We start from the raw sequence: 118,247 nt of genomic DNA on the forward strand, positions 1-118,247 counted from the left end.
AGATAAGCACAGAGGTTCTGCTGAGCTTAGGGAGAAATGCAGGGAGGGAAGGAGAAGTTCTCCAGTGAAAGCTGCCTTCAGCCTTTCTGGACCAGCAAAGGGGCAGCAGATATCTTGAAGGAGAGGAGCAGCACCATCCCCCATGCCAGGAGCTTGCAGGAGCATCAGCCCTTGCGCTAGGCAGGCGGCACCGGCCTGGGGAATGCAAGAGGCCAGGGACGCTGTGAAAGCACTGTGAACACGCATGTGGCATCAGCGCCTGCAAACACACACAGCTGCCCAGCAGCACGTAACTGTGTGCATCCTGCCTCCTGCTACCACCCTGAGATGTGGCTGACGTACAGTTTCCACAAAGCGGCCACTTACTCACCCTGGCTTCCCACTCTACTCACTGCTTATTCACAGCAGAAGCCAATTCCAGTGTATAAATCAAGGCTTTTCTCCTCCTCTTAGAAATTCCCAAATTGTAAAATCCAGAGACAAAAGCATTTGGAGAGGCAGTTGTGGGAGAAAGGTTGCTAAAAATAGGCTTTTTCTCATTTCTTTTTGGTGCAATTTCCTGACTGCATTATTGAAACAGCAATGACAGAATGGGTGAGATTTAGCAATAACACAGAAAGGAGCAGGTAAGTTCAAAAGAGCCAGCTGCACCATGATGTGGAAGAAAGGAAAAAGGGCTGGAGGCAGGGGGAATTCATGAATTAGCTGATAAATAAACAGACAGCCTTTGTCCACCCCCACATCTAGGTGTGAGCCTTGTTTCCCCAAGATTCCTCTCACACATGAGGGATGCCAAAAGGAAAAAAAAACTAATTGCAGCAATTACATGATCAGGTCATTTTCACTTCCTAAACTGGGAGACAGAAATTCCCCTGGGTCATATGACCTGTTTTGAAACTCTACCAGGAAGATCAGCAACAGCAGTGAGCAAGTGCAGGGCGTTCTCCATCTGTACAAAAGCCTCTCTTGCATGAGCCAGAGATCAGAGCAGTGTGGGGATGTGCGTGTGTGCACAGATGTAGCAAGGTGCTGTGCAAATATTCTCTTATTCAGGTTTGCAAAATTCTCTGATTCTGTGCTATCTGGCAGATCTTTACTTTTTTACTTTTTTTCTTTTTTTGATTCGCCTCCACTGCTCCACTTCAAGTATGTCTCCAGAGCAGAACTTCTGAAAGGGCATTTCCTGCAGCACATCTCCCTGAAAACAGGTCTCCCCTCTTCTGAAGAACAGCCAGCCATCAGCTGCCATGGTGGGGATAGCAGTAATGAGGACATGGATTGAACCAGTGGTTGCTGGCTCCCAGGTGGCCAGTGCCTTCTACGACACAGGGCTGCTACTGGTGGTGAAGAACTACTACAACCAGACCAACTCAACCTCTCCCTCTCACTCACTACAAGATGCTCAGCAGAAGGCTGTCTCTAATTTCTATATCATCTACAACCTAGTCCTGGGCCTGAGCCCGCTGGTGTCAGCCTACGGCTTGTCTAAGCTGGGGGACAAGGTGCATCGGAAGATTCCCATCTGCTTCCCTCTTTTTGGCTACTTGGGCTCCAAATCTCTCCTGCTCCTCCTGATCCTGCTGGACTGGCCAATCGAGGTGATGTACGGGGCTGCTGCTTTCAATGGGCTGACAGGCGGTTTCACCACGCTCTGGGCAGCTGTCATGGCTCTGGGATCCTTGGGCTCCTCTGAGAGCAGGAGGTCTCTGCGGCTTATCATTATTGAGCTGGTGTACGGCCTAGCTGGCTTCCTGGGAAGCATGGCATCGGGGTACCTCTTCATTGGCTTCAGTGATCGCTATCGAGAGGGCACTGTGCTGGTAGGCTGCAGCATTGCTTGCTATGCTTTCTGTCTCCTTTACAGCATTTTTGTTCTGAAAGTCCCCAAGCCAGCAGCTCCCTGCTCAGCCAAAGCCGAGAGCGCAGGGGACAGTGGCAGCCAGCTACCAGCGAGCACAGGAGCCTCAGGGAATTTCCACTCTTCTGAGAGCGGCAACCTCGCTCCAGTAGCACCCTCAAAACTTATCATTGTCATGCTCTTTGTTGGGGCGATTCTGTATGACCTTGCAGTGGTTGGTGCAATGAACGTGCTCCCACTCTTCTTGCTCAGGGAGCCTTTAAGCTGGAATCCCGTGGAGATTGGCCACGGCAATGCTGCTGGGTATGTGATCTTCGTCACCAGCTTCCTGGGGGTATTTGTGTTCTCCAAGTATTTAAGAGATACTACAATGATCATGATTGGAATGGTATCCTTCAGCGCTGGCATCCTCATCATGGCCTTTGTGCGGTGGACCTTCTTGTTCTACATCGGTGAGATGAATTGCTGTGTGTGGGAGTGAGTGTAGTCTGAGAAAGGGGCTAGGATGTTTCTGTACTAAGAGAAGGGTCTTTGCTCTGTTTTACTGGGAAATCCAGGGCAGGAAGCTCAGTAGAGAGTCACAAGAATAGTTCACAAGAGCGTTTCGTTGTCATAGTAAATGAGATGAGTTCAAATACTGAGGTCAAAACACTGTTCAGCATGATAAGCAGCTTTCTCTGGTTTCCCTCCTCTTTTCTCTTCCTCATAGTCATCTACTTTACCTAGCAGCAGGACCATCCCCTCTTTCAGCAGCTCACAGAATAACCAGATTGTCATTCCCATGCCCCGTAGCCCTCCACTCACTTACGATGTAGGCAGCTACTTTGAGCTACCAAAATCTATAGGACTTCGGAGGCAAGGGTTTCATCATTCCCCTTCCCAATGTTTGGCTTCAGATTGCTACACTCGGCGCCCCAAAATATCCGAAAGAGGCATCCACTTTTGTTAATGCTTAGTTTCAAGGCTAGATAACTTGTAATTTGTTACTTGGTCATAATCCAAACCTGAGCAGGGAAACAGTGCTTACAATGTGTGGGAGTAGGAATTCTTGTTGGCTATTACTACTAGTCAGACAACACTGCTGCATTAATACAAGGCATGTGCTTGTTGTGAGGAAAGGCTTAAGGCTACAATAGCAAAAAGTTGGCAAAGATTTCCTATTAAGTGAACATCTTAACACATGATTTGTTTTTGTTGCTGTAAGACATTTATGGCTGATGGGGAATTTAATAGTGGAACACTGGATCTGTTTCAGCAACTAAAACATTATCACAGTGTAATGTACAAATCCTACACTACATATAAATGACTGAGGGACAGGTAACAACAGATGGGCCAGACATCCCATGAAAAGGAAAAGGCAACTTTATTATTGGGAGGTAGCCTCCACAGGAACACAGAAAACAAAAAACAAGAACAACATCCTTTGTGGCAGTGAAATGGATGATTCATATTTGACAAACAGAAAGAGTATGTCACATGGCTTCCAGGTCCTGTTTCTGAAAGTGAGGAAAAGATGAAAGAGAAATGACCTGAAGAGATTTTCCTGTGTGTCCCTAGAGGGAATGAGAAATTGAAAATCAAACTAAGTTATTTTTAAAGGCAAAGATAGTAGGATATCACATTTGGTGTACTAAAAGCAGATAAAAAGAGAGTGTATTTTTTAAGAGATTTTGTTTATCCACTTGGCAACCAGGCTGGGGAAAAAAGACAAAACAAAAATAATATAATACAAATGTATGTTTAAAATTAAGCCCATCATCAACACATGCTGCCACACCATTCACAAGATGCTTGTTCCTTGCATTGTAGAAGCACCTCAGCACACTAGACATGGACTGAGTCTTTGCTGAGATCATTTCTGCTGACAGGAAGCCAGCTACTGTTCCCTAAAAATTTCCACACTAGAGAGAGCCTAAAATACTTTAGCCCAAGCCAGAAGCACCATGTTACTAAACCAATATAATGTCATACTGTCCTGCAGCACAGGATGCTCTCTCTGCTTGTGAGATATGAATCATCCACCTCACCTGTCACAGAGGACAGTGCTATATTCCAGCTCTGTTGGGATTTCAGGACAGGCAGAGACCAAGAAACTCTAGGTCTAGGGAAAGTACTCTGCCGGTCGGAGAGATAGCTCATGTAGCCACCATTTCTGGTACGAAGCAAGGACTTACACTCCTATTACAGGTTTGTACTGCTTTGTGGTACTCCAGGGACAAGAAAAGGCAAAGCAAAGGCTCTGTCCAAGCCTCAGGCATGTAGTCTTCAAAAGCGATATTTGTATTATGAGACAGGAAGCAGGTACTGATGATAACTAAATATTTATTGCATTACAGCACGGGTAGTGATGCTCTTTGCCCTCATCCCCTTACCAACCATCAGGTCCATGTTATCCAAGCATGTTGAAGGATCATCTTATGGTGAGTTATATTATCAGTCAAACACCCCCAAGCCCCTCCATTCAGCCTAGAATACAAAGGCAAAAATAAGTTATTGCTACCAACTGCATATTACATGATAAAAACAGAGCAGTTGGTACCACAGAAGGGAAGGGAGGAGCAGAAAAACTTGCTGAACGGGATTGTCACGTAGAAACTTCTCCTCCCTAGTTATTTCATCATACACCCACAAAATTTTCAGCACATGCTTTAAGAGATTACCATTAGTGTGCAGCTCAAAGGCAGGGAAAAAATACCAGAGCTCAAAAGCACAGTGCTCCAGGGAAAATCAAGAGAAGGAAGAAGTTGGAATGAAGCAGCACAACAATCACACCATTTACGTTTGCCTTCTTTTACTTCCAGCTTTTAGAATGATGAATTTCCTTCATCTTTTTTTAGTTACACTTTCTATCTCTCCCAAATGATGTCATATTTGGATATCTTACAAGCTCAGTCAAACAGATGTAGAAATCAACCTGCGGTGCTACTGTACAACATCCAATTTCCTTATCCGTATATTGATGGATAATACAAAAATAGTCATGTAGAAGCTGTGCTCTGTCACCAGTTCATTCCTATTGTTTGTGCTCCTTAAAGTTGTCTGTAACAAACCCACCTAGTTGCCACAAATAATGCAACTTGTACACCAGATTAATCAGCACGCTGTTTGGATCATATGTCAGCCTCTCTTGTCTTTAACCTTCAGCATGAGCTACCCAGGCGGCACTTGGCTACGCTGACAGATGAGTTCACAAGCAGGACAACGCAGTGGAGCAGCCACTGCCTGGGGGTAGCTGTGTCCTTAGGCTGCGGCAGCTGGCACTACGCAGGTGGAGAAGGCAGTGAGGGCGACAGGTTCATTTCATAGCCCCGAACCAGCCCCCAGTTTGCACACGCCCGGGGGCTGCATTGCTTCCCCTGCCCCCACTTACCATCGCAGAAGCAGAACCCCAAGCTTAAGCAAGAAAGATTATTCCCAAGCTGTTTCAGTTATAATTCAACTTCTCCCTTCCCTCCTCCCTAAATATACAAACTACACTCAATGCCCACAGTGGACATGAGCTATCCTCAAGACAGCACTGCCACTGACACCACCAATGCTCCAGAAATCAGGTAGTATTACCATTTTAATCCAGCGGATCAGCCTTCTGGCTTACGACAGAAGCAGACCCTGACTAAAATCTCCCTTATCTTAAAGATGCTAGCCCAGGTCCTTTCTACATCCTATGGAAATGAGCACTTTTATTTCCCAATCTATTGCTGCTTTCTCAAGCAGCTACCTCAACATCTGGAATAGCTCAGATTAGCAACTGTTTAAGTAGCCAATTTTCTAGATAGTTCTTTTGTCCTATGCCTTAAAGGATAAAACAAGGCATTTAATTCTGGTCCAGAACAACAGCAGGTACAAGATCATACTATCTGGCATTTGTTAAGCAATGACCACATCAGTCTTCCATGCAATGGTGATCTGTGTGGAGTCTGCAAAGACATACCACAGCAATTTTTTCTCCCCAGGGATAACCTATTTTCTTGTTTTACAGGTAAGGTGTTTGTTCTGCTGCAGTTGTCCTTAGTCATCACGGGAGTAGTGACATCTGCCATCTACAACAAGATCTATCAAGGCACAATGGACTGGTACAGCGGGTTCTGTTTCATTCTGTCTTTCCTATTTGGCTGCCTAAGTCTCCTCCCTGTAAGGTAAGGAATGGAAAGGGTCTTGTTAAAAAGCACATTAATTTTTCTTTATTATTCCTGATTCTAGGTCTAAAATGTACAATGAAGACTGGAAAAAGAAAAATATTTTTGTTTAACAACAAAAATTCTGCAGAACTAGATCCACAAATATCAAGAAGGTTCAAAGAATGAAACTTGCAAGTGGTTTAACCAATGTTTTAAATCTTCTTTTTGTTTAATGTAACATGAATCGCTGTAGGAGGAACATTTAGCTGTGCTTAAGAACTAATAATCCCAAGGGACAAAGCCTTCATGCAAAAGCAGTGCTTGATATTACTGAAACAGTAGTAAGTAGAGAGGGGGAATAAAGCTTTATAAAGTAAAACTTTTTTTTAAAATCCATTACAGGTTATTTATCAGTGTGATAGAAAAGAGTAATTTCAGTTTCCCTCCAGTGTTTCTTTCAAAGAGAAACCATTGCCACACAGTTGTGGAAACGGTTACTCTTCTGATGCCCAACTGAATTGCTCAGCTGAACAGCTAAAGAATGACTGAGATCTATATTTTCAAGAGCAAGTTCTAAGCACAAAATCAGCTTAGTTTAATTTCAGGAGAGAAAGCTGAAAGAGCATCTCCAGGACATGTCAATCTACTCTCCTAGAATGTTTATGAGGGATCTCCCTCCATCTCTCCCATGTCACTGTCCCCTCACCAAGTCCCTCCAGCTCATTGCACTCCTTGAAAGGGCAATATTGTCCCAGTGTGAAGTTGAAGCGGACTACGATAATATATTTGATCCATGCAACAACAATATCCATATTCAGATATAGGGCAGATGCTGGATAGACTACCATCTGACCTGAACCAAAACTCTTGCAAAGTTTTGTTGTTGCTTAAAAAAAAAGTAATAATAGCAGAAAGTCTGAGGTCACCATGTATCCTCCATCAGCTTCAGTACTATCACTGAGATATGAAGAGTGGAAAAAAAATTAAGGAAAGCTCCTACACTATCAGCTGTCTGTCTAGTCCAGACCACTAGATCCTTTCTGGACTTTTCAGCATATACCCAGTGTCAGCAGGAGTGCAAGTGCAGGAGAAGGCTACTTCATTCTCCATCTTTCCCAAGGCTCTGCTTTCCTCCTCATATGTTCCTGATGCAAGAGTAATCCGTTTCATGTGCACAAATCTGCAGTTTAACAGAGAGTCACTGCTAGATACTCAATTGCTTTTAATGTGGTCTACAAGTAGAAGTTGAGCATTGTTACAAGCACAAACACAGGTACCAGGACTTCAAATCTGGAAGATGATAAATGGTGTCCATTTCATTGCTTGCAAATACAGCAACTTATAGAGAAGCTGGAAGGTTCTCCTAAGGAAGCCCATAAGCGCTCAGCCAGCTTCAGACACCTCAGCAAAGTTTAAACAAAGCCAAAGACTTAATGAGGAAAGAGGAAACTCTAGTTTTGGGAAGTAGCTTGCTAGCTTTTCTCTTGTAATGTGTATCTTTATTGTTCTTTACAGCATTGTGGCCTTCAAACAACGTTCAACCACTGGTTCCCTTCAAATTCTGACAGCCTGACAGAATTGCAGCTGCTAAAACATCTTTTCAATTCTCTGAGCTGCCCAAGGGGAAGGTTTGCTAACCATTCAGTCCCTACAGATTTGAAAGTGAAAAACATCTATGTTCCTATTTCATAGCACTGCACAACCTCTTAGCCACTAAACTCAGCCAGGACAGAGAAGTTTGCCTTGTTACTTACTCTGTGAGATGATGTACTGCAGAGACATGCTGGCTATTGCACACCAGCCGTCTTCAGAGCATTTTGGTTTCACTCTAGGCTGCTTAGCAGTATTGACTTAATAGTGCAGACAGACAAGAAGAGCATAAAAACAAAAAAGAAGGTTTTAGCCATGCTGTTCAATTTGGAAGAGGGAAGATGAGCATCAGGCTTAGTTTTCCATTAGTTCTCTTCTTGTCTGTTCAGTTAGAAATCTCGAGGCAGCCCTGTGACTTTGGCTTACGAAGTAGGGGTCCACAAGTAGCATGCTGCATGTGTGTGGGGGTCTGCAGGACTCCCTTACTCTAATGAGTGTTAGAGACAAGTAGAGAGAGTTGTCAGCCCATCTAATTGATGTTGCAAGGAAGAGCTCTAAAATATAGTTATATCATTAAAAAAAAAAACCCACTATTTTGTAATCTCTGCAATAAAACACTACTGAACAGATGTTTGTCCCTGATTTCTGGGAGATTGTAAAATGCTTTAACAGAGCTTACAGCAGGACACCTATGATTTAAGAGCTGACATTGACATTTCAACTCATACCACCAGGACCTACTACACTTGTAACAAGTTAAGAATTGGTAAGCGAAGCACACCAGTACAGTTTTTATGGAGGCATAAGGACCCTGATGTCAGGTAGTAGTCATCTTGCTAGATCAACCCCCTTTAGAAAGGAATGCTATGCAATATAGCAACTGGCATGAGACATTATCAGCTAAATGGTTCAAAAGCTAAACAAGGTTCATAAGACTAGCATGCCCTAGAGAGATCAGGGTCTAGACTATGTCTCTGCTTACACACTGATTGAATTAACAAGGATTAAGTTGTTTCCAACCCCCAAGCTGTGTAAAAGTAAGCTAAAAACTCTACAGTAGCTGCATTAACCAGGAAGCAACCCAGGAAGTCTCAGTCTGAGCCAAGGATCTGGCAGGCAGAAATTGATTCCTCACTATGCAACTCCCCTGCTCAGAGGGGGTTACTGCCATGCCCATTGCCCCCTACAAGTCCTATTGCACTCTCTCCTCACCTCCAGGCTCCACTTTCACAAATTATTCTACAGCAGTGGACAGCTGAGACGTAGTTGAATCAGCAGGGCAATAGGCTTTCAAGGGAAGCATATTTGCAGTAAGATCACGAGCTGCCCAGCAAAGCTACTGCACACATCATAACTTCAGTCGTGAAGACTGCAAGAAAAGAAACATTTATTCTAGGTAAAGAAGTCATCTTTTAATACATTTATTGGTCCATTCCATTAAATTAATTGAGGTAAAGAAATGGTGCATTTTTTTAAAAAATGTACACACTAACAGAGCATTACAAACAATTTTACCTCAAAGTGTTTTTCTCCATCAATACTAGTTCCATAGTAAACAATGCACAAAGTATATTTATACAGAGATATATGAAAGGGAATAGAAGCATGCCAGCACCAGAAATCAAGACAACATTTCATAACCTGCTAGTCTGAACAAGAGCATAGTTGGTAGATTTGGTTGAGTACATGAAATAAAAGCCTCATTCCCATTTTTACATCATTTACTTGCTAATTCACACAAAGACAAGTCTTTTCACAGCTTTCATTTTGTTTTTTAATGGTATGAGTATGCGAAGTAAACATGTTCCAGCGAGCAGGTTTTACACAGGTCAAAAGTAGCACACAGTTTGCACAACGAGCAAGCAATGTTTCAGTCTTCAGTACTGATGTCTTGAACATAACGAGCACTAACTCGGTCAAAGCAAGCCTGCCTTCATGCACAAGGCATAGCTCTACAAACCTTAAGAAGGGGCAGATGGATGCAGGTACAGAGGAAGGAAAAGAACGAAGGTGGCGCTGCGCTATTTTCAAATGCTAAAGAACAAAACCCTGGTTGTTCACTGCTGTAAGAAAAATATCTGTCCCTTTGAGTGGTGGGAAAGTGGCACTGGCTCCAATCCTGCACTCAGATCTGAAGGTGTGGATATGTATACCAGTGGCAGAGTTAACAAAATGGTTCATCTTTAAAGTGTAGAGTACCAAGGCCTTCCAAGTAGGCTTGGACAGCTCCTACCTTTTAGAGTTTTGGCAAGTCATTTACATAAGGGTAAGTAACATTCGGACAAGTAACATGCTTTAGTCAAGCAAGCTTAAAACTAGTCCAGTTCATTACAGAGACTTATACGCATCAGATACACTGGCAGTACTCCACAGTGCCAAGTGTAGAATTAAATACATCTGTATGATTCCTTAAAATTGGCTAAATAGCACCCCAAAAAAGTTTAAAATGCAACCTTCACATTCCCCAAAGGCAAAGAGTTTATTCCTGCAGTCCCCAGTTTTACTGTCAAAAGTATTTCGCAAGTACTAGCAAGTCTCCCACCTTAAAAAGAAACCTCAATTCCCCTACTGATTGGTTATTGTAGTAAAAGGTTATACACCAAGGGAAAGACTGTTCTACCTTTAGGATTTAAGGAGGCTAAACATCTAATGAGCTAATTTAGTTCATTTCTACCTACCGCATTTTGCGCATTTTGAGTGGTCATAAGCACCAGTATCTTAGATTTTAAAAGCCTGACACATTAATCATGCACAATTTCTTGAGAGGAATGAATAAGTTTCAACAAAAGCATGGGTCTTATCAAAACATGAACAGTCCCTGTGGGGCTGGGATATCTTTGTATGTTGATATCTGCAGGACTGACACCTGAGGCAATACACCATGAACAGGCTGGGCAGAGCCACTCCTCCAAGGTGCTCTCACAGTAGTTCTGCAGCCCCTTCACTGCCAGTTACACTTTGCTTTTGTTCCTCTCTACCACTTGTTCCACCGCTCTATCCCTAGCAGAAGCATCATTATGACAAAAAAAAAGTCAAAACAGACTGCACTGAAGAATCTGTAGTTTATTTTTTGATGCAACTCATGCTTGAAGAATTAATGCCCTTAAAGGCTATACCTAACACCATTTTATTTTTCAATAGATACCTGAAAAATCCATAATGATGTTTTAGTGTCTAAGTTTATTGCAACAGTCAGAACCTGATGATGATATGTATGAACAACACAGTTCATACCTGAGCATGAAAACAGGATCTCAGTGCTTGCTTTATTGTGCTGGTGCCACTTGAGGAAGAAACAAACAATCCTAGAAACAGCATGCAAGTAACCAGGACAGCAGTGAGTTATGCGTTCTCTGAGACAAAAGTTGTTCTGGCTCTGGATTAAAAAGAAGACTGGGTTAATTTAAGTGTTTAAGGACCCACATCTTACATAGGCTTGTAGGAAGGGCGCAACTACTTTTGATGACATTTTACTGCATGCAGAGAGGGTGACCCTAAGTGACAGAACACTCAAGTTACTCAAGATGAAGCTCCTGCACTACTCGCGTCTCTGCTTTCCTTTCACAAAATCTTTTGCTTTTCACCATTAACATTTGGGCTCTTCAAATATAGAGACACAAAAGGTCTACAAGATCAACATTGCAGAGCTGCACTAACAGCTCAGTCAGATCTCAACCTCCCAATAACAGCAGTTAGTTAAGTGTACTCTTTACATCTTAACGGAATTTCTTGCCTGTTTGTAGCTTGCCCACTCTGCCCTGCTGCATCACATCTCAAAGTCAGGATTCTCCCCACACCTCACAGCCTCTCCCACAGTAACCCTGTGGTTTACAACAAGAGCTCTTTTTTAATAAGGAGACTCCTTAGTAGCCCATAGGGGCCAAGAGACCCACTACTACACACTCTTCTACACAATTCTTGCAGAGGACTCTTCTTTTTAATGTTAAGTTTTACTTTCCACGTAGAAGTTTGAGAGGTTTTGTTTTTTTTCAGTCATCCAAGAAATCTTGTTGCAGGCCACAGCCTGAGCTAAACGTTCCAGCCTTTCCTCCGGATTAACTCGGTAGGTGCCACAGAGCCACATAATGCAGCAGGGAAACAAAGTCTGCCTGCCTCTCAACAGCTTTGCCAGAAAGGGATTTATCTGAGATGAAAACACAACTTGGTCAAGTAGTAGTTTAAGAGTCAGACTGCAGAATCAGGAGCCTCAGATTAAAGAAAATCTAAATAGAAGCTCCAGCAGAAATAGTTGCTTGTTGATTTAAACTTAACTTGGGACTCCCCACTGTCCATTATGCTCCTCGCATACAGCTGCACTGTCCAGTACTAGCTTGCCCAGAACCTCAACCCATTTCAGTTTTGACTCAAAACTGCAGGGAATAGGACACAAATCTTATAAGGCATCAGAAAGTCTACTCACCTGTTTTTAAACAAAAACAAAAACAACAACAAAAAAACTTTTCTGCTCATCTTGCACTGCTTTTTGATAGGGTAGAGGGAATAATGTCTAAATATCAGTTCAAATTAAGTTTCACTTGACTTGCAGTGATGCAGAGTCAACTGGGAAACTCCATTTCACAGAAAGAAACCAGGTCACAGAAGCTTGCTAAGGAAAAAAATCTGATGTTTTCCCAGTTTGTGGGAAAGAAGGAAGGCAGGACTAGCCTTTTGTTTACAGTATCTTATGAGTGCTGGAACTGAGAACATGGCTTGTCTACTGACTGAAACCCTGAAGGTGGTCAGATTGTTAATAATATGCATTTACAAGAACTTAATTTACAAGGGAAAAAGGATGGAGAAAAATATTGGATTACTGCTTCAAGAAACCTTTTAAACACTCCCTTTGAAAAGCAAGAGTGGTTGGTTGTTCTACACCTAACAGCAACCTAAAGCAGAATTCCTTGTTACACCAAGTAAATGTATGAGAAACTGGCAGCTTAAATCACAAAATGTAATTTCTGTTTAGTACCCCAAAGCTGTCAAAGGAAGTCATGTCAAATACGAAAACCTCTTAAAATGCCTTAAACTTGACTTCTCCCACCCAGGGAGCACCACCACATTAGCCTGACAGCCACCACATTGCAATGATAACTCATCTTGACAGTTGCTATAAAGCCTCCAAGCTGAGCAGGGGAGCTTCAGGCACATTTAGTGTTTAAGGACACAATCCAAACCAAAGTGATATTTGATACATCATCACAGGATAACACAAGAGTTGTATATTTCCAATAACTGCACTCAGGTTCTTTGCAAGAGATCAAGTAATCGCTCAGAAGTTTAGCACTAAGCATTCAAAGCTATTTATTCCTCCAAATCCTGATGTTACTTTGACATGAGCCCCAAACCTCCTCACTTCTTATAGATAAAGAGTTAATCCAGAATTATCTGCATGCTGTTAATTCAAAAGGATCTCAGATTCACCATGGCAGCATTACATTCTCTAGAAGGTACCTAAGGCCACTAACAACATGGAGGCAGCTACTTGAGGTTGGACCATAAGGGAAAGGGAAAGGAGGGACTTGAATAAGCAGTTACATTTAAGGCCAACAAAAACTTAACAGGAGAATAGATCTGTACCAAAAGAAGTCTCAAAAGACTTGCCATGTGGCTCAGAGACAGCTATGAACACTGCATGTACCTTATAGGGGTAATACCTTATTTTTTCCCTATCAAACCTCACTGACACATTTAAGGCAGGTTTCACACTCATGATGATGCTTGCTGTAAGCAAGCACTTGACACTTTTTGGCTTTTGGCTGCTGCAAAAGAATAGAGAGAGAAAGCAAAATTCCATCTTTACTACAGCAGGCACCTTCAGCAACCAAGCCCAAAGGGGCTCTAGTTCAGAAGAAACAAAATATTCCTAATCCATGTTTAAATCTACTGTGTAACTTCCAGAGCTAGCTTTAGTAAAGAATACAATAAAGACTCATACTTGCTTCCATCATTCCCAGAAGCTTTGAGAGGCTGCTGTTTAACTCACTCCCACACCCAGGCCTATTTTGATCCCCAAGTCAGTCACAAGTACACTTCAGCCTACTGACATTACTTCATAATCACCACGGTAAACAAAGATATTCAGTATGAACCAATAGCATGCCACACTCACAAAAAAACCCACAGTTCATGCTTGCATCACAGGCTTTCTGCAAACGGTGTCAGTATGTTCTATCTAGAACCAGCCCAACCTCCACACAGAAAAGTCCAAAAAATCATTTTATCTAGAAGGACCATACAAGTGGTAGCAAAACAGAAAACATTCTTTTCCAGCCTTTCCCTCTCCTTCCAAAACATAGATAAGGAGTGGTTAGGAAGTACTGTATCATGGGAGTAATTATCTTTTTTTAGATCAAACAAAACAGAATGGTACTAAAGATGTCATTTGGCACCTTGCAGTAGAGTTTATTTTCATCTTTTTAGTGTTCCACTCATCAGTTCCTTCCAGACTAAAGAGGTAAGTTTTATTGAGATCCCTGTGCACTTTCACTATGAGCTCAGGATCACTCCATAGGATGGAGAAGGAACCACTCAAGGTAACTCAAAAAGATGAAACATATCCCAGTTTAAACACAGACAATGAGGAAGAAATTCAAATAGTTTTCAGAAGGTCTGTTCCAGCCTAAACACAGCTGGCACTTCGGTTAACTTGACAAAAGAGTCCTTCATATGGTTCCAGTATGTCTAGTGGTACTGAGCACAGAGGTGCTAGACTGTCCATGAAGGTACTTCTTATTTGGTCTCTGGCTTGTCTTGCAATAGTGGTATAATCGACTCCCACGCTGTAAGGCACTGAAGAAAAGAAATAAAGATTAAAGAAATTGATTGTATACAGCTTCCTGTAATTTTTGACCTGTCCAGATCCAAAGAATGCAAGTTCAGGAAGACTAGCAGGGTCTTTTATAGACTATTGCAGGAAGGAAAAAATAAGAGCTCAAACAGCAAGGAAGTGTTAGGAAAAACAGTTTTAATCTCCTTACCTCCCCCCCCCCCAAAAAAATTAAAGCCCTCCAAGTCATCAGCTAGCTCAAGTCATCAAAAAATCTTTCATAATAACCAGGATTTCCAAGTATCAGCTAGGTTCCACTGAAGTTATAAAGAAAACAGCTATCAGCTAGGCAGACAGACTAGTTTTGATAGCAGTTCACATTTTTGTGGCATGTCTGTGGGAGATGGCTGTTTTAGTTGGTAGTTTATAACAGCAAGTATTATAAACTACCTCCACCAAACTTATTTGAAAAAAAATCTAAGGACTAAAGGTAAGTACTTCAGAGATACACGATATCCCAGTAGACTTCAGAGACTTGACTCCACTGCATTTGATTAACTTGCAATAGTAAAATAAATGTGGAGTCTGGCTTGCGGGCTATTAGAAGGTTTCTCCAGGGTTTGGACTTGTTTCCCCAGACATGCATACTTATCTGATCTATGGCCCTTGCTTTATGTCATTACTCTCCTGACGGTCCACAACTCAAAACGGACAAAGTAGACCATCAAATGTGTTTTAATAAACACTGGGAATAGGCAAACTCATCTCCAGCTCTTACAGTCACAAGTTACTATTGCCAAGCATCTTTTTCCTAATCTTTTATTAATTGTACTGAAGGTGAACAGAGTACTTCTAGTTGTGTATCCTGAAGTGATTAGGTGCTTTCCTACTAAAAATATTCCTTGCTGCGGAAATGAGCAAAACTAAGATGTACAGATGCAACACTCAGATGCAGGGACACTGCTGGACATTCAGTTAGCCTTTAATCCCTTAAACAGCAGCCTCAGAAAAGGGAAGAAATTAGGGTGAAGGAAGTTCTGTGTGACTGGCTATGAATTAGAGACAAGATATGCACTAGAAAGGGCAAAGGAAGTGAATCCTAACATTATATAGAGACATAACCCAGCACAGGAGGTTGTTTATAAAGTAAATCTGAAAAAAATGCAATAGGCAAGAAAATCAAATATGTTACCATACATAAGCCTAGTAGAGTATGTACTAACCAGGGCACTGGGTAACATTTTCTCCTAATATCAAGGAAAATTAGATGAACAGCATATACATTTGAACTCCAAGGGCCTTTTGCTTTAAAAATGATCACCTGATGTTGAATCTCAGGTACACGTACTCCAAATAAAGCATAAAAATCAGGTACAGGTACTTGACTAGGAATTTCCAGAACTAACATACAAGCATTTCTTGAAAGCAGGCAGAAGTGCAGGAATTGTCATCCTGGGCAGAGTCTAAAACACCCAACTGAAGTGACAGAACTATGTTCAAGGAGATGGAGATTAAACTTGTTTATTCATACCAAGCACAGTCTATACATGGACCCAAGGATGTATATTAACCCATGTAGTTTGATTCTTAAGAACCACAATCAAGACATTTACTAGTTTTAGTATCACTAGCATACACAATTTTTGTTTTTCATCACAGAAACAGCACCACTAACTTTAGGAGACAAATTACTGCTGCTGATGCAAAAGTCAGCGGTTCAATCCAAGAGAGACAAGCATCCAGTACTAAGTGCTGTTACAGGGTTACCCTGCAAGAGATTGCTATTCTCATACAGATCACTTGAGCATGACCAGCAGCTCAACAGGTTACAATAGTGCTGTGGAAGCCTCTTTTTGTCAGCAGCTTTAAGAACTAATTCAGGCATCCAAGATTCTTTTCTCCTAGACAGATGAACACTTCCTGAAGAATCATCGCTACCTCAGAGGAAATCAAACTACCCTTATTCCTGCCAATGCTATTGCAGTGCCACATACCTTCTCATAGTACTGGATGTTTTTATCTGCCATCCCCATGAGTAGCTGCCTAAAGTCTTGTCGCTTGTTGTTTTGCCATCTCTCCATATCTGCTTTCAGGTCTGCATTGAAACACTCTACTCTGTCTTGACATTTCTCAACGTCTGTGGGTACCTGAAGCAAAAGAAATTAAGATTTAAACAGTTGCTGAGAGTGCTAGATTCCTGAATTAGTTCAAATCTCACTGAACAAGGCTACAGATAAAAGGGTGACAGTCCAGTGGTTACCCCAAATAAACTCAGTTATGGCTGCAGGGAGAAAAGCCCCAACAAGGCGAAGACAAGATTGCTTAACATGTTCTATGCTGTTTGAGGTGGCAGGCAGTTGTGTTAATCCATCTCCATGCCAGAAACTGAGATAGACTGAGAAAGAACTTGCTGGAGGCACATGAAGAGGAAAGCCATTCCACTTAAGTGCTGGGTGCCTAGACTTAGTTTCTGATTCTCAAACTAAGCAGTTTGATTGCAGCTATAGAGCAAGCTTTCTCTCCCCCTTCTCATTTACACTTGAACTAGATATTTCCTCATTTTCATAGTGCAACTCACACAAGAAACATTTAGGTTTGCCCAATGAGTTGGCCAACAAAAGCTGAAGTGCTGTATCTTGACTGTAGTAGATAAAGAGGACAGAGCATTTCACAACACCATTGCTAAAGTAGCACAAATCTTAACCAAACAGAGTGAGAAATAGCTTCGTGCAAGCTAAGCCAAATGTGGGAAAGCCAAAAACAAATGAATGCAATGGACAATGTGGCATTTGTTTTGTTCCACAGCCATCACCAGAGATCAACTACTCTTTACCTGCAGGTCCCAGAATGGAATATGACAAGGATCCTCTACAGGGCTTCCAACATAGAGAAGTTAAGAACCAATTTTAGATAGGGAAGCTTCTATGTGGAAGAAGTCTTGAGAATTTACCTGCATGCTTTTGCTACAAAATAGCAGAGATGAAACCCTTTGCAAGAGGAACTGTATCCACTATTTCTGTGGATAGGGATTTCTATTCCCTCTTCCTGGGCACTGGCATCCCTTTTAATGAGGACATTGTAGATCGCATTTTAGCTGCTAGGACCACGCCTCACAGGCCACAGCACCCCAAAAATGGGCAGAAAAGAAAAAGTGCAGCAGTTCCTCATGCACAAAACTTGCTTTGCTGCAAGCAGTGATCAGCATTGGCTGCAGAATAAAGTTTCTTCTAAGCTTCTAGCTTCCTACCCCAGTTTTAACTTATAGGCTGCCTAAAAAAATGCAAGCACAAAGCAATTATGATCACAAAGGAAAGACAACTGGAGCCATTTCACCATGGATTAACTAATGGGCCACTGGGCTCAACACTACACACATAGTCAACCACAAGTAATGGGAGAAAGCCTGAAAGATAGCCTATTACAAGGCTACATAGAGATTTAAATGGATAGGGATAGTAGTCATGAGGTCAAGATAAAAGCAAGCAAGGCCAAAGATATTGGTATTCTTTGCTTATTTTGCTTATCAGCAGCTACAGAATCGGTTTACAAGTGTTTCAAGATGAGAAAACCACGCACTCTTCCTTTTCCCCTTCACCTTTCTGCTACCCAGACCCCCACAAACATTAGTTCTTAGTAAAAGCAGCTGCTTTGTATTACAGAGCTCAAGACCTGATGGTTTTGCTGTTTATTTCTCCTCTCCGCAACAGCAATGCAAGTACTTCATGATTCAGCCCAAGACAGGGGCTAAAGGAGAGAGCTTTCTCCTCTCCCTAGTAGGGCCAGCTTTGACACATCAGTAAAGAGAAACACAATCAAGAGACCTAAGCTTCCATAAGTGATGAACAAGGCTGTAAGGGATTTCTTTAAGTTCAGGGGCTTATCTCCAGAGCTAAGCAGGAAGTAGGATGCCCTGATGAAGTCAGTAACTGCTCCTGGCATGCACATCTACGAAGGCCAGCCTCTTGTTCTTATTAAGCAGTCTGCTGGTTAGTTTACTGGACTAGCAAATGTCTGTTGTATTAGGCCTCTCTAAGACTTGAATGCTTTAGATGCCAAAAAAATGCTGAAAGAATTGCCATTCACAAAAATTTCAGGCTGACTGTGGTGTCTTAGAAGAAAAAAAAAAAGAGAGAGAGAGAGAGAAAAAAAAAAAAAAGACTTCTATCCTGTGTGCAGACACTCAGGACTGCCTCCTTACTAACGTATTCTCTCCTGCTTCCATAATAGTAAGAACAGGAAAGCTAGGCCTGCCAAACCCCACTGAAATAATTTGTAGTAACTAAAGGCAATGACTAGTGGCAATAGAATGATAAAGCTTTAAAATCCTACTGTGTGCAGAATTTTTGCTTAATATTCCTAGCTAATTTTGCTTGAGACACACTGTTTTAACTTGATCTTCATATTAAAAAAACGGATTATGCTAACCTGGAAAACTCCTTATAGCATTCTCTAGGTTTCAGATCACTTATTGAAGCTTTATAGATGCACTAACACTGTGCTTGCAGAGAATTTTCTCTATGCAGTTCCTGTAAAGGAAAGGACTTCACTCAGCTTTAAGTGTTCTCTTCAGCTTCCAAGTCCTATGATTTTAACTGAGTGCCACCGAGGTAGCGCCAAACATCAGTAAGCAGAATGAGTGTATTAGTTGCTACTATTTAATGTCAGTTTTCCAGCCTTAATTAGCAATGTCATGGGAGTTTCAAACAGAATAACTCTCCTTCCCATTCTCTATGCATTGCCCCTTGAAGCTGGAAGGGGAAAGATATCTCCTTTCAGATGATTGTACTGCATGGTCAGTTCAGAGAGGAAGCATGCCAAAATATGCAGACTAAGCCCATGACCTCAGAAGAGGAAATCTCTGAGCTCTAGCATCAGTGTGACAAGTGGACTTCCTCTTTGGAAGCTTGATTTGCCAAAAGCCTAAGAGGATAATAAGAACATTGGCAGAAGCTTGTAGTCTTTCCTCACATAATGGATACTTTCAGGAGACGCGCTTTTTCTTTGAGGGGTAGGAGGAGCGAAGAAGATAAAATACATAAGAGATTTTTCTCAGGTAACAATATAGGAAGTCAGGAATTTGCTACTACATTGCAGCTTGGCAAGATACACGATTCTGGAAGAAATATGTCAGCTCTGGTTATTCTCCAGGATGTAAACTAGGGCTGATCACTGAAGTACTCCAGAGACTAACAAGAGTCAGCAAGGAAGGGCCAATATTTTGGCTCTGATAAAGCTGTTCAAAACACAAGCAGCTCCTCCCTCAAATTCATGAGCTTTGAGTATTCCTTTCTTCACATGAGTAGATTTGCACTACAGGCAGTTTGTGGAGTCAATAGTTTCACACTTCTTCCACTGCCTCTAAGCACTATACTTCTGGCTACATAATCCAGACTGCTATAGCTCAAGACATGAAGTTTGCTTGTAAGCTTTGGATGACAAGAACTACCAAGCCAGCTGCTGGAAGGCTTAGAAGATGCTCCTTTCAAGGCAAGCATACCTTGTGTCATTTGTAAGTACTCTGCTGTCTTAATAGGAAAGATTAGGCTATCAGAGAAAGACTCAGGAAGTCTGGGAACAAAACCGTATATGATTTCACAATTCAATTAAGTTAGTTTCTAAGCACTCACCAGCTTCCTCCTCCTTCTGCCATGATCTGCAACCACAAGGTTTTACAAGAATCTGTTCTTGTTCACAGCCAGTTCTCCTGCAGGTTAGGCTGAGAGCGTTGTTCAAGTACAGAGCTATAGGGACAACCCAGTCCTCACCGAATGCATCATGAATGTTCTAATTAAGGAATGGCAGCAACAAATTCCAGCAAAATCTCTGCAGGCTTCATGAAAGCAGCCTCTGCAGGTACACTGGTCCTATTCATAAGAGTAAATACTTTTCCTTCCAGAACAGCAGCATCCCAAAATGGAAGTCACAACTCAGTAGCAGAACCAACATTTTAACTTAATCAGCAGCTTTTAAGTATTTGACATCTACCGTAAGGTTCAAACACCAAATCTGGACATAAGTGGAATCAACTTTGATGCTTTTATCTGCATCTGCCACTTTTACCAGTGGATAGTATTTAATATTAGGCCAGCAGAAAAGCACTGAGAAAAAGGAGACTGGACTTTGGGGGAAAGTAGCTACAACTCCTCCAGATGGCTGCTCTCAGTGGCTTGAATAACTCCAAAACCCAAGTAATGATAACTGGCTCGACCTCCAAGACATTCTAGAAGGGCACATCACTATTTCAGTAGCAAACATTGTCAATGTAAACTGAGAAGAGATGTACATGCAGGCAAGACTTAAAGAATAAAATTGTATATTCAGGAGTTTGGCCACATCATCATATGATACATAGCTGCATGCCTAAATGTATTTCCTTTCACGTAATTCCTGTGAAGACCAGTATTTTGAGCGTCTAAGTGTGCACCACTTCTAGAATTCAGCATAGTCAAGCACAGACAACATTACTTAACAGCATGAACATGTCAGCTCTTTCAAATTCCCTCTACAGCCTCATTACCAAGTAAAAAATGGTCCTGAAGCGCAAAGAAACCAGCATTTACTAGGTAATTTATATCTGTACATGACACTTCCCAGGTCTTTGGAAACATACATGGTTACAAGCCTGCTTTCTCTTAACATGGCCAGCTTCTACTTCTAGTTCTGTACTGTCATATTACTTTTCCCACAGAACATCACACTGCAATAAATTAGGTCATTAAAGGGCAATATCATCCTGCTAAGAAGAAATAAAATCTGCACTTCACTATGCTAGTTAGACTACTGCAAAAACAGCTCCAGCATGTGTCAGAAATGAGCAAGAAGCACTTCACCACTGCACTTGCTAAAAAAACAGTATCGCTGCAGAGTCTGCACCCTTTCTTTTAAACTAGTAAAAAAAGTCACAGGAGAACCTATACCATGCTTTCAAAGGAAACCTCAGTATTCTGAGTAGTATTTGGTGGCAGACATTTGCATTAGCCCAGTAAGACTTCTGAATTTATACTCTGCTGAGTTTTAAGGTGATCAAGTAAATTTGAGAACTACCTGATGGCACTTGATCAAGTTTGCAAATACATTCAAATTATGTGTACAATGAGTCCCAGAATGCCCTCCAGTGGAAGAGATTAGTGAGAAGAGATAGGCCCTCATTTAGTGATTAAAAAAAAAAAAAACCTTAAGAATGGCCTAATGTGTGTGGGAGGGGTGTTTGTTTGTTTGTTTTTAATGTAATTCCCTCCAAATCAGCTAAGTATACTCAGAGGAACACAAATGCAATTCACTGCATTAGTGCCAGCAGGTCAGAGCTAACAGTGAGAACTCACTGACTGCAAAACGTGTTGGTAGCTACAGCTCTGGCAGATGATCAGCTATTATAGATAAGGTTAATCCACTCAAGATGGAATGGATCTGAAAACTGGGAACTAGTAATGCATGAACACAGGAAATTGTGGGGGGGGGTTTTCCCCCAACTTGTAAGTGCTACAAGAAGATATTTACTTTACAAAAAAGGTATATCAAGTTGCCAAAAGAAATGCTTATGATACTCGAGAGTCAAGTATTCCAAGAAGTTTTTAAGATAGTTATGTAAGTGTTGTGCTTTACACAACATTCCCAGTAAAATGTTAGATGCAAAGCCTTCTAGCAGACGAGAGATTAGCACACTTCAGCAGTTCTGCTTCCTCAAGATCTTGGTAACATCAAATGCCTAAAGAGCTTCACATGGCTTGCTGGATACACTAGATTCAGTTCCATCCCTCCTACAGGCAAATTAGAGTATCTGCTCACATAAAACTACACTGAGGAAGTAAGAGGATATAGCACACCAGCTAATATTGGGGCAGACAAAAAACAGTGCCACCCATCTTAATAACACTATTTGTAGAATCTGTGACAAACAAGCACAAGACTGGGAAATACCAGTTAGCCTTTCTGTGGTCCTCCACAGCTTCTGAATTAAAGACATAATGCAAATCTTCCAGTAAGAGATCATACAAAGTAGTCCTGATACTGGACTCAGTATTGTCCCTCAGTTATTAACTGAAAGAGGAAAGGGAGCCAAAAAACCCAAGCAGAGAGAGGGACAGAACAAAACCTATTCTCATCACTGGCCAAAGTCATATTTAAGATACAGCTGTCAGGCTTCATGCACAGGCAGGCAGGAGCACAAGTACACTGGTTTACAGCTTTGCTTCTGCATGAAGCCTGACCAAAATCTGTTACCCAGTGACAGCTGCTGTATCTGTTCAGCATCACATGAGAAGATCGCCTAGCAGAAGGGTAAATTATGTGTCCTACAATATAGTTCAGCAGCGCCAGGGCTGAGGAACTTAATTCAGCCAGCTGACATATGGCTAAATTGTCAGGGAGTGTTATACCACTGTTACAGTCCATGCCACTAAACACTCTCCCAAATGAATTCTGGGTTTTGTTCAGATGTTACACAGGATAGGAATCATTCCCTACTACTGTCTGGATGCAGCCACCCTACTCTGAATGGTTAGAGATCAATTAGCAAGGATGTAGCTATACAGGCAATATATGTTCACATCTAGGTCTTCCTTTGACACTAGTGTGCCACCAACAAACTCTTGTTCTGACAGAAATCACTTATACTGCAAAAAGGAAATCAGACCTAGACAAAGCAAGCTTTCTTCACTTTCTCAGAAAGCAGCTGAAGTGCAGGGTGCTTTCGTAGAGTAGTTTTAAGTGCTAACCTTTGGACGTTCTTCTTTTTTCAAAGCTACTGCTTCCAGTTTTGCTTCATACTCCGCTTGAACTTGGTCTCTCTTCTTCAACACATTCTAAGTGCAAGAGAAAAGACAGCTGTGAGATGGATCCTCTCGTTCTTTCCCTCCCCACTCTACAGAAAACTGCAAAGAGATACAGCTTAAGTGCTAATTCAATCACAAGTCTGCCTCTGAGTGTTTTGTCCTTTCTTACAGGATTTATGAAATAGCTTTTAAAAATAAAGAGCACTAATGCTGGAAGCCTTCTCCTGCAGTTGGAGGATCGGGGGTGGGGGGGGTGGAAAACAACCTTCAGACAAGCTGGAGGAATGAAAGGCACAAGCTCTCACATAACCATCAACATAAACCTGGTTAAGTCAATTCATCAGTTGACCTATTACTAGCATGAAGAGGATAAACAAAAGCATAAAATCTGTCAAGGATTAGTCCAGAGCTTTTGATATCCTCAAGCAGCAGACAGATAATAGCAGAGGCTGACTCAGAAAAAGACACCACAGAAGGTAGTAACATCATCCTTTTCATTTACAAAGTCCTTTACAATGAGCAGTTACATTCCCATGTTGAAACAAAGATCAGCATGGTTTTTAGACCAGTTTGGGGGGTTTGGAGTGGGTAGGGGGGGAAAAAAAAGAAAGAAAAGAAAAAACACACCACAGACATGGAGGCTTATGAAAGGCATACTTCACGTGAAAATATTGTGTTGAGTGAGTTTCATGTAGTAAACATTTTACTGACAGATGCTTCTCAGAATAGACAATAAAAGATGCTATCTTTATCCTGTACTGCATCCACAGGCCATATTTTTCTTATAGTTTAGAAATGGCTAACAGAAATTAAGCCTTTTTAAGAATACACTAGTATGGAACAAGCAGTTCTGTGTCTGCAAAAAGTGAATATTAGTCCCATACTGAGTGACTTGTTTCTTCAGTCTTCACAAAGGAAATAACCAGTAATGTCTTCTAACTCTGCTGATGAAAGTTTTTATAAAAGTGCTTAGAGGGAAATTAGGCCAAAATTCACTGCTGAGGCAGCTGTAAATTAGACCTCCTCTTGCAGCCAAATTGACCAGTTCATGCTTCAAGGGTTATTGTTCCTTTCTGTACCCCAGAAGTAATTACCTCACTAGGACAAGAGGAGGTAACTAGTCATTTTAACAGTTTCGGACAAGACTAATAAAAGAGGACTAGTCATGTGGACTGCTGCCTAGAGAAATATCCATTTGAAAGATTAATTAACCAGATCTCAGAGGTCTAGAAGGCAGTCCAGCCAAGATTTGTTTCTTAATTAGTGAATATTAATGTCTGTACACTTTTAATCATCTTTGTCCCTTTTCTCCCTCTTAAGCCAACGGAAGATCACTGCTGCAGTTCAAAAAAAAAAAAAAAAAAAAAGTCATTCCACCAGAATGAAGACTACTGCTACTAGATTAGTGGTAAGAGATATTGCATTCAATATTCTTACAAAATTCAGTCCTTGATAAACAAGAACAGCAACCCCCCAAAAAGTTGAAACAGTTTATGTAAGAAAATCAATTTATTATTTATATAAGAAAATAAATCTTCAGTAGTTTAAGCCTCTTTTTTGTCTCCAAAGGGATGTAAGCAAGCAAGATATTAGCCATGCTTGCTTGAAAAACACAATATTCTCATTGGTTTCAGAACCTAAGCAACTAGGCGGAACAGCCCTTATGTGTTTGAGGTTACCAATATAACAAAAGCATGAGTGATATAACAGGTATTTCTACTTGGTACTGCTTCTTGAACTCAAGTCAACTGAAATTTCTTCTCAGAAAAGCAACTGCCTCCAGCAATTGCATTCAGTCTTCATGACCATAGTCAGTACAGTAAGCTAGATCTGTACCCAGATTAGCCAATGATTAACAGGTATCAGTAGACTAAATTCAAAGGGCAGGTGTCCTATTTCTCCCCGAGCACTATGGACCATTAACTATATGCTTCTGAACAGAGGTTTAGATATCTATTAACCACTGACTTGTAAGTGGTGAAAAAGATACTGCTTTTCCTTTTGTCTCATATAAAAGGAAGATTAATGCTTCAGGAGCTTTTCAGAAAAGCTCTGTACTACTAAGTGCTCCCAGACTTACCACAACCCATGCAACACTTCTGCTAGTTAAGGTCTTATTTTATAGAGCAGTAAAGTTTAAAAAAAAGTTGCAGAAGGAAGTTTTAGCTTCCTTTCACATACCACACTTCAGTTAGCTGGGAACAGAACTAAACCACTAGTCCCAGTGGAGAAAGCAAGATGGGCCTTGCTTCTATGAGACAGGTCCTTCACTATTTTGTATTGAGTTGAGACATTTCACCTTGGCCTATGTCTTTGAAAGAGCCTCGGGAGCTAGCCATGAGCCTCCTTTCTCAAGGTGCAATGCTGTGCTGTTCACACTGTACATAGCTTCCTACTATGGCCAGACCACATGAACGAATCCTTATTTACAGCACTCTTTCTTTAAAGAGACAGTTAACTATTCAAGTTACGGTTGCTTTAAAAATGCATTAGGAGCAATGCTCAAGCACACATTTGAAGATTGCATGATTTGATAGGCCTTGCTGGTAGTGTCAAGTGTAGAGAGTTCACACAACATTTTAATATCAGCACAAAATTATTTAGAGCAGAGTTTATAATGTGTCTTCCAGTAGAACACTGATGTACCACAAAAATGCTGTACTGCACATTTGCTGATTAGCACCTCCTCTGCACTAGGATTTCACATGTGGTCTGGATATCCCACACATGGCCTCTGTTTTAAAACATGCCTCTCCCACCCACAACCAGTATGCATTTTAACTCAAGCCCACAGTGCTAGCCTCTTCCAACTTCTGCAGAGCTTTCAAACAAATACACTTGTCAGAGCCAAGAGACAGGGATTCCCTGGAATGACCTAGTATCTATCTCAATCAGAATTATGGGGCTTTTCCTCCCTGCATGCTGGCCCCACCAGGTAGAACAGTGCTCTTCAGCACACTAAAGGGAACATCAGTCACTAAAACAGTGAAAATTATCTTGCACTTCTTGCTCCGAGGGGCATTCATCTAGCTAGTTACTCTACAAATCAAGCTTCCCTACCTACAGGTGGGGTTCAGCTTGCAATAGAAAGAGCTATAAAGGCTGCATTGACCTCCAAGTACCAAAGGTTTACTTTCCATCAAGCGTCCTGTGGAAAAAAATCTTCGTTCTGAAGGATCAAAACATTCTTTAATTTCACAAGCAGGCCTCACAGCAACTGATAATCAGGACTGCACTGCTAGTGAAGAGGACAGCTCTTTCAGTAGAGAGTCTCTTGTACTTGAAGAGTGGCCTCATTTTCAGTTACTTACTGAGTTTTATGGAGCCTGGGAAGATAATGTAGTACCTGCATACTGCAGAAGTGATAACAAATTGACATCCTTCAGCCTAGAGAAATTGAGTTCAGTATGACCTGACAGATTTCAGCTCTGGCACTTGGAAGGGATGGAAAAGGGGGACAGTCTGTCTTGGCTAGCAACAGTTCTTATTCTCATTTCTCAGACAGAGTAAAGCTCATGAGACACCCAAGCCTTACTTGTTACTAACTGCTATTTTGCAGGTGTGATAGATCCAACCAGTTCCACAGCATCAACACAACTGATTAACTCGTAGCCAGTTACCAAGGAATACAGAGGAGGGGGGTAAGTTCTTTAGGCCGCATGAAAGCCAATTCAATAACCTAGAAATTAAGTGAGAAAGCAAGAGTTTCTTGGGCAAAAGAGGTACTTTAGTTAAAGAACATTTAGCATAGGAAGAACAACTCTGAAGACCTGCAGCAGAGAGACAAAAGACTATCTATAAACTTGGAGACTGCATTTAGTGTCTTTGTTATCATCTGACACTGTCTCACTTGAAGAAAAAGCTTTTCCCCCCTCTACATCTGTGGAAAAGCATCTCCCACTACTCAGTCTGCCACTTTAGTTGCCATCTTCACTAGGCTGTGACATAGGTAGCATCAAAAAACATATGTTCTGGGGTAAAAGCTTTAACCACTACCCTCATGCTCTGCTTATTTGTAACACACACACACACACACCTTTTTCCTACAGAATGAGGATAAGTCTGAACACCTTGGGACAAGGCTTCTATCCACAGCTCAGAGCGTGCTAGCAATGCTTAAGTGTTAGCAGTCTTGTAATGGAAATGCATTTGGTTTATGCTGGGGTCAAATGCCATGACTATGAAATGAAGGATTAGTGTCAAGCCTTGTGCAAGAATACTTTGCTTCTCCCAGGGAAGAGAGAAGTCATACAACTAACCACACGAAGTTGGGAAGAGAAACCTGCAAATGTTTCAGTTCTTAGTTTGAGAAGTGTAAAAGGACTAAGATTAAGAACATGGAAAAAGTCTACTTTATTCAGACTTCAGGTTCACAAAAAGCTGTTAAATACCTCTAAATGAGTCAAACCGTGACCTTGTAATGGTTCTTCCAAGAGGAAATTCCTCAGGAGGAATTTGCTAGTGCTCTATGTAGGGACTGTACCTACATGCTGTATCATGGATGTGCTGCGAAAAGCTGTTACATCCAGAACTAGAGTTCTTTGTTCCAGCTTTCAATGCTGTTAACTCAGTTATTCTCTTCCTGCTGCAATGAGATTTGCTACCAATGCTCCTTAATTTCATGAGACTAAAAACTGTAATAAAAGCTATTTTAATATTTTTCCATAAACAATAAGATATCATGTTCTTAAACAGATTAATAGTCACAGAGCAACGTCTCTAAAAATTTACTTGGTATGCAGAGCATGTTAATAACTCAGCATTACACACATCCTGCTGTGGGGGGAGGAGGGGGAACAGTATTTGTCATTTGGACACACGGTTCCAAAAGGAACTATCCAACACTGCTGCATACAAACGACAGCTTACACAGCTGCTAGTGCTGTTTTTTTGCAGGGCCAGGTCATGACCCAATACTCAAGATCTGAGATACACCTGATTTTCTAACAATTCAAAGAGTGCTAGGTAGCCATATGATATCGTCTATAGAATACCACCTGCCACTCCATTAAAGGAGTGACTCACCAATATTTCATATGCACACTAGCTTTACTGACCTTAGCTTGCCTAATCAGCAAGCAGATAGATACTACTACCCAGGTAGTACTCCACTAATAAATACACAGTTTTGACTTGACTATGAAAATGATCCTACTTTAATGTAAAGTATTATTTATTTCCTTCTTCTCCTACCAACAAGCCTTCTCACAACTAGGAAAAAATGAATTGACTGACATATCACCCCATGCAAACACAAGGGCACTTTCTTCTGCCTCAGGGCTCCCTTTACCTTCATTGATTCTGAGTACAATATATACTCCCTAAGCACAGGCAGGAAGTCTTCTGACATGTCTTCGCTGAGTTCTTCAAGAGCTGTGCAGCAGTTCCCAATGCAGGCAGACACCCCTTCCAGTGGCTCCGCCAGTTCAACCTCCAGCCCACCCCAGGTTGAATAAACAGGTCCATATTCTCGTAGTTCCACCAAGTATTCTGCAAAAGCCAAAGGAAAAAAGTAGATTAATAAAGAAAGAGCATGGTACCGAGTTCTGCAAACACTTACAGAGAGCAGGAACCTACTATCAAGCCTGGCAAACATTAACTCTGCTAGGGGTCAAGTCTTGTATTGCATTAGCATCTTAACAGTCAGAGCTCCACAGCTGCATAGGTGACTGGTCCAAGCTACCTCCTGCTTCACTGACTGCTCCTACAAGCCTCCAGTACAGAGACACTTGCAACTGTGCAGGAGACAAAGTCATCTTTTAAACATATGCAAAAGTTGGTTTTGCCAAGACAAGTCCATGAAGATTATCCTCCCATTCTTGTAATTCTATCTGGACTCTTCAAGCTGGAATCTAGACTGTTTTCCAAAAATGACACTTTCCAGAAATGACACTTGCAGTAAGAAAGCAAGTCTGTATAATGACAAAGCTATTTTTGAAGAAATTTAGAGAGTTGAGCCAAGATAAGACATTTTGTGAGCCTCTGGACCTGTTTTAAAACTGCAAGAGCCATAGATTTTACCGTCAGTGTATGTGGCTGGTTACAGGCCAAATTCATGGATGCAAGTTGTCTCAGCTGTGTCATCAACCAGAATAAGATGCAGAGCACTCAGTGTGAAGTATTACGACAGAATACCATATGTCCTTACCCAACTGCTCCTTGATAATCCGCTGTGCTATTCTGTCAATGGTACCAAGCTTTAGAGAGAACGTGTCTAGATACTCTCCAATAGCTGCAAACTCCAGCGGCCGACTTCTTAGTTTGTAGCCTCCTGTGACATATTTGACAGACTCCCCCATCTTTGACAGCAATGCCATTCCTTGCTTTTTGTAAGCATTAAGATCCTGGCAAGGTACCAAAAAAAAAAAAATTAGAAATATTCTACTTGCATATTGGAAGATTAACAAGTGAAGAACACTCTCCAGTCAAGACCAAATGTTGTAAAGACAAAAGATTGTATCTTACATTTAGTCTTGGACTCATGCTCACTTTGTACAAGTTGCACAGCTAAGCACTGTTTCAAGACTAGCTCTAGACAGAGATATTCTATCCAAGAGAATAGCATGAAAGATATTATAAGTGAGCACTAAGCAGCCTCTCTTGGTGCATGGCCAAAATTTCTCTTGTTCCTGTGCTGTCACCAGAGATATAGTGATATTAGCGCAGGTTTGTTTCCATGAAGTCTGTTCACGCCATTCATTCACACTATGCTAGAGATGGCATACAAGTCATAGTCCACAATATCAGCAGCACACAAATTCATACGACTTTGATAGCTTAGTACAGAGCTACTCACTGCACTTAGGCACGTCTAGACGCTCAGCAACCTACTCACCTCAGCTGTGTGGCCAGATAGTAGGTGGGGAAAGACAGCATACAGAAAAAGCACATTACAGGGAGACTAGCACAGCTACTCTGCAAGGCAGACTGTAGCTCAGGCTGGTCTGATGTAGCCTGCAGACTAAGCTTAAGTTTTCTTGCTAAGGCTTTACGTGTTTGCACAGACAGACAAACTCCATGAAAGAGTGTGTTTTTTTGTTGTTGTTTGTTGTTTGTTTGCTTTTAATAAAACCATACAGCCTTTAGAGGATTTCATTTTGACAGCACATCAGAAAACAAGGGTTTTAGTTAGCTAAAAAGCCATCCATTTTGCATTTTACTCCTTCCAGCAGAGGTCACTATTCAACACCTCAAAGCAGGCTCAAGAGTTAATGAGTAGGTTTTTCTATTCAGCAGGAAGATTTTCAAACTGAATAGACACGTAGAGATCAAGAACTGATGCATGGTATTATAGACAGACTTAAAACTTTCAGTGTTTTTTAAAAAAAATTACAACTTCCATCTTCAAAACGTATAGTATACTATTCTTTCCAAGCACTTATGCAAAACAAAGGTAAGTCTGATTAAGAGAAGCAGACAACTTAGCAGCTATTATCATTCTGAAAGATGCTTTTTCTTAAACACAGTGGTTTCTTCATGTTTAGAACAGATGGAAGACGAGCCATCTGTGAGCAGGCATCATATAAAGACCCTTTAGCTCAGCCACTCTTCAAGTGTTCTGGTGTCTTACTGGTCCACATGGGGTACTCAAAGAAACTTTGGTTTCCCTATTCAGCCAGGAGAGGGTCTCATGATTTCCCACAGTAAGTCATTCTGAAATCCTAGTACAACAGAGTAGTATCTCATTGCTGCAGTAAAGCATGTCCAAGCACTAGAGACAGCCAGCAGAACATACCTGCTTTTCTCTGACCACCAGTCCCCACCCAGCCTCTCATTAGAAACTCTGTATACTCAAGGCAAAATCCACCCAGAGCTAAGGATGAAGCCTTTATCACTCATTTGGGGGGGCAGAGGGAGGAGGAAGAGGGGGAAGGGGAGGAAACAAGTAAGAAGCTAAGAAAGTTGCATCACACTTTGACTGATAAAAAGCAGAACGATGCTTTCTGTGCTGAACTATCCAGGGCGCTAATTAACTTCTGCATTTTGGGCTTGCTTCAGCAGCTAAGTTCACCATTGGTGGGGCGGATTGGAGATTGAGTCTCACCCTATCAGCAAGAGTAGGGCACTAGTCTGAAGTCAGCTCAAAGTAAGTGTTACATTTGAGTGAGCTAATGTAATGTGACATTGGAGAGAAGTGCTTTTACAGCTCTCCTCATTTATCAGGTCAAACGCAATCCTGACTGCAGGTCCTCCTGGTGTTATTTAAAATGCGATTTGAATGATGGTCAAGGAAAGTTACATAGTTCATGGATACTTTATGCAATAGATGAGCATGAGGTTGGCCAAGAACAAATGAGAACAAAGTCTTCACCCTTAGTTTTGCACAAAAGAGACACCTCCCCCCCTCCTCACCTCCCTTTCATTCTCCCCTAAAAGAGGTTTTTTGTTTTGTTTTGTTTTTTATTTTTAATACAGTCTGTGATTTGCTACATTCTCAGCCTCTCTTGCACCAGAGGAACATGTTCCAGAGACAGGGATTCAAAATAAGCAGGTCTGGGGAACTGAACTCATGAATCTGCAGACCAACCCTCTAATGGATGGGAACCCATATGGTTATGTCACACATGGACAACATGCAGGGTCCCCCAACACCTTTTTGCCATATTAGGGGGAAGTTCTGACCAGCACATGCAGTTTTATTAATGCTGTTTTAACTTCATTTCAAGTAAGATTGCAAGAGGGCTTGTTTTACTGCAGTCCCTGTCAGTGACTGGGTTTGGAAGTTCCTGGCTTACCTTGGCTGTGAGAAACACATTGAAGTGCTCATTAAAAGAAAGCACTGGATGATCAGTGATTCTTTTCAGGAATTTGTCTAGTGCTTTCCTCCTTGTCTCCACAAATTCTTCAGAAAAGCGATCAACAACACCCTTCACCACAAACTTCTCAGGAAGAGGCTGTGAGAAAAGAGGCAAAAATGTACAAGATTCAGTAGAGCAGACAATTGCTACTGCTACTTGGAAACATACTAGGGAATCAAGCTCCCATATTGATGGTAACTGCGCTGCTATGTTTGCTAACAGGTATTATCCATCACAAAGAGGAGGCAAGCCCTGTTCCAAATTACTCTTTAATAAGTCTAGGCTAATCCTAGCCATTTCACTGACTGGCTTCAGCTGAGAACCACAGAAGTGAAACCAGCCATTACTTACACTAAGCATTACCAGTGTAACTGCTTCCTGTGTCCAAGCTGCAGCTCAGAAGACATCTTTAGCAGAGCTACCCACTGTTCACTATGGTAATGCACATACATCTTTAGCTGACATTCAAGCAAAGTTGCTCTATCCAGGGAAATCTGGAAAACCTAATGACTTTACTCATTTCTCTCAGCTCTACCAGTAGATCTGGCTTTGTTCTCTCTGGACAGCATGCACATTAAAACTATTATCAGTTTTAAAATTATGCTTTATTCTTGTTGCCTTACTATCCTAAGAATAAGCAGATTATCTGTCTGGGCAAGTTATGACAGCTATCTTTACTTAATTCAGGAGTCAAGGATCTCCTTCAAGACGTTTGTCAACTGAAATCAGTAACAAAGATCATTCAAAGGAAAGTTATGTACACATGAGCTTTCCCAGAAGACAACCGAGCTAATGTGAGATGTTCATGAAGACAGCATCTCCAAAACAATAAAAAAGCCAGCATAACTTAACTTCAACAAAGCTTGACATTCAGATCTGTTGTTCCAGTTAAATCAGTATAAGTCACATCCTAATTAGACTTCTTTAGAAGAAGAATACTTAGTGTAGTAGACTTCAGGGAGCAACAACCTTGTTTTCCAGTGCTTTATAAGCTTTAACTGGAACTCTAGAAACCTCAGCACCATATGCAAGAGAAAAAGGACAAGCTGGGAGATTGATTTAAAAGAATCCCTTTCAGCCAAACACAACCCAGCTGGAACTGCTTGGTGTGCCAGTTTGGCATCAATCACTGGAGTCTGGGCATTTTTCAGACCTACAAAAGGGTATACCTTTATTACAGAGGCTTCTGATATTTAACACTGTTTAAGCTGACTGCATTCAGACAGGCTTCTCTTGCAAAAAGAGTGGTCTTTTACAAAAATTAACAGTGCTCCTGGCATATAAGTACTTCAAACTGTTTCAAAGCATTACAAAACAGTCCTGCCAACATCACCATTAGCCTTTGGCAAAACCCAGCAAATCAGAAACAAGAGTGCATGAAAGCCTCCTAAAAGACTTCTCCTGCCACATAGGCAGGAGGCTTTTGTTGTTTTAGATACTGTAAATAATCCAGCTTGCTCTTCTTACGTGCTTCTTATTCTCATCTTAAATACCAATGTCTATACTTCAACATGCATCTTCTGTAAAGACAGTGGAGAAGAGTTACTAATTTGCCCTCTAAAAGCTTAGAATGAGGCCTTTTATGTTAAATGGGCTCCGAAATACAGGTTTATAAAGCAAGGTTCACTTGCTTCACCACAGAGATAACTAACAAGCAGAGAGGAAGGTGTAGGTACATGCTACATATAATAACTAAGTTCTACTTTCACCACAGTCCAACTTATTTCAGCAAATCTGTAGGCTGCAGGACTACCTGCAAGTCACAGTAGCTGCACACAACAGCTGTGTTTTGGTCGTCTTTTAGAATCAGATAAGAGGAAAAAGATGTATGAGGCAAGAAACCAAAGCAAGTGCTTTTAACAAGTAGGAACTATAACCCTTTACTTCAAGAGGCCTTTGTGATCTATCCCAAGCAATCAATATATACAGCTATCAACTGATAACCCACTTTTACTGCGTGCTACTGCTCTACCTTATGGTCTTCCAGCTTAACAGGCTACTTTTCCCTGCTGTGATATGGGAACGGTAGTGTTCACTGCAGTCAGAAATGTTTTTAGTTATCTAAGCATCACCATCCAAAAGACAAGATCCTTGGCCAAGCTAGGGTTATCTTAGTCTAGACGACAGATCTACCGCTGACCAATTTATACTGTTGCTTGAAAGAACAGATTAAGAGAAGTCTCAGATAGTTAAAAATTCAGTAACCAAAGAGATTAAGAGGAACCCACGTTCAGCTTAGCTTGGACAGCTGTCTCAGTTGAGGCTATCACAGCTCTCTATACTGAAAAGAGCTTCTTTACAGGAAGATTTCAGGCAGTCACTGTACCAAGACAAAGAAAACAATCCCCCTTTAGGCATTTTCTTTGACAGAAGGCCACTAGGCATTACAGTATCTGCAATTACATATACAGGTACTCTTACGCAGGCTCAAAACATCCTTCCAGAATACTCTGAAGTCACACTGCATCTGAAATTGCCATTATCCTCTGTTCCTCACCTACTTTTCAGTAACAAATACATAAAGCATTCAGCAGTCTCCATTGCTATAATGCTGTACGGAGGAGATTAATAGGCAATTCAGTAACTGCTGTGACACAGTATTTGTGCCCAGACGGACTGAGAACTACAGCTCTTTGTACATTTCAGCTGCACTTTCGGGGTTCAGTGTGACACTATGCTTCTAGATTTCCTAGAAGACAGGCACTTGAGACTGCCTTGTTCTGCAGCAGGTTCCTGGTCCACTAAGAGAGTCACTTGCACCAAACTTGCAGTTCAGTGTGCAGGGCCTTCCAGGTCATCACGAAGTAGTTCAACTCCCTGGCTGTGAATCACCATCCACTACTAGACTATTAGTTGACTGCCATGCAGCCTTCAGGCAGGAGTGGCCATCTGCTGAAATCTGTAGATTAGCTGGAACTACCCAAGTTACTGAGAAAACAGGGAGGGACAGAAGGAGGAAGAACGCAGGCTGACAAGGTTTATACAGCTACGCTGCATCCCAAGAAACAGATGAATCATTAAGAACAGCAGGAGGCTCTGCAGCATTACAACCATTAAATCATGAAGTCCATGCAAGAGTCTCTACAGTACACCAGATAACAGGTGATGAACACTTGGGAACTGCTTGGCAAGCTCCCACGACACCAGATCACAGGCAGCTTTCCTTTTGTCTGACTTTTAGAAGAAGCTAACAGATGAACCTCATGTCTCTACATTAATCCAGCAAGTTCACCCTTTCTCCTCTCTTCTCCCCACCTCCCATTAAACAGTTTTGTTGCCAAGCAGTAAAGTCACATGATTTTGTGAAGTATTTCTTATGTTTGAGAGACTGAGCCACTTAGAGAACCCACTTAGATGCAAGTTCCAGAGAAGCTAAGGACTTAAGTGTGTCTCTACCCTAGAACAATCTGAAGGAATACTTCTCACATGGCCTAGCCCTTGCTGAGGGAGGGAGGGAGGGAGGAAGAAAGACCTTCCCCTCCCCCATCCCAGACAGACAAGTTAAGGTATCGTAGCAATGTTGCTCGATTTCCCTGCAACTCACCTCCTTTGGGCCTTTTTGAATCTCCTTATTCAGAAAAGCTAAATGGCAATTCTCACAGGTTTCCTACCCTTCACATCTACAGAATGAAAAATAAACTACTGAAGATCAGTATCAATCTCTTCATATCACATAAGGTCGTCAGGCTGTGGCAGAGTATTCTATCTACTCTTATTAGTTAAACCTCTGCCTACTGAAAACATGTGCAATAGCTGCCAAGCCAGAGACTGTAACTTTTGTAACAATCTGTGCTCTTAACTGTTAACACAAATGGTTTTAAATCAACTAGCTTAAGACCAACTCAAAAGGCAACTTTGAATACTGATTGAGACTAAGACTTGCAATACCTGTGTAGCTTTTCATAAGCCTCATAGTCAGAAATCTAAACACAAGAATTGGGCAAATAGGTCAAGCACGTTCTATTTGTGCTACGACAAATGTAATTACTTGCAGCATTTTCATATGAGAGGTTGCCCAGGCTCACCTCTCAGATGTGCCACCCAAGAAAAGTCTAAACTTCAAAAATCAGTCAAGAACAGGCAGCTCTTCCCACTCTGCCAGCACTAAATGGAATGCTGTATTTAAAAATAAAGAGCCATATCACCAAAATAGCACCCTTTGAAGACAGATACACAATTGTCCTTAACAGCAGATCCTTGCTTACTACCTACGGGAATGAGATGTGTTGGCTGAGACTCCTCCAACTTGTTCCTCAGCCAGTCAAAGTCTTGGTACCGCCGGCGGACAGAATATTCTGGCAAATCAAATTCTGCTCGTGTGGTCTGGAAAACAAGAACAGAATATATTTAGGGTCCCCTAAGAGCAACAATACACCAAAACTTTTCTTTTCAAAGTTTAGCGCTGAATGAAGCACAGCCATCATCAGCAATGTTGAGGCCAGACAACCTTGCACTGGGACTCCATCCTCATATTGAAGTTCACAGCCAGCACTGGAGACAAATCCTTTAGCCTTTCAAGCAACTGGAAAGCCAGCAGTAAGAAAAATGACTGCTTAGAGCTGATGTGTTCTTAAAGTTCAAGGGTACTTCATCACATGTTCTGCTCAAATAAACTTCCCAAGAGAGGACAAAGTAGCACATACCATGTTAAACTCTTTACAGTTACACTGTTGAGGGGAAGAAGCTGTATGAAATCTTCATTCCAAGTATGAGCTTATTTTAGCAATCAAGAATTAAAAGCAGAGATTTTTCATGACTTGTTTATTCACGGGGCAGATTAACTGTGGGGGAAGAATGTTTCACCACTGTCCTGTATTCCAAAAACCACAGGTTTATTACACTTTTACAAGGCCAAAAGATTAGGACCTAGCAATGGCTTACATTTGCCAAAGGACTATGTTTACTGATTTCTGAGAGTAAGAAACCAGTCAGTTTACATTAAGTTTGTGTACTGGTATCTGAAAATTGGCATACATTAAGTTAAACCTTGAAGGAAGTTTTCATTCTTTAGGGCCAGGAGCCAAAGTTGTCATTACAAGTTTAAGATAGAAGACAGACATGCAGAGAAACTGTTGGGAAGCGTCTGATCAAGTCCTTGAACAATTTGCAGCTTTGAAAGCTAACTTCATAGGACTGCTTACACAGTATGTACTGCAACTGGCTAAAAGCGCTAATGAAGCACCAACCAGGGGATTCTGTTAAAGCCTCAGACACTGTGATACCCCTAATCAGAATGTAGACTTCCCTCATAACTATGCCTCACTGAGAGGAAAAGCTCAGGGAGAAGCTTAGAGTACTGCACTTAGTTACCTGCAGCATCACCAAGACCATTTTGCAATGAAAATGATGCTGCCATGCCAGAAGACTAGATGTTTACAGCTAAAGTATTGCACTCTTGGGAATGCATCAGCTCTCCTAGCACTGGACTGCCATCAAACCCAGAACTAGGCTTCTTTGTTACTCTCAGCATCTACTCTCCCTGCTAAATTCCAGAAGAGGCTTTCTATTTACTTTCAGACTGATTGCAACTGCCCCACACAGCACTATTTGAAGAGGGACAAGCAAAAGCCTTAAAATGCTTCCTACCTGTTCAGTTATTATCTGGATGGCTCCAACTCTTCAGTTACTCCATGTTACTCTCACCCATCCCCAGTGGGGATCTGTGCATGCCCTATGCCAGCAGTCTCCTTTTAGAGGGAAACCAGCAGCCTTAATATGCTATCTACAGAACAGTACCTCTACCATACTATAAACAGCATGCCAATAAGATATAACCTATGCAATAGTTTGGTTTCTGGAAAAGGAAGGCAGAGACAGAAGGAAAGAAGTCAAGTTCACCTCCTCACTCTTCTGACCTGGTAACTATGATAACTTAAGTCAATAGATGAACATAACTGCTCCATTGGTGAGCATGCATTATGTTTGCAGATGAACTACCAACACAAATATCCACTGTGGGTTTGTGATTTAGCCAACTACACCTCAGAGTGGCACCAGCTTGTTTAATGTGGCGGAGTGCCACAGTACAAGTGAAATTACTGAGACGTCACATAAATCATTTTCATTTGTTTTATGTGAGACACTTAATAGTGTTACTCTATAACAAGAACAAGACAATTCATACAGATGTAGACAATCTAAATCAGTCAGTGGTTCTGGTTGCTCTGTTACTACAGAAGGTGTACTTCAGCCTTGCAGAAGGAAACCTAAAGTTAAACAAAAAACAAGGAAAAAGAACTTGTACCAGTTCAGTAGTAGGGAGAGCTTTTGTGAACTGGCTGTCAGTGGGCAAAGACATCTTAAAAAGAAATCATACAGTGAGTACATGAGAGTAATCTGGATCTATATACACTACAGTGTCTCATCATATAGCATGTGGAAGCAGGTGGAGTGTCCCAGCTGTTAGCTTTGAGAAACTAACTAGTGTTACTAACCAGTGTTATGCCAACCACTAAGGAAACAACACAGATACTGTTTAGTTCAGAAGTGGGGAGGCAGGGTTCGAATAGGGTAAGTCCTGGTGCACAAACTTCCTTAGTTATCGTTCAGCTCTAGAAAGCTGTCCCTGCTGCTTTGGCATCACAAGCAAGTTTAAGCTTTCCATATATAAGGCTTTGGTCCTCAAAGGGACCAACATGAAAGTACATCATAGTCATCAGCATTTCAGTGTTTGCAGTATGAGCTGTCAACTCCAGGCAGCAAATAAGCTTTTCGAAGACTATTTGGACAACTTAAGCACCCTTCAGGATTATACTACATCTCACTAATGCTGAAAGAATTTGGAACCCTGATCAAACTGTTCCTCAGCTTAGCACATTTAGTGCTAAGCTGATTAGTTGATTTTTCCACTGCACACAGAGTGAAGAGAGTCTTGCCACCAGTCCAAGGATGACAAATGAATTGTGCTTTTCTGACAAAGTCGGATCCCTCTTGCTTTCCTACTAGGATTCATAAATGTCATCTTTCAAGGACACATCTTCTCCCTAAGAAAACAAAGAAGTTTGTGTGGCAGATCTTAACCTTCCAAAAATAATGAATAAGGTATTTCTAGTGATTCATTGAAGACATTAGCATGGGTCTGCTAGGTCAGCACTGCAATGTTCCTGGCTCAATTTTAGTTATCAGAAGCATGCAGGGTTACAGACACTTTTCCCCGTACTGTTGGAAGAGTTTTGACTTGAGGCAATGTTAAGGCAAACACCTTCATGACTTGGTCTTGTGCAAGATTCTTGTCTTTCAGCAAATAGGTAGCAGACAAACCTAAAGCTAGCCTGCAATGACTATGTGAAAGTATTTGCACCTCCTAGTTCTGCTCTCTTGCTCACTAGACCTGCTTGTGGGTTCCCCCCACAAACCTGTATTACCATTCAAATGTGGAGCAAGCTCCTTGACTAGAAAAAGAGTAAAATGGGGGGGGTGGGGAAGAGGGGAAGATTTAAGTGTTCTTACCAGTAAATCATTTTTTGTCTCAACTAGGTTAGCCTGCCTGGGGGGGAAAAAAAAAAAAAAGATCCTAGCACTTGCATGTAGTTCTAGGCATCAAAACTTACATCCCCACCTCTTTCTAGCAAAGAAGTTGTTACATGTAACTGGATAAGTCACACAATGCATTTGTGCTTGGGAGCGGAGGCAGGGGGGAAGGACAGAAGAAAGCAAGACCACATCTTCAGCAACGACTGGTTTGAAGGCATCTCCACTCAAACCTGCAGTGCAACTGCATGACACTGAGGAATGGCACACTACTGTTCAGACTCCCATGGAAAAGGCACCACAGGCCTCGCCTTCCCAAAAAGTACAAAGAAAGCTAAGTGAGAAGTACTTTTGTTTCCTTCAGGGGGAAGGCCTACGTAACATACAGGTAGGCTTGATTAAAAAAGTACTACAGAAGATCCTTCTAACATAAACATCAGTCCACCTGAAGAGCATCAAACTGCTGTCAAAAACACCAGGGCCACTTTAGCATAACTCACTCTGGGACTTAAGTTCATCCAAACCCATGAGGTTCTAGTAACAGCTTTTAGCGGAGAAAAGAGACAGAATACCAGCCATCCCCGCCTCTTCATCCAGAGCTGCCCAAGACCCCCTGGAGTTCAGATATTAGGATTTTCTGCCCCTTAGCAGAGCTCAAATCCCTCTCAGGCAGGGTTTCAAGGAGGAGGGAAGGCATGACCTTACAGAGATGATAGGAGCAAGGTTTCCTATAGAACTTAATGACCTACGACTTGGAGGTGCATACATCAACATCCGTCCTGATCAATATCTAGGGTTTAGTTTAACGTAGCTTTTGTCATGTTTAATTACTGCTTTCAGCTACAATGGTTGACCAGACAATTAGCCTAAAGGCTAACTGAGTAGCAAGAGGGCTCATTTGTATGGCATGAATGTGTCAGACCATTAGTACTGCTAGTCTTCAAATAGTCTTTTCTGAACAGTAACAGATAGTATTAGACGGGCTAACCCTAGAGATTAGCCAGAAGTTTACAGGAGTAAGGAATACAACATAAGAGGTTAGGTTTTCACGGTGGTTGAAAAGAATTTCTTAATTATGCACTGTTTCATAGTTGTGTTGTAATGCTATGATATAGCAAGTATGTGCTATAGTGTAATGCAGAACGAAACAAGCATAAAAAGGAAGGTAGGGATATTGTTAAAGCAGAAGAAGGTTTTTTAAGGGTTACCCAGTAATCTTTAAGTAAAGTAAATACCTTACTCACATTCCACAGATCTGCTTCAAGAGGGAATGGGAACCCTTGCATGAACATAGCATTCCAGAGCAACACAACTATGGTGTCACTGTGGGCAGATACCTTGTCTTGACAGGATAATCAGATCTCAATCTAAGGCAGGAACAACTTTACTTTGAACTTTAGCCTGTGGAAAGTTGCATCTCATATTTTGCACTTCCTATTGTTTCTGATCACATAAAAGCTTAAGGCTAAGCTGGTCTAAGAAAAGTTTCCTACAATACTTGTTAGCATTTTCTAGTGGTAAAGATACAGTATTTCTTGCAAGACTAAGACACTTAGAGCCACAAACAATGACAAGCCTATGTTAAGAGTGCTATAAGAGGTAGCTGCTGTTTTCAAGGAATCGCATTCTCCTCCTCTGCAGCATGAAAGTGAAATATTTTAGTAAACCTTATAAAAATAATTCATCTGTGGCCTAGAGAGGCTTCCTCAGATCAAAAAAAAAAAAAATCTCAGCAGGATATAGTGCCTTCTAAATAGGCCAGAGCAGTGTTAAACTTTTTGGACAAGTGGATCAAGTATATTCTTAGAAAAGCTACTGAACACTATTTGTCCTGGGTAACTACAAGCTCCCAAACCAGATGTCAACATCACCTAGGAATTGATGCTAATGAGAACAGGTAGTTAGTAGAAATTAAGTTCCAGTTGTGAGTACAGTGGACTTTCCAGATCACTTCTCCCATTAATGTAATTAGATTGCATTAATGATTGAACCACAACACATGCTGAAAGAACTCTATCATACCTCTTTTGGTAGGCAGCAGCATTCTTAAGCTACTTTTAAACAGCAGCTATGTAGCCTTCTGTACCAACAGCCATATGAAAGCTAATTTACAGTCAAGGATTAAGACTGATTTTGATATGAGGCTGCTACAGGAAGTGTTGTGAAAGCAACAAGCTTCAACAGTTTCAGCAAAGGACAGCCACAAAGTGTGAGACGATTAAAGGTGAAGCAACAGAAAGGAGATAAACAGCAAGGTACATTCTGCTTCAGGAAAGATAATTCAGACTAAATGAGTGTCAGATTAACTTAAAGGATTTTTCATATAAAAAGTAATGAAAGAAGCTGGTTTTTCAAAATTTACAAACAGTTCTCTCAGAATCAAAGAGATCTAAGCTGACATATTAGAGTACTTCATGATTCCATATACCAAAGTTGTTCCAAACAGTTCTGCTTAGAGAAGTCACACCATCAACACATTAACAAGGTACTAAAAGACCCTAAGGTCTTTAAGGTCTAAGGTTCTTAAGACAAAGAAACACAGGGAAGACGCAGAAATCCAGAACATGCCCTAAGTTTTTTCCAAAGAAAAAGCACTAGGAAAGGAGAACATTGCTTTGTACCTTTGTTGTAACCCTGTATGTGATGTACGTCTCCATTGTGCACACATGTTTTTTGGGATCATCAACAGTAACAAAGAGGTCTCTAGTTTCCCCATCCAAATCATCATCCAGCTGCAGTCTGTTGAGAAGAGATGAGGAGGAGGCTGGGCTAGAAGTGTCAACCGGTGTGCCATTGGGCAGGCTGAGGTCCTGTATTGGAAAGGAAAGAACTTTTATAGTAAATCTGTCCATTTGTTAAAGTACAGTATTCACCTCTTTTTCTGGGCAAGTCCTGGGAAAACTTATGGGGTTTGAACATGAAATTGTTCTACTTTTTCCTAAAATGAAGACAAAACACATTACCACCATCACTTGTGGGTGGAGAGCCACAAGAGCGTATACACACTCTCTCCCAGCGATACAGACCCACAACAATGTATACACAGTTTCTCTATGTGAAAAAGCAGAAGTATTGCTGAAGCAATAGTTCCTGATGAGACTGAACCAAATTAGACTCAGAAAACAAAAACAGCTAGGCATACCAAGAGGTCTAGTTATAAGACAGACTTCAGGCAAAGTGGCAGCAGTTCAGCTGACTGGAATGCAGTCAGCCTTCCCCTCTGGAGACCTCTATAATAGAGACTGAAACTTGTATCAGAGACTTCCCATCCAGTCCACTAACTTCTGAGGTGTTGACAACTGAGAACTGCCATCACTTTACTACAGGACAGTTACAGTGTCCAACATCAGTGTCTGTGCACAATTCTCCCTTTTGGAGTTTCAGGACCAAATGAAACTGCTGTGCTTTCCTCAGAGCAGTCTTCTCTCCCCTCCTCCCCCAACTCCAAGAGTATCACCCAGTAGGCAGGGAAGGCAAGGGCTAGAAGACCTAGCAAATGGCAGTTTTAAGAGGCACACAACTAAAGTGTTTGGGCAGTCTAATCCCTTGGAACTGACTCAACAACAGCTAAAAGTCTTGCATCAAGCTTGGTACATTTCCACACCTCCAAGTCTTGCACTTTGAAACAAACCAACTACTCCATACAGCTAGTGGCTACTTCACTTTACGTAAGTATCTCTGCAACTCCGCATGTGTTCTCTGCTGTGGTTTTGTAGCAGAGCTAGCTGAGGGCATGTGACAAGTTGTATAACACATAGGAACATCTGACACAAGTATTAGAAAGTGCCAGAAATCCAAGCTCTTTCTTTCAGAATGAAGCAGGCTTTTCAGTTGTTTGTTTTTCTAGCAGTGGCACAAGAAGAAATTATCTTCAGAATGTTTCCCTTGAAAAGGTAAAGATTCCTCAGCTTGTGGACTTAGAGAAACTTCCCTGCAGTTAAGCAGCACATTAACGAGCATGTTTTAGTTCTAGAATTACTACTTAGCCCCAGCTTCATGTAGTCTTTAAGTGGTTAAATGAAACATGTCATTTTAGCAAGGCAATGCTGTTTGGGTAAGATCCTGTTTGTCCGTCTTCATGCAACTGTGGTTTACATTCCAATTAGTCCCCATCTTCAAAAGAAGTCCTCCTTTGTGGTTCAGATCAAGGGTTCAGAATTACAGGCCAGAGCTTGAAGTTAAAGCTACTTATGCATGTCTGCATTTGACAATGTCTAAGAAAGAGACTATGCTTCTATCACCCTTTGTCAAGAGTCTATCAGGAGACTACTGGGAGCTTGCAGACAGCCTGCTGCCTGTTCCACTCCAGCAGAACTGTGCTAGCTCTTCACTTTGGGGATTGCCTTATAAAGTAGGGAGAATGCCTTCAACCCAGGTTTTTTGGGAAAGGGGTGATCTAAACAACTGTCATATAATCTCTCAAGTGCATTAAGAAAGCCTGGGCAAGCACAAAGTTGGACGGCATAACTACAGAAGTCTGCACTCCTGTTTGTCCTCCCAAACCGTAGATTGCTCTGGCTTTCTTAATAATCATAGGTGTCTGGAAAATAGCACTAGGAAAGCCTAAAGGCTCCCAGTAACTAACAAGCAAACCCAGTGCCTTCCTCAGACTCCATGATACCAGTCTGCCTGTGCAGTGTTCAAGATGGTCAGGAGGCAACCACATCTCGTCTGTTCTCTACCGAGAGGTTAGATGCATTCTTCCACCTAACACTCAGAAGTAGTTACCAACAGATGAGAGGCATTTCAGATTTAACTGACAAATGAGCAAGATTTAGAAGATAGGCACTCAAATACTCTAAGAGGATAAAGGAGCAAGATGAGCACAACAAAGCATGCCAGCTCATACGTGAGGTAGACAGGTTAAACTATATAAGCAGCATCTGGCTTTGATTCAACATAACAGAAGCCTGTACAAGAGGAATATGCAATGCTGCTACAACTCAGGAGATAAGGAAGAGTTCTGTTAGAGTTACGCAAACAGAACAAGCAGAAGCCAGTATAAAATTAGGAACAGAAGATGCTTGTAGAAATTATTCAGTTTAACTAGACAGGAGAGTTTGGCTGAACACAGTTAAGAGCAAAGAAAATGCTTGGATACTGCAGTAGCTGCAGACAAACCTGTTCCTGTTTCCAGAAGGAACAGATAGCTCTTCAATGCCCATGTGCTATAGCCATTAGTATAAAAGGAGCTGTGCCAGAACTGCAGTAAGTCAAGTTCTAAGCTTCCAATATTGAAATGAATTAACTTGTGGAAACAGTTTCAGCCTGATTACTGAGAAGATCTCAAAGGCCTGTAACAAAACCTTTCCAAAAGGGAGCTTAAAGAATATGAAGGAATCTGCCTGAAGTATGAAAACTCTACACCAAGGTCAAAATTGGAGGAAGGACTACAGAAGGAAGCTTGCAATCACTTGCATGAAGTTAGTGACTTTCCTCACCAGTTCTGTTGGGAGATAGCAATACCATACTAGCCTGTCTTGCACTTTTTAAGCAGGACAGTTTGTGAAGGCTTGGAATCCATCCCAGTCTACTTGGGTGTTCATGCCCTCACAGGTTCTGTGCATCTGAGCATCTCAGGTGCTAAAATAAAGGCTGTGATAAAAGTTTTGCCTGATCTCAGCCTTGAACAAAACACCCCAGATCTACATCAAGTTAAACTTCTAGGCCAAGTATGCTTATGGGCAGGAGGACTCCCAGCTGGGGTTGTGGGATGACATGGGAAGTATGCATTAAAATTACTTCTGTGATATACTGCCTTATCTGTGATGGCAGAAACCTCCCCAGTCAGTAATGGTTGGCTTCATGCCCTGCTACTTGGCTAGTTTACAGGAGTGCAAGGCCAAGTTAGGAGGCTCCACCCATTAAGAAGGACAAATAGTTGGCTTCTAGCTAACTGCACAAGATAAGGAATAATGCTGATAGCTGCTGAACATTTCTTTAGCAGTAGGCAGGATCAGTTTGCTAAAGTCTAATGCTCTTGCTAGAAAGAGGTGGTCTTTGCTATGTCATCTGCTGCGACATTTCAATTTAAGTTGTCTCAGCCTTTAATCCTTTTAACACAGCCCCTCTTTGCCATCTTAATTAGCACTGGCTTTTTTCCATCTCTTTTGTGGGACTTGCAGGATTTTTTGCAGTTGGGGAAGCAAGACAGCATCATCTGTTCTAGTTTGCTTTTACCACAGGAAGAGCAGCAGGTCTTGCAGAGCCTGGCAGGAGAGATCTCTGCCATCTGCATTTTTGCCTTTCAGTTTAGTTATCACACTCATAAGCATTTGGAATACTACTATTGACTAATATTAATTGCTTTATATAACAAACTGTCTGACTCCAGTTCCAGGGACTCATGCATCAACTTCATCTTTACTGTGCCAAGTAGTTGCTCATCAGCTGTTCTAATAACTCAGCTGCATTAGCAGAGATCAGTGCAGTCCAAGTTCTAGCAGGTACCTACTGCTTACAACACTCTTCACAGAGGAGGAGGGGGCAGAGGGAGGGAAGCCTTTTCCTTACAGCACCTGTTACTCAGTACAGTCAGCCTGCCATGAACCTGAGCAGTACAACGGGGAGGAGGGTGGCTGCTTCTGGTAGCCAGGTAAATGGAGCAAAGGGCAGGTTCAGTCAAGAGATTCTTCATGTCTTAGGGAGTACCCAAGAAGATCTCCTCATGTCTTACAGCTTTTTCAAAAACTAAGGGCAAATGTCTTTATCCTTTGACCTCCCTCATCTCTTTAGGCCAATCAAATAACTTTGTGATCCAGGTCTTGTTAGACCATCACTGGATCTTCTTCAGCAAGTGACAACCAATAGCAGAAACAGTGTGGCATTCATCAGACCTTCAGGTTCCTGATCTACTGGCCAAGTACTCCAGTCCTTTGAGTACCCATAGGCTGCTGTACAGCTCTGCACAGACTTTGCAAGCATTCCTGAAGGCTGTAGGACTCCAAGACATCTAAGTTTATAGAAACATAACATCAGATGAGTCTAGCAGTAAGGATTTAGTTTCCTACAGCGCAGGGTGGGTATAAGCTAACTGCCTGTATTGAAAATGCTTGAGCCTTGCCAACCATGCAGGTTGCTATCTGGTAAGGAAGCAGCTTCACATTTTTTCATTGGATTATTCAGTCCAAGCACTTTAACTGGTTAGCTTGCCCAGAAACAGACACTAAATCTATCAGGAATTCCAATTCATCCAAGTTTAAAATACAGCCGAAGTTTATAAACTTTAGTTGGCAAAATGAGTTGGGAAGTTTCCAGCTGATCTCATCTTCTCCTTCCTCCATGCCCCAGGAGATTTTCCAAGACTCCAGATTTACAGAGCAACTTGGATCCACCATAAAGGAAAACCTCAATTACTTGGTATTCAGTCTTCTGGAAGGCAGCTACAGTTAGCCAGCCTTCCCCCCACACCCCACCCCAATGAAGTAGTACACACCAGGGAAGGCATCCAGCATTTAACCCTTAAAGGCTGAAAACTGTACTGCAATTCTGTAGGCTTTGGCATATGTTCAAGTAAAGATTATGCAGTTTCCTGCTGAGTTAAGAGCAGTTACTCTATATGCTGGCTACTAAAAATTTAATGTTAAGTTAACTTGATGTTATTGTTAAAGAATTGTTAAACAATGTATTGTTAAACAATGTTAAGTTTTACCTGTCCACTAGCAAGTGGAAGATTTAACCAGATAGCAGAGCTATTTGACAGTAACTCATCAAAGAAGTCAGTAAAGTTCCCAAGAACAAGAACTGTAGAGGCAAGTGGTACACTTAAATCCAATTATTCTTCTCCTCCCTTATCCATTTGAAGTTCTAATCTGCTTAAGCTACTACTACTTACTTAAGCCTACTACTTACTGCTTCATTTCCAAAAATGAAAGTGCCGTACCTTTGTCCTTCTGTTTCAAGGCATTTTGTTCCTTTTAGCCAACCATTTCCCACAGAGAAACAGCCACAGCTACAGTCATGTCAAGGGGACAATGACTGCACACCATGATTGTATCTGGCTTCTTGGAAAGTCTTATCTTTGTATCTCTAGTACAAGACAGTAATAAGTCAAAGTAAAATTGCAGCTGGTAACTGGAAAACGAAACAGTTTTAAATGTGAATATTCTCAAGAATCCTGTTAAAAACTTGCATTAACTTGGCTTTCACAGGCCTGTTCAATGAGACTACTTGTCTCATCTCATCAAGTTTTGATAACAGGCAGTTTCAGTTCAGCTTTATTTTTACTACTGACCTGTACAGGTCAGATTTGTGCAAGAAAAAGCATGTTTTCATCCTCTGGTTCACCTGGATCGGTGCACTTGTGTCACTGGCAGCACAGTACCATATTAAGAGGATCTCATGGGGTATTTGCATAGTAAAAATCTCAGTCTGCACAAGATTATCCAATACCCACTGGAGACAAGTTTTAAATATTGAAACACCTCTTCAGATGGGAGGCAGGGGAGGAAAAGGAATGTGCTTCCCTGTTATATATGTTCAGTCTCATTCTTTTCAACGCACCAGCATCATACTTATGCTTACTACATGTCAGCTACAGTTAGGTTTCCTCACACAACTCTTCAGTAGATACACAGTACCACACGTCCTATCCTCTTGCACTTGTCTTTGGGCAGCTCCTTTAAGGAAACAGTGACAGAAGTTCAGGCATACCTTGTTTTATTGAGATATGCAAATACTGTTTTTTACAAATTGAAGGTTTGTGGTAACCCTGCGTCAAGAAAGTCTGTTGGCACCATTTTTCCAACAGCATGTGCTCACTTCCTGTCTCTGTCACGTTTTGGTAATTCTCGCAATATTTCAAGCTTTTTCATTATTATTTTATCTGTTATGGTGATCTGTGATCAGTGATCTTTGATGTTACTATTGTAATTGTTTTGGGGTGCCACAAACCATGCCCATATAAGATGGCAAACTTAACCGATAAATGTTGTGTGTGTTCTGACTGCTTCACCGACCGGCCGTTCCCCCGTCTCGCTCCCTCTCCTCAGGCCTCCCTATTCCCTCAGACACAACAATATTGAAATTAGGGCAATTAATAACCCTACAATGGCCTCTAAGTGTTCGAGTGAAAGGAAGAGTCGCACGTCTCTCACTTTAAATCAAAAGCTAGAAATGATGAAGCTTAGTGAGGAAGGCATGTCGAAAGCCGAGACAGGCCGAAAGCTAGGCCTCTTGTGCCAAACAGTTAGCCAAGGTGTGAATGCAAAGGAAAAGGTCTTGAAGGAAATTCAAAGTGCTACTCCAGTGAACACACGAACGATCAGAAAGCAAAACAGCCTTCTTGCTGATATGGAGAAAGTTTGAGTGGTCTGGAGAGAAGATCAAACCAGCCACACCATTCCCTTAAGCCAAAGCCTCAGCCAGAGTAAGGCCCTAACTCTCTTCAACTCTGTGAAGGCTGAGAGAGGTGAGGAAGCTGCAGAAGAAAAGTTTGGAGCTAGCAGAGGTTGGTTCATGAGGTTTCAGGAAAGAAGCCGTCTCCATAACATAAAAGTGCAAGATGAAGCAGCAAGTGCTGAGGCAGAAGCTGCAGCAAGTTATCCAGAAGATCTAGCTAAGAGAATTGACAAAGGTGGCTATGTTAAACAACAGATTTTCAGTGTAGACAAAACAGCCTTCTACTGGAAGAAGATATCATCTAGAATTTACATAGCTAGAGAGGAGAAGTCCATGCCTGGCTTCAAAGCTTCAAAAGATAGGCTGACTCTTGTTAGGGGCTAAGGCAGCTGGTTGAAGCCAATGCTCATTTACCATTCCGAAAATCCTAAGGCCCTTAAGAATTATGCTAAATCTACTCTGCCTGTGCTCTATAAATGGAACAACAAAGCCTGCATGACAGCACATCTGTTTACAACATGGTTTACTGAATATTTTAAGCCCACTGTTGAGACCTACTGCCCAGAAAAAAAAGATTCCTTTCAAAATATTACTGCTCATTGACAATGCACTTGGTCACCCAAGAGTTCTGATGGAGACATATGAAATTAATGCTGTTTTCATGCCTGCTAACACAACATCCATTCTGCAGCCCATGGATCAAGGAGTAATTTTGACTTTCAAGTCTTATTATTTAAGAAATACATTTCGTAAGGCTATAGCTGCCATACATAGTGATTCCTCTGATGGATCTGGACAAAGTAAATCGAAAACCTTCTGGAAAGGATTCACCATTCTAGATGCCATGATTCATGGGAGGAGGTCAAGATATCAACATTAACAGGAGTTTGGAAGAAGTTGATTCCAACCCTCATGGATGACTTCGAGGGATTCAAGACTTCAGTGGAGGAAGTAACTGCAGATGTGGTGGAAATAGCAACAGAACTAGAATTAGAGCCTGAAGATGTGACTGACTTGCTCCAATCTGATGATAACACTTTAATGGATGAGGAGTTGCTTCTTATGGATGAGCAAAGAAAGTGGTTTCTTGAGGTGGAATCTACTGCTGGTTAAGATGCTGTGAACATTGTTGAAATGACAACAAAGGATTTCGGCTATTACATGAACTTAGTTGATAAAGCAGCAGCAGAGTTTGAGAGGATTGACTCCAATTTTGAAAGAAGTTCTATTGTGAATAAAATGTTATCAAACAGCATCGCACACTACAGAGAATGCCTTCGTGAAAGGAAGAGTCAATCGATGCAGCAAACTTCACTGTTGTCTTATTTTAATAAATTGCCACAGCCACCCCAACCTTCAGCAACCACCACCCTGATCAGTCAGCAGCCATCAACATCGAGGCAAGACCCTCCATCAAAGAGATTATGACTCACTGAAGGCTCAAGTGATGGTTAGCATTTTTTATTGATAAAGTATTTTTTAATTAAGGCATGTACCTTGTTCTTTTAGACATAATGCTATTGCACACTTAATAGACTACAGTATAGTATAAATACAACTTTTATATGCACTGGGAAACCAAAACATTCATGTGATTCGCTTTATTGCAATATTTGCTGTATTGCGGTGGTCTGGAACCAAACGCACAATATCTCCAGGGTATGCCTATACCTAATCAGACTGCAGAGAAGTAGAAGTGCTCTGGGCACAGGGAGAGAAGAGAGTCTTGCTCAGCAGGTAAGGGAACAAACAACATTTAGCTGAAAAATCAGAAAGCCCTATTCATTCCCAGGAGAGAAGTAGCACATCATTTCTACGTTGACCCATAATCAGAACTTTGCTAAATAGCAGTTTGACAAGAGCTGTGAGAACTAACTTCTGAAGCTGGACTTACCCTCCAAAGAAAGGGAAAGTGATTAGATGTACACCAGCTCCTGACAGGTTTCTCCAGTAGCAGAAAGGAGAGTATAGTATGTGCAGGCATACTCACAAGGGGCAAGCTTAAACCCTCAGAAGGTGTCTACATTTCCCACTGTACTAATCAGTTAGAATCAGAGAGCAAGGCTGAAGCTATTTTAAGAACAAGAAAGACTAAGCTCAAATCAGAAGCAAGTCTTCTTGCTTTTACATGGAAGGATGTCAGTGAAGGAGTAAAGATGCCAAGGGTTCAGCATCAAGCATGGATTTTTACTTTTCTGCTCTAAAGGGTATCATATGGCACGTCTGTGGGCCTTGCACTGCTGGACTGAAAGCCCCCTGATTCCAGTGCAACATGCAGATCATGCCTGGTCCAAGCATCACTTCTGCACTTCCAGCAGCAACACAGGTTCTGCTCAGACAACTGGAAAGTCACTTTCTGACTAGTCTGACTAGATGAAGACTATCAATTTGCTCTCAGGATATTTCAAATAGGTATCAGAGTACAAGCATGTTGCCAAGCCATGAGTCTCACGCCCTTGCTCTGCAGTTCATCACTAACTCCAGTATTTCTGCTCTGTAGGTCAGAGCTGCCCAGAGACGGTTACCTCAGGATCCCTGAAAACACAGGGATTTCAGATGTAGAGCTGATCTTAATGGCATACAACTTGGTGCCACTTGAGACCTGGAAGCAGTCTTGCTCACAAGGGTACCATACTTTGATCAGTGTTTCCTTGCACTACAGCCCATTTGGCTCAGAGAAACATTGGAACTGGCTTCAGAGAGGCACTACATGACAGACAAGCATATTCCAAGCCTTCACATGCAGCTCAGGGGATTCCCACCTCTTCCCTCAGGCTAACAGCCAAGATTTATAGGATGCATTATTTTACTTTGTGGTTTGTTTTCCCATAAGTCATCACAGTTAAGCTAACCAGAGCAAGAATGAGAGCACAGAAGTGTTTCCTGCAAACAGCAGGTTTTCAGCAAAAGCAACAACCCATCTCCTAGCCCTGTTGCAAAAGTCTTCAGGGACTCAGCTACAACTATGGCTCAGTTTCAGCCATCCTCTGCATGCAGCAGTGTCACAGGAGGGTGTCAAGTACTAATCAGACCACCTGTTCACACAGCCTGGCTATTGTGTCCATCTTCTCACCAAGTCTAAGAGGCCTGCCTCTTTTCTCAGTCTGAAAGGGGGAACTGCACAATACCACTCAAAGCTAAATGTAGTTCAGGTTATACTCTAAAAGAGAGTATAATGAGTGGCCTCTAATACATGTTTTAACAGCAGGTAGAACAGTCTCTCAGTATTAGGAATCAGCAGTATTACTGAGCTACTTTGTGCACAAAGGCCAAAAGACTTCTAGAAGCTGGGCACTTGGCAGAGGAAGTGGGTTAAGTTATTGGAGCAGGCATTGATTAGGAAAAATAGAAAGAGATAAAACATGCTGCCTTTGACTTATAAACTCTATCATTAACCTGGCATGTGCTTCTCTATATTCTTTTAACAGAAGTAAAAGTCAGAGGAGGAATGGGGTGTTTGCTTCATCTTATAGCTCCTTTACCATGGCATGTTACCTTAAAATGCAAAAAGATATTCCAACACATCCACAAGATTAACTGCTTTACTGCAAGAAAAAGTTCCAGATCCAAGGTTAGCTTCCAGATATGTTTACAGAACACTAGAGTCCCTGCAAAAAGCTTATCTAACTTCAAAAAGCAAGAAGCTATCCTGGCAACTGTCCAGTGAGATTAGTTAACAGCTGTAGAAAGAGCAGAGAAGTGTTTGTGAGCTGTGGAAGGCAAGTGAGCTTTCAATACTGGGGCAGACTTGGATTTGCATCCTTTAGCACAGCAAACTTGTCCTCTTTCTTCTGCAGTATTCAGTAGAAGGGAAAAAAAAAAAATCTGGACCCTACTCCATTCTTTCTTCAAAGCACAAAGATTTCTAAGCATTTCTGAAAATATGTAGCTTCTGTCATTCGTGATAAAAAAATGCAGGGCTTTTGAATCAAGCCTCTAATTACTGTCCTCTAGCTCTGCAAGTTTTACGTCCATCTGCAAGGAGTTTGTTACAAGAATATTGTTCACTACAAGAACTGAATTGCCATCAGGAGCATTCCACAGCTGCATGCACAGGAACAACATAATCCATTTTAAAATGCTAAAAAGCACCTTGTTAAGGAGCAAGTCTAACATACGCAGTGCTTTGTTTAAAACTTTGTTTTTAGAACCTGAGCTCTGACCCTCTAAATAGCAAAGCAGCAGCCAGGATCCAGACCATGAGCAGGAGCCCTTTGTGAATATAGTGTATGACTAGAAGTCATCCCCAATCCAAGAAGGCAGATTTATATCTGACTACAGATGGAACAGTTTGTTAAGCCAGGCCAAACTAAATTGCTTTCTCCTGGAGCCATACAGCTTTGTGTCAAAGCACTGCAGACATACCCTGCATCAGTTTTTCCTGCTCATGCTCTAGTAGGAGAAGTAGATTTAACTGGGTCATATATTTTAACCTTTACCTGGGTATCCAGTGTCACCAAAGTGCTGATCTGGCTTAGATGCTCCTGAGAGCAAAGAGTAACGTTTAACCTGAACAGACAAAGAGGTTTCAGAACAAGGGGAGGGGAAGAAAAGTGAAGATGACAGAAAGAAGACCAGGACATACTCTAGTATCTGGTGACTTTGTTTAACAAACAAGAACGCACTTCTGTATTGCATTATGATATAGGCTACACACACAAAATCAGTGGCAGTTTCAGGAGGGCAAGTCAGACTGCAGAGTCCTTACTGCACAAGCAGAGGAGGCAGAGATAATCAAAGGAGAGAACTAATGTTTTCATCTCAAACCTGGGAAGAGTTGGAAGACTGTGCTCTTGGAAGAGCTCTCAGAGTTAGTTTACCCAGGTGCTTTTAAGGAATACTCCTCTATCATGTTTGCTGATAAACAAGGCAGCTTCCAGCAAGATGGCATTTGCTCCAATAGAAGAAGGAAACTTTATCAAGTGTTTATCCATCAGAAACAAAAATGCAGTATGACCACTTTACTCTCTCCTTTAAGGGGGGCAAGTGGGGAAAAGTCCTGCAGTATTTCCTCATAGCATGGAAAATAACTCATCTAGAGAGACTGATAGAGGGAAGAAACAAAGGAAGAGATCCTACAGACCAAGTCTGCTACAGGAAGACCCTTTATTTATACAGCCTACACTCCTGACAGCCACTGTGGTACATACAGATGTTTAGCACACATGGCTTCAAATGAAGCACATTGATCCAGGAGTGAGCAGGTCAGCAAACAAAGTCAACACATAAATCCTGAAGAGCCTGTACTGGCCCCTGACAATAAGTGGTATTGATTAAAGCTTTCCAGGGGGGTTTCTTGGTGACAATCTGAAATATAGCTTTGTATTGTCAGTATCCAAGATTTTAACTTCCAGTTGGCCTCACACTAGCATCTGAAAGCCACAACAAAGCTGCCAGTTCTACCCAGAGAAGCATGCATTTGAATATTGCCTATGGTAATCTATCACTTACCATACTCACCTGTGTCAGTGCTTTCACCATAGAGCTAGCAAAAGACAGCTCTATTGCATGCAATGTCAGAGTGGAGAAAGCTTCTCTGTCCTTCAGCAAGACCTGCACTATAGCTTACTTCATTTTTGAGGAACAGGTCCTATTACTCAAACTCACTGGAAGAAGTGAGGCAGACTATGCAGTCAGACTTTAAGTCAGATTTTTAGACCCTGGGAAGCCTTTAAGGAGGATTCAGGAAATTCCATTCAAGGAGTGTAAAGCAGCACTTTCCCATGAGGACGGGGCATTGAACCAGTGTAGTAACAGCTTTCTTGCTAGATGTGTCAAAGATAAGCTTTGTCCCTTACTAGTATTTTCTCTTTGAGAGGCCACTAGCTACTCTTATCAGATTTGCAATGTTAGGGTGGTTTAAGCAGAGCTTGTTTTTCCAGACTTTTAAGTTTGGGCGCTAGAGCACAGAACAAGAATGAGAACCAAGATTAAAGCATATGCTTTAATCCTACAAACCATCCATCACTTATAAGACTATAGACCACTACAACAATTTCCTTCCAAGACAGACACGTTGATCTTCAGAGGGATTACAGTCTTCACAGTAGGACCTGCCTTCTTAATTTGAGGAGCATCATCTAGTAACAGGTAAAGCCAGTTGCTATTTACATTTAGTTCATTTTTCTGGAGAACAGAATGCTACACAGGTTTCTTGGCCCCTTTGCTTCCTTCACTAGTTAGTTCTCTTCTACTTAAGAGGATGCAAACCTGAGTCCCATCAGAAGTCCGTCTTTAGAAGTTAGAGAAAGACACTACCACTTTCTTTCAGAGTAAGTCCTCACCTACTGCTTACTGCTTCATGGAGGAAACAGTATGGAAGCCATCAGTGTGGCTGTAAGACTTGCATCACTAAAAGAACTTACAGTTTGAGGACCTTTCTAATGGGAGGCTCTACTGAGCTCCTTCTTTGTCTGTTATATGAACTCTGGATTATTGCTTTTATTTTCACAACTATTTCAACAAGGCCCTCATCACCCATATGCCTATTCAAACAGATACTTTATGGTTTCTGTGAAATATTCAGTTAAAACAAAACAAAAGAGCTGTGGTACTATGTGGTACCTGCAGCTAAATACAGCTCCTCTTTCCACCCCCTCTCAATTTAGGAAATAAAACAGGTCCCAAGAATTAGCTCTGTCAATAAATTCTTTGGGTTGGCCTGGCATCGAGAATGCTAACTCATTTAAACAGCTGTAACTCACTGGTTTGGCTTTCTGTCTTTAGTTTGTCACTGAAGTGTTGCTAGCAACTAGCTTGCTGTCAATTACTGCCCCTAGTAACTGGAACAGAAACAGGTTCCCCACAGTTTTTCAACTGTGCTAAGAGACTTACTAGCTTTTTTCTCAGGATTGCAGCTGCCACCACTTTCAAGCCTGAGTTCAGATTTTTTTGCCCCTTTTCACCCTAGTGACTAGAGCAGCTTTCCCAGACAACAGCTTGGAGCCTCAGCTATACCGAAACCCCAGATCAGGCAGTCAAGTTAGCCACAGCTCAAAGAGTCGGTATGGCTAAGCATTTATCTTACTGATTGTTCTCTGCAGAGAGAGGAATACACAAGGTCAAATGCCATTTTTAATCAGTGTACTGTCTCCTGCAGACTGAAAGTACATGTAAGTTGCACCATCTAAATTGTGTCCTTGAGACTGTAAGTACATTTCCATGTAGCAGTATTGAGTTTAATCTCACTGCACCATAAGAGCTCCTGTCTGCTTTCCTGACCTATTTTATACAGAAACCACCTTCTTCCATCCAGATCAAGAAGAAAGTGGCTAGTTTCACATTTGAGTGGCTAGATGATTTACCTGAGATTTCACAGAAGTAGCCCACAACGATAGAAGACACCAGAACAATGGCTTGCAGGCTAATTTAAGAACTGAAGTCTCCTAGATCACATAGCAGGTCAATAGGAAGGCCTAGGCCTTTTCATCCTCTGCCTCTCCAGTCATGGATTAGTACAACAATATTACTTGAGGCTTATTACAAACCTTTAAGGCAGCTGTTGGCAATGATGGGCTCACATAGCAGTGAAGTGAGAGCCTCTGAATCAGCCTGTTTATCCTCTGTACTAGACTCTCCCCATCAAGGAGCTCAGAGAGATCTCAGAACATCTAGCAGCTCCAGCAGATTTGATGAGTTCCAGCATGAGTCCTGAAAGACTCCTTTCAACCACCCAGCATGACTTTCTCAGTGGTTATCAGCAAGTTGTCTCTAAGACTAAGCCTTCTAAAATCCAGTTGAAGGCAAGAACCAAGTTCTTTTACATATATTTTTATGTATGTTTTCAATAATCTGTTTGATTAAATCTGAAGCACCCTATTGAAGAGATTATAAAAGCTGTGCAACACTGAAATCAAACTCAAAGGATAGCCCTACCTCCAACAGTTAAGTTGAAATAAGACCCACACAGCTTTTACTGTATTACAGTATTATTACTATATTCAGTTTTACCAGACGGTAAAGTTAAAAAAGTAATAGCACTAAGACAGCTGTGTTGATGTGTCTGACCAAGTTAAGTGTTAATTATTCTTCCTCTTGTACAGAGGAGATGGGAATTGCCAACTGCAGAGAAACCTCACTGTACTGGAAAGTTGAGGACCACAAATAGAACACCAAGCACAATTTTACTGCAATATTGAAGCACTTGCATTGCAAGACACCATTAGAGCACCCCTACCAATAAAATCCTGTTTCTATAAAGGAAGGTAAATGTAAGCAAGTACACTACACTCTGCTGCATGTCCTTCTATACTATCACGACCCAGGCTGGCTATAAAGGAGAAAGGAATTTTGTCCTTTCAACAAGATACCACAGTATTAATCTACCCAAGTGATAATGTTAGTTTAAAGGAGATGAAATAGCTAGAGAAAGCAGTTTTAATTACCAGCATTATGAAAGACAGGAAACAGGATTTAGCCAGCAGCTTGACTGTGGGTAGACTACTGTTGGCAAGCTGAAAACCATGCCAGGTTTGAGTCAGTCCTTTTAACTAGAAGACTAGAGAAGAGCTGCCTCATGCACACAGTGCAACGGGAGAAGAAACAACAGTTCTTTTAAACAGCCATCTAAAACTGATGTTCAAAGTACAAGACTAAGCTCAAGTTAGGAGAAGTGGAAGCAGGGACAGGTGACCCAGGAGGAATACAGAGACACTGCCTGACCAGGCAGGCATATGTTTAGGAAAGTGGAAGCCCATCTAGTGTTGCTCTAGAGTAGAGCAACAAAGGCAGGTTTCTACAGGTGCATCAGGAACAAAAGGAGGACTCTGAAGTGTACTGAATGGGGCAGAGGATCTGGTGACAAAGGACACAGAAGAAGCTGAGGTACTGGTACTGAAGCTAAGGTAAAGGTACTTCTTCGCCTTGGTCTTTACTGGTGAGACCTGCCTTCAGCAATCCCCCAGGCCCCTGAGACCAGTGAGGAAGTCTAAAGCAGGGAAGACTTATCTTTGGTAGAAGATGATCAGGTTAGGGAACATTTAAACTGGACATACACAAGTTCACGAGATCTCATGGGCTGCACCCATGAGTGTTGAGGGAGCTGGCCAAAGTCAGTGCAAGGACACTCAACTGTCTTTGAAAGGTCACTGCAACTGGGAGAGGTTCCTGAGGACTGGAAGAGAGCAAGTATCATTCCTGTCTTCAAAAAAGGGCAAGGAGGATCTGGGGAACTACAGGCTGGTCAACCTCACCTCAATCCCTCAAGGTGATGGAGCAAATTCCCTTGGAAACCATTTACAAACGCATGAAGGACGTGTAGGTGACTGGAAATAGTCAGCATGGATCTATGAAGGGGAAATCATGCTTAACGAACCCGAGAGCCTTTTACAAAGGGAAGACTGTCTCAGTGGCTAAGGGGAGAGCACTGTTTGTTGCTTATCTTGACTTCATTAAGGCTTTCAACACTGTCTCCTGCAACATCCTCACAGACAAGCTGATGAAGTACAAGCTATATAAGTGGATGGTGAGGTGGACTGAAAACTAGCTGAAAAGCTGGGCTCAGAGGTTTGTGATCTCAGAGTCCAGTGGGAGGCTGGTCACTCGTAGAGTACCCCAGGGGTCAATACTGTTGACCATCTTCATCAGTGACCTGGATGATGTAACAGAGTGCGCCCTCAGCAAGTCTGCAGATAAAACAGAACCAGGAGTGGCTGACACACCAGATGGCTGTGCTGCCATTCAGAGGGACCTCAACAGGCTGGAGAGAGGGGCAGAGAGAAACCTCATCAAGTCCAACAAAGGGAAGTGGAGAGTCCTGAACCTGAGCAGGAATAACCCCATGCACCAGTGCATCCTGGGGGCCAATAATCTGGAAAGCACCTTTGCAGAGAGATCTATGGGTCCTGGTGGACAAGTTGAACATGGGCCAGCAATGCACCCTCGCAGCAAAGAAGGAAGACAGCATCCTGGGCTGCATTAGGAGAAGTACTCCCAGGAGGTTGAGGGAGGTGAATCTTCCCCTCCACTCAGCACTGGTAAGGGCACACGAGAAGTAGTGTCCAGTGCTGATGTCCCCAGTATAAGATAAATAGGGACATATTGGAGCAAGTCGAGCAAAGGGCCACAAAGATGATAAAGGGATTGGAGCAAATGTCACATGAGGAGAGACTGAAAGAGCTGGGATTGTTCAGCCTGGAGGAGAGAAGACTGACAGGGGTCTTACCAACATGTATAAATACCTGTTGGGAAAGTGTAAAGAAAACGAAGCCAGACTCTAAGTGGTATCCGGGGTCAGGACAAGAGGCGATGAGTACAAACTGAAATACAGGAAATTCCACTTAAACAGAGGGTGGGAAAGGAAAGGGAAGGGGGAAACCACACTTTTTTCCTGTGAGAATGATCAAACACCAGAACAGGTTGCCCAGAGAGGTTGTGGAGTCTCCATCCTTGGAGATATTCAAAACCCAACCGGACAGTCTGTTCTAGGTGACCCTGCTTTGAGCATAGGGGTTGAACTAGGTGATCTCCAGAGCTCTCTTTCAAGAGCAACTATTCTGCAATTCTGCCAAACTTGTTCCTGTAGATTTTTTTTCGACTCATCCATATTGACATTGTTTCAGAAGTTTGCCAATTTCAGTTCCTGACTTTGTTGCTCTCAGCCTCCCCAAGATTGTTCTTAAAGCAAGCTGGGGGTAGACTCTCAGTATATCAAGCTGGTCTAACAGTTCTCATTTAAACAAGCAAGGGAGAGGTTTGGAGAAGCTCAGGCAGATCTATTTTAAACTTTCAGATTATACTGCAGAACGGTTTCATTTGTGGGTGGATGAAGTTAAGAGCAATAATTAAACTAGCAACCAAGGAGGCTGGAAGTAGAGCTCCAGAGTCTCAGAATATTCTTTCTGAGAGCTGCCAGGCTCCCTCCCACAATATGAGTGCTAAGTTACAGCACTCCAGCAAGCACACCCAAGCATTTATACTTGATTAGGTGATAATACAAGCCTAAGGGTTCACCACAGTACTGTAGCCTGGAACCAGATGAACAAGGGGTACACCATCACAGGCAAACAGTAATTCTCAGTAAGCACCCAGAATTTTGCAGCTAGGGTTTTAAAGTCTATGTCCACCAGCTCACAAATTCAGCCTACGCATCTCAAGCCTGGTATTCCATATCCGCTCTGCTTGATATACTACATGTAAAATAGCCTTGAAACTCAGTTCAGTTGTCTAGTTTGCCTAGAATGCCATCTACTTTTCACCTTTTGCTCCAGTCCTGGTAAGCCATTAGCAATGCCCATTTTCTTGGTGTCAAAATCTGCTTGTCCCTGTGCACAGAGAAGATTCAGTATTAAAAGTGACAAACTGGTGAACCAGAGGCACATGCAAGCAGAACCTCCTTTTCTTTTTAAAAAAGGGAGGAGAGAAACCCACACTGATACTTCTCCATTGCTCTCACCTTCCTCTGCTGAGAGGAGGGTAGGCCCTCAACACTGAACAGCAGATCTCAATTAGATTATGTGCCTTCAAAAAACTCTGTAAGAGAGCAAGATCTCAGTTTTACAGCTCACTCTGCACTGGACTGTGCCTTGCATCCTGAGGGATTCTTTCATCCTGCATGTTCTTTCTTCTCAGCTGATGTCAAGAGAATGGGGTCAGTTCTGCTTAAGTTCAGCAGTAGCAGCCTTCGTATTTGTGAGACTGAGCACAGAACAACCACCAAGAAACAAGAGTAACTAAAGCCCTGAAAAAGCTGATGGTGGTCAGACATCAGGACAAAATAAAGTATGCAATTAGATCCATAGGGATCTTTACAGAAAGGTCTGGCCAACACTGAAATATTTCAGAGACAAGATTCTACAACTTGAATGTTTTAAGTTTGTTGCAGAATCACTATAAAAGTTAAGTATACAGCCAGAGATGTCTGCTTCTGTTAAGAGGTTAGATGCTGCTCAGAAATCAAGGCTCCCTGGCTTCTAAAACAGTCTTCTCTTACAGGTCAGGATGAAGAAGCCATTTCATAACTCTCTTCATCAGATGCAAAATACTTGATACTTAGATGGCTTCTATAACACTGAGATCCTTTAAGACAGCACAAAAACTTTTCCTCCCTTTCCCATGACCCACTGATCAGCCACTGTTCTTAAACAGCAACCAAAGGCTTAAGAGACTATACCCTTATCTAACTTTGTCAAAACCACCAGATTATTCCTACATTTGAATCATAAAATTCAGCAGGAGATATGCAGGCAACATTCCAGTCTTCCATGTTCCTATGGCTCAGGATAAAACAATGTCCTTACTCATAATGCACTGAAAAACAAGGAAAGCATGCTTTAAAGAACACAGAGCAGCGATGGCAGAGGTCAGGCTGCACATCTGTGGCAGTGGAGTTTGAAACACTGCTTTAAGGGCAGACAAACTCCCTCACTTCTGCACCTCTCTTCCCAGAGAATTCAGACAGCAGAGGTGAGAAGGACATTTGTCTTGTAGAAGAGTTCAGGAAGCATTTGTTTAGTGTGGGTAACAAAAAAACAGAGCAAGGAAGCCATCCAGCTCATAGCGATGGGTCAGCACTATCCCTCTGCTAGAGGGATGTCTTGGTATAGGTCTGGCTATGGACAGTAGCTCTTACAAAAGCCAACTAACTCAAACACTTAGAAGCAAGAGACTGACCCAAACTTCTCGTGCTGTACCAATCTGCACTGGAGTCCAAAAAGTCCCCTGGAGAGGCCAAGGGAGCAGACAAGCACAGCCCCTATTCAAGAATCAATACAGAGCAGCTGCAGAGCTTTAAGCCTGAGTCAGACTTGAGTACTGACCTTCCCCTGTTACCCAGCTATTGGAGCTATCCACACATTGTTAGCTGATTAGTGAGCCAGCCTTTCAAGAGATTAATGAGCCACCACCAGAGATTAAGTCCAACAGACAGGCTAACCACCTAAAATGCTCTATTTACCTCCACTTATCACATTTATTCTCCAGCCCACTCAGTAAACAATCCAGTCAAAATTTACCATCACCTTAAAGTTAGGAACACTTCTTTGTTCTCTGAAGTTTTACTAGAGGTGGGAAAGAAGTCTTCTCTCTTTTCTTGCCAGTACTTCAGGTATTAAGTACAAGAAGGGACAATCCCTGCACAGCAGAGCTGCTGGAAACTTTCCATCAAAAGGATCAGACATTGTGGGGGGGGGGGGGTTCTGCTAATTCAGCTAGGAAAAAAAAAATGCTGCTTTTTTCCTACTGGAAATCCTTTTCTTCTACAAGGCTCTTTGTCCCAGTACCATTTCCAGGTCAAGCACAGAACTGCCCCCGAGTCTACAAATCACTCAACTTAGTCCCTTTTTCCTCCCCCCTTTACACAGGACTTGTGCTGCCAAGTGGCTAGAACATGACAGCACTACAAGTGCTAGACCTGACTCACACCGATGTTGCTGGTGAAAAAGAAAAAAAAAAAGTGAGAAGGTGAGAAACTTCCCAGTGAGGAGGACGTTACCCGACTACAGCTAAGGCAGAAGAGGTATTTCTGCTCCTAGATAATACACTTCTCAAATACCTTAAAGCACTAAACAGGACAGGACCCCACTTGTGCTCCAGAAGCCTGAAAGCACTCTAATACCACTTAGAAGAGAGGTTGTGGGGTGTGAGTTACTCCTCAGAACAGAGTGTTACACCAGCTACGCTGCAGCATGGAGGGATACTGATAACAGAGTGGGGGCAGCACCATCACTGTGTCCCTGAGCAGCAAGAAGGCCCACAACGGCAGTTACCAACTCCTGTTGCTACAGGTTGGTCAGAAAGCCAACTAGTTGCATGAGCAAACCCAATCTGTCATAACTAAGGACTCCGTAATTCCTGCCCGCTCCCCCCAGTTCACACACCACATTTTCTCAGAGGGTCGCCAAGTCTTTGACAAGTTATTTAAAGCTAGGAATACGTTCCCAGAGGGAAAGGGAGCCTAGCTTCTTAGAAGAGCAACAGTGGGCAGATATTCAAGAAGACAGCTCCTTACACAGGCTCGGACAAGCGCTGAAACCCTGTAGTGGAGGTACAGGGCAGCTGGAGGTGACACACGGAAGAGGCCAGACCGTCCTAGTCCATTCCCACAGAGTGTGGGAGTGCATCGGAACAGATACTGCCGGCATCCCCAAGGCTTTTGGAGGCTCGCAGACCTGTCCTGTCCAGCAGCAGCTCCACCCTCCTCAATGCAAAAAGCATAGGAAGTATTTTTTGTCACCAGAAGCTCTGTAACACCTCGCATGCACAGCGGTTGACCCCGAACTGCTTGTATTAAGAAAGTTTCTGTCTGACCTCCCTCCTTGCAACCCTTGCTCCCGGGAAACCCTACCTTACCACATTTCAGGAAGTCTGCCCATAGAGATACTAAGTCCTTGCGAGAGCAGCGAGCATATCCGCAGCACCGCGCTGCCGCTGCTGCTTCCACAGGCAGGAATCACCACATCCAAGGCCCACACATGCAAGCAAGCAAGCAAGGCAGGCGCTTCACAAAGCAGCTGGCTTCGGGCGGAGCACGCTGCCGCGCGGCACCGGCGCTCCGGCGGCAGCATCCCTCCCCACTGCACCGCCGTGGGAAGCGGGGCGGCACCTCGGCCCGGCGGCGGGGAGCCGCCCGCAAACGGGTGGCAGCCCCGCTCCTCGGCCGGGCTCGGGCTCGGGCTCGGGCTCCGGCACCAGCACCGGCTCCGACGCGGCGAGCCCCGCGGGCACCGCCGCGGCAGGGCAGGGCCGGGCCGGGCCGTACCTTGTCGGCGATGCTGCGGGGCAGGAGCAGGTCGGGGCTGGGGGTGAGCGCCGGCCCCATCTCCTCGCTGCTGGACGTGGCCAAGGGATGCGGCATCTCCCGCAGCGACTTCGGCCCCGAGGACGGGAGCGGCTTGGGGGCGCCCGCCGCGCCGCCCGACATCGCGCCGGGGCCGCGGCCGAGCAGCGCAGCGAGAGCGCGGGCGGAGGCCGCCTGCCTGCCTGCCTGCCTGCCTCCCTCCTTCCCTCCCTCCCTTCCCCTCGCCTCGCCTGGCCTCGCCTCGGCGGGGAGCTGCGGGGCCGCGGCCAGAGCCTGCGCGCCGCCGCGCTACGAGGACGAGGAGCAGGAGGAGGAGCGAGAGCAGCGCCCGCCCGCGCCGCCGCCTTCATAAAGCGCCATCGGCACCACCTGCCTCCCCCCGCCGAGGAGGAAGGCGCGGGGCCGCCACAGCGCGGCGGCGGCGGCGGCGGCGGCGGGCGGAGCCTCCGGCCCCAGCGCCTCCGAGCACCCCCGCCCCGAGGAGCGGCGCCGCCCGGCCCTCGCCGAGGCCCTGCCTGCCTCCCCCTTCTAATGCTAAAAGATAACGCCAGGAAAAAAAAAAAAGGAAAGAAAAAAAAGGCTTTTTGGGGGGTCCTGTTCACACAACTGATTTGAAACTATCCACGCATTGAAAGGGGAGCTCTCCGCACTAATTTCCAGCCCTCGCGGGACTGCAGCCGGTGTCAGTAACTACACGGACACAGCGACTGCTAAAATGGCAGTGAACCCTTCCCTGTGAATACACAGCTAAGCCTGCGCCTCTTCAGTCCCACCAGGAGGGCCGTAACTCGCAGAGCGACGGGCGGCCGTGCCGTGCCGTGCCCCTCTCTGCTCTCCGCCAGCGCGCTGCTCGCCTCTGCAGCAGCAATGGCAGGCAGCGGGGACGCAGCGGCCTTCCTCCGCGAGCAGCTCGGTGGGTGCATGTCACAGGCGCACAAGAAACGGCTCGCAAGTTAGGCCAGCAAATTAAAGAAGTATGTTCCTTTCAACATCTACCATGTGTTCACTCTCACTGCACGCGAGAGGTCTCACGTTTCTGTAGAGTGGTGCTTCATAGTGAAGCTGTTCGTAATTCACTGCAAAGAATCCTGCTTACATTTGAAGAAAATGAATGTTTAAGAAGACACACTGGAAAGTTTACTCGGATGCTGTGTGGAAAAAAAATGTAATTTTTCATGGAACCTTAAACTCAGGATCTATTACAATTTGTTAAACTAAGTGGAAAGATTATAGCAAGAGCCCCACAGAAGTGATTCATGCGAATTTGTGCAACAGCATGTATCAATTACAAGAATTTAGTGATCTATCCACAGTTAACAATGTGAAAAAAATGTTGAAGACTTTTAAATACTTAATAAATACGAGAAAATCACAGTCTGTTTTAAGATATTCCCTGAGCAGATAAAGCAGCTACATCTGTCTGATAAATTATTCTTTGTGAATAATGTGTTCAGCACTAATTACATGTAATAGAATAACATGTTATTGGGGGGGACAGAAGGATCACTATTAGAAAAAAACTCTTCTATTATCAGTCCTTATGGGTATGTATAAATATATAAAGATTCATAGAAATATATTTGACTAAACAGGACTCAGATGCTCTAAACATTTTTATGTTTAACTTTTCTTAGTGGAGTACAACCCATTGAAATCAAAAGGGCAGCACTACTACATTAAGCAAAATTAGCAAGCCTTAGAGATGTCAACTCCGCTGGCAGTGCAGCAGGACAAAGTTGGGAGTTCAACACTGTGAACTTTCACTACATAAAGAAATGCTATTTATCACAGGGAGAGCTATGAAAAATCATTCCTTACAATAAATAACTATTTAATATTATTTAATGTTCCCATTGTGGTAACACTCAAAAGCCCCAAACAATTCCAGGTCCCAGTGAGAAAAAGGCTCTGAAATATGCCTTGTTATGCTAAAGAAATGACCACATATTTATCTATCAGGGAAAGTAAGCAATACATACTAGCCAGCATAAATGCACCCCAGCTTTCTTCTAGAATATCCAAAACTTATGTGGAAACTACTGCAACAAACCAGCAGGCAGGTTTAATTATCTGTTACACTGCTTTGGAACAAGTTTCCTTCAGTTTTGTAAAAGCTTGTATCTCAAAGGCATAATAGTTAGCAAGAGCTTCTCCTATCTTTTCCTTTAAGCATCGTCATCCAGCTGTGTTACCAGCTCAAAACCCATCTCCAAACGAAGCCTATCAAGGCAGCTTACATCAATACTGTCAAAACCTGAAAATCTGGGCACATGCAAGCTCTATGCAGGTAGAAAAGAATTTGTATTCTTTAAGCCTATTGGCCTGGTGGGCAGCGAGATGAGCACAAGCCAGCAGTACACCCTTGCAGCAAGACCACAGTCTCCTAGGCAGCATGAACAGGAGCACAGCCAAGAGATCAAGAGAGGACTCTCAGCACTCTTTAGGCCACATCAGGAATACTGCATCCAGTTTTGTGCCCCCAGTACAAGAAAGGCATCAACAAACCGGAGCAGATTCAGGGAAGCCCCTGAGCCATCGGGGCTGGGGCCCCTACCCTATGAGGAGAGGCTGCAGAGCTGGGCTGGTCACCTGGAGCAGGGACAGCTTCAGGGCACCTTGCAGCCGCTGGCACGGATGAAGAGGGGAGCAAGGAGACGAGGCCGGCTCCTCACAGCAGTACCTGGCAGGAGGGTTAGAGGCAAGGGAAGCTGAAGCAGGAAAAGCTCCTGAAGAATGTAAGAAAAACTTTTTTCCCCATGAGGATAGTCAGGCAGTGGAGCAGGAGCCCAGCGAGGTTATGCATTCTCCATCCTTGAACATTTTCAAAACCCAAATGGATACAGCTCTGAGCAACCCGGTCTGACCTCACAGCTGACCCTCCTTTTAGGTTGGGCTAGAGACCTCCCAAGGTCCCTTCCAACCTGAATGATTCTGTGATTTATACCATGCCTGTTGCTATGGAAACCATATGTCTAGTTTCTAAAGCAATATGAGGTCATATCTCAATTTTCCTCTACACAAGGATAAAACTCCAAGCACTCTTCCAGTGATTTATTTAATGATCTAGCTCCCTGTGAATACTGTATGTAAAGACAGTGTGCTTTCTGCCTCTTCGTTTACTAATCACATTTCTCTGCGTTGCTTGGATGGTTTCCGCTTGGAGCTGAAACATGTCATCCTTCCTCTTTTTATCTAACACTAGCTACTTAGAAACATTTTTAAATAACAAACTGGATAAGTATATGCAAAATACAAAAAGATTTATGCCACTGTTGATTCAGAGAAGCTGAATTCTGGCTGGAAAATGTACAGAAGACATTATTAGGAGGAATCTCATCCAAAAAAATAAGCCAACCTGGTCACAATAAAAAAAGACACCCTAATTTGATGTATAATTGGATGTTCTGTCTGCTTTTATTGAGTCTGCTTCTCCCTTTTTCTGCTCTGCACCTGGCATTTAGCATGGAGCAACTTTCCATATTAGGGGGCAGCCTGATCTGCACAAGAATGCACTCTGCTGAATTTATGTACCATTAAACTGAAAAGTGTGTTAGGTTTTGAAGATAAGATAATGTGCAAAATTAAAATCCATTCTTTCTCTCATTTATCATAAACTTTTGAAGCTTAATTCTGTAATTCCTATCCAGGCAACTTCTGATTTAAAGCAAAAGGAGTCTTGACACAATGAGAACCAAGGACCCAATCTTGTGTTATCCTGGTGATTACAGTGGTTATATTCCTAAATTTTCACTATGATATTTATGTTTAAATTTCACAATTCCTACACCATAAAGTCAAGAAAGTTAACTGTTGAGCAGGTCTCTTTCCTGCATTGATCCCTGGGTCATTTCAATAGGAATATTCATTCCAACACATTTCTGATAATAACATGCATTTTGTGAAACCAAATATATAGGTTTGTGTATCTGTAAGTCTCTTAAGGACTAAAGACCAAACTGAAAGGCAGGTGCCCACATCTCATCGATTTCAGTGGTTAGTAAATCCTTAAATACCCCTGTAGGCAGGGACCTAGGTTTAACAATTACATATAATTTCAGTAACAGATGCCATCCTTTGTACTGAGATCTAGAAGAGTTCAAAAATCATAAATAAGATCTCAAAATATAAGAAACTTACTTTAAAATTGTAATTAAAAAAATGTACAACTGGCTGATCTTTCTTTGCTGTCTTCTTGGTGAGTTCTTACTACGCACTGAGGCTCATTTTTAGCTTTCTCTTCATCCATAAGAGAAATTTCATTTCCTTTTACATGGAAGATGACAATCTATATATAAACACTTGAGTCCAAGAGCTGGAATTTTAAAAAGAGAGAAGATAAAACATTTTAAGACTTGCACTGAATAATTACAGTTGGCTGCAAATTTTATATCATGATTAAAACTAGTCATGGCTTGAACATTATCAACAGAGGCCCTAATCAACTCCAAATCTCTTGTGTGTGAAACAACAGAGGAAAAGTATGCCATGTAGCTGACTTCTCATAGGAAACTTCTTCCACCCACAAACAGAATGTCCCTAAATTTATGAGCATGTGGGTCACCTGGATCCAGCTGCACCACAAAAAAACTGAGGAAGAGAAGTACCTATTACCCCAAGAACAGAAGCACTGAAATAAATAAATGCGTAATTCTGCTAAGAGATTATGAATGATTAAAAAGATGGTAATGTTCCACTCTCCATTTCCTACTCCCTACCACCAACTGTGGTGGTATAATTTTATGACTGTTATATTTTGACATGTTTATATCTGACATGTTTATTGGTAATTTTCTTTTCATTAAGTATTGACCAAGCTAAAACAAATCAGCATGTGAAGCATGCAACCAACAGAATAAAATACAAAATGAGAATGAAAATCAGTGACTGACTAAAAAGAGATTGAAATTCAATGCCTATCTCTTAAATTAATCTGGAAAAGCTGACACACTCACCTAGCAAAACCCTAACTGTTTCTAATGTTTACACACCTCAGATGAGAAGCAAGATTAAACAGAATATGCATGCTTATAACACTAACTGTACAAAAAGGCAAATGGTCACTTTGGACATCAAGAATCTCAGTAATGCAAGACAAAATCCGTCAATTTCACTTATTTTTCTGAAGAAGAAAATTCTGCCTCTGTATCACTGAAACCAAATTTCTACATGCTACTCTTTGGATTGTTAATAGCTTAAATAGATAGGGAAGGGATCAACAGGTAGCCTTCTCATCCTGCCAGGCTAAAGCAGGGCTTTACAGGAACACTGGTGCGGTTCCATTAAGGCTGTGTTAGTAGAGGAAGCACTCCTATTGCTTCTAGTGTTTAACTGTATCTCTTGCTGTCCAGGGCCGAGATACATCATTATTAAACATCTCTGGCACCCACTGGAGACCATTCTGCGTGTGTTACATCTCCTGTTATTGTTACTACAGGTCAGACCTGGGCCAACATAAGCAAGAGCTGGAATTTTGAACGGATTCTACACAGTGCTATTGAGTCAAATTATGTACTAGATACCTGCAGTTGTTTGTATAGAAGCTGTGCGTGCAGTTTCGTGGTGAGTGCTGAAAGCTATATACTTCCTCTGTCTAAATCCTCTAAAAAAAGTCAATTTTTATTTAACAAAAATCCCTGATTTTAACGTAAGTTGACAGATCCATTGGGGACAGCAACAAATATACTACATGGCAGCAATACAACATTAGGTAGCAGCATGCTTTCCTTCATAGCAAGGACTGGAGCAACTCCTTAATAATAATGGAAAGTCACCCTTTTACAAACCCAGAGATAGGCAGCACCAATGGAATACTGCTGTTTTGACCTGGACTGCCAAGTACTGCAACAATAGCACTTAGAATGTTTTTATAATAGCAGGTGGCTTCACAATTACTCAATGTGAACCTGAAAAGAATTCCTTCAATTATCTTGTAAGAAATCTGACACATTCTTTTCGTAATGCTTCTTCCTCTTCTTGTTCAGAAAATGAGACATAAAACAGCAATAGGTTTATAATGACTAGCACAAGGATAACTTCAGGTTGAACTTATTTACTAGACCAGACATGTAAAAACACCTGCTTTTCATCAAATACTCTATTTTAAGCCTAAATGATAGGATTCTTTTCTACAGCGCACACTCCAGGCAATAAAGACAACAAACACTGGTAGCCATACCAGCCAGATCTTCAAGCTCAGCTGGTTTGTCAGGTCAGTGGCAGTAAAAGCTTTCTTTCTAGTATCAATAATCTTTTTTTTGACCACTATCTTTTCACCATGTGCTCTGCTAGGAGAGAATAATGTATGCATCTGTTTACATGTCAGCATATATGAAATTAGTATGAAATATGTGCATTCTAGATGATACTAAGAACTTAAGATCCAGCAGTCTTTTGAGAAAAGGTGCCTTCCTTTCATATACTTTTATAGCTCATATCTTGTACTGCAAAGATTGAAGAAAGTAGGCTTTGGCCCTAACTCAGTAAATCTTATGCACATGCACATGCTTAACCCTATACAGAGACGGGACTGCTTTCAAGTCAACAGCACTATTCATGTACACACACACACTTAAGCTGATGGGTTTGGTTTTTTGCTGTATCAAAGGCCTTCAAAGCTGTCAAATTTTGTGTGGAGGCAATAAACAGAATTATGGGAAGATAGGGCACTTGCAATAAATAATGGAAGTGTGCTAAATTGCTATCAAATGAAAAATCAATTTAGCATGAGTCTTTTAAGCAGCTGGACTCCAACTACTATGGCAACTGTATCTTAAGGCAATGCAACACAAAAAGTAATCCCACTAAAATGTTTAAAAACGCTTTAAAACATTCTCAAATTTGTGTGTTTTTTTGTGACATGCACAATAAATATCAGAAATAAAAGGGAGTGTTTGGAATGGACCTGTATGAGTGGCACTGCAGTTAGAACTAACAGTGCAATTCCAGAAGATCCAGAATTCAAGGAGTCATCCCACACAGCCCATTTTCACTTAGGCCAGAGAATGAGTAAATTGCTGTTTCCCCAAAGCTTTGTCAACTGTAAGCAGCCTATAGTGAATAGAACTGCCCAGGGGTAGTCTGAAACACTGCAGTTAATGATCATTCAGCATCACATACCATTTAACTCAGGTTTTGCTTCTTTATTTAGTGAGATACAGAGCTCCCTCTACAATAAGATGGCAGGAACAGGCAGCCTGGGAAACAGCACTTGACTGGCTCCAGAAATAGCATGGCCAAATTTGCCAGGCAACGCTGAAGAGCAGCCTTTTCTTCAACTGAAGATTTTGTAACGACTTTGCGATGCACATTATATAAACACTACATTTTCTAACCTTTTATTTGATTTCAGTAAACAAGAATTTCAGAAAAAATGAAAAGATTCTGGTTTACCAGAGACTGGACTCCTTTCATATTTTGAGGAGGTACATTCCTTGTTGTTTGTATAACCCAAGGAGGAAATTAATTTACTGATATGAAACTCTTCCCAGAGCCAAAGGATCATTTAACTTGAGGCAGTGCCACGTTTTCAGACAGATGCTCAAAGCTACCAGTGTGATTAATTTTTGTTAGACTTGCACAGAATGTCTGAATGAATGAGTCCCAACCTTTTTGCAGCTGAATTTCCTTACTGATGACTCGTCCTCCTTGTCCCTGCTACCTCTTCCTTTTCTCCCCACCTTCCTCTCTCTCCAACCCAGGGACCACTGTTCATTGCTTATTTCTTGCTGCCACTGCTAGCTATGTCAATGAAGAGCGCAGCAGCTAAAAGCCTGTCTGGCTCAAACTGGCATTAACCAGCATCACTTACATCCTCAGTCCCGGCACCAATGCAGAGAAATGCAACAGAATGGCTTATTAGCTTAGGCTCAGTGCTGCTCTTCATCAGTAATGCATCTCAGCAGTTACAGTTGACATACGAGATCTCTAGGTGAAGTGGACTGCTAAGCATCCAAGACCGGATAATTACATGGAAGAAAAAACAACACATATGACAGTTCCTAAGACAGAGTCAGAAATTAGTAAAACAAAAGAGCATGGAAGAAGGAAAGGAGCTCAATCACCTGTGATTCACCAGGCAAACAGAAGTGTTGAAAATAATACCCATTTGTGGGAAAGGCACCAATGTTTGCCTTCAACACAAGCGTAGTAGTCCTTAAAGCAAATCAAAAACTTCCCCAAAAATTCCCCAGATGTTTGCTGGCTGGTCACACACATACATGTTTTACCAGGCAAAAAAAATCGGGGTAACCAGCTTACAAATCTGGAAGTTAGACATCTCTAGGCAATGTTTGTTCAGTTTTACAGTTCATTTTCACTTAGTGAGGTTTTGAAAAGTAGGCATAAATGCATGGACAGACAGCATTCATGGTTAGAAGAACATTCTCAATCACATAATTTGAACGCATAATACAACACACCTCATGTGCCAAAGATAAAATGCACTATTTTAAGTCAAATTAATTATGTTATAGATACTGATGAGATTTTTATACATTTTATACACTCAACAATATAATTTATTTCCACATCATTAGCTATAGTTGGATGTAATAGCAGATCTTAAAAATCTGTCAATTGCCTTCAACAACTACATTGACCCAAGATTAAGCAGATGAAATTTAATGGCTTGCAGTGTACAGAATATTCGACTACCTGATCCAAGATCCCCCTTGCTGTAATTGTCAATCTCTCTTGCAGAAACTCGTGTTATATATACCAGCTCTGAGCCCCAAAGTCTCAATATTAAAAAGTTTAATATCCTGCAGTGAAAGCAACCATCTCAAATGTCTTTGGCTAACCACAGACACCTTGAACTAAGACTTGCTTATTAAGAAGTAGCTGATTTTTGCTACTTACTCCACTTCTGTTCTAAATAATGCCCTTTAGCAAACTTGTTTACTATTGTTTAAAAAAAAAAAATGCATATAAACCACAGGCAGGCCATGTGACAACTTACCTGACTTGCCAGGGGTCAGTGCTGACCCCATTACAAGCTATTTGCTGCCTATTATATTTTTAATTTTTGCAATTCTTAAGGATTTATTTTACTTGTATATGATCAGAGGTACAGATACTAAGGGGCACAGTTCAAATCCCTGCTCAGCTTGGTTTGAGTCAAACTAATGATCCGAGTCACAAATGAATGAAGTATTTTAACTCCAAACACGTAAAATCAGTTACAGATTACTGCTTAAGCATAAGGCTCAGCCTCCAACATACACTTAATCACTTAAAAAAAGACAGGTTGACTTATAAACTTGTCACTTGACATTTAAAAAAAAAAATCATGCTTTAACATGAATGCACAACCCTTCTGGAATTCATGCAAAATAGTCTTCCCTGCTGTGTTCAAATTCAGTCTTCACGGCTGATATTAAAAATTAAGCACATCTTTCCTTTCACTTTTTTTTCTTTTTAGCACTTAAATATGCTGCCTCCTGAAGTACCCTTAGAATTTGTGACCCTCACACTGGGCTGTAAACTCATGCTGTATTCAGGGTGACGCCTCTAACGGAAACCATTTAAAAAAATAGCACTTTAATGCGGGACTGAACAGCTACCGCAGCCTAACCACGCTGCGCCACAGCCGACCCCCGCCATGTTGCCCCCGCCGCTGCCGGGCCCTTCCCGTTGCCTAGAGACCAGAGGCGGCCCCAAAGCGAGGCGGGGGCGGGGCGCTCACCCCCCGCCCCAAACGGATTGGTCCTTCCGGCCTGTCTGTCAAGCCAGGGGGCTTCCGCCGCCATTGCCCGCTGCTCCCCGCCCCGCCGCTTCCTCGGTTGCCCGCCATGACGCGTTTCTGCGTCGTCCAGGAAGAAAGAGGCCGGGAGGGGGCCGCTGTCGCGCGCGGTGCGCGTCATGAGCGAGGGGGAGCGTGTGCCGTGAGTTCAGTCCCGTCGCCGAGCCTAGCGCGGCGGTGGTGTTGGGGTGGGAGAGACCAAGGTGTGGGGGGGAGGAAATGGTCGTCAGTTGGCTGGGCCGTGGATAAGGGGGGGGGGAGGGGAAGGGGGGCGAGCCCACTCCCGCAGGTGGGGGGGGGCGGGGAGGCGAGCCCACTGCCGTAGGTGGGGGGGGCGGGAAGGGCGGGGCGAGCCCACTGCCGTACGTGGGGGGCGGGGGGAGGCGAGGCCACTCCCACAGGGGTGGGGGGGAAGGCGGGGGGGGTTGAGTCACATCCCACAGGTGGGGGGGGAAGGAGGATGAGCCCACTCTCCCAGGTGGGGGGAGAAGGGGGGCGAGCCCGCTCCCGCAGATGGGGGGGGGAAGGGGGGGGTGAGCCCATTCCCACAGCTGGCTGGTGGTTCCCAGAGGGCGGTGTGCTTGGCTTTCACACACACACACACACACACACACACACACACAGAGCCCGCTTTCTGCTCTCTCCTGCATTGGGGTTCACTGCCTCCCATCTCCAGGTAGAGACCCAGCCTGAGTGTTGTCCTGCGGTCTCATTACCCAGCACCTTGGGGTCCTCGAGCGGTACAAGCCTCTTGCCATAGGGGCACTTCCTGGCACTTCTTTCCTGGAGAGCAGCTGTGTGGAGGCAGTTGCTGAATCCTTCCAGGAGGCCTCCATCCAGCAGGTGAGCCTGCAGGGGACCCTAGCTCTTGTCCGTAAGAGTCTGTGGTCTTTGCTGTCTTTGGTAGAACTGCGCCAGTGACAGTGGTGCAGAACATGATGTCTGGTCTTTCCAAATGCTTCTTGCCTGGGAATGGTGTCACCTTTGTGGTGTCAAGCAGTCAATGCTGAACCCAGTGTAAGGATTTGCAGAGCCAACACTTTAGATGCTGCAGGGAGGGTCTCATCTTGGACAAGCAGGTCAGACCATTCTACTTTAAGAAATATATCCTGAGCAGTGTAAATGTTCTTAATACTGCACAAATTACATTGTTCAGTTACCGAGTGCCTGCTAGTTAACATTTCTTTGCACTAACATTAGTAATCAGAGGCCCATTTTTCATATATAAACTATACCCAGTTTTAGAGTGTAGCCTTTTTCTGGTCTCATGCTGAAATCTGACTGAGAGTTCTGATTCACGTGTCCCGCCGTGCTTACTGCTCTCATCCCTTCCCCTCCCCATGACTGAAGTGGAGCCCTTCACCACCGCACATCAGAGCCCAGAACATTAGTGTAAGCAGCAGTGGTGGTCTGAAGTGACCTGCTAGGCTTTCAAGCACTGTAGCTGAGGAGCAGGTGCATTCATTTTTCTCTGCTTGTATCTGTGGACAATAACCTTAAGCAGAGCAGGTTTGGTAGCTGGAATTTAAATTGCATGTACCTGAATAACCAATGTTCCTGAGTCAGAGCCCATTTTGAGTTCTCTCAGGGCTTTAGCATCTAAGGGGTTTAGTGGTTTACTGTAGTCTGACATACTTGGAAACACCAAAAATTCTGATAGGAAAAGGTATATATGACTCTGGCACAGTCTTGAAAGTTACCCCTAAGTTATTAGGAGAACATGAAAAAGAATTGATCACAACTCTTGATATCTTAAGATAACAGATTTCAATCAGAACAGTATAAACAGCAAATATTGTAAACCACATGCATATTGCATTTGATTTATGCCTTGTAATAATTGGCACAATTATGAGCTCTGTAATAGAATATATCCAAACTTTTCTTAAAAAAGAATATGTTACCTTGTGTCTGTTTTACAGATGCTTGTGGGAGTTAAAAATTTGTACTGCAGCTGAATAAAGCTAGGACTGAAATCTGAAGGATGGCAGCAAATCCTTCAGGACAAGGTAAGTTTTGATTTAAGTTTCAAGGGGAAAGACTACGGGCAAAATCTCAGTGCAGTTACTGAGACCACAAGTTTAGTTTGTAGGAAGAGGAAAAAGGGGAAAGCAGCAGAAAAGGAAGCAGCAAGAAATTGCAGCAGAAAGTAGCAAAATGTAAACAAGCTAGGACAAGATATGCACACATTAAATGACTGTAAAAGACCAGTGGTGACCCCAGGAGCTCAGGGTTACTGTACAGTCCTTCATGCTCAAGTTATTTGTCTGTTTTCTAAAGTGTATTCCAGACACTTTAAAATACTCAGCATTGAATATAACATGCTGTTCTTGTGCAGAGCAGCAGGGAACAGTTGCAGTCTAATACATTCCATGCCACAATGGGAGCAACAGGAACCAGGCAGTATTAGCTGTCAAGGACAGATATCAAGTGACCAAGCCTAGGAGGAAAAGCTAAATGAAATTGTAGTGCTAACTCCTTTGAAATGTTTGTTTGCATGATGGCACATCTGATTTGCATCCTTAAAATCATTGAAGATGTGGAAATACTCCTATTTAACAGAAACTTGAATTAGAGAGAGCTGAGGGACTGTGATCGTACAGTAAATTTAGAGAGACTTAAATCGCCCTCTGGAGGTGCTTTGTGAGAATCTTATTCAAACTCAAGCTTGTTTCTTTTTTTATGAAAAAGCGGGGGGAAGGAAGCTTCCTAGGTATAGTTCCTCGCTTATTGGTTATGAGAAATTAATTCAGAGTTTAGTTTCCCAGCAACTTATAATTTCTTCATATACTTTGGTGTGTGAAAATCTTTCCCAAGAAAGCAGTTTCACAAAGATGGGTATAATTAATTCTAAAGTACAGCCACTTTGAAGAGGTACCAGATCAGATCACTGTGTTTTTCTTTCCTGCTTTCAAAACAAGCATGGAAGAAACTTGACAGATTCAAGAGACTGACTGTGCTTGCTTGTTGGCCAAAAGAAAATAGTTATGGAAAGCTCATTGGCCTTCTACAAAAATGCTGAGGGCAAATGCTCCAGATTGCTGGTGGTTGTCTCTTTGCAAATTTTAGTCTAGGTTACACAGTGGTGAATCTTGCTTTAGTCTGTGAGTAGTAGGTCAGCGTCACTGCAAGGTCTAGAGTCTTGCCACAGGGGGTTAAAAGCTGCTTTTTCTTAAATAATTAATACTTATTTACTGATAAGTGTGGCAAGGTGGTTAGTGATGAAATGCCTTGGGCTTTCTTCCCCCAAAATTCCAGAGGCTTGTAATTTAATAGAGCATTCCAATCCACATCTATGCTTTGAGATGCTCCCTAGAGACTCACCAAAGCAGTTGAACAATTATGATATGAAAATTATTTTCACAAAGCAGGCAAGAAACCCTGTGAACCTTAATCACCCATATAAGCCTATAAATAATACACCTGAGAAAAACATAAAGCTACAAGTAATTATGAGGAACAATTCAAGTACTCTGTTTTTCTTCCTGGCTGAAGTCTACAAGCCTAGGTGAAGTCTAATAGTGAAGATGAAGGAGACAAATATTGCATGTTCAGCTTGCTGCATGGCACACACATTGGTGTAGTTCAAGCAACTTATTCTCTGATTTCTTTCTTCCTGGACAAAAGGAATAGGGATTTACTGAAACACTGATTGGAAGGGCTATGAATGGCAGAGCTTATTCTGACTTACCTGTAACAGTGAACTAAAAATTGACCTTCTGCACAGCTTAACTACATTCAGATGTTTTTGCTCTGTGTTGATTCTTTCCCTTTAATTGCCACTTGTTATTTTCTTAGTAGGGCTTAATTCAGTCTCCTGGTAATTGCAAACTTGTACTGTAAAAGTTAAGATTTTGCTGACTGGATTTCCTTTAGTTCTGTTTCACTGGACTTTGTTCTGAAAGCACTCTTTTTATTAGACTTTCAATGATGAGGAGCTGTGTAGGAGTGCAGTGAAACCAAATAGAATTGTATGAAAGCCTTACTTGAGGGCTTTATTACCACATGAAACCAACTGCACTCGCCAGTATTTACAAAAAAAAAGGAAAAAAAAAAGATGTTAGCATGATGCATATTGTCCACAAGATGAGTTCATAGACCATAGTGGTCCACTTCAGTGGAAAAAAATCAGTTTCTAAACTAAAGCAATTACCTTAAAGTATTGGGTAGTACAGTTCTTCTGCAGTAATACTTCACAGCACTTCTGCAATGTGCCTTCGTAATGCTGCTTTTGGAATGTTTTAGTTTGCCAATAGCAAGAGCAAAGCACACTTTGCATGTTAAAAATCAAAGACTTTATTCCATGTGTGAGCTTCCCTAGAGAAAGCCCTCCTGAGATGAGAGAAGCATGATTGTGCTCAAGAAGGCACTTTTTCTTTAGGTCCCCACAGATGGAAGAAGTACATGTCCTGCTTCAGAAAGGACCAAAGTTTCCCAAAAGAAAAGTTCCGGTACATTGGAAAAAACAAACTCTTGAAATAAGTGCAGAATTATAAGCTTGAAGTTGTAGCAGTTCTGCAAGGTCTCTTTATGTCCTGGTGGTTGTTTATCCTTTTGGCCTAAAGGTATATGAGCACATTCATATAACACAGTCTGAGCAGGTGGATTTGGCATTCTGTTTAGGGACTCTGTGTTAAAAATGCTGTTTGGCATTGAAAGATGTAATCATCTACAAACTATCCTGCTCTCTGCATTTGAATCTGATCTATGTGCAAGCTTAATGCTTGAGAGCTGTAGTGAATCTCTTCACATTCCCTGGAGAACTTTGCATCCATAAAGCACCGGTGGCTTATATTTGCCTATGCATGTAGTTATTGTCAGGAGGAACAGATAAAATATTAATATATTCTTTAACAATTAAAGTTAATTTATTGAGTTACTAGTATGCCTTTTGCTTCACTGTCGCACAACGCATGTAAGAACATATCAGAATGTAAATTGTTACTGAAAAGTACTGATATGTAGTAGACTGCTAGATGATACTTTGATGCCAGTAGCCATAAGCAGAGTAGAAAATCAAAATACAGTTACTCCACCTTTTCTCCCTGAGCAGTATGTAATTAATAGCCTCTTTAGATTCTGCTTTTTCAGAGGTTGCTGTTTCACTTAATGAAGACTACCATTTCTGAGAGCATGTACTTCAGTAAAGAAATTGCTGTGAAATGCTTTCTGAATTGAGCAGGCAACATGTGGTGACAGTGCCTTTTTAATATGTGGAGGCAGAGTTTGAGGCCTTTGCTGTCATGCATATGTATTGGCGAATGAGAAATAATACATCTTAAAAAAAAAAAAAGGTACTTAAACATGCGATGAATTTGAAGTGACCAACAGATCGGGTAAAAGATAAGAGATGAAAAGCAAGAACTTCAAAGTAGATAAAGGAAATGCTGGTTTTTGCCATGCTGAACTACCTAGTAGAACTAACTGACATAAAGAGGTGGGGCAATTGGGTTAGATGTGTATGTTAAGAGTGAAGCCTGCTGTGAGCTCTTAAAGACATGAGTATCACTTGGTGGGGCTTTGACCTTTCATATTGTCATGACTTTCACGTGAAAAACACTGGTGCAAGTAAGCTTTTAGCTCCTGCACAGAGCACATAATTCCACGCTTGATATCAGAAATGCAGGTGTTGAAAAGGACATACTTAAACACTAGATGTCTTGGTTCTGGTACCTTAGGAGAGTAGTCTTAGGATCCAGTCTTGAATTTGATGTCTGATGCTGCCATTGTTTTCTTTAGCTACCTTGAACAGGTCATTTTGCTTTAGGACTTTTCTGTCTGCAAAGCAGAGAGAATACTCATGAAGTAAAGTGCTCTAAAATAGTAGTGCAGCTCTACCCAGTTACAAGAGTGTAAACTCAAAGCACTTTATTAAGAAGTTGCTTTGTTTGAAAATCTGTATGCTTCTTTTAACAGATGTTAAATGATGTTAATGAGTTTGTTTTTTTTTTTTAACGTGTCTTTATTATGGAAGATTGTGGTAGTTTTGTATGGTTCTGAAAATGTGTGAAAGCATCTCTAATCAGTTTAAAAATAGCTTTTTTTTATTTCTTACATATATCTCAAAGCTCACTGAATCATACCATCTGCTTCATGATAAATGTAAACATACCTAGTCTTTATTTGTTAGCTGTCAATAACATAAATTAAAAAATGTGTCCCATTTTTCTTTCCTCAGCCCACATATTGTCTGACTTAAAGCATGGATTTTGATTTATGCATTTTCAAGATAAACAAGCACTAGCAGAAGGCTATTGAGTAATGGGTCAAGTTGTAAGCTTTTTGGCTGAACACTGTGTAGATGACTTTAGCAAAGGCCCCTAGAGGTACTTCAGTCTTCCTGTTACAGCATCAGTCTCCAGAATTTACCAGAAAGTAAAGTCTGGGCCAGCTGCATTCAGAAGCGTTGAATTTTAATTTGTTAGGAGTGTGTCTCTGCCTTTGTATTTCTTAAAGCATAAATTCACCAAAGAGCTTCTGAACAAGATGGTGTTCTTTATTAAAATCCTGTACTGTTGCAGATACATTCTGGAGTTTGGAGTCAGATAAATAGATAAAATAAAGTACACCTTTGTGTATTCATTTTTATTTCTCTCGAGATTTAGTCTGAACAAATGAGTATCATAGGTTATACAGTACAATAATGGACATTTATGGAGATCATCTGTGTTTTAACATACCTATGAATACATTTCTAAACTGATCATAAATGCAGGATGTTCAGAAAAAAAAACTACCTGGAAAGCAGAGAAATAATGAAGAACTGTGAAGCAATACATTTTCAAAACAGATTTTTCTTTTCAAAATCAAGCTAATATATTTTGAAGAAATTAACAAACAGGAAAATAGCAATTAATGAAGCTTAATGAAAAATCTGCAAACAAAGGTAAAAATGATCATGGATGATCTGGCATAAAGATACAGTGAAGTATAATCAAGCAATTCAGCTCCTTCAAAGAAAGCAAGGAGCAGTAGACACTGTGGCTCAGGGTTGTGTATATTAGATATAGAAAAAGGTAAGGATTTAATAGCAAGGCAGTAACAGTGTAAATTATTATCTAGGGCAGAAGGTTTATATGGGATAATTATGTCTCCTTCACTTATCCATGCTGACAAATGAATATTGGATTATGTAATAGAGCAGCAATGGAAGACCTCTCAAAATGAATGAACCTTAAGTGTAGCCGCTGTAAATAAATTTAAAATAATTTTACATAAACATGCTAATTTTCCCTTTAAGAGTTATTCACTCTGGCCTACTTAATAGCCTGTTGGCAACCATTTTTGATTGCTGTTATTAAAACATAACACTTGGGATGGGGGGCACAACACGGTGTCCAGTGGAAACAACTTTGACTTTTACACTGAGGAAATAAATAAATTTAAAGTCAAGTCATCTTTTTATGACAGAGTAGTGGCTTGAGTGTATTTAGAGAATAGCCGCAAATTAGAGAGAAAAAAGTTTCTGTACTCTTGATATGAGGAGTGATCTTAGTAACGTAAAGGCTTATAAGAGTCAGCTCTGTAGCTGTGTTCCACAATTGTGCTGTCTGTGGCACACTGGGCATCAGGAGGGACTTGTATATCTGGTTTATTTGGTAACCCCAGAATAGTTAACATAGAGATACAGTGAGATCCTTGTCCATATGGTTCCTGTTTATGCGCAACAGTTCTGCCACATTCTCATTTGTAGAGAGTACAATTGTCTTTGAGAAAACAACTTTGAAAATACATAAATGGCATTCATTTTAGGTGTTTTCCAAGCTCTCAGGAATGCTGGTTTCTGACCCCTTCGTTAGTATTGAAGATCCCTTTCTGATTCTAGAGAACAATATACAAAACAATGGCCACATTCTCATTTTGTGCCCAGACACTATAATTGCTTCTCTATCGCAGCCCTGCAGTCCTACTCCAAACTCAGTACAAGGGTAGAGTATATATGTAAGGACATCAATATATTAAAACTAAAACCTTTCTGCATGGATCTGAGTAAAAGATTGTAATTGTATTTATGGATAAGTACACGTGCAAGCTTATTGGTGGTCTTGATCTTGTTACATATGCAAAACTTGTGCTATAGTTTGAGTTTACTGGCATAATGAATTATGCCCTGTGAATATATTCATCCATTATTATCATTCAGCTGTAGTTTTAATGGTTGTATTTTACATCTAGAATCTGATAAGTTTAATTTTTCACTTAAAGGCAAATATTTGATCATATGCCTTGGCTATAGCACCAAAGCTGGCATGGGAAGTGAGGGGACCTAACTTCAAATAGTAGGCTATATTTTAAAATGCATTAGCATGTATGATAGTTTAAGGAAGCTATCTCATGTTGTAAAATGAGAAGCTGAAAAATAAAGCCAATATATGAATAGCCTTTCAGATTGTTGCTAAGTTTTGAAGATTAATATATTCATCATAATATCATATTGTGCAAAGACTAATATCTCAAGATTAGAGTTGGCCCACAGAAATAAAGCAAATCTCGCTAATGTTTTTCTGTCATTCTCATTAGGTTTCCAGAATAAAAATAGAGTTGCAATCCTGGCAGAACTAGACAAGGAGAAGAGAAAGCTACTTATGCAAAACCAGTCTTCCACAAATCACCCTGGAGCCAGGTACTTTATGTTCTTATACCTGTATGAACATTGCTGGTTTAAACAAAAAAAAAACTATTTTAATAAGTAAGCTGTAAATGTGTGTAAACACTAACCAAAAGTGTGTGCTGACTATCCTCAATAACAAGTCAGAGAGACTTTACATAGTCAGAATGTATTTTTATTTAGAATCATTTACTGCCTCTGGATTTTGTTTTACATGATTTTCATTTGATAGAGGGAAAAACAGATATGCTTACTTAGCTGCATAAAAGTCTATCTTAAGAATCAGGGAGTAGGCACCCAGAAAGCATTTAATTATTAAGCTAAAATGCTCTAAAGAATGTAGATAACAGACTGTTGGTTTCAGGGGTACTATGTTTTAGTGAAAAATACTCATGGTAAGAAGTAAATTACTTCATTCTCCCTGAAATTGTCTGCATGCAAGACCAAGCCAGTTTATATTATCGCACATATTTTTATAAAAGATATCATGTTATAAGGATGATTCTATGCCGTAAGACGTAATGATCTAATTGGAGTTTTGGAGCTGTCGTTGGGATATCTCTCATTTAAGGCCAAAGAAGATTGCATTTTTGTCACATAACAGTAACTAGAATCACACTGTAACTAACATGGAGAAGTGCAGATCGATTTGAGCCTTTGGACTAGCATGGATTGAGGGCAGTGGCTTATTCTAGATGCAATGTGTTACGTACAGAGTCTGTAGAAGAGTTATTTACTCTGAACAAAGAGTCTGCTCTTATCTCTTTTTTCAAAGAGATTCTAGGCCCCTTTTATCATCTAACTGACAAAAGAGTGAGGAATATTTGAAATCAGTGAAATTAGTTCCCTACGTAACTCTGTATGCAGGTACTATTCAAGCACAATTATTGATTATAGAAGAAGATAAATACCCATACTAATTTGTACAGCCCTTGACTGCTGGCAACAGTGCTTTCATACTTCATTACAAGACCAGCAGAGTTTCTATGAGTACTCGTTTGGTTTCTTTTTTTTAAGGAAACAAAATTCACATTCTAGTGTGCAGATTTGCAACTTACTAATTTTGAAGGGGAAGGAAAAAAACCCACAAAGAAGCAGCCAAACAGTTTTGGGCATGGAGGGCTGACACATGATTTTTGAGCAAATGACAGTTGTATGGCAGGGATGTTGTGCCAGAGGTTTTGGAGTCCAGAGTGGTTAGAATTGAGACCACAGAAATTCTGCAAGTTTGGCAGCATAAAGTTTGCTCCAAGTAAAGCAGAATGGTGGCATGGGTTACTTAAGGGTGAATAAGTGAATTCATCTCCAGCCTTCTCATATGGAAATCTATCTAATAACACAAGAACGGTCTTGAAAAGTGTAAGTTTCTGACAGTCTTAAGATTATATACAAAATTCATATTGAAAATTTTGAGGGTAGAGAAGTCAATGCAAAATAAATACCTTCAAAATAACTGAAAATACTATGCTTTAAATAAACTGAGTGGTCCTTTTCTCCAGCAGTGAAGTTTATCTTAATATAACAAAACTTTCTGTTGAGAGATTTGTTACTAAGGTTTTATTATTCACCGGGGTGTAGATTTGGCTAAGGTCTTATCATGAGAATCACTGCTTTTGAAAATCTGAGTTACTAACTCAGCAGCTGACATTGGAGCTGCTGGGAAAGCTCAGATGATGGGTTTCCTTGGATCCCTTGTTGGAGTTTTTTTTTCATATCATTGTCTGTATGACTGAGAAGAGTTGAACTTTCACTGCCTGTCTTCAGAGTCTTATTTCAGACATAGTTGTTAGTTGCATTGCAATAGAACTCTGATGGTGGTCTTCACTAATTTTTATTTGAAGGATGACAGCTTATCTTACCTATCCAGATTACTAACATCAGCTGCTTTTTATTTCTTCTTTTTTGGTTAACATGGAGGACAATTCTTAAGCCATAAAAGCTAAGAAAAGCTATTTAGAGTTATTAAATTGAAACATAACATATGCTGAACTGAGATACCTAGGCAACATCAATTTTAGGTAGTCTGTCATCAGAGGATCTTTATTTAAGTTATGTATCAATAAGAAATTCTTTTACCAAAGGCAGTGGTCTGCAGTCCACCTGCCAAACAACTGAACTTCTTGTGATGAAGACTGTGGAGCTCTAGTTAGTGCTACAGTTTTATCACAAGTTATTTAGGAGAGTCACTGGGTAGTAAGGGTGAAGATACTAAGACATTGTTCTAAAAATTGCTAATGTTGTCTGACATCATACCCATGGTGCCATTCTTTTTTGCAGCATTGCACTTGCAAGATCACCACTGAACAAGGATTTCCGCGATCATGCTGAGCAACAGCACATTGCAGCACAGCAGAAGGCTGCACTGCAGGTAAGCTGACAGAGTGAGGTGTAGTTGAGCTTGGCTCTGTTCTAGATGTGCATCCCTTCAGAGAGTAGCCCGGTTCCTAGAGAGATTGAAAAAACTCTTTCAGGAGTTAGGCTTCTTACATTTCTGTATTTGTCACAAATGAAGTTTCTTCTGCTACAACGCAGGCTAAGTCTACAAGCTCATTCTTCTTTGACATGATTGTGGGAATGTTCCTTACAGTATCATCTTAGCTGCACTATTTGTTTCTGTCAAGAGTCAGTTTCATTAGAATTCTAAATGTCTCGTGAAGTGTAGGGAGAGCTATCCACACTGCTTACCTTGCTTGGATCTGAATGGATGCCAAGTAAATACCCTGCAGTTCTGAGTGATAGAGGCAGAAGATTTTGAAGGCTTAGCTGTGCATTTGCAGGGTCCTGTTTGTTGCCATCTTGCTTGTGTCAGGTGGGGTTGATATCAGTGCTGAAATTAGAAATTGAGCAGGAAAGCCAGTATGTGGCCAGCTGTCTTCCTGGCATCCTAGGCATAGTGACTTGAGCAGAGGGCAAAGGCATAGGAAGAAAGTTGAAATCCCTGCCCTCCTCACTCTATTCATGTCTCCTGTGCCTTGTTTTGTCTGTGTTAGCCAGTAAAGGCCCCAGATTGCTTCTGCTAAAATGAATGGGAGCAGGAGTGAAATCTGGCTGATGTCCCTGTTGATCGCACAGTGTTTTAGGTTGGAAGGACCCTCTGGAGGTCTCTAGTCCAGTGCCCTGCTCAAAGCATGACTAATTACAGAGGTAGATCATATTGTTCAGGGCATGGTCCAGTTGAGTTTTGAAGCTCTCTAAGGAGGAACTTTTCACAGCCTTTCTGGGCAACCAGTTCAGTTCTTAACCGCTCTCACAGTGCAAATCTTTTGCTTATATCTAACTGGGATTTCCTGTGTTGCAACTTGTGACTCTGACCTCTTGTTCTTTTCCTGTGCTCCTCTGAGAAGAGTCTGGCTCTGTCTTCTCTAGACCTTCTCATTAGGTAGTTGAAGACAGCGTAAGATCTCTCCTGAGCCTTTTTTTCAGATTAAACAAACTTGGTTTTCTCACCATCTCCTTAGACATTAAGGGCCCCAGCCCCCAATCATCTCTGTGGGTCCTCCGTTGGACTCCCTGTATTTTGTCTCTCTCAGTGGAGAACCCAAAACTGGACACAGTATCCCAAATGCAGTCTCATGAGCGCTGATCAGAAGGGAATAATTGCTTCCCTTGGCCAGCTGGCTATGCTGCTGCTGATGCAGCCCGCTGTGCTGGTAGCCTTTATCAGTGCAAGGGCACACTGCTGACTCAGGTTCAATTTGTCATGCACCAGGACTCCCAGGGCTCTTCCCTAGTAGTAGGAGGAAGGAATATGGGAGTCCAGTCTTTGAACTGGGAAGAACTACCTTGGCTTTTACAGAGGTTCTCTAGGTCCGTATAAGCTGCACCCATCAGGTGAACAAACTTCTATACATCACAGGAGCAAAAGGGTGGTGTCCCATTCTGTGACTGGATTCTCGTCACATGGTATTTGTACATGCAGGCCCAAGTTGTGTGACACTGCTGATGCACAATTCTGGCATACAGTCATACGTGCAGCTGTCACCTACTAGGGAATGCCTGCAGTTTGGTTATTGAAGGAGGTGGAAACAAGAAGCCTTGGAGAGGGAGAATGGTCGGAAGTTCACTTACCACTCTCTCCACCCGACTTGCCAAAAAAGTAGCATCAGGGAATGGCCAAGTTAATTCTTTCGATAGGTCCTATTCAGATGTGTTTGATCTAAAATGTTGGGTTTAATTTTGGCCATCAGAGCTGATGGGCAGACTGGGAGAAATAAATTATTAAAGCTGGAGAAGCTATAAAGCTTTGACTTATATTGATGCTGCAGGGGGTTATGCATTAACAAATGTTTCTCTCTTTCCAGCACGCACACGCACATTCCTCAGGATACTTCATAACTCAAGACTCTGCATTTGGAAATCTTATTCTTCCTGTCTTACCTCGACTTGAGGCAGAATGAGAAATGTTATTTCTCAGAACTACAGGGTCTGATTTTGTCTATAGCAGGAACTGTCATCTCTCAAAGCTGTTTTAAGTGGTTTGTCAAAGCAGCTGAGGACATGATTTTAAGAAAGTTTTCTGATTTTTGTAATTTCCTTACCTTTGTATATTAAATCCTATTTTGTTCTGGATTCATGTGATTGCCTTTTGGGGGAATCAGATGCAGCAATGAAGAAGCAGTGTTACTGAGTACACAATTGATCGTGTCCTGTATTTCTTTTCCTCTGTCAGCTCAAAGTCAGACATAAGACTGGATGCATGGTGCATAAAGTGCATAGTGCTTGTTCTTCTCATCCCCATTGCTTTGCTTCCTTTAAGTAAATGTCCAAACCAGAATCATCAAGAGGTGTGCTTTTTCTCAGCATTTGTGTGCCTCGTTATTGTGTTCACGTACTATATTTGGCTTTAATTAAAGACTGCAAAGTCACTTTTGCCATCAAAACAAAGACATGGATTTATTGAAATCATCAGTTAGTCACTTCAGTTTGCTACATGCAGGAACATTACTGGTGCACGCTACTGTTGAAACAATATCTGGTATTCTGAAGTCCTTAGATACAGTGTGTCTGCCTCTAATTTTGTTTTATGAACTATGAATGAATTGAAGTCACCAAGGTAGGGGAAAAGCATAATTTGTTTCAAACCATCCTTTCAGGGACAAAACAAAGAAGCCTCTTACTTCTCTGGGCTTTTCAGATGGAAAGTGTTGTCTGCAAGGACAATTCATTTCAAAAGATCATCCTTCTAGTCATGTCCTTTTCAAAACTTTGAGCATGTTTCATGTTTGTTTCCTCATTTCTGTGCTATTTTCAACTGTGGTAAGCAATTCCAGTTCCATTTTGAAAGAAAATATGTTGGTCTTAAGGTAAATTATTTTAGTATGTGTATAAAGTAGCTTTTAATAAAAAACAATCCCCATGTAGACATTCTTAGTATCTCCATAGCTTTAGGAGTACAGTTATACTATTACAATTACATTGATTGCTTTTCCCATGGAGACAAGATTTAAGAAACAAGAAGAACAAGAGAACTTTGGTGAAAATCAGAAATCAAGAAGCAGCTGTTAAATTGGTGCCTACCTGGATTTGCTGTCTCCTGTGGAACTCTGTTGCATGCAGTTTTCAAGGCTGCAAAGATAATTTCCGAAGTACGAACACCATGTAATGAGTGTAGGAAGCAGTTGCCTCCTGTTTCCTTCTGCAGGCGTTTGCTTCAACTCAGTGAGGGTTGTTGAACTATCAGCACTGCTAAGAATTCCATTCCTCGTGTAAGAAAACAGAGCAAGGGCCAAGAGATTGGTGCAGGTCTCTTTGAGAGAAAGGTGGTATGAGGCAAATGCCACCACTTTCGCATACCTCAATTCAGTAAGGACCACTGCAGAAGCTGTGGCATGCTGAAGCCTTTTCAAGAAGAGGAATTTGGTAGAGTGGGCCTGATGGAACATAAAGATGTGCAGTTATATTAGGAACTACTCATATCAGGTGCTTTTTGAGTGTGGTCTGATTTTGTGAGTCATGGGAATGATGATGGTTTTTGTGGGCAGTGTAGAAAAGAGTACTGTTGCTTCTGTTACTGGTTTGTGGTGTGTAGCTCTCTTACTTTTTTTAATTAGCAACTTTACCATGAAGCCATCCTGGCTAGTCATTATTCTGCAGTGTGAGCTGAGCATCTTAGAGGCATTGAATAAGCAAGCCTGACCTCTGTGTGCATGAGAGGCAACAGTGAATCAGTCCATACTTGGAAACAAAGAAGGACAAAGAAGGTAAAGCGGATAGAGCAGGAAGTACAGATCTTAGTTTTAGAGCTGAGTTGAAAATGTAAGTTAGGCATTTCACATTAAAGGAGCTTCTTTTGGTTGAGAAAAGTGAGCAAAGCTTGTCACCTTTCTCTGGAAACAACCCCTCTGTGTAAACAAAGTGAAAGGCAGAATCTCTGTGTTAATGCACAAAGTGCATACGATCCAAGCAGTGATGCAGTGACCTTCTCCTTTGTAAGTCCACAGTTGCTCCAGTAAAGTAGCTTAAACTCGCTGGGTGCGTTGTTTTCATTTCTGATACTGACAGATCTGCTCTTGGAAATACAGGACTTAAACTCAAAGATGGAGGTAGTCAGAAGGGGAAAAAAATTGACACAGCTGCTGCAATATGTTTGAGTTAAAATGCTTAAAAATGTTCTGTGGAACTGTGAGGGACTTGGTGATATATCTAGTTATAATTAACTGTCAAAGATACAAATACTGTATATGGAATCTTCTGTCTTGTAAACCACAGACTCTAGCAATGTGTCACATGCCTCAATTTGTCTTACCACACTTACCTTTTCTTTTCTGCTATTAATCAGTATTAAAACCATTAATCTATCTCTGTATAGTGGTCTCAGCAAAAGCTTTTCTCCTACTGAAATTGCATTTCAAACTCAAATGATTAGCAGTTACAATGTACCCTAACCAGGAAGTGGCTGGGGTGTCTTGCTTCTGGCAGTACCCACTACCATGATCACATAGAAACAGAAGGCTTGTAATCTAGTGATGACCTATATACTTCCATGTATGTAGCACATAATCTTTCAAGAATCATTTTGATTCATTTGCTCCGATAATAATCAGCCTTACCACTCAAGTCAGATTCTTAGTGTAGAGTGGGGTAAAAGCAATATTTTTCTTGAAGCTGATGGTTAATTTCACCAGTTCAGGTCAACAGCTGTAATAAAGGTGGGACAAAGAAAATCCCTTCACGTTTCTTCAGACAAATGCAGATGTACCTCTGACTGGGGCACCTAGAAGAATCTACCTTATTAGCAATACAAGAGAATTTAGTTACCTGCTGGACTTACAGCAGGCAGAACTTACCTTACAAGATACATTAACACAGTGGTGGATTTGGCTCTCATACCTGCACTAATATCACTCATTACTGCTTAAAAGCAACATAAGTGTCACTAGATGGATATCACAGTGTTAGAGTCAGGCCCTAGTGTTAGAGCGCTGGATCCATGCAGTAAGAAAGCAGCTTCCACCTCAACTAAAAATTTTCCTAGGTGGATTAGGGGCTGATAGGGGCTCTGAGTTACAGTTCAGTTTTTATTGCTTATTTGTCTGGCTGTAGCCACTTAAGGGAATTGAAGACAAACATGACTATTTACAGATTTCAAAGTTACAGAACATTACTGCTACTTCTGAAGTGTATATGATGCCCTCTTCTCCCGCCATCTACTCTTGACTGAGCATGGTGTATGTCTGTAACACCAGTTTACCACCAGCTGTTTATGAGTTGTTGGGTTTTTTTGGAGAAGGGAATCAAGGAAGATGCATTCCATACATCACTATGCCTACAGTCTTGACCATGTGGCCATTACAAAGGTTTTGTCCTCTTTCAGTTCTATGACATGTTTTATCTGGCCGGTGTTAAATTTCACCATTGAAGTTCTAGTCGTCTTCAAGTATACTCCTTTCCCTGCTCAGATCCTGAACATGAAGGATTTTTTAAAGAGGGTTTGCTTCTAAATAGCCTAGCATGGCCTGCCTAGTATGCCGAAAATAACTTCCGCAAAGCTCTTACCACAACATCTAGCACACACAAGGACTCGGATGTGATATGGACACTCTCCATGCTGCCACTGTACTGTTGCTACTACAACCTCTCCTACAAGGGGTGTGATGAAATTAAATGGTAACTCTGGTGGCAGCCATGTTGTGTTAGGCTTCAGGAAGTACATGTCCCACACTGTAAAGCCTCAGCAAGGCTACTTAACAAACTTTGGTTGTGCTTTCAGCTTGATAAAAGCCAATTAAAATGTAAATATATAAAAAATATTGACCTCACCACAATAATAATTGACAACTGCTTTTTCCCTACAGTTCACTGCCTTATGGGGACAGGCCTTGTTTGATCCCATCAGGTTGGGCTTACTAGAGCAGGATTTCTGTGATGAGACATGAAATCAGGTTTGTGGAATTTATTTACCCCCAGTACTGAGGAACCTGTACACTAAGTAAGATGTGTAAAGTAAGATGGACTAAAACACAGGGAGCTCAAATAGATGCTAAGTGACTGACACAGTCTGTCAAGAAACTGAAGCACTAAAAATACTGCTTAAGCTTCTTTCTTCTTAGCTCTACGCTCTTCCACTGAACAAGTTTCCCCTCTACATAGTTATTTTCCATATTCAGATAACAAAGTCACCTGTCTTACCACCACTATATCCTCAGGAAAATGTTTAGCTTTAACACAAGCAGCCTGACCTGTTGAAAAGAGTCCTCACATGGTTTATGCAGGCTTCTAGTCTTCAGTTTTTAGAATTTTTATTCCCCTCATCTGTTAGGAGTGCTGGTATGAAACTAATCAATAGTACGTGATTCACACCTTACGTCAGGACATGAAATACCCCATAAAACTCTCATTAGTGGGAAGAAATTGCACCTGAGCTGATGTCACTTGCTGGGAACTTGCTACTTGCTTTAATGTGCATTCTGTCAGTTAAAATAGTTATATCCTACTTCTACCTGCATGTGCAGCCAGCACAAGAGATGCCAGCTCTAATTTGTGATCCCTGTGAACTTGTTTGGGTACAGTTTTGCTCATGCTGAGCAGTCATCTCTGAGCCAGATGTATTAGATAAGCCTGTCAGCCTGGCTATGTCCCTTAAAGGCTGGAGGTCGCTTATGCTTTTGCTGCAGAACAGAGAGAGAAGTCAGAGCACAGTCGTCTGATCCTAACTTTGCAGAAAGTCCATGAAGAGGCCAGGCTTCTTCCCAGTGTCTTTGAAAAGAAGAGGAAGGCATTAATCATCAGCCAGGTAACAGGGAAGTATGAAATGGTGGAAGAAAATGTGGACAGTTATGTCTTAGAGTACACACTTTTCTAGGTGTTGGTTTATCACAGCATTTGCAGTATTTCAGGCACTGATCACAAGAGCTGGAAGGAGATAATATGCCTAGAAAGTGGTCACAGACTCTTTAGGAGGCAGTAGCTGTCTCAACATGTCACCCTGTATCTGCTTAACTATACATTCAAAATTAGGACAATGCCTGAGAAAGCAGCTGGAAATTCCAGCTGGTCAAGACTATGGCTCTGACCATTCCTTCTGTCAAACCAGCTTCAAATCACAAATTCTTCCAAAGGACAGGGTCAGTGCACTGTGCCTCTTCCCTGATGCCGAAGCAACTTCCCATGTCCCTGGGAACGGGCAGTAACTGCAGAGGTACATGAATCCTAAAGAAAAAGCTAGGAGAGGAGCAGGCCTGGGCTGGATGGTTTGTGTGTCCAGACAGCTCTGAAGAAAGAGGTGGAGAGGGAGGGAAGGATTGCCAGCGCTCATCTGAAAGACTCTTTCTACACAGGGTTTTACATGCCTGGTATACGATTCACTTAAGCAAGGGAAAAATCCTGTGACATCTGCTAGTAACACCCTCATGTCGGGAAAGTCTGATAATTGTGTTCTGAAATGCTTCTGTAGGCTGTAGGAAATCCTTCTTGAGCTAAAATACACTTTACTGAGCTTTCTGTAACTACCAGTAAAGGCAGTCTGAAGACTACTAGGTTAAACAGATTTCACATGCTGTTGGGTTAAAACCCTGCTCCAATGAGTTTTTCCATTTGCTGGAATTAAAAACCTTATCCCAGACTTTTTACGTCAAATACAGCACTCTGTCCTTGTTAGCTGGTTCTTACTGTTGATAGAATCAAGTGGCATCCTCCTATACCTCCACAGGGAAATGATTTTTCACTCTTTTCTTCAATACAGGATGTTCAGAGAGGAGTATAGCAGGTTACAGTCACTGAGTGTTGAAAACATGATTAGTATGGTGAGAATCTTTAAAAAATTATGCTTAACAACCAGTGAGGAAATGACCCTTCCCCTGTTCTCATCAGTTATTCTGCTCTGCCAGATTCATTCAGGCATTGAATTATGAAAGGTGGTTACACGGCACTCAGTCTGTTCTCACTGAGGTCTGTGATCTGGATGCTTTAGTGTCAGCAGATGCTACATTTGGCATGCAGGCTTTGTAGATACTGGCCGAATGTGTACAAAATTTACATTATTTTGTCCCAAGAATTGTACTGATTTATTTAAAAGCACAAATCACTAGCTTGCAAGCCTTCTTCACTATCTACCTATGTTGTAGTGTCCATTTATATATTTGGATTAGTGATTGATAGAGGGTTTCAATCAATATGCAAAAATGTTTCATTGTCACAAGTATATGTGGATTAATGGACACCTTTATGTCTTCAGAAGCTTTTTTGTTGCATTACCTGAATCCTTATATGAGGCAGACCAAGTTACTGTTACTATCTTCAGTTTTACAGATGGGGAAAAATGCAGAGGGGCTGCAATGCCTGCAGGCACCCACAAAGCCCGTGGAGTGGTCAGGATTAGCAGACAGTGATATGTGAGGCACCATCTGGAGACTACTGCTCTGCATCCCACACCTGCAGCAGGCTCCTCTCCCCCTCACCCGCAAAGACTCAGAGCTCTTTGGTTTCTGGTTTATCTTTGCTCCCATGGGCTGCTTTGTGTTATGGTTGGTTTGTTTTTCAGATGGTGAAGACAACCAAGTAGGGCAGAGTTTGGGCCTTTTATGTTGGGGAGGGAGGATGGTGATAAACTGACAGCAGTATTACACCAAGCACTTGAAGCAAGGGCAAGTGCTCTGTCTTGTTCCCAACACTGACCGGATGAACTTGCCCATTACATTGAGGTTTAGCCATCTTATCATGCCTAAATAGTAGTGCATTAGAGCCTCCCCCATCCATAAGTAGAGAGCAACTTGTGGAAGCGGGTATGGTGTAACATGGGCCCAAGCCAAGGCTGTCAGAGCTGCCGTCTCAGTGTTTCTGTGCCAGCAAAAGCTGTGTGCAGCTGCCTGGCAGCTGGGGCGGGAGTCAGGGAAATGTGTTTGCAACCTTGCATCATTACAGCTTGTCAGGAAGAGGTACACTAGGAGTAATATGTTTTCAAACTCTGCCCTAGCAAATGACTTCTTAGTCCAAGGAAAGCAAAATGACTATGCATTGCCCGTGTACAGTTGGCTGATATGCATGCTGCTGTACCAGCCACCTTGGCAGCTCCTGCAGGCACCAGATGGTTTCTGTCCTATCCAAATGAAAATGCATTGTGCTGGCTTGGCTTGTAGCTTCTCCATTCTAGGGTATTAGCTTACTTCTCTCAACCCTTGAGCTTTTCAAAGACTGAGTTACCCTCTGAGTTAAGCCTGCAGATACATCCCAGTCTCTCTCACGCACGCACACACACGTGCGCACACAGGCACACACAGGCGCGCACACACACACACACACACAGAGTTCTGGGACAGATACAGGCCTAATCACTTGCCCATTTAATATCCTGAACCGCTTAGTCTTCTCTGTCTGTAGACAAGCCTGACTATCACGTTCTTTGTCTGTCATGTTCTTTGTCTTTCAGCTTTATGTTTGCACAGCACCGGGCACAGTGGAGTCCTGGAATAAGTTGGGTTGCCAAGCACAGGAAGTTACTGTTAGTGATAAATACTGCTAGTCTGACCTGTGTTAGCGTTCTTCATTTCAGTTGAGCTCTCCTGGGGCTATTGCAAAAAAATTAATCCCATTTATAGTAATAACTCCTATGCCACTTTGTATCTTATTTAGATTTTAAACTCTGAGGCATAATTTCAGAGAAAACCTACAAGCACTATGTTGATCCCCAAATGGGGCTTTTAGCACTGTAACTTCAGTGCAGCAGAAGAGAGCCTCACCTCAGGCCACCTCAGTGCAGAGCTCTCTGGAGGGCAGGTTATGGCGTGGGGATGTCAGTTCCCCCTGCTGTTAGCCATGCACAGCAAGTGTGACCCTCACGTGGCCAGTTAGCCTCATTCCCACACTCTGCCCTCATGCAAGGCAGTTTGCACTGCACTCACAGAGATTTGTGTCCTCTTGTTGTTACTGTGGGATTGTAAAGGTCAGAAAAAGAGAGCAAGGTGTTTGGATGAACACTTCCCGTGTGAGCCCTGGGGCTGCACAGTGAAGTCAGTTAGTGCTGTTGTCGAACATAGGCTTGCATTGCCAATGTGAGAGCATCCCCATCCTTTTAGCCCTGAAGAGCTTTCTGTCCCTGATTGTTCCCCAGACAGTCTAGGAACTCCAGATCTCTGCAGGGAAGGATGAATGTCACCTTAATGGCAAATGAAGATTAGAACTGGGTGAGGAATGTTTTTCCTTCTCAAGGAACCTCTTAGGACTTCAGAAATATTCTCTTTCCATGTTGGTCCTTCTCGGACCATCTGAGAAGGCAACAACAAGCCCTCAAGGGAAAGATTCTCCCACCACAAGCTGCCTGTGTCCCTCTGCCCTACTCCATCCAGGCCTGGAGTCCAAAGTTGACTTCTGTGCCGTGGGAGAGTGCCTGGAGTCATGCTCATGAAGGCAGTGTGCTCTGTCTCCCCTGATGGAGCTCCTCCCCCTTGAATAAATGGTGAAATGATCACTGGAACAAGGCCTCGAGCCTGGGGCTTCCGCAGACCGGGGAAGAGCCAGACCCATAAGGCCACAACACCAGGCTTGCTCCAGGCCAGTGACTATTCATTGTCTGTCCAAACAGGGTCAGTTCCAACGAGGGAGGTTGAGCAAAAATGTCTGTCCCGTGCCCGTGAATGTTTTTATGCATGGTCGGAACAGATGTAATGCCAAGCTGAAATGAGATGAGGGGGTTACAGCTCTCAGTAATTCACACCTGAATGAAATTAATACAGGGCTTTTCCCTCATTCGCAGGACACAAATATCCATCAGATGAGAGTTCACTGTCTGCCAGTTCTGTTCTATTCAGTATGCATTGTGCATACATGCAGACACTTCATTATAGATCTCTTTCTCTCTCACTTTTGACAGTTCTAGCAAGGGAAGCCAATCTCTAGCATCCTCCTCCTCCCTCTGTTTTAACCTGTGTTTTTTTTTCCTGTAAGCTATTTCTTGCAGTACTGATTTCAAGCAGCAGAAGGGAATATACCTATGGGACTTCCTAATGCATGCAGTATACTGTAAATTGTATAACCTTCTATCTGACAGCCACACTGATTTCAGAAATATCACTGTAAATAATAATTACATTGAATCACAAAATGCACCCTGAAGTCCTCGGTAAATATGTCAGCTTTTCAAAACTGAGAGCATTTTCACAAGGAACAAAGCCACCACTGTGACTCACTGCTGGGTCTTACCTGTCTGGCATATAATGCATTATTTACCACCTAGCTTTCCTCTGTCTCATAATGTTGATATTTCACATAAGGGATGGGAACTGTGTCTTTAATTCTTTTGTGTTCAGAGTCTGTAGAGGATTTGGAAGTGAAAAGAATTCAAAACTCAGATGAAGGATGGATCATCCTTTGGTGACTTAGAGATTCTAGGTACAAGTAGATGAACAGAAATATTTTACTCTCCTTAGCAGTCAGATGATGACGAACAAATATGCCACTGTGCTCCGCTTTGTTCTAACCTGGCAGGGGAATAGTAGGAATTTCTAATCTCACAGTGCAGCATTCCTTGCAGCAATATTGTTTCTTCCAAATGCTGAGCACATCTTTGCTATTTTGGCTTTATTCTGTGTGCAGGTTTGGAGGAGAAATTTGGCATTCATTAGCTGTGGTATTCCTCACTTCACTGAAGCGTAAAAAGAGAAAGGTGAAGTGCCTCACTGAGATCATCTAGCTATGTGCTGGCAGGGTTCAGACGAGAACCCAAACCTCCATATGCCAGTGGCCCAGTCAACTCCCTCCCCTTCTCTTTAGTATGTGCTGAGGGTGCCACACTGGACTGTACCCATTCTCTGTGCCTAGCAGATCTCAGAGTTAAGGTACCTCAAAAAGAAACACTTTTTTCCCCATATATCTTTGTTACTATGTGTTCTTCCCATCTCATAGTGTAGAAACATGTGCATGTATTTACATTTGATAAATTTTCTAATATCTGTGGCAGGGGGAGCTTTGTCATGCCTTCTAGATTAACCGTAAAGCAGAACAAATTCAGTGCTCCACAAATATAAATTTGCAACATTGCAGTAATGATATATTCATTTAACACACACAGCTCTGCTTTCTGTCATACAGCTTTAAAACTTCTCTTGCCATTGCTCTTTGGTCACAAACTGCCCTGGAGCACATATGAACAGCGGCACAAACCACCTCAGACAGCTTACATTATTCTTCTTTTAAATTTTCTTTTCTTCCCAAATGTCTTTTAATATCCTTTCCTAAGGCACCACTGTCTGCTTTTAAAAACATGCCAGATATAAAGGCAGAAAGAGGAATTTCACTGCAAGAGAGCTAAGAGAGTTTTAGTAGGACACACAACTCCATCTGGAAGAGTAAGAGTAAAAATGACTCCTTTTTTTTTTTTTTTTTTTTTTAATATATAAAGGCCGCTCTGAAGTGGTTTTGGCCCTGAGAGTTGTAGTGATGTTTCTGGACACCACGTACCTGGCTTGAGGTATCTATTTCCAAAGAAGCTTAGCAGTACCTTCACTATCCCAAGAGTGGTCTGAGATGATTCCTCAAGACAGAGTCAAACTACTCAAGGCCTGTGTGCTAAGCCAAGAAACACTTTAATTGCTTACAGCATTTATCCCTGCTGTCCTTCTGGTCTGTAATACACTCCTAAAAAGTCCCACTGAGCCAAACATCCACTTATAAGCAGCAACAGCAGTATGTGCTAGATGTCTTGTGGACACTGCAGCTTCATGAAGTGTTGGGGCATGAAATCCCCAATGTGGGTTGTAGGACATGTTCCATCCAGAGTGCTGGGACCCGTCCCAGGGGAAGATGAGTGCTATAGTGGGGTACAGTAATTTCTTCAGACCTACTTACAGAGCTCTGTATCACACCAAAAGCAGACCAAGAGCCCTATTTCTGTTCTCTGGTACCCATGAAGCGTGAAGACAGACACAAGTGCACATACTGCAGTAGAAATGCAAAACGGCTTAAGGCAAAAATCTTCCATAGCATAGCTCTTTCATTGCTCCTCAGCCTGTACCCATACTATTCAAAAGGACTTCTCCTTAAACCTTTACCAACTTACACCTACACAGATCTGCTTTCTCTTCTTTGTGTACAGAGTGCCCAGAATTTGCCATGGAAGATCAGGACTGAATATGGTGTGAGGCATATTTCTCTGTCACCATTTGTCCCAAGCTAGAACAGGGGAGAGGAAGGGGAGGAGGACTGAGAAATGCATTTGTTCACCAAGTTATTACCTAGTGTGGCCTGAGGCACACAATTCCTATCTGGTCCTTCACAGCCAACACGCAGAAGTCCTAGGCCTGCTGGAGAGCCGATAGAGGCCATCTCACAAAAATGACTCATCCAAACTTTTGTTCCTTCTCAGCTTTGCTGTAAGTCATTCTCATGATTTCTGGGACTGCTCTGCCCCAATCTCTAAGTGATGGGCTCACTGTTCCCCAGCAGATACCAAGAGGCACATAAATGACAGGAGGTAGCAAAGACCAGGCCTATACCTCTATGGCTTTGAGGGGGATGTCTCTGATATCTAAGTTTTCCCTGCAGAGCATAGGCTTGTTACATGCAGCTATTGGAGCTGCATGGAGGACATTCAGATCTCCTGCAAGCATCCTCTTCACTGAGTGATTGTGAAATACCACATTGTTTCAGCACTAAAAAAGGCTAAGAAAAGAAAAACAGCAGCCAAAGCTCCCACTAGCACTGAAACAGGCTATAAATGAGGACTGTAATTTCCAGAACATATGTCAAAAGTGAGATCTCACAGAAAGTAACTCCAGCTGTTCAAATAGCCACTACTACCAGCACTACCAAGAGAAAATCCTATTTCTAATTGTGATTTGTCTTAAAGACTCCAAGATGGTGGTTCTTCATGCGTTAAAGAAAAATATTATAAAGAGCACATTAAGGGAACATAAAAATAATCTCGCTATTATCAGAGATTTTTACAAAGTTCTAAGATGGCAAGTGACATTCAAGAGTCTATTAAAGCAAGTTTACATCACAAGCACAAGCCATATCAATTGCAAAAGCCAATGCTATTGGTACAGGAAAAGTGAGTCTCCTCCAGGAATTTGTTCATTGTCATCAGGAAGAAAATACATGCTTGTCCTATCATTTGGCTTTCCTCAGAACAGCTATATCACCAGATGTAATAACTAAACAAATGACAATGAGGACCCAGGCAAGTTTTCACCTGTTGTGGAACAGGCAACATACTCATGCGTCAGACTGGCCTCCATTTAGTTTTGCAGCAGTCTGCAGCAATGTGTATCTTTAGAGAGATCACCATTAGATACCATTAACCTTTGCAGCAGGCTGGTGGCAAACGATCATAAAATAATCAAGCACCTGATGAAAGGGGCTCCAAAGTCAGGCTTTCACATGGACTTCACTATTAGATTGCAGAATAGCAGCAGTGCAGTGTGACTTGTCAGCCAGTTATGTCTCCTCCAAAAATAAGGTTGCCTGCACTGGTTGGGAGAGGGACTTGTGCAGATGACGAGGAGACAAGTATAGCAGAAAGCAATCAATATCAGGCCATGAAAATGACACCGTCTCATTAAGGAAAAATACCAGCCACAAGGCCACTGGAGATGAATCAAATGCTTGTCAACCTGACTGGGGAAAAGCAGGCAGTGCTTTCCCCATGTGTCAGAGGTGGGAAATAAAGGGCTTGAACAACTTGCCCAGAGGTGTCTTTGGCAAATAAATACCGCAGCAGGAGGAGAACATGTTGGAGCCCAGCCCATGGTACATTAAGTGCAAGGGAGCAGGCAGTAACAGAGGGACCCTGCAGCTCCGGGCACAGGGCCAATCCTAGTCGGGTGCTTAGGAGTCCTGGGACCACTTCAGGGCCGAGCGGTCACTCAACAGCAGAAACGACTATCCCCCAGGTCCATGACGGGTGTGAAACACTAAGGCAGCGAAGGCTCTGGCTCAGAGACTTTATGCGCCTGGCAGCAATGTGTTCCTTGCACTGCTCCTCCAACCAAGCTCCTTGCATAGCTTTCAGTGCTGCTGTCAGTGGCAGAAGGATAAATTTAGGCCTAGAGAGTGAACACTTGAATTGCATCTTGGATCATTTCTTTCCAGTAAATCCTTGCTTCTGACAAGCAGAGGGAGATGCCAACTTCAACTACACGGGTTTGTCATCTGCTGTTTGTCTCCTATTTTCTTCTAAGTTTTACTCAAACGTGACCTACAGCCAGTCAATAGCTGTTCAGGCACTCTCTCATTTGTTATCTGCCCATTTGTCATTACTCTACAGTTTTTCTAATCATCATATTTCATTGCCAGGGTTTAACCTTAGTTGCTTAATTTCTGTAGATGATTGTGACCTGGATCCATCCATCCCCAGTTGGGTTTCTTTCAGAGAACAACTTAACACAACAATTACTAATTGGAAGTGTTTATCAGCACTGTTTATAGACAGTCCCTGAAACCAAACCACAGAAGTTCACAACTGATTGAAGGGTTTCTGATTCTTACAATGTTTGGATGCGAGTTTGTAAGTTTAGGCCTATCCTTCTCGAAAAAGCAAGGTGGCAGAGTAGGAAAGGGAAAAATAAGGAGTGGCACGTTCCTCCAAATTCTCACCCCAGCTCCAGACTCAGCGTGGGTGCTGTGTCAAAATGATGCCAGACACAATAGATTGTCCCTGTGGCGACACCTCTCCCATGCACTCTGCTGCGCTTGAGTGAACAGCAAGGTAATTAGCATGTCATCACTCAACTTCACCATGAACCCTCCTCTGTTCCTGTAAACAGTGATCCTGCCTCTCAGACCTATTATTTCAAGCATCACTGCTTTGTTTTATACTAACTGCAAGTGTTTGAAATAGAGATGTTCTCCTTTAACTACATTGAGCACAGGCAGCTCTCCCCAGGAAAAGCACTGCTTTGAAAGGCAGTCATGAGCTGGCGCGGTTTAATAACATTTTAAATAACCAGAATATAGTAAGAGGTTACCTTCCAGCAGTACAGCTAGACTGCAGGAAATCAGGTGAGGTCCTGATCTCCCCACATAGAGCAGCAGGCTTGAGGATCTGATGCTGGAGGCCTTGGATGAGTTTTTTATAGTAAAACAAGGAACTGCATAGGGCTGGGTTAAGGGTTAAGCTTTCAGTCAGAGCAGAAGCATGCCCCATGGGCTCACATCCACCTCAGGGGGCATCACTCTGGGCTGCTCCCAGCGTACACTGACAGCTTGGGAATAGGTTTTTAAAAGCAACAGATTTATTCAAAAGCCACAAATATACTTCCAGCCACAGTGTGTGAAACTGCTTCCAGCTAGCCTCCCTTTCCACAGATGCAGGAGCAGAAGGCAGAAAGAAGCCAAAAGCACAGAAAGCACTACAGATTTTTCTACAGGGCTTTTTCGAATAAAATCTTGCACAACAGCTTATCTTCCACCTACCAGCACATGTGGGTAATGAGCTGGCAGATCTGGGATAGGTTTTTCCAAGCTTTGCTTTGTGGGCATGGTTTAATTCAGCTCCTCGGAAATCAATGTCTGATGTGGTTCCCTCTTGGATTTTGTAAATCATAAAGCCTCTTGACAGGACATTAAGGACTCAGTAGCTTATTGGCAGCTGTCCTTGGGATAACTAAAGGTCCTCAGCCATCAGGCAGGGACCTACTCAGCAGCAGTAGGACCTTTCTCCATCCCTTGTTCAGATTGTATTTCTGGGAAGGACTGCTCTGGCCACTCCTCATTCACTCCTGGATCGTCTGACTGGTGCAGTGGGAATGGTGTGTGATTCTCTGCTCCATTTCTGCATCCAAATCCCATCCTTTGTGCCCTCTGTTTTCTCTCTCCATTTCTTGGTTCATTGTTTCACCTTCCCCTTCTTCCATAAGTGCCCAGCTCATTCTCTTGCCCCAGCATTAGCACCAAAAAGGAAAACTCTTTTTTTCCTATCAGAGAACAAATTAATCAGGGAGATGTACAGTTCAAGAAAAAGGTTTTTCTGTAGAGCAGAAAAATGTTCAAAAATTAGCATAATGTATTTCACTGTAGCTCTGCAGACCCTCCCACATTTGGGACTAGGGTTGCTGGCTGAGACTGTGAGGTATTTCCCTTTCCCCTGGCCTGCTTGTCCATCCAAGCAGAATTCTTCTAGGTGACATTTCCCTATGGTTTAGACTCCGTTGTGGAGATGTAAGTGTAGGGATTTTCAGCTGTCTCCTTTTGTCTCCCTATTTTTTCCTTAGTAATCTGCACACCTGACTAGTTTATTTTTTCTCTTTCCCTTACATGAGAGTGCTCAGCCTAGGTCATGGGATGGGCCAACATCTGCTATGGACATCTGTCTTCGACAACAGTGACTCTTTCTCAATCCAGGCATACTGAATACCCCATCTGCAATGAAAATTGCAATTGCTCCTAATGTACAGTGGCAGTCAGAGAACCCCAGTCCAGCAAGATTGATGACAACAGCCATGTCACCTGAAGTATTCACCTCCTGTAATTCAGGGCCTCCCCTCAAGTCACCAGGTTTGTGAAGGGACAACAAATGGAGGAAAAAAACACATGAGATTTTTTCATAAGTGACATATCTTAAACTGTTTTCATTCTCCCTTCTCATTCATCTTTATGAGTCTGTAGGAAATGTGGAATACAAATGCAAGCTTTTTTTCACCGATGAGAACTCTGCCTGTGTGCAGCTGTATTTCTGCAAGCTCTGGACTGCCTGTATGTGGAGTCTCTTTTTAGGGAAGCATAATCATTTACTAAATAGTCTTGAGCAGATAAGGTCTGAAATCAATGCTCTGAGTAATTGAAAGTCTGCCAAAGAATGGAAAGCTTTACTTAATTGAATCAAATGTATTCCTTACATTAGCTTGAGAAAACATTTTCCTGGAGCAGAATTGAAACATCACTTCATTTCAACTTAAACCCAGTGGATTAAATACATCATGCCAGATACTCTGCTGACTCCATGCTCTTGTATGTTCAGCTGTAAGGAAGACACACTTCAGAGTGAAAAGTCTGTGAAGGTACAAACACACATATTGACTCTGGGTAGCACTCTTTTCTGTTTAACAAGAATGTCCACCTCCCACCTCATCATTCAGGCTGATGAGTTTTGTAGGAGTACATTGTATTAATCATCCATCCTGATGACAAAGAATGTTAAAACATCAGATCTGTATGCTATAATGTGCTGAAGTGCCCAGCGCCACCCTGATAAGGAGAGATATATGCACATCCCCTTTTGTCTGTGCTAAAGGCAGTCATTCTTCATTGTGCCAACTTTTTTCCAAAGTGGCTAGCAATTACGAGTACCCAACTTGATACATTTCAGAAAAGCCTGAAAGACCTCAAAATCAGGTCCCTGAAATCCTTTCAGCCTGGTCACCTAAGAGGCACTCAGCTATATAACATTTTGGAAATATTGAGCGTAACACTGTAGCCGGCCAGGATGAGAATATGCCTTGCATCATAGATACCTTCGATGTTTCAGTGGAGGGTGGGGAGGGAATGCAAAACAAATGCCTTCAACAACAACTAACTGTGAATGAACCTTGACCCCATCTGTTTTAGAACCCAGAATAAGAAATATTGCTGTAACCAACCTAAGCCCTCCCTCCAGCCCAAAAACTAATAAAATCAGGATTTGCTAACTGCTCTGATTTTGCAATATAAGAAGCATTTTGAAGGAAACTCTTTTAGATGGAAGGACAATACCTGTCTGAATAATGTATGCTTGACTGGAAGTCTGCAGGAGTTAGCTGCTCATCTGGGGTAGAGCACAGCCCAGTATATAGGTGAGAAACGTGTCTGGAAATATAAAGCCCTGGGCCTAGCTCTCCAGTGCACTATAGAAGCACAGTGCTGCTAAAAATCCCATCTAACTGGAATTTGGGGTGTGCTTGCACAGAACAGACTGCCTGCTTTGGCTGGAAATGGGGCTTTGCCGTGGGTGCAAAGGGAGCGCTTCTTTGTCCCAGTTGTCTTTACTGAGAGGGACATTTGGGCTCTTGGTAGCCTATTCAAGCAGATCTCAAACCACTGTGATTGATGCCAAGGCCAAAGTTGGTGTTTAATACTGTCTGGCCTGGGAAAGGCACTGTAAAGTCTCCTCTGTGCTAAGCCTTGAGGCTCAGAGCCAAGCCTCGGGATAACGGGACATCCAGACAGCATCGCTGTGCATCGTTTGCTCAGCAGCTCCCACTCAAGCCAAGCCCCACTGGCCTCAGTTGTGGGTTCTTTACAAAAATGCAGGCAACTTGCTCCCCAACAAAATTTGCTCGTAGCGGAAAGAGTAAGTGCCTATCTTATAATATCCTGGTATTGTTTGGCTAGATGATTTTTGAGTATGGGCTCTCACGGGACTCCCAGTGAAGTTCCTTTTTAAGTGGTAAACATAGACAGGAGGGGTGCCGCCACTCAGGTGGACAGGGCTGAGATAATGGCCTTACTCCGCCACTGACCTGCCTTGTGGCATTGGGCAAGGTATGTCACACCTCTTTTTGTCTCATCTTTTTGCCTTTCAGTAGGAACTGCTTCAGGAGGGGAATTGTCTCCTTCAGATAAAACACCTGCTAATATGAAGCTGGTCTCATTAAATGACATTAACCACAGCTGAAATACAGATAATGATATCCTGAGCCAAAAAAGTTTAATGAGTTAAATGAAATATTGTTAGATAAAATACAGATTTCAGGATCATAGTTTCAAGGAGCTAATAGAAAAAAGGGACATGACTACTGAAGATAAAGTTTGGCTGATAAGCAAAGATTCCTTTTGACAAAAACTGACAGCTAAATATCAAATGTTCTTCCCTATATCCAAGTCATTTTTATAACAGTTCAGTTTATAACAGTTCACAGTTTGCAAAGGTGATACTGCCTTTATTTCAGAACAAACACTGCTTGCAAGTGAGAAAAGAGACATCAAATTGTCAAACTCAAGGACATCAGACAAAGGAAAATGACATACTGTGAGACAAAATCAAGACAAACTTCTCTTCCAAAAGCACTTGGTAATATTTTTTTCTCTCATTTCACTTACTTTATGTCCCTACAGAAAACCTTATAGTACCCAGATGCACTGTGAGCATTTGCTCTAAGATATTGATTGCCGCTGCAAGAGAACAGGAAAGGACAATGAAGAGGATAATTCGAAGCCTGTCTGAGGATTTATGACACCTTCCATCCCTGGGGATTTACTCAATTTTCACATATAGAATATTCAGTTATTTGCAAAACTTGTAAAAGGAATTGTCTTCCCTTTGGGGATATTGGATGTAAGCTAAATACTTTCCTAGGATATGTACTGACTGTTAAAGACAGAATATGCAAGAGCAGAGGGGTGCCATTTAGTTACAGACATGGTTCTTAGTGCCATGGCACCATTTGGGGCTGAGCAGATCTAGCAATCATACTGAATGAAACCGTATTAGTCCCTATCACCATGCCTTAAAGCAACAACTTCTGGTGCTTTTTATGTTCTCCCAGCTAATACCTGGAATAGCTTGCTCCTTTTGCGGAGGTCTGCACGCGGCCACGTGACAGACTGCCGGCCCCACGGAGACTTGTACCCAGGCAGCCCTATCTGCTGAATGGGTGAAGATAAGGGAGCTTCGTGTCCACCTCGCAGGGCAGGTGCCTGTGATCCTGGGCCCTGTTTACCCCCCTGCAAGCCCAGGTTTCTCCTGGGAGAGCTGAAGTCCACAGCGCCTGGACTCTGGAGCCCACCCCAGAGCCTGCCTGACCCACCAACCAAACGCAGCCACAGGGGACTAATGTCATCCTGAAGCCGAGCAAAGAAATTAAGGACAAAAACTTCAGTACTACAAATACCACAGGACTCCAAGCATAACACTTCCAGAGATTAGGGGGAAGCCACTGGGCAGTTGGTACCTGCTGTGAATGCCTTAGGAAACCTCACTGTGACTGCTTTTACTGCCACTGGCCATCAAAAGTCCCAGCCTGGGAATTGCTCAGTGATAGTGACTGCAAGAGGAGCTCCAGGATGCCAGCACCTCTACAGAATAGGTCACTTGATTAGTTATCTGCTCTGATCTGATCTGATCTGAGGCTGATTTTTTGAGGTACTCAGGTTTGAAAATACTAAGTGTTCAAACAGTTTCATCAGTCTCTTTCAAAGACAAATTAATCCAGTCTCAGCCCAGCTTCTGCTTTTCATCAGTCTTAACTGGTGATTTGCTCTGCAGGACTCAGTATGGTATTTTTCATTGGGGAATGCCCCATCATCAGTGAAACATAGGAAAATAATGAGGAACAGCATTCTTCTGGAAGCAATGCCCACAGTATGTTGTACTCTGCCCCATGTGCTTCTCTGACATAAATCATATTCAAGCAGAAGCTCCTGTCTCCATCACCATCACATAAGCTTGCCTGGACATGCTGAATGTCCTGCACCTCCTCCAGTAAAGACTGCTAAGATTTCCCAGGATCAGACTCTTAATAAACAAAAACGCTGATGGTGGGAAATAATGTTCACAGCCTGTGAGGGGTGTAGGTATCAGCTTTTATTGGATGTTTCCTCTGCTACAGTTGATGCTACTCTTTACTTCAAGATCCAGTGAATGAATTTCTTAAAACTAAAATAATGCTGTGCTCAAACATTTAAAAGACAGGAGCAAAACTATGTTTTAGAACTCACAGACAACAAATAGATCCTAGAAACCAAGCTAATATATATATAAAAAAAGCATGCGCAATATTAGGGGGAGGGGAGAAGTTGTCTTCCAAAATAGTATATCTAAATACAATTATTGTATTTTTGTAATCATATAACTATGTAATCGTGTGGCTATCAGACAGGAGCTGTGATTTCAAGGCATTACATAGTCCTGGCAAACCAGTGACTCTATAGCGGGCTCCATATGTTTTTGTGTTCCTTAACCTTTTCACAGTCCTGCTCCCCAATGGGAAGAAACAGTCACATCTTTTGCATTAGATAGCAGCAGACTGCACATTGTCAGATTGCACGCGTCCCCAACTGTTTTAGCTCATCCGTGTGTTCTTTTCTTGTGCCTTAAATGATTGGCACAGCTTCCACTGAAATCAAAAGGAGCTGTCCCCTCAAATTCAAAAGAAACTAGACCAAGTTTTAGTTGTAGAAGTTGAAGGCAGTTACTTTTACAACTGACTAGCGATTTTTGAGAATTACATCATTTGGATTTCAGACCTGAGACACCTTAAAGTGCCTTGATTTTCAAAAAATACTGAGCATTCAATGTCTGATATAAGCCCTCTTTAAGATATCTCAAATCTCGGACACCCAGAAAATACTAATTTTTGGGTTAAGTGTTCACTGCACCATCTACAAATGACTGACTGAAAATGCTGTCTTTTGGTGATGCTGTAATAGGATTTGTTTGTTATTTGGTAAATCCAGTGATAGTTTCTAGCAGTACCTACAGATCCAGTGTAAATGACATTGGTATTGGAAAAATATCTATATTTACAATATACCAAACAAGTGGAGAAAACATCAAAAAATGGTTCACAAGAAAATAACCTTGGTACAGTAGCTAAAAAAGAAAATGTAGGCACTTCTTCTTCAAGAGTTCTCAGACTTTGAAACTGAGTTTCCTTTCTTCCAGTTGTGCTTGCTAAGGAGAAAAATCCATGATACATGTTACTTCCCCTTACAAGAAAAGTTCTCATCCACTTCTTTGCTCAGTAATCTGAGCCCAAATTTGGAAAAGTTGAAGGAGATGGCAACGAGGCATCACTGCCTCACAGCTATCTGTGGAAAGCTGCCACAATCTTGCTCTTTCATCAGGACCGGCCCTCAGCTTTTTGGAATGAGGTTGTATTAATCCACTAAATGGGAAAGCAGCACATGAGGTCCTCCTCAGGAAGTATTTAATGCCCCTTCTTTCCACTTTTTGTTGCTGTTGTTTAAAAGCAGCTCACCATCTTCACAACATACTAAAGCTACTGGGAAATCAGTTTCTTGGCCAGTCCTCGAGAAAAACCTGAGTGAAAAGGCACTGTATTTTTCTGCTTTTCTTACTCCTGTAGCATTCTTGTGTATGCTGCAATATACCATCTCAATAATATGCAGATTAACACACATCTGGAAATATCTTAGCATTGTTCATTTCATCAATAACAGCTTCTGCAATAAGGATCCAAGCAAATTCTTAGCAGGCTTTTACTTTTCTCTTTGTCTCTGTAGTTCGGGCTACTGAAGTATCCTCCTCCAGCTCAGTGCCATTCCTGTACAGCAGGCTAGACGTGTTTGCTGTTAGCAGATGGAGGACAGAGTTACTGGAAGGAGTTAAGCGGGCCACACTTCCTGGAAGCCTGAGTGAAGGAGACAAAAGTAAAATTTTCACAGCGCTCCAATTTCACTTTCTTTGCCAGCTTGGGGACAACACCACGGAGGGAGCGGAGCCCCATCCTCTGCTCCTCATACCACACGTTCCCCATGCCGCTAACCTCCTTCCGGGCAGTCAGGTAGAATGGAGACTTAGCCTCCATCTGGGATGGGGGCCGGTGTACGTACATGTACTTGTAGAGGAGGCAGTAAGGGCAGAGTTTGTGTCCTTTCGAGTGCTCATGGTATATCTGGCCGTAACACACTTTATTCGCACTCACCCTGTTTTCTCGCTTCACGCGATCCGTTCTGGCAAAAAAAGGCCTGTTTTGAGAATCTTTGAGCAATTCAATGTCACCAAACATCAAGTCCGCGTGCTCCTGTAACGTCCTCATGTTCAGGTACTGGCTGTTGTATTTTACCACTGTGGACAGCAGGGCTTCAGGGCTGCTGTCTCCCAGGCATCCTGTCCTCCACATCTCTTCCTCGTCAGAAAAGGAGAAGTAAACAACGTTGCGAGAGCGGGCACCAGACATCCCAGCCTTGCTCAGGACTCTAAGCTTCTCCTTGAGCTTTTTGGTGGAAGAGTTGAAGGTGCTGCTGCTGATGGAGAAACCCACACCCGCATTCTTCAGGATCCGGTCCAGGCCTCGGCGGATAGTGTGGAGAGACGTGGCTAGAAAGTCTGATCCATCTGTTTTCTTCACCGTGATATAAAAATCTTCCAGGAGTTCATTCAGCTTCACAGCTGGGATCTGGAACAAGAGGAAAGTGAAAGATGTGTCAGCGTGCTTGTGTGCCAGGAGACACACTGCAGGTGTGGAAGATGCACTTTTAAGGTTTCTCCATGCTCTGTCTGGAGAAACCTGCTGTGGGCTTCCAGGCTACCCCAGAAAGTTGGGTTTGGGCAGCCTTAGAGTCTTGGGAAGAGGTTGCATGTTTAGCTAAGCAAAAGAGATGAAATGAGATGAGAGCCCACGGTGTAAGGATGCCCTGGCTGAAGAGACCCATTTCACTGGCTGGCACCTCTTTCCTGCCAGCAGTGACTCAGAAGAAAGCAGCTGAATTTTTGACCTTCTTGAAGTGAATGGTTTCAGCACTGAGGTGTCACTGTATGCAAATGTCTAACCTACGACATGAGCTTCAAGCTCTGTACTTTTCCAGTAATGTTCTAGTTGTGGAAAGTTTCCAGTCCTACTTTGCACTGACATGTACTAACAATCTTCATAATCTCTTTAATTAAAGTGGAGAATTAAGCTGATCATAATGAGGTGTTTGGAGTTACAGGAGAAAAGGGGAGACAATGTTGCCTTTGATTCCTTGAATATGAGAATTAAGAAACATGGAGAAAAGAAAAAAGAGAGAGAGAGAGAAAGAGAGAGGGAGGGAAACTCCACCAGCATTTTCTCTGTGGGATCACAGTGCTTCTTTGGGCCATGAGATGTCACTATTGCATTCAGACTGGGTTGACCTGCAGGCACAAGGTTCATACAAAGCCCTCTACAAAAGCATTGTGGACAACACAGAGGACTGCACATTTATACAGCTGCAGCCTTCCAACAGCGGAGGAGACAGGCACTTGCAGTGAGGGCCTCTGACCTCGGCAGCCAAGGGCTCAGGAAGAATTTGGCAGCCAAACAGTGTGCCGCCTCTCTGAGGCTCAACCACTGCTCCTAGCAGGTTGAGGGAGCAGTATTTAGTCTCTGTACCACCAAGATGTGTACAAGCCACAGATGTGTGGTCTGCCACTAGTCTAGCATGGCCAAAGCACATCTGCAATATCCTTCAAGGAGGTGTTGCATCTTCTCACCTTTGTATACTGAATACTAGTATCTGGGATGCCGCTCTCTCCTCTGAAAGCTCTCCTTTGTCATATGGGAATTTTATGCTGGTCACACTTCCCTCACTTGCACTTTATTCTCCTCATGCAAAAACATACGTCTTTAAAAAACAGGCCTAGGTTTTAGATCAACCTAACAAAGAAACTTAGTTTAAAAAATGTGAGTGGGGCTTTCTATACTTTTGTGGATGGGGGCCTTAGACACAGTTCTTGCTTTGATGTGTAAATTGATTTTGCTGGGAGTTCATTTTGGAAGTAAGGTCCTTAAATACTTTCAATTGCAGTGGTTAGGTCTCGGAGCAGAAATCATGTCTCCAAGAGACAAATGCTAAGTTGTTTGGGTAACAACAGGAAATCCAGTCACGTGGCAGCTTGAGGACAAAGTTGGGTAAAAGTTTTACATACCCAGAAATCCTTTGTATCACCTTGGGTTTCCAAGCTAGTGGGTCAACTGTAAAAGCAGTAAGGTGTAAATTAGAAAAGATTATAGCTTTATAAGAGAAACTTGGAAGGTTCCTGAGACCACAAGAACCTAAAGAAGGCTGAAATCCCATCTCTTTCCAATGCTGCTTCTCCAAACTTTATGACAACTTCATTTGACAGGGTGGGTTGGCTTCAACCTCTGAACAAGCTGTATTTTGCTAAGTTTTCTGACCTTAGTGATGTCCATGTAATCCCTGAGTCCTTTGGTCATGCACCAGTATCTCCACACGTTGAGAGCATAGAGGGTAGCCTTGGTGGTGTTGGGGCTCACAGCACTGATACACAGGTACTTGAGGTCGTCGTCAAAATTAAAGACAGGAAACTTGTTGAGCTTAGTTGAATATGCTAGAAAACAAATAAAGAAAGGGGATAAAAATAGCTTGGCCTGGTGACACATTAAATCTGGCTTAGAGCAACCTGGAGTTGTTCACAAAGTGTGAGGATTGTAAGAAAGATGAAATAGAGGATCCCCATGAAGATTTCCCACAAGTTTGTCCTTTGAAACCTCAGGTGTGGCAAAAGGGTCTGATGTGGAGTCACGCTGAAGTTGCCTCAGAGCTAAAAATTTACTGCCACACACAGCTAGTAACAGCGAAGGAGTAACAGAGGACGTTTCACTTTGTTGAGGAAGAAAACAGTGGGTCAATGGCAACGGCAAAAGTTTTTCCCTTACAAGCTGACTCAGGAGGAGGTGAAAAAAACTCACCCTATTCTTATATAGCCTGATCCTGTGCTGCGTGTGCCTCACACCATCAGTTTGTGCAAACTGGACATGCAGTGCTAAGTAAGTAGGATTTTTCCACTTACACCCACTTTCTAATCTCTATAAGACACAACAGAATCAGGCCCTATTGCTTCAGTGGACCAAAGTGAGGTGCATCTTGATGAATGTTATGAGCTAGGTGGAGATACTTGGTGTGCATTTCTTAAAAGGAGAACATCAGCCTCTTAGGCGGGAACTGAAAGGAGAGGATTGATGAAGAACCTTCCTGTAGATGTTCAGACACTCATGTCACTTATGAAAGAGTAATAAATTTTTATGGTACCACTATAATTTTATTAGATCCATTATACTTTAAATGTACTTTTTACCAGCCCAAAGCCAATGGATTCAGAAGCCCAAGGCATGTCAGCCCTGACAGCTCTGAACATCTGTACACCAAGCTGGTGAACCAAGGGCTCAGCTCAGCAGGCAAAGGGGTGCACTCAGGAGGAGGGAGCTGCCAGATTTCTCCCACTGACCTTCAACTATGCAGCCACAGATGAGAGTTTCTGCAGCCCTAGAGGTATGGCAAACACTCTGCAAATTGGGAAGAGGTATTTTTTTAAGAAGTTTCTATGGTTGCAGCTTTTGCTGTTTAAATAGTAAACAGAAGGTAAAGGAACTGTACAAATCTAGCTGAAGAACCCACTGCAAACAAAACAATCAAGAAAGCTGAATGGATACTTTATGCAACGGCTAATGATGTAAACTTGCTGTCTGACCCTTTGGGATCTGGCCACCTCTAGATGAGGGTCCTCAATATGTGGTCTATAAACCCTTGACAACCCACAGCTTCCTCCTTAAGAGTCCAAGAAAGATTGCTGGGAAAAGCACGCTATGCAGAGAGCACATCTAAACAACCCACATTGCCATGCAAGCCCATCCAAAGCACTGAAGAGTGGAAAACACTGAAAACCGCTCTTCTAGGATGGAAAGCACTGAGAACAAGCAGAGGTCTCACAAACTGTGTGAGGGGACTCTTTCTTTCTTCCAAACAAAACAGCTACGTAGTGGACAGAAAAAGGACTTCTTTGGAACTGAAAGGTAGACTGCAAGTATTTTTTCTAAACTGGCCTGTGTTTACAAACTTTGTTCAAGGCAAATGACTCTCCTTGGTCTATGCTTTTCTTTTGGTGGCTGCTGTTTGTAGCATCCAGCAGCTGCCTTGCTCTCTTCTTAGCTCAGGGGATCTTGCTGCAGAACATGCAGCTATCTAACAAAGTAATGGATCATAAAATAGGATGAAAGTTCCTTTGGTCAGTGGTTTCACAGGCTCCGCCTGCTGAATTTCTAGGTGGAAAAATCTGCTAAAGAAAGGCCAGGATACTCAGGAAAATTACGAGTTGTTCAGCCACTAGTATTTTCCTCATCAAGAATCTGCCTATGCTTTTGGAAGAGGTCATTGTCACCACTCATCGGAAAGACAGCAGCAAGCCTTGAGCAACCCCTGCATTCACAGAGAGAGGTCTTCTCACCCCTGTGGGAGTGAGTGGAAGATGCCATTGCAAGGGACTGTCTCCAAACTCCCTTGACCCTGCATTCATGCAGCTCACAGCCTGGCAGCCCCCCAAGGCTGCCCTGAGATGCCAGGACTGCCCTGCAGTGCTCCAGGTGCACTGTGGTCCACTCTCTTGCTGCCCAGTGCAGGTCTGCAGGATGGCAATTGGATAGTGGATGGCAGTGTGGATAAACAACGTCTGGGTCAAGACTTAGGACCAGCCGGCAGTCCACACCATCATCACAGCAGCCTCAGACACCTTTGTACCCTCAGGCCTTGCTACAATGCTCTTGCAATGGTTGTTCAGGCACTGTTCACCCCCCACCAATAAGGAAATCTTAGGTCGATTCTCCACAAGGTCTTTCTTCCTATGTCTGATGACCTTGAACCACCTGGATATTCGCCAAGCCCATTTACTGTCACTGTTCACTCCCCTACCATATTTCCTCCATAGCTGCTTGCTACGCAGCTTCCAACATACCATCTGCAAAGCTGCCATAGGCTCACACTGCTGGCCCACCCATGGACTATTTCTGAGAGCACGAAGAGCTCTCTGGAAAACCTACGGTGATTAAGATCCTAGTCATACAAAACAAATTCCCCTGGAAGATATAAGAGCACCAATCTCACTGAAGTTCACCTATGGGAATTAGTCTCACAGGTACATAATTTCTGACAGGCCTAGGTTTGAAAACTGTGGCCTGTGTTGCCGGAATCACAGTATCACTAGGACAATTTATGGAACCACAACAGAAGACAGACTTAGATTTTTTCTGCCTTTTCAAGGCACAGTTTATCATGTACTGTTAATTCATAGTCCTTAATTTCTCCAAATTCCAGATTTTTGAACTGTGGGCTTTCTGACCTCTGATATTTGATAGCGATAACAATAACAGTTTGTCATTAGGGTTGCTCCAGTCCTGAACTGAGACAGTGAACAAAGCACTGCACCAGAACAGAAGAAACAGATGGTCACTAGGTGACATTTTATATCTTGTGCATGGTGATGCCCATTAAAGTCTACCTCACACTTCTATTTTTCTTCTCATGAGACACCTTGCCCTTACTTAAGAAACTACTAAAATCACTTTAAGTTGTTATTATGACTTGAAAGTGTTGCCTGTTCAGAAAGCGATGGCTTCTCTGATCAGTGTGCAGCTCTGATATTTGTAGTAAAAGAGACTTGGCATAATAAAATAAAAATGAAATAAAACAATGACATTGAAATGGCAGGTGTGTATCAGCTACCATCTGTAAGGGTGTTTTTTATCATCAGAATGCTGGAACAAGAATTATACAATATTCCACTCCTGCAGGGAAATAGATCTTTCTTGCTTCTATTTTTTTATCAATGTAATGAATATTTACCTTCTTTTGTCCTGTTTTCCAGGAGAAAAGAGTTTATCCCATTCAGTCTGTGAGAAAGCAAAGGAGTCCTGGTAAAGGTTGGGCCTTGGTTCAGAAGAGCACCAAGGCACACGTCCTGTTTAAGGGTACTCCCATCCTGCGCTCTTCACTGACTTCAGTGGCTGTGGACCAAACCACAGAGCTCTTTGCTTGATGTTGCCTTCAGCAGCCGGATGATGTTCTACAAGTTGTAAATGATGCCTGAACCCCTCCTGGAGTACTTGGTAGAGGTTTGGGGCCACTGGCAGGAGACACTAACAAAATCTGCACCCTCACTGAGCATGACAGGGGTTCTCACTGGAACCTTTCAGGCAGAATTTGGAAAAACATCAGGTGGCCAGGAATGTACATCTCATTTTCAGAAGGGCCTTACAAACACCACAGCTGGTACTCTGATTTATAATCACATTGATGCTTTCAGGTTCTATATTTAAGCCCCATGAAACTTCATTTCTGTGTGTAACTCACAGGCTGTCTGTGAAAGCAAGAAAATTCTGACCTGGTAGCATTGTAGAAGGGACATGAGTGACTGACAAACATAGATGATCTCTTGCACCTGAGTCTCTCTGAGTCCTGTTGTCTCACCCCTAATGTGTCTTTTGCCTCCATCTTCCTGGAGCTAATCTGAGGGCTTATTTTCAAATAACACTTTTCAGAGAATGTAGGCTATGCATGCAAAAATACAACACTTGAATGCTTCAGTAACAATAGTTCCTTTGAAAAAGTCAGGTTTGTATTTGATTCACCTGATGGCACACCAGCAACCTTAACAATCCTTACAGAAACTTGCAGAATCGCATGAAATGGCCACCCGTACAGGCACAGAACCTTCTTTCCAAATTTCTATCACTGAGATGATTTATCGTATGGGAAAAAAACACTTACATTTCTTATTGCTTGCCAAAACATGCACATGACCTGCATCTATCCAGAAAACTGTGCTATTACCTGATGGTTTGTGGGGAGCCCCATGCCAGAGCTTTTATGTTTAAAGGCACTTTCTAAGTGTCTAGACACCTGGTGCTCTGCTCCACGCTAGGATCAGCAGTTGTAGTATATGTGTGTTTCGCGGGAGGATAAAGGAGGTTGCCAAACAGGTTACCGAGATACCATCAGAACTGGCAAGTTCTCAAATCTGATTTCTCTTTAAATCTGTGCATTCTTCCTAACCCCTAAAAGCAAGGACAGTTCCTCATACAGCTCCTGTTGCTGTTCACCCTGCAAATCAGCAATCACTGTCTCAGTGATCAGAAAAGCCAGAGGACTGTATTTCGTCCCCTCTCTAAGGAAGCAAACATACTAATCTACCAACCACCTACCATAAATACACAAGATAATGATCTCTGTCATATCTGAATGCTCCTAAGTCCCCCAAATTTGTACTTCCTGTGGCCTTTACTCATTTTTGTTGTCAGCTCATGCAAAGGTACTGACACATATCACAGACTTCAGGCAGGTAACACTTTTGTTCAAAAACAGCAAGGATGCTGCAAGCAACCTGGCTCTCAGAAGGTGACCTGCGAGAAACTACCATGCTCACTGTCAGCGCACACAGGCATCCGTGTCTGATAAGACACTGACTCTGTCTGACTGGTTTCTGACCTGTACGCTCCAGAGAAGAAGCTCTGCTGAGCAGTTTGAGGATCTCAGAGACGCTCATTTTACAGCCATGTAATGAATCCGTTTTCCAGAAGGGCTCCATACCCAGCACACTGAAAGACCTCAGGCAATGTGGAAGAAGCGAAAGGCTGCAGTCGGAGCAGATGGTGCTACATAAGGTAGAGCTTAGCTTTCGGTTTCGTGGCATGGGTGACACTTGACCTGTAAACAGCTTCCTCGGGCAGCCCCGTGCACCAGAACAGCATCTGGCCACCCCTGAGCCTCCCAAGATATTTCTGAGTGCCCCTCACCAAGGACCAGATGCAGAAATCTCCTTCAAAATGCAGGTGAACCTTGTATAATGGAGTTAACTGCCTCATGGCTAGCAGTAGCCTTTCTTCTTAGCAGCTAATAATGCTTCTGTCTGCCCATCCCAGGGGGTATTTTTGAAGCAGTATTGCTGCCACATAGTTTTCATCTTGTCCTGTTCTGTTCCCTGCCATCATGGGTACTGTTTGCCATTTTGCTCAGGGGCAAGAATAATTAAAAACTTGTAAGTACACAAGGAGTTCTGCAGTGAATAATCATGTTACATATAGGATTTTGCCTTCAAGCTCCTCCCAGGTATACACAGCTTTTGGAGGGTAAGCTGCAGCAAGCATGTGTCCTGCACTGCCCGTTTTGAGTGTATATTCTCTTTCAGGCACTTATAAGAATTTGGTTCTTAGAGCAAACTGCCCATATACAAATGGCCAGATGTAACCATCCTTTTTCTCATAAATATTCTCACTGAACGCTAACCAATACTATCAGTCGTGAAAGTTGAAACACAGTAAATCACTGGGTTAGTCTAAAAAGAAATCTTGCGTATCTTGCCAGGGATAGTTGCCAGGTTCCACTTGGCATATATTATAATGTAAACAAACAGCTCGTTTCAAACCCCACCCTGCTGATGGGGTGACATCTGACAACTGACATCTCCTAAGCATGTCTTAAGAAGCATTATGCCGTAACAACCCTGAACAACTTCTGCACTGGTCGCAGTGATGTTATTCCTTTGTAAGCAACGTCTAGAGCACAGCGTTCAGGTGCATTCAGCATGCTGCAATCAGGAGATCATAATCTTTGTGAGATCATTCCGGAGAATGACTCCAGGCTGCCTAAGTCACATTTCTGAGCACGGTTTGTGCGGCTACCCCAAAGACCCCAACTCCCCATGGCTGCTCACAAAGTCTGTGAGCTTCCCTGGGATGGTTACCCTTAAGCATGAAAGGAGGAGGAGAGGACACATAGCCATCCCAAGGGCTGTGGAAGCACAGCGGTTCTTAATATGGAAATCTGGATTAAATCAGAGTACAAAGAGAAACCAAAAGCAGCTGAGTTGCCAGAACTTTACTATGCTGTTTAGCTGAATCTGCATTAACCAATTATACTCACACTTGGACCAAAGGAAAGCATTTTGTCCGTGTGCAGCAGACAAAGAAGACGCATCTAGCCACTTCCTATCACCTGTCCGCACCCCCACTTTTCCGTCTCTTCATTCAGGGACCTCTGATTTTTCTTTATCTTTGTCACTAAAACCACTGCAGGACCTTTGAAACTATGCCTCTACTTTTGCCATAACCACCATCCACTCAGAGGAGCTCCCGCAGTCCGGGATAAAAGAACAGCACAGTTGTCCCACTGCTACCACTGTGCAGCAAGAAGGGGATTTATTTAGTAGAATTTGCCAGGTGATGTAAATCCACTTCCAGAATGAAATGATGAAAACTATTTTCCTCTATCCCTCATCCACCTGAGCAAATTCCTATGCCATCCAGTGCCTATGGTCCTGCACTGACTTCCTAACATCAGGCCAAACATGTTGCTGTTCTCTAGCTGGCAGTTGTCTGAATTATTTGGCTTTTTTCTTTTTCTCATGTTCCTTTGACAGAATCCAAGATACTCTGACTCTGAATCTCAAACACAGTTGTCATCACATGAACAGGGAATTGCTCAGCGGAATTTCCTTGCAGCTCTCAAGGGATTTTTCCATTTGGGATGTTTCTTTTTTAGAGTAAAAGGGTTTATTGGATCTATTAGCTTTAGTTTTCTAGTCTTTTAATTTTAAAACCTTTTCTTGGAGAGAATATTAAGCCTTGACAAGAAACTGTCTTATATCCTTGGATGCACGTTTAGTTTAATTCTTGATTGAAATTGAAACAAAACTGTAGAGAACAGACCTTACTATTGAAATACTAAGTGCAAAATAGAACATTTGAAGCCAAACTATGCCTTGGAATTTATGTAACTGAACCACAGGTCCAGATTCAGGAAAAGATCTTTATACCAGAAAAGCTCTTAGGATGTAAGTTTTCAATCTTATTGAAGTAAGATTAAATAAGCACATGGTTAAATCAAGCTTGCTTTTAAGTACATTCCTGAATGGGGAAGGACTTATGCAATTGTCTAAATGTTTTCCTGAAACACAACCCCAGAAGTTAAACAGCGCATGACAGCAACTATTTCTTGGTGTGCCTATTTGCACTTTGCTAATCAAAATGCTTTGCAGGCCCATGGGAACTTCCTAACTATGCTGATATTCATACTTAAAAAGCATAAGAGAGCTGTGCTTTTTTCTACAATATGTGTTTCAAAATGGTAAGTTGTTTACATTTGATTAAAGAAAGCAGTCAACTTTGCAGAAAACAGTTTATTAAATAAATGAGAATTGGTCACTACACGTAATTACAGACAGAATACTGTGAATAAAGCATGCACTTATCACAGACATCAATGACTTTATCTTGATCATGTTTGAAATGGTCTTTAATTCTATAAGTTTAAGGCTGTACCAAAACAAATGTTAAAAATTAAAAATAAAAAGTCACACTACAATAGTAGCAAACATTGTACAGACAGTGAAATCAATCTCTAATGCAGCAGAACCAGACTTCTTAAAGATTATCAGAAGGGTAATAAAAATGGAGCTGAAGTGCAATAAAGATCAGAATCTCTCTGGAATTTGCAGATCAGTGAAAGTAAATGTTGTAACCCATCATTTTCAAAAGCCTAATTATCTGACAGCTGAGCAAGGGAAGAAGCTCAGACACCATAAAAAAAGAAAAAAAGACCTATTGGTTTTACTTTCTTCTT

At 42.2% G+C, this 118,247-nt stretch overlaps 3 protein-coding genes across 5 annotated transcripts; 2 read left to right on the forward strand and 1 right to left on the reverse strand.

Moving 5' to 3' along the window:
* Positions 1 to 970: 970 nt before the first annotated feature.
* SLC46A2 (solute carrier family 46 member 2) lies at positions 971 to 8,189 on the forward strand. The gene is given in 6 exon segments (XM_067316716.1): positions 971 to 1,120; positions 1,123 to 1,212; positions 1,215 to 2,310; positions 4,198 to 4,281; positions 5,841 to 5,997; positions 7,495 to 8,189. Coding segments are annotated over 6 exon segments (1,635 nt in total). The 3' UTR covers positions 7,553 to 8,189.
* Positions 4,243 to 63,593, reverse strand: SNX30 (sorting nexin family member 30). Of its 2 annotated transcripts, XM_067316717.1 has the most exons (9): positions 63,409 to 63,593; positions 41,996 to 42,184; positions 36,117 to 36,227; positions 31,842 to 32,000; positions 29,255 to 29,450; positions 28,397 to 28,596; positions 23,050 to 23,136; positions 16,330 to 16,482; positions 8,967 to 14,358 (listed from the first exon to the last, which is right to left on the reverse strand). In XM_067316717.1, exons 1-9 carry the CDS (start codon positions 63,568 to 63,570, stop codon positions 14,299 to 14,301), a joined length of 1,317 nt encoding a protein of 438 aa, XP_067172818.1. In that variant the 5' UTR covers positions 63,571 to 63,593; the 3' UTR covers positions 8,967 to 14,298. The 2 variants fall into 2 exon arrangements, with proteins under 2 accessions (XP_067172819.1, XP_067172818.1); XM_067316718.1 differs by lacking the exons at positions 8,967 to 14,358; positions 16,330 to 16,482 and adding an exon at positions 4,243 to 4,327.
* Positions 63,594 to 73,189: 9,596 nt separating this feature from the next.
* Positions 73,190 to 86,429, forward strand: INIP (INTS3 and NABP interacting protein). 2 transcript variants are annotated; one of them, XM_067316109.1, is made up of 6 exons: positions 73,190 to 73,328; positions 73,863 to 74,029; positions 75,109 to 75,195; positions 81,707 to 81,809; positions 84,072 to 84,162; positions 86,096 to 86,429. In XM_067316109.1, the coding sequence occupies exons 3-6, from the start codon at positions 75,171 to 75,173 to the stop codon at positions 86,189 to 86,191; spliced, it is 315 nt and encodes a 104-aa protein (XP_067172210.1). In that variant the 5' UTR covers positions 73,190 to 73,328; positions 73,863 to 74,029; positions 75,109 to 75,170; the 3' UTR covers positions 86,192 to 86,429. The 2 variants fall into 2 exon arrangements, with proteins under 2 accessions (XP_067172210.1, XP_067172211.1); XM_067316110.1 differs by having other exon boundaries at positions 73,320 to 73,389.
* Positions 86,430 to 118,247: the final 31,818 nt, after the last annotated feature.

Source organism: Apteryx mantelli, chromosome Z (genome assembly GCF_036417845.1).
Source record: "Apteryx mantelli isolate bAptMan1 chromosome Z, bAptMan1.hap1, whole genome shotgun sequence".
Lineage (NCBI taxonomy): Eukaryota > Metazoa > Chordata > Aves > Apterygiformes > Apterygidae > Apteryx > Apteryx mantelli.

Coding starts and splice junctions, on each gene's coding strand:
- SNX30 (XM_067316717.1), bottom strand. CDS start 63,570: ATGTCGGGCGGCGCGGCGGGCGCCCCCAAGCCGCTCCCGTCCTCGGGG. Junction 28,597..29,254: donor GATTATCAAGGAGCAGTTGG/GTAAGGACATAT, acceptor TGGCTTTTGCAG/AATACTTGGTGGAACTACGA. Junction 23,137..28,396: donor TGTACTCAGAATCAATGAAG/GTAAAGGGAGCC, acceptor TCTTGCACTTAG/AATGTGTTGAAGAAGAGAGA.
- INIP (XM_067316109.1), top strand. CDS start 75,171: ATGGCAGCAAATCCTTCAGGACAAG. Junction 75,196..81,706: donor AGCAAATCCTTCAGGACAAG/GTAAGTTTTGAT, acceptor CATTCTCATTAG/GTTTCCAGAATAAAAATAGA. Junction 84,163..86,095: donor AGCAGAAGGCTGCACTGCAG/GTAAGCTGACAG, acceptor CTCTCTTTCCAG/CACGCACACGCACATTCCTC.